At 51.6% G+C, this 140,976-nt stretch overlaps 1 protein-coding gene and 1 long non-coding RNA gene across 7 annotated transcripts; both read left to right on the plus strand.

Annotated features, from left to right (window-relative positions):
• Nucleotides 1-4,503: 4,503 nt before the first annotated feature.
• Nucleotides 4,504-107,402, plus strand: NUP210 (nucleoporin 210). Of its 6 annotated transcripts, XM_003894064.4 has the most exons (40): nucleotides 4,504-4,757; nucleotides 24,638-24,774; nucleotides 27,322-27,453; nucleotides 31,590-31,686; nucleotides 34,465-34,615; nucleotides 36,470-36,602; nucleotides 43,207-43,365; nucleotides 43,944-44,012; nucleotides 45,349-45,455; nucleotides 46,479-46,619; nucleotides 47,245-47,382; nucleotides 49,007-49,162; nucleotides 50,815-51,013; nucleotides 56,484-56,629; nucleotides 62,050-62,271; nucleotides 64,477-64,650; nucleotides 69,407-69,599; nucleotides 69,852-69,958; nucleotides 71,311-71,415; nucleotides 71,515-71,616; nucleotides 79,922-80,050; nucleotides 81,111-81,238; nucleotides 81,351-81,486; nucleotides 82,959-83,021; nucleotides 83,224-83,403; nucleotides 85,380-85,460; nucleotides 86,372-86,503; nucleotides 87,677-87,835; nucleotides 90,909-91,000; nucleotides 92,661-92,835; nucleotides 94,330-94,505; nucleotides 95,839-96,059; nucleotides 97,357-97,493; nucleotides 99,821-99,944; nucleotides 101,229-101,375; nucleotides 101,731-101,981; nucleotides 103,660-103,876; nucleotides 104,322-104,417; nucleotides 104,492-104,575; nucleotides 105,848-107,402. In XM_003894064.4, the coding sequence occupies exons 1-40, from the start codon at nucleotides 4,591-4,593 to the stop codon at nucleotides 105,946-105,948; spliced, it is 5,664 nt and encodes a 1,887-aa protein (XP_003894113.2). In that variant the 5' UTR covers nucleotides 4,504-4,590; the 3' UTR covers nucleotides 105,949-107,402. The 6 variants fall into 6 exon arrangements, 4 of the variants coding, with proteins under 4 accessions (XP_003894113.2, XP_021789858.2, XP_021789860.2 ...); XM_021934166.2 differs by lacking the exon at nucleotides 101,229-101,375; XR_002520308.2 differs by lacking the exons at nucleotides 101,229-101,375; nucleotides 101,731-101,981.
• Nucleotides 4,780-10,893, plus strand: LOC110742535. The gene is made up of 2 exons (XR_002520310.2): nucleotides 4,780-5,175; nucleotides 10,645-10,893. It is a non-coding gene; the product is annotated as an uncharacterized LOC110742535 (long non-coding RNA).
• Nucleotides 107,403-140,976: the final 33,574 nt, after the last annotated feature.

Raw genomic sequence — 140,976 nt, forward strand, 5'->3', positions numbered from 1 at the left:
GATTACAGGCGTTAGCCATCACGCCTGGCCTAGAATGATTTTTTAAAATTACTGTTTGGGCCGTGTTTGGGCCGGGCGTGGTGGCTCATGCCTGGCTAACACGGTGAAACCCCATCTCTACTAAAAATACAAAAAATTAGCTGGGCGTGGTGGTGGGCGCCTATAGTCCCAGATACCGGGAGGCTGAGGCAGGAGAATGACGTGAACTTGGGAGGCGGAGCTTGCAGTGAGCTGAGATCGTGCCACTGCACTCCAGCCTGGGTGACAGAGTGAGACCCCATCTCAAAAAAAAAAAAAAAAAAATAATAATAATAATAATAATAAAATCACTGTTTGGGTCGGGCGCAGTGGCTCATGGCTGTAATCCCAGCACTTACGGAGGCTGAGGGGCACAGATCCTTTGAGCCTAGGAGTTCGAGACCAGCCAGGGCAACATGGCAAAACCCTGTCTCTACAAAACAAAAAACAAAAAGCAAAAATTAGCCAGGTGTGGTGGCACACACCTATAATCCCAGTTATGCAGGAGGCTGAGATGGGAGAATCGCTGGAGCCCAGGAGGTAGAGGCTGCAGTAAGCTGAGATTGTGCCACTGCACTCCAGCCTGGGCGACAGAGTGAGACCCTGTCTCAAAAATAAATAAATAAATAAAATACAAATAAAAATTACTGTTGTCACAAAAGATGGTGGATAGGCTCTAATAGGATGTCTCCCTAGGGAAAAGTTAATTGCCTTGAAAAATCTCTCCATACTTTTATGCTCAAGGAGAAAGGTCAAGATTAGTGTGGTTTGTCCTTCACACTGTCTTGTTTGGTTGTCTTCCCACTGAAGGCCCTGAGAGCAGGCCTTGGGCTCTCAGCCCGTAGCAGGAAATAGTATCCTCCAGTAATCTGAAGGCATTCTTTTGTTTCGCTGTATTTATTTTATGGCTACTTCTATTATATTTTGCAAACTGATAATGGCTTTTTATTTACAGAAGAGACAAAGTTTGCTTCTTAAGTAAATATATGTAAACACTTTGATTTAAAGACAGGAAATAAGAGTACAGGTGGTACTCAGATATTTTTTTAAAAAATGTTTTAGGGTGGTAGAAAGTGACAGAAGTTTGGGAGGCACTGATGAGGGTCAGGAGACATTTTCTTACCTGGTTTTAGTTATCAGGTGGATAACTGGCTTGCTCAAATCTGTGGCCTCTTCCAGCCCAGAGGGTCTCTGTGCCCAGGAGGGAAGGCTCTGCTCAGGCCATCGTCCATGGCTGACTCCCTGCATCTCAGATAAACGCTGAGACCCAGAGAAGGAGCCCAATGCCAGGGAATGGAAACAGTCCACACAGAGAAGGTGGGGGTGGCCCCTACACATGGACCCCTGGCTTGGCCCCAGATACCATCCCATACCAGGTTTGTAGGCAAGTGAAATGGGGTCTGGGGGCAAGTTTAAGGACAACATAAAGGGATAAAATCTCAGATGGAAAACGTTTTACCCATCATTTTGTTGCCTTTTTCCGTTTGTTTTTTGAGATGGAGTTTCTCTCTTGTCGCCTATGCGTGATCTCAGCTCACTGCAACCTCTACCTCCCAGGTTCAAGTGATTCTCCTGCCTCAGCCTCCCCAGTAGCTGGGATTACAGATGCATGCCACCATGCCTGGTGAATTTTTGTATTTTTAGTAGAGATGGGGTTTCACCATGTTGGCCAGGCTGGTCTCGAACTCCTGACCTCGGGTGATCTGCTCACCTTGGCCTCCCAAAGTGCTGGGATTACAGGCGAGAGCCACCGTGCCTGGCCCACTTTGTTGTCTTCTATGGATTGTTTTCTGCTGGGAAAATTTCCTGATTGCCTTAAATCACCTGAAACATAGCTGTTTAGCAAGCTGTGTCCACTCAGATATATTTTGCCGGGCCTGTTTGTATGATTCTTTTTTTTTTTTTTTTTTTTTTGAGACAGAGTCTCGCTCTGCCGCCCAGGCTGGAGTGCAGTGGCCGGATCTCAGCTCACTGCAAGCTCCGCCTCCTGGGTTTACGCCATTCTCCTGCCTCAGCCTCCCGAGTAGCTGGGACTACAGGCGCCCGCCACCTCGCCCAGCTAGTTTTTTGTATTTTTTAGTAGAGACGGGGTTTCACCGTGTTAGCCAGGATGGTCTCGATCTCCTGACCTCGTGATCCGCCCGTCTCGGCCTCCCAAAGTGCTGGGATTACAGGCTTGAGCCACCACGCCCGGCCTGTATGATTCTTTTTTTGTCTATGTAATTAAACTTTTTTTTTAGATAATTGTAGATTACATGCAGTTGTAACAAATAACAAGAGAGATGCTATAATATGTGCCCTTTATCCTGTTTCCATTAGTGGACATCTTGCAAAACTATGGGATAATATCACAACTAGGAAACAGACATTGATACAGTCAAGCCACCAAGCATTTCCATCCCAGGGACTCCTCACGTTGAGCTTTTATAGCCACATCACTTCCTACCCCATGCCACCCCTGACCCCACAATCACTCACCTGCTCTATACTTCTATAATTTTGCCATCTCAAGAATCTTGTATAAAAGCAAGTAAATAATATGTAACTTTTTGTGCTTTTGTGGTGTTTGTTTTCCAGTCAGTATAATTCTCTGGAGCTTCATCCAAGATGGATGTATCAACAGTTCATTTCTTTTTGTTGCTGAATAATATTCCATGGCATAGATATGCCACAGTATTTAATCATCACCCATGAAGGACCTCTGTGCTTTTTCCAGTTTGGGCCTATTTGGTAAAGCTGCTATGAACATTTTATGTACAGGTGTTTGTGGGAACATCACTTTTCATTTCTCTAGGAAAAATGTTCAAGAGTGAGATTTACCTGCCTGGCAAGACATATGTGTGTGTATATGTGTCATATTTCATACATACATATGTGTGTGCATGTATGTGTATGTGTGCCATATTATATATATATATGCTTGTATGCATAATATTTCTCTGGATATATACTCAAGTGGGAAACCCTCATTGCCTATAGGGAAGGGTATTGGGTGATGGGGAGGGAGAGGAATCACTTTCACTTGGAACCCTTTTGAGCCTAAGTTTCAACCATCTGTCTGGATTACCTGTTGGAAAACAAATCAGTCTTGTGCAACCCACAAGACACCCACAGACTTCCTCACAAATACCCACTCTGAGGCTGCCTTTTCCGCACAAGTCTGTTTTTTGTTTCTTCAAAGGGAGCCCGTTGGAATTCCCCTCCCACAGCACCTGGTTCCACACAAGGCAGACCCTCACCCTCTTAGTTCTGGTGTCTCTGGAGATTTCCCCTAACACACACGTTCCCTGGTCTAGGGCTCTCAGGCTTTGGGGGTGATCCCAAACACCCCGCATCACCATCCAAAAGCCCCATGATCCCTGAGGGGCAGGCTCAGCCCATGCGGGCCTCGCTGAAGCCCAGTGCGGTGTCTATGCCCAGCCCAGGGGCCGCCGCCTCCAAAAGGCCTTCCGAGCCTGACTGACGTTTATAGTGGCATCGTTGTGTGTCTTCAGGTTACAGTCAGCATCCACTTCCTGCACTCCTTACACAGCCGGCCGGTAGGTACACCCTCTCCCCACCCTTTCTTGACCTCCCGCTAGGCTGGGCCTTCTCTGCAAGGCTAGATTCATATTTTAGCGGCACCAAGCAGTCAGGTGCCGCTGACGCATGCCTTCATGCAACTCAGGACAAAGACAGCTAAAAGCCACAGAGCACAGCGCGGAATCTAAGGCCTTCCATTGGTGTGCGGGTGGATTCCGCGGTGCTGAACTTTCTTTTGTGGGTGTGGGGGCCGTGGAGGGGGTTGTTCTCTGGCAGAGTTGGCGCCCTAAATGACCTACGGGTAACCTCTAATGGCTTCCGCAGGGGGTGCAGTGCGGAGGACAAGAGCTTGGGGCTCTCTGGCTGAGTGATGTGGGAGCCATTCAACCGGTTTTTTCCTGGAGAAATGGGGATCTTAAGGCCTCTCTGGAAAGGGTGTGAGAGGGTCGAGGCGGAGGGGGCCCCGGACCTTCAGCGCATCAGCAAGTGGCTTCCCTTTGCGAGCCCGGAGTCCCTCTTCTGGGAAGCATGGATTGGGACAAGGCAGGCTCCGGTTTTCTGCATCCCAAATGTCCTGGAGCATGTGTCCCTTCCTTGCTGACCGTGGGTCCAGGCCTGAGCGCAAGGTCCAGAGCCGGTGGCCTGGCTCCACCGCCAGGGGCACAGACTGGGGCGGGATGCGTGCTGCGGGGCGCCCAGGGGCTCCCCCTTGGGCCTTCTAGGGTCTAGGGGTCTCCGCGGGCGCGCGCGCTCAGCCTCTCCTCTCGCGGGCACGCCCCAAGCCCTCTCCCTCAGTTCCAGGGGCCCGGGCGCGCGCCCATCCCCCAGCCCCGCGTTCCAGCGCGCGGGCCGGGCTGGGGGGTGGGGTCTCCGCGAGCTCGGCCCCCAGAGTTCCCGCGCTCGGGCCCAGGAAGCGGCCGCCAGCGGCGGCCCTCGCCCCGCCCCCGCGCTCATCACCTGCTGGCCCGGCGCGCGCGGGCGGGAGCGGAGGGCAACGAGGGCGGCGCGGGCGGCCGGGCGCAGGGTCGCGGGAGGTGACGCGCGGCGAGGATGGCGGCGCGGGGCCGGGGGCTGCTGCTGCTGGCGCTGTCGGTGCTGCTAGCGCTGGGCCCCTCCGCCGCTGCGGCCAAGCTCAACATCCCCAAAGTGCTGCTGCCCTTCACGCGGGCCACGCGCGTTAACTTCACGCTGGAGGCCTCGGAGGGCTGCTACCGCTGGTGAGGCGCGCGGCTGGGCGGCCGGGCGGGCGGGGCCGCGGGCCGGGCCGGGCCTTCGCGCTGAGAGGCTGGGCGGGCGCCTGGAGGCCTGCAGGGCCGGCAGGTGCGCGGCGCGCTCTCGCTGGGCGCTAGGCGGTGGCGGCGGGAGCGCGCGGGTCGCCACCACTGCTCATGTCATGGCGCCGCCTGGGCCTCCGCGCCGGTGAGGCGCGAGCAGAGCGGGCCCAGCCTGGCGGCGGTGACCCGCGTGTTCTGCGTTGTGCGGGAGGAGGGGTGGCCTGGGGAGCTGCATCTGGGACCGCAGGGCCCGAGCCCGCCTGACCCGAGAGGGGGCGCCGGGGCCATTGGGCCGCACTTCCCTTGTGTCTGGGATCCCGGCTCGGATTTGTCTGTGACCGCCCTCGCCCTGGCATGAGAAGTGAGTCTGTGGGAGACGAAGCGCAGCGCCTAGCGTCGCGGGTAGGAACGGAGACCCTGGAGGAAAGGAGTTTTGGAGGGAAGCCCAGGGGCCGCTTTACAGAGGCGAAGTGAGGCGAGGCAAGCCGGCGCTTCCCCTCAGGCTGCCTCGACTGGGTCCTGACGTTCAGGGCATTTCCATCACCCTCCCTCCCGGGTTGGGAGTTCTCCATGGGATCGGTTGCGAAGTGTAATCCTGTGGAACCACAAGGACCTATGAAACCAGAGACCGACACTGACAGGGCGGTGCGGTCCAGCCCTTACATTTTGCAGACCCGGGGAAATGGAGCTCCTGCCTCTGGCAAGGCTGCGTGGGCGCGACTGAACCCCCTCAGCTTCCCAGCCCAGCCCTGTTAGGAGTGAAAAGATGGGCTTCCGCCCTTCCTACCCCCAGGGTACTCATTGGTTGCTCCCTTTGTTTCTCTGTTCCAAGGCTGGGTCAAGGTTGAGGCAGAACGAGGTGTGACCACATGACAGAGAGAGCCATGTGTGTAAGCCTGGACATGTGTGTGTTAAGTCTGAGTATTAGTCTGTGCGTGTATGTGTGATGCCTGAAGCTCAGACCAGCCAGCTTTCTCTGTTGCTTGCACTACTTGCCCTATTTCTTTTCTTTTCTTTTTCTTTCTTTCTTTCTTTTTTTTTTTTTTTTTTTGAGACAGAATTTTGCTTTGTTGTCTAAGCTGAAGTGCAGTGGTGCGATTTCGGCTCACTGCAACATCCACCTTCCAGGTTCAAGCGATTCTCCCGCCTCAGCCTTCCGAGTAGCTGGGATTACAGGTGCAGACCACCTGGCTAATTTATTTTTATTTTTATTTTTTAGAGACGGAGTTTTGCCCTTGTTGCCCAGGCTGGAGTGCAATGGCGCAATCTTGGCTCACTGCAACTTCCACCTCCCCAGTTCAAGCGATTCTCCTGCCTCAGCCTCCCGACTAGCTGGGATTATGGGTGCCTGCCACCACACCCAGCTAGTTTTTTGCATTTTTTAGTAGAGACGGGGTTTACTATGTTGGCCAGGCTGGTCTCGAACTCCTGACCTCAGGCGATCCACCCACCTCAGCTTCCCAAAATGCTGGGATTACAGGCGTAAGCCACCATGCCTGGCTCGCCTGGCCAATTTTTGTATTTTTAGTAGAGACGGGGTTTCACCATGTTGGTCAGGCTGGTGTTGAACTCCTGACCTCAAGTGATCCACCCGCCTCTGCCTCCCAAGGTGCTGGGATTACAGGCGTGAGCCACTGCACCTGGCCTGCCCTATTTCTTTTTTGAAGGTCTCCTTCCTGAAATCAAGACGTACTAGGTCAGCCCATTGCATTTTGGGTTTAGTGCTTTATGCGCCTGGAGGCTCCTATTTCTGGCCTGATGTCAGAGGCTGAACTTGGACATTAGGTTTTCTGTATCCCAGTCTAAGACCTTGTCTTGTGTGGGAAAATCAGCTGTTAGTCAATACTGTGGCGGGGATACATGCTCATTCTCTTGTTGGAGTTGTCTGTACTCTTAGTATGTGGGCAAGAAAGAGGAAACTGGTTATTAAAAACAGCTTGTTTCAAGTGAATCCCTTTGGATACATTTGTGTGTTACTTTCTCTGAAATTCTATAGCTGTACTTTTTTTTCTTTTTCTAGACTAACAACACTTTTTCCCCCCAACGTCATTTTCTTCTCTGAGAGGAGCTGAAGGGTGTTGGTGAATTTTAATTTACTTGGTAGGAAAAAGGAAAAAAACATTCTTAATCTCCGATGCATCAGGGAAGTGATAAGTACCTTATAATGTGTTTGGCGTTGATCTGCAGTTTGTATTGCAGATGTGTGACTGCAGATGTGTGACTGCTATCCAAAGTGTCTTCTCAGAGGTGTTTGTGATTGTGGTTCCCCCTTAACTTGACAGGAAGACATTCTGTCAATCAAGCATTGAGAATATTTATTTTTAGTAGTGCTGTTCCTAGTGTAGTCATCTATTGCTGCAGTTTTGAAGAATCTCCTCTGGCGATTTTAAGAGCCGGACTATAGACATATATCCACAGTCCTCTAAACCTGGGAAGAACATTACCTCTTCATCCAGAGAGTTCATTGTTAAGTCTCTGAGACGAAAAAGAAAATGAGAATTCTGCCAGACCCTGTGGGAACATTTGCACATCCTTTGAATTTGTAGCTGAGCTCTAAGTTTACAGAAATCACTGTGTGTGCCTGAGCCAGCAGCAGCTTCATGTTTACTTTTCCTATTTTATTTTATTTTTTTATTTTATAGCATCAAAATTGGACAGTTTTAGGGCCAAGGGAACCTTAGAGGTCATCTAGTTTAAACATCCTGTGTTTCATATGGGAAAACCTGAGCCCCAGAAGGGGAAGTGATCTCTGGGAAGTTTTGTAGTGATGGACACTGAGTTGGAGCAGGAGCTGCTGGGATCCCTCCCTGTCCCATGCCATTAGACCTGGGGACTTGCAGCCTCTGGCTAATTTGCCAGCCTTTAATTGAGTCTCTCCAACTACACCCAGCCAGTACTGGTTTTGTGACAAGTTCCTGTCCTTCTAGATATTTTGCATGATTGAAAGTGTTCCATAATTTATATTTCATTTGCTCCTTTTAAAGGTATCCTTTTATATACAAAACGACCTTATGTTGAAAACTGAGAGAACAGATGAAAAAAGAAATCATGCCATAATCTTCCAGCTGTAATACAATCACAGGCAGCATTTTGGTTTCTTTTCGGTCACTTATGTTTCCCCTCCTAGCTCCTTTCTTACATTGCCTTGAACCTGGTTATTTGGGCATCTCGGGAACCTCCTTCCCTGCCAACACTGGCTAGCACTGAAGCCTAAGCACTGCTCTGTTGCTTCTTCTTGAGGGCTCCGAATCTGAGCACCTTTCTGCTGGGTTGAAGTTGCCTCCTCATTGATTCTTTCCCTGCCGTGGAGTCCCAGGGTATTCTGGGTCCTCCAGCGGGGGGCCCTGTCTTGGAGAAAGTGAGTGGCTCAGATTGGTTTCCCAGGGGTTGAGCCTGAGGCAGGATTCTGCTACCCTTGGTTTACAGAGAAAGTGCTCTGTTGGGCAGCTGGGTAGGGAAGGGAGGCTGCCTGCAGGTTGTCCTGCCTTCAGGCAAAGGGACCAAGCTTTGAGCTTTTGTACCCACTGTCAGGCAGCCATTGGTTCCCCTGGGGAAGGGGATGTTGTGCCACCTCCCAGGCCTCTGGCAGAGACACCCTTGAATTACGACCTGCAGCTCCCCTGGCTGAGGTGGGGAGGGGTTATGGACCTGCCTGGTAAACAGCATCCAGACACAGCACGCACAGTGACCGCCATACAAGTGCACAGATTTCTCCTTTCCTGCCCCTGACAGCCTCTCCTGGGCACCTTGGAGCCACCTAATGTGTGTGCCAGGCCTGGTCCTGCACCAGGGTACACCCTCTCTTATGTGGTCTGGGGCACTTCTCAGTCACAGGTATAAGGATTCTCAAACAGGCAGATGGGAGCCCTTTCAGGGCCAGGGAGGGGACTGGTCCCTATGCTGTGGAGCTTGACCTTGGAGCGTGCTATACCCCAGGCAGCTCAGATGACCCCTGGGGAGTCCCTCTTTGCTGAGGGGTGACTGTGAGAGGCCAGAGGCCAGCACTACCCTTGTGTGTGGACGTCCTGGGTCCCTCTCCCTGCCCTGGCAGGGGAAGCTGCAGCAAGTCCCCTCACAGGCCTTCATGGGTGAAGTTGGTCAGGAAGGGTGAGGGATGCACGCTGAGCCAGGTCAGTGTCATCCAGCCCAACTGCCTTCTGCTGGGATCAGAGACCCTGAGCCTCTGGAACAGGAGCAGGTCAGCAGGTCACATACTGGAAACCGCACAGGTGAGGCAGCAGGGCCTGTAAGACGTTGCACCATAGTCAAAATAAAAAATTCACAGAGTATAAACAACCCAAAAGAGGGAGTTGAATTTGACAGGAGGCCCCCAGTTTGCTCTTCTGTACCTCCTTCACTTGGCCTTGCCTGAGCCCACACTTGTACTTCTGCTGTCTTTGTTGAGAGTGTTTTCCCCTGTACCAACATTCGATTTGTGTGCATGCTGCATCCCCACACACCTAGGCCAAATCTCTGTCTGCTTTCTTATACCTGGCCTTAGAGTTGCAGGCTTTGGTCGATTGTGTTATCTGGGCCTATTTGATGGCGTTTCTGGCAGTTAGAAGGTGGGATGGAGATACTAGAGCTCCTGCAGGGCCCGGGATAGGGCACACGGTGAAGACCCGTCCTGCCCAAGCACCAGGAGACAAGCACTGATGGACAACACATGTTTCACAGAGGAGGGCTGGAGAGTGACTGAATAAGAGGTGACTCTTTTTATTTTTTGAGATGGAGTCTCGCTCTGTTGCCAGGCTGGAGTGCAGTGGCGTGATCTCGGCACACTGCAGCCTCCACCTCCCGGGTTCAAGCTATTCTCCTGCCTCAGCCTCCCAAGTGGCTAGGACTACAGGCACACACCCAGCTAATTTTTGTATTTTTAGTAGAGATGGGGTTTCACCATGTTGGCCAGGATGGTCTAGATCTCTTGACCTTGTGATGTACCCGCCTCAGCCTCCCAAAGTGCTGGGATTACAGGCGTGAGCCACTACACCCAGCTGTCTGTGACTCTTACTATGAACCAGGCACTTCTTGAGGTCCTGGGATGTGACAATGAAGCAGCAGGAGATGCCCTGCTCTTGGGGACTCACAGCGATTGCCAGAGTTAAACGGTTAATTAAGATGAGATCTGTGGATGCATGTGAGGCAGGAGTAAGTTCTGAAGGAAACAGAACTGCAAGGCATGGAATGCGTTTTGGGGAGGGTGCTCAGCCTAAGCCTCCTGGGAGTCGAACTAGGAGTGGAATGGGGTTAAGTTGGAGGGGAAAGCAAGTGCAAAGGCCTGGAGGAGAGATGGAGCTTGTCAGAAGTGCGCAAAGGCAGCACGTTTGGCCAGGGCAGGGGGGCTAGGAGGGAGGATGGAGAGGTTGGCAGGGCGGGGCCATGTGGGACCTTGTGGGCTGTGGTTAGGAGACAGGAAGGAGAATGCCAGGTCAGATGTTGGGCAGGGTTAGACTGGGCCTGGTTTTGGGGCCTTGTACTCCCCAACCCTTGAGGGTTGTTTGTAGCTGTGGCCCCTGCAGGGCTGGACTAGGCCTTGCTCAACTCCCTTCACCAAGCCTGCAGCAGGCAAGTGCCAGGAAGTGTCTGTGGAGCTGGGTTGACCTGGGCCTTGGGTGATTTTCTTCCTGCTTCCTTTGTGGGTCCCCCACTCTGCCTGAGCTCTGTCAGCCCCATGAGGTGGCTTCCACTCTGTAGACCCTGCATTTGGGCACCGTTAGGGGCTGAACCCTGCGGGTAGATGGGAGGTGGCCTGTGTCATCCACCACCCTCACCCATCCTCCTTCGTGCAACTCTCACTTTTCTTTCACTGTTGCTTTCTGGCGTGACACAGATCCCTGAGTTCCCCTATGGCCTGCCCACCTCCTGTTCCTGTGTTGTGAAGAGTGGGGAGCACCCCCCAAAGGCATTGCCTGCCAGACGCCAGCACATTCTGTGTGCCAGTGGAGCCTCATGCGACAGTGGGAATGAGAAAGATTCACTCTCTCAAAACTCACTGTCAGTCCTTTAATTTTCCTCAAAATAAAAGTTTTCTTCTGGTGTCCATATGTGGTTTACGTATTTTTTAATTTTAAATTGTGGTAAAATATATATAACATATAATCGACCTCCTTAACCATTTTTAGGTATAGAGTTCTGTGGCATGAAGTACATTCACAATTGTTGTGCAGCCACCTCCACCATCCACCTTCAGAACTCTTTCATCTTCCCAAATGGACACTTCATACCCATTAAATAGTAACTCCCTATTTTCTCCTGCTCAGGCCTTGGCCAACACGGTCTTTTCCTTGCACTCTTTGATGTTTGCCTGTTTCCCAAGAGAACAGGCAGACTCCCAGAGTCTTTGTAGGCAGCAGCTTCCCCCTAGGACCTGCTGACACTGCTTTGAGTCATCTGGATGGATGGCAAACGCTATGAGATTTTTATTTACACTAGTGTGTAAGGTTTCCTTTTTTTTTTTTTTTTTTTTGAGGCAGAGTCTCGCTCTGTCGCCCAGTCTGGAGTGCAGTGACGCCATCTCACTGCAAGCTCCGCCTCCCGGGTTCCTGCCATTCTCCTGCCTCAGCCTCCGGAGTAGCTGGGACTACAGGTGCCCAGCTAATTTTTTGTATTTTTTTTAGTAGAGACAGGGTTTCACCATGTTAGCCAGGATGGTCTCGATCTCCTGACCTCATGATCTGCCCGCCTTGGCCTCCCAAAGTGCTGGGATTGCAGGTGTGAGCCACCGCTTTTTTTTTGAGATGGAGTCTCACTCTGTCGCCCAAGCTGGAGTGCAGTGGCACGATCTCGGCTCACTGCAAGCTCCGCCTCCCGAGTTCACGCCATTCTCCTGCCTCAGCCTCCTGGTAGCTGGGACTACCAGCACACACCAACACGTCCAGCTAATTTTTGTATTTTTAGTAGAGACGGGGTTTCACCATATTGGCCAGGTTGGTCTCAAACTTCTGACTCTGTGATCCGCCCACCTCGGCCTCCCAAAGTGCTGGGATTACAGGCATGAACTACTGCCTGGCCTTTTTTTTTTTTTTTTGAGGTGGTGTCTTGCTCTATCGCCCAGGTTGGAGCGCAGTGGCCTGGTCTCGGCTCACTGCAAGCTCCACCTCCCAGGTTCACGCCATTCTCCTGCCTCAGCCTCCCAAGTAGCTGGGACTACAGGTGCCTGCCACCATGCCCAGCTAATTTTTTGTATTTTTAGTAGAGACAGGGTTTCACCATGTTAGCCAGGATGGTCTCAATCTCCTGACCTCGTGATCCACCCACCTCAGCCTCCCTTTTTTTTTTTAAATTGAGACAGAGTCTCGCTGTATTGCCTGGGCTGGAGTACAGTGGCGTGATCTTGGCTCACAGCAACCTCTGCTGCCCGGGTTGAAACGATTCTTCTGCCTCAGACTCCTGAGTAGCTGAGATTACGGGCACTTGCCACCATGCCCGGCTCATTTTTGTGTTTTTAGTAGAGACGGGGTTTCGCCATGTTGGCCAGGCTGGTCTTGAACTCCTGACCTCAGATGATCCGCCCTCCTCTGCCTCCCAAAGTGCTGGGATTACAGGTGTGAGCTGCTGTGCCTGGCCAAGGTTTCCTTTTAAAGTAATTTTTTAGTAAAGAAGAATCCATTTAAAACAATAATAAGAAAAGGGCTGAGCGCGGTGGCTCGTGCCTATAATCCCAGCACTTTGGGAGACTGAGGCAGGAGGATCGCTCAAGCTCAGGAGTTTAAGACCAGCCTGGGCAACATAGCAAAACCCTGCCTCTACTTAAAAAAAAAAAAAAAAAAAAAAGTTGGGTGGGGCTTAGGCACCTGTGGTCCCAGCTACTGCGGAGGCTGAGGCAGGAGGATTGCTTGAACCCAGAAGGTCAAGGCTGCAGTGAGCCATGATTGTACCACTCTACTCCAGCCTGGGCAACAGAGTGAAATCCTGTCTATTAAAAAAATTAGGCCAGGTGCGGTGGCTGGCCAGATGCAGTGGCTCATGCCTGTAATCCCAGCACTTTGGGAGGTCGAGGAGGGCGGATCACCTGAGGTCAGGAGTTCGAGACCAGCCTGGTCAACATGGTGAAACCCCGTCTCTACTAAAAATACAAAAAAACAAACAAACAAACAAAAAAAACTGGGCGTGGTGGCGGGCACTTGTAATGCCAGCTACTTGGGAGGCTGAGGCAGGAGAATTGCTTGAACTTGGGAGGCAGAGGTTGCAGTGAGCTGAGGTTGCACCACTGCACTCTAGGCTGGGTGACAGAGCGAGACTCCGTCTCAAAAAAAAAAAAAAAAAACTGTCTCAAATAAATAAATAAGTAAATAAACGAATACAAGTGGTACCTGGATGTGACTGGGCTAAGATAGGTGTCCAACCAAGAGGAGCCTAATGGTGGGGAGGGGCTGTCGGCAGGCGCAGGTGTCTTGGCAGCTGCCCCTGCTGGCCAGAGCCTGCAGGTCCAGAGGCAGGGTCTTCCAGTGTTGCAGAGGAGATGTGGGGGTGGTGACCAAAGTGGGGGGGATGGACAGAGGGAACCAAGATGAAAAAAACAATTTTTCTGTTAATCCCTTTGCATACTATGCCCCCACTTAATCCTAAAAATGAACAATAAACTCCTTTGGTATGAATGACTGCACTCCACAAATGAGAAGCCTGGGACCAAGAGCCTCACAGCTGGTTAGTGGCAGAGCTATGTTCAAAACCAGCCTCAGATCCAGAACCACACTCACTCTCAGGTGCCTGGGGAAATGTGCCACCCTTCTCAGATGATTGTTGGTTTACCCAATTTCCTTCAGCTGGGTTTTAAAACTTCAATAGTACTTTTATTTTTTTGAGACAGGTTCTTGCTCTGTCACCCAGCCTGGAGTGCAGTAGCATAATTATAGCTCACTGTAACCTCAAACTCCTGGGCTCAAGTGATCCTCTTGCCTCAGCCTTTAGAGCAGTTGGGACTATAGGTGTGAGCCACCACACCCAGCTAATTTTTAAAATTTTTATTTATTGTTTTTATTTTTTAGAGACTCACTATTGCACAGGCTAGTTTCAACCTCCTGGCCTCAAGCAGTCCTCCTACCTTGGCCTCCCAAAGTGCTAGGACTAAAGGTGCATGCCACCACACCTGGCTAATTTTTTTTTTTTTTTTTTTTTTTAGGAATGGGGTCTCACTATGTTGCCTAGTCTGGTCTCAAACTCCTGGTCCCAAGTGATCCTCCTACCTTGGCCTCCCAAAGTGTTAGGGTTACAGACATAAACCACCATGCCTGGCCCAATGGTGCTTTTAAAAATCAGTATTGGCCAGGCACGGTGGCCCACACCTGTAGTCCCAGCACTTTGGGAGGCCAAGGCAGGCGGATCACCTGAGGTCAGGAGTTTGAGACCAGCCTGACCAGTATGGAGAAGCCCCATTTCTACTAAAAATACAAAATTAGCTGGGCATGGTGGTGCATGCCTTTTCCTAGCTACTCTGGAAGCTGAGGCAGGAGAATCACTTGAACCCAGGAGGTGGAGGTTGCGGTAAGCTGAGATTGTCCCATTGCACTCCAGCCTGGGCAACAAGAGTGAAACTCTGTCTCAAAAAAAAAAGAAAAAGTAAAAGAAAAAAAAATCAGTAATAGCTGGGCGTGGTGGCTCACACCTGTAATCCTAGCACTTTGGGAGGCCAAGGCGGGTGGATTGCCTGAGCTCAGGAGTTTGAGATCTGCCTGGGCAACACGGTGAAACCCTGTATCTACTAAAATACGAAGGAAAAAAAAAGAAATTTGCTGGGTGTGGTGGCGTGCACCTGTAGTCGCAGCTACTCAGGAGGCTGAGGCAGGAGAATTGCTTGAACCCGAGAGGCAGAGGTTGCAGTGAGCCTAGATCGCACCACTGCACTCCAACTTGGGTGACAGAATGAGACTCCATCTCCAAAAAAAAAAAAAAAAAAAAAATAGTGTTCAGGATACATTTGGAGGTGGGGGCTGATTCAGGTGGATGTTAAAGCCATCTTCTGCTTGGGTCTGGAGGCAGCACCAGGTAAAGGTGGGAGGCCTGTGGCCTTGTTTTGAACTCCATGTATCCTAGCACAAGGGATCAGGAGAGTGTCCAGACCAGGGGTTCTGAGCTAGACTACCCTAAGGCCCGTCTAGGGATGTGGCTTCATGAAGGTCAGTTAACATCCATGCAAAGGATTCCTCATGTATCAAATGGGGGTTTTAATAGGGTTGTTGGGAAGCAAATGAAATGTTTATGATATGTTTCACTCTGTGATTGACACATAATAAAGCATAGAATAAATGAAAGTTTCAAGATCAGTGCCAGCATGGTCAGGTTCTGGTGAAGGCTGTCTTCTAGGTTTTAGACTGTCCACTCCTTGCGATATCTTCGCGTGGTAGGAAGGGATGAGCAGCTCTGTGGGACCTCTTTTACAAAGGCACTTAGTCCATCCATGAGGACTCAGACTTCATGACCTAATCACACACCAAAAGCCCCACCTGCTAACACGTGTCATCACCTTGGAGGTGAGGATTTCAACATCTGAATTTTGGGGTTACGCAGACATTCAGACCATAGCAGACGGGCACCCATAGAAAAGTTGAGTGGTGTTACTGAAAGGTATGTGGAAGCAGGCAGCCCAAACCCAACACGTGTCCCCCACAGAAATGACACTCACAGGTTGGCCACTTGCCTGTTGACAGTTGTTTGTGGGAAGGGCAGGGGAGGCCTGCAGACCCCGGGCTTACAGAGGAGCTGGTGTGATGAGGGAGGACATTGAGCAGAACAGAGTCAGGTGCCTTTGAGGAGGCAGCCTGGCCGTGTGACAGCACCAGAGCTCAGTCTCAACAGCCGTCAGGTAGGCACACGAGACCTGCTGTTGCACAGAGCTTTTGGGATGCTCTGAAAACACTTACAAAGCATGCAGCCCTAGATGCCTTCTGTTCCACTTGGTACATTTGATAAAATTAAGTTTGTAATTAAAAATCTTTTTTTTTTTTTTTTTTTTTTTTTTGAGACAGGGTCTCTCCCTGTCACCCAGGCTGGAGTGCAGTGGTGCGACCTCAGCTCACAGCAACGTCTGCCTCCTGGGTTCAAGCAATTCTCCTGCCTCAGCCTCCTAAGTAGCTGGGATTACAGGTGCATGCCACAATGCCTGGCTAATTTTTGTATTTTTAGTAGAGATGGGGCTTCACCATGTTGGTTAGGCTAATCTTGAACTCCTGATCTCGTGATCCGCCTGCCTCGGCCTCCCAAAGTGCTGGGATTACAGGCGTGAGCCATGGCGCCTGGCCTAAAAACCTTTTTATAAAGAAAACTTTAAGCCCAGATGGCCTTGTCTATAAATTCTGTGAAACATTTAAGGAAGAAATGATACAGGTTCTTTACAGACTCTCAGGAGAAAGAGAAGGAGCAGTTGTTTCCTAATTCACTTTTATGAGGCCAACATTACACTCATTGCAAACCAGATAAAAGCATTATAAGAAAAAAAAAAAAACCCACAGGCCAAAAGCACATTTTAAAAAAATACTAGTTAATCAAATCCAGAAAAATAAACAAGACTAATATATGATCACCAAGTAGGGCATATCCCAGGAATACAAGGTTGGTTCAATATTGCAAAAAAATCAGTGTAATTACCATATTAACAGAATTAAGAAGAAAAGCCATATACTTGTCTCCATGAATGAACATTTACCACCCACACATGATAGAGCCCATGCCTGCCTGTCCTTAAAGTCTCTGCTTGCACAGTGCCCCTTCAGTGATGCCTCCTCTGAGTGTCCATGGAAGATGGCAGCCCTGGCCCTCCCAGCGTTTTATTTGTCTTTAGCCATTACTAAGATCCCATCTTCACTCACTCATTTTGTCTGTTCTTCTTCTTCCACTAAAGTGAAAGCTCCATGAAGGTAGAGGTTAATGTGTAGTCTGTACTTAGTTGTGTCCTCAGCACCTAGAACACTACCTGAAATACCACGAATAGCCCAGTATTTATGGTTTCAGTAAGTGGATGAATGCCTTAGAGGCCCCATGGAGGACCAGCAGTGCCATGGGAGCTGATAGGAGGGGCATGGGTGATGCATGGAAGAGTTGCCGTGTTTGGTGAGCAGAGAAGGTTGGATAGCATACCCGTGGGTCAAGAGGTCATGTGAGGTGGAGGGACCAGTATCAGCAGAGGGAGAGGTGGAGAAGCTAGGAGGGAGGGAGGAGTGGGAGGCAGGGGCTTCGGAACAGAGGTTGGACTTGACGGCAGGTGATTCAGGCTCTTTCCAGTGGTGCAACCTTGGGCCAGTAACCCTGTTTTAGGCCTGAATCTTTGGTCCAGGCTTTAAGGATGCCTTGGTGGTGTGATTGGGAGGCCTGTGAAGAGGACCCTGACCCTAGGGCTTTAGGGTCAGGCTTCAGGGAAGAGGAAGGACAGGTTCAAGCAGGAATCATCACAATGCCTTGAACTTCTGGGCTTAGGCCATCCTCCTGCATAATTGGAACTATAGGCACAAGCCACTGTGCCCAACTTTTCTCCCTTCTTTAAAAAGTAAAGTTCTTATGGTCAGAATCATGCCAAACATTGCAGGACCACAACTCTTTCATTTGGGAGCCCCCTCCTTTTTCCTGGATCTGAGAGCTGTGACAAGAGCTTTATATATATATTATCTCAGCCCAATGCTTTGCGTAGGTGCTATTTTCATTCCCATTGTGCAGATGAGGATGTGGCAGCCCAGGGAGGTTAGCTCGTTTGGTCAAGGTCACACAGCTGGTGAGTGGCAGCACCCATCTGTCTTATGACCTCCCATTCCACAGATACCAACAGATGAGAGAATTGAGTGAGCCATGTCCCCATCACTGAGGGCTACTTGCTGCACTGCACGAGGGGTCCCTGGGAAAGCCACACGCACCACTCCCAACTGTGAAGCCTGCCATGTGTGCCGGGTTGGGGGTGGAAGGGTGTGGGGCGGAGGTGTTGGTAAGTGGGAAGTTGGGGCAGATATGCCGCCCACCTGCTGAGGTGCAGGGAAGAACAACAGGTGTGCAGGCAAGAGGACCAAGTGTCCTTCTAGAGGAGTGGCTATTCATTTAGACTGGATGGGCTGGGGAGGGCTTTTCCGCAGAAAAGTCTCATGAGCCCGACTCTGTTTCTTTGGCCAAACCTGATGTGGAATCCAAGTGAATTGGGCTATGTGCGGGCTGACCTGGCTTCGGTGGGTGGCAGGTGAAAGTGTCGGCATCTCAGCCAGTGAGCCCTATGTGCAGATCCTGCCTTTTCTGCTTAGTGAGGCCCTGCATGTCCTTGAGCGCTGTGTCTTCAGACCCAGTTTTGAGTATGGGCTGAGCGGCTGCATGGGCCACCTATGGCCCAGAGCCTGTACCGGTCAGGGACTATGTGAGTTGTTGTAGCCACGTGCCTCTTCCAGCGGTTCCTCTGTTCCTCACGGTGGGTCCCAGCCACCCAGGGAGAGGCCTGTCTGGTGTTTAGAGTTCCTGATATCAGTGTAGGACATTGCCCTGCCCCCGTGCTCCCAGAAATTGGAGAATGGCAGCTTTTATCAGACTCCATACCAGAGGGAAGGCATGGCTGGCGCTGCGGGGCTCAGTTCCCCTCTTCCCTGGACCCACGCTTCCCCGATGTATGCCTCAGTAGTGGGTGGTGGGGACTGCAGTCACTTCATTGCCACCATTAAAATGCTGCTGCTTTTATGTACTACCTATACTGGAATTTACTGAACATTTCCTTCAAAATGACTCACTTTTTAAAAAACATTGACATTATCTTTCGTATTAACATTTATGAGCTCATGATTTTGGTACATTTGTTTTTCCTAAAACACTTAAATGAATATGTAATATTTAAAATGCATAATGAGTCGGTTAAAAAATAGTTCATCTGTGCATCATCTAAACTGGTGGTAGGTGTGTCATATCCTGGGGAAAATGCTCCTGGAATGGGAGAGGTATCTGGTCTGGAGTCACCAAGGTCTGGCTGCCATAGCTGGCCATGCCGGTGACAGCTGTGTGGCTTTGGGCAAATTACTTAACCTCTCTGAGCCTCAGTTTGGTTTTCCCATGTAGGGCTGGTGGAGGATTCAGTGATAAATAGAAGTGTTTAGCTCTGGGCCTGACACATGGTGCCCTTTCCTTTCCTCAGTTGCCCTTCTCATTTCTTATACCCTCCCTGATTAAGGGTTTTCTGAAGAAACATAACCAATAGGACATATATATCATATATATAGCTCATATGCATATATTCAGTAGGCTATATGTATAGCCTATATATATATATATATATATATCTTATACACACACCCCCTTCGTATGTATATGAGAGATTTAGTATAAGGGATTGGTTTACATGATTATGGAGGCTGACAAGTCCTAAGAGCTGCATTCAGCTGGAATCTCAGGAGAGCTGATGATTTAGTTTTAGTCTGAAGCCCAGCTGGTTCAAGACTCAGAAGAGCCTGTGTTTCAACTCGAGTCTGAAGGCAGGGACACTGACATCCCCATTCGATGACTGTGAGGCCCAGAGTGGGATTTCTCTCTCGATCAGGCTTTTGTTCTGTTTAGGCCGTTACCTGATTAGATGAGGTCCACCCACATTAGGGGGCATCTGCTTTACCCAGGCCACAGATTCAAATGCTAATCTCGTCCAGAAACACCCTCAGAGAAATGGCCAGATTAATGTTTGACCGAATATCTGGTCACTCTGTGGCTCAGTCAAGTTAACGTGTAAAGTTAATCATTACACTCCGCCAGCACACTTTTATTTTTAATAAAAAACAGTCCTTGAATATCTCAGTGCTCTCCAGAAACGAGCTGTTCCTGCCTGCCCTCACATGTCTTATCTCCTCCTGCACTCCCTGTCTCTCTGGCTGGGTTGGTTTGATCAACTACCATGTCTGTGAAGAATTACCCTCCATGTAGATGTAATCTTCGCTCCCTAGATCCTGGAAACAGAAACGTTCCCGGATTGCATATGACTGGCCAGCTCTTTAATTCCCAGCATGGGAAAGAGCCAGCCTGAATCTCCAGGAACACCTATGGAGTTTTTCTAAGGCCCATCCTGGAAAGCTGTGAGGTACAGAGACAGCCCTTAGGAGGGAGGGCACTTCTGCGTGGCCACAATAGCAGAAAGCATAAAGGCTTGGAACCCCTTTGTCCTAGCCTGGCCTCCGTGGCCTTAAACCAGTCCCATTTTCCTAAGCCTTACTTTACCGATCTGTGAGATGAGGACATAGCAGTAGTTCTCTAAGTTATAACTAACATTATAACTTAGTTATAACTAACTAACATTAGGGGGAAGATATTTTTATTTAGAAGTTAGAATAACATAGAAAAGAAATAACAATATAATGAATACCCATATTCCTACCATCAGAATTAACCATTGTGTAACAACCTATATTGATTTCCAGTCTTTTTTTTAAAGAAAGAAAACCTTCTGGATAAAAGTGAATTCCTCCTTACTGCCCCCACCATTTCCACTTCCACCCTCTCTACTTTGAGTTTGGTGCAAACCTTTCCCTCTGTAATTCTCTAGCAGACATTTTCTGTTGTGCTTTTTCATCTAGTGTTACACACCCCTGTGAGGAAGGCAGGGTGTGTGGGGTCCCTGCCTTACAGATGAGAACGGAATTGGTGGCTGTTGTGGTTCTTTTGTGTCCCTTAAAGACATGCCCAAAGCTATGGGTGGGCTCAGAATGCCCGGGAAGGAAGTCAGATAACTGAAAGGAACACTCACACTAGTCACAGGAAAACCAGCCTGAGCTGCCTGCAGCCTCCAGGAGGTGTTGGGATGGGCTGCCCCTGCTTCCGATGAGGGTCCTGACCCAGAGAGAGCAGGCCCCTGAGGAGCGGGGATCTGTGGAGGCTGGACGTGGCCCGGTCTGCTTGTGAGGAAGCCCTGGGAGAATGGAGTCTCACTTCTGCTGTACAGAGCTCAGCCAGCTGAAGAGGGGATGTAGGGACCAAGCCCCATGCCCTGGGGCCTGAGGGGTGGGAGCCGCCTTAGATGGCTGAGGCCAGCCTTCCCAGGCCAGGCCAGGCTGCTTTCTCTCTCCCCCAGGCTCTGAGTGTTGAGAGGAGGGACTTTCTTAAGGTCACAAGAGCACTCAGCACCCGCTGCCTCCCAAGTAGAGCCTGGGCAGAGGTCGGAGGTGTCCACAGAGACCCCAGGACATGAGAGCCCTGCACCTGCATGGCCCTCCACCAGGAGGCCAGGCCTCAGAGCCAGGTCAGCATTGGAACCACTCACCATGTGAACGAATGTCAGTGTCCCTCCAGACTCATGTGTTGACACCTCATCCCCAAGGCGATGGCATTTGAGGTGGCACCTTTGGGAGGTGATGGGGTCATGAAGGTGGGGCCCTCATGGTTGGGATTAGTGCCCTTACACAAGAGGCCCCAGAGAGCTCCCTCGCCCTTTCTGCCATGTAACAACAGTGGGAAGACAGCAGGCATGACCCAGAAAGTGGGTCCTCACCAGACACCCAGTATGCCAGCTGATCTTGGACTGCCAGCTTCCAGAACTGTGAACAATACATTTCTGTTGTTGGAAAAACCCTGTTTGTGATGTTTTGTCATGGCAGGCCCAACAGACTAAGACGTGTGACTGTGAGCTCTGAAAATGCAGCCAGTACTACATGTCAGAAGCATGATATTTAGGATGTGTTGGGGTAAATCACATGTTTTCTTAAAAATATGACTTTTTAGTAGGAATTTAAAAGTATGGAAGGAACAGGCAGAGCGCAGAGGACTTTTAGAGCAGTGGTGCTGCTCTGAAAGATACTGTCATGGCAGGTGTGGGCCGTTATGCATATGTCCAAACTTACAGGACATGGGATGCCAAGTGTGCACCCTCATGTCAGCTGCAGGTGTTCTGAGTGACTGTAAGGTCACCACAGGCTCCTCCATTGCAACCAATACACCACTGTGGTGGGGATGTTGAGGGAAGTGTTGTGTATGCATGGGGCAGGGTGTGTACGTGAAATCTATACTTTCCATTCAGTTTTGCTGTGTACCTCAAACTGCTTTTAAAAAACAAGATTTATTAAAAATTAATCTCACCTGTTACTATTTTTTGGACGGAAAATGAAAATGTGGCCTGTGTTACACGTCTGTTGTGCAGGGCTATCTCAGGCTTGTATGGGTCCTTAATGTAGCCCTGCAACATGGACATGAAAGGTGTGGTGACTGCAGCCAGGCTCTGCAGGCTGTCCGGGCATCTCAGTGGCAGCCCAGGGAAGAGCTTGGGGAGTTTTACAAGGAGAATTTCAGGCTTCTTTTACTTGGATAGGAAGAGCTCTCTTTGCATTTATTGCCTGTGTCTGAGATTAATATACTGCTTTATGAAGCAAGAAAAGAGTGGTTGTCTCTATTTTGTTGAGGAGAGAGAGGCTAGGAGAGGGTGTGGGATTTACAGGCCAGACCAGGACTCCAGATCCCAGTTCCCAGGGGCCATTGAATGATATATACCCAGTGTTTTTAAAGGTGCAGTGGGAAATTATGAATTCTCTTTTCCCCCCCATAGACTTTATTTTCTTTATTCTTTATATTTATTCATTTATTCTAGTTGTTTGTTTGCTTGAGACGGGGCCTCATTCTGTCACTCAGGCAGAGTGCAGTGACACAATCATAGCTCACTGCAGCCTTGAACTCCAATCCTCCCACCTCAGCCCCCCACGTAGCTGGGACCACAGATGCACACCACCATAACTGGCTAATTAAAAAAATTTTTTTTTGTAGAGATGGAGTCTCACTTTGTTTTCCAGCCTGGTCTCGAACTTTTGGGCTCAAATGATCCTCCCACCTCAGCCTCCCAAAGTGTTAGGTGATTACAGGCATGAGCCACTGAAGCAGAGTAGACTTTTTTTTTTTTAAGCCGTTTTAGGTTTACAGCAAAATTCAGTAGAAAGTACAGGCTCCTTTTTCTGTCCCCAGATTGAATCTAGGACCCAGAATTTGTTGTTTCCTTAGCCTCTGCTGCCCCATGTGAATTTTCTGATTTGTCCTCGTTTCTACACTCTGTTTTGTGTACTTGTGTGTGGGAAGTTTAAAGCCCTTCGAAAAATACCGTAGGGCCTTAGTGCTGTCAGCAGTTGGATGGTTGGACGGAGTGTTTCCAGCGGGCATGGGCCCGGTTCACGGGCACCTGCTTCTTGTCTCCTTTGTGTGCCTGTGCCTGCTTTGCTGTATTCATCGACTCTGTGCCGTGCTATTTTCCTGGAAGAAATCCACAAGGGGCCACAGACACACTTCCTTCGGGGTGTAGATTGCTTTCCTTTACTGATGGGTGCAGCTCATTTTCCGTGAACTTCCAAGGTCCATCCGCAGGCCTCCTGCTGCAGCCCACTGTGGCCAGGTGGTGTCGGAGTGGTCGGTGTGCTCAGGTGTGTTGGAAGGGGCCTTGTGCCGGCTTGGCCCAGCGAAGACACTTGGCGTCCAACCAGAATGCAGGACATCTACCTGGGTGTGTTCTGCACCATTGCCTTTTTTTTTTTTTGAGACGGAGTCTCACTGTTGCCCAGGCTGAAATGCAATGGCTCAATCTTGGTTCACTGCAGCCTCCGCCTCCCGGGTTCAAGTGATTCTCCTACCTCAGCCTCCCGAGTAGCTGGGATTACAGGCACCCGCCACCAAGCCTGGTTAATTTTTTGTATTTTTAGTAGAGATGGGGTTTCACCAAGTTGGTCAGGCTAGTCTCGAACTCCTGACCTCTGGTGATCTGCCCACCTCGGCCTCCCAAAGTGCTGGGATTACAGGCATAAGCCACTGCACCTGGCCATGCACCATTGCTTTTTGACACCAGGCAGTTTCTGACAAGTCTCCTTCAGAATACTCGTGGCTGTGGGTGTTGCAGTGAGTTTAGGCAAAGTTGGGGAGGATGCGGAGACCCTGGAGTGTCTGCTCTGTGTCGGGTGCTGTGCCGGGTGCAGCCCCGAGAGACAAGCGCCAGGCACGGCTTAGTGGCCCTTCCTGGGGCCTTGGTCACACTATAAGCTCTCCAAGAGCAGCATGGCTGGCCACTTGCAACAGCCCTGCTTCACCCCAGGTTCTGCGTGGTATTCTTTTGGAGGCCCTGTACACTAGGCGTGAGTGCCTGTCTATAGACAGCACATGCTAGCTGGGCACGCTCAGTGTGGAGTTTGCTGTCCTCTACCTCTCGTCCCCTTCTCACCTGGGCCTGGGACAGTTATCCTGGCCCATGGATGGAAAAACTGAGGCACTGACACCAGATAGCTTTCCCCATACATTCCTGTTATCCTTCCTCCTGTTATCTTCCCTGGGGAAATTGGCTCACAGATGTCTGGGCTTATTTGTGGATGTGTTTATCTGTCTTTCTACCGTCTGTGGCTGTAATAATATCTGCTCCACAGGCACTGGGAGCTCATGATCGTGGTTATCATTACGAGTTAGTGGAACCCATAGGGGTTGGAAGCTGATGCCTGGAGCCTGCTGTGTTCCAGGCCTGGGCTAGAGGTTGGTCGAGATGCCTGTGCCCCCTCCCTGTTCAATGTGCTGCTCATGGGATCCCTTGAGCAGCTTTCCTGCTGGTACTGAACGACTCCCACATCTGCAGGAGTCTTGGACGGTGGCCATCTGTTGAACCTTGAGGTCATTTCCAGGTGTGAGGTCTCCTGTTTGAATTGCTCCATGGGGACTGTGTGCACAGGCCTGGAGCCCTCAGCTTGTGGAAGTCTTAACTGGAGAGGCCTCGGCAGGGCCCCACGTCTCCTCAGGGTTTGAAGCTGTGTTAGGCGACCCACCTCAATTCTGTCTTTGGGTCCAGGACTGTGCCCTAGACGGGAGCCACAGCCTGATGTCTGGACCCCGCTGTGCCTTGCAGTGCAGCTCCAGAGAGTAAATGCTGTCTTCTTCCACTGCAGGTTGTCCACCCGGCCGGAGGTGGCCAGCATCGAGCCGCTGGGCCTGGACGAGCAGCAGTGCTCCCAGAAGGCCGTGGTGCAGGCCCGCTTGACCCAGCCTGCCCGCCTCACTAGCATCATCTTCGCAGAGGACATCAGTAAGGGCTGAGTACTGTTTGTGATCCCCGGTGGGAGTCAGAGACAGGGAAACGCCCATTGAGACTCAGGGTCCCAGAGGCCTAGCTGAGCCCATGGCAGGGCTTTCTCTTGGTGGGTGGCGGGACACCCAGGCAGGAGACAGGCACCCAGCAGGCAACACCCATTCCGGGCCTTGTGCCAGCACTTTGTACCGTGTTCCCTTTTTGTGGAGGCTGGCTTGCTAAATTTCTAAATTATTATTTGTTGCCTAAATAACTTTTTTTTTTTTTTGAGACCGAGTGTCACTCTTGTCCCCCAGGCTGGAGTGCAGTGGCGTGATCTCAGCTCACTGCAACCTCTGCCTCCCGGGTTCAAGTGATTCTCTTGCCTCAGCTTCCCAAGTAGCTGGGATTACAGGCGCCTGCCACTATGCCTCGCTAATTTTTGTATTTTTAGTAGAGACGGGGTTTCATCACGTTGGCCAGGCTGGTCTCGAACTCCTGACTTCAGGTGATCCACCCACCTCGGCCTCCCAAAGTGCTGGGATTACAGGTGTGAGCCACCACGCCCAGCCCTAAGTAACTCTTAATGGGTATCAACTCATTACTTTGACAGTTATCCTAATCTATGAAATCACTCCTTTTCCTTCCCCATACCTAATTTATTATATTGGTTGTAAAATAGTTTGACAACAACAATATAATTTTCTATCATGCTTTTCCCTACTTAGATTATAGGACATGTTCCATTTTACGATATGATGATTTTTTTTTTTTTTTTTTTGAGACAGAGTCTTGCTGTGTCACCCAGGCTGGAGTGCAGTGGCGCGATCTCGGTTCACTGCAACCTCTGCTTCCCAGGTTCAAATGATTCTCCTGCCTCAGCCTCCTGAGTAGTTGGGGCTACAGGCATGTGCCACCATGCCCAGCTAATTTTTGTATTTTCAGTAGAGACGGGTTTCACCAAGTTGGCCATGCTGGTCTCGAACTCCTGACCTCATGATCTGCCCACCTCAGCCTCCCAAAGTGTTGGGGTTACAGGCGTGAGCCACCGCGCCCGGCCCATATAATGATTTTTAATGCTGAATAATATTCTCTTTTTTTGTTGCTGTTTTGAGACAGTGGCTTACTCTGTCACCCAGGCTGAAGTGCAGTGGCTCCAACACTGCTCACTGCAGCCTCAACCTCCTGGACTCAGGCAATCCTCCTGCCTCAGCCTCTCAAGTATTTAATAGTTGGGAACACAGGTGCATGCCACCATGCCCAGCTAATTTGTAAAATTTTTTGTGGATAGTTGGGGGTCTCCCTGTGTTGTCCAGACTGGTTTCAAACTCCCGGGCTCAAGCAACCCTCCTGCCTTGGCCTCCCACAGTGGTGGGATTACATGTGTGAGCTACCATACCTGGGCCAAATAATATTCTTAACAGGAGGTTGTCCTATAAGCATTCCCTTGTATTGGGGATTTAGAGTGTTTTCAGATGTTCGTTTCAGTGTTACATATAAAAATAAATGTTTTTATATAGAGAACAAATTAGAGTTCTTTTACATTATTTCTTAAGATAAATTCCCAGTTTTTCTGGGTCACAGCCTTGAATATTTTTATTTTTATTTTTTGAGATGTAGTCTCACTCTGTTACCCAGACTGGAGTGCAGTGGGGTGATCTTGGCTCACTACAACCTCCGCCTCCCAGGTTCAAGCAATTCTTCTGCCTCAGCCTCCTGACTAGCTGGGATTATAGGCATGTGCCGCCAGGCCTGCCTAATTTTTCTTGTATTTTTAATAAAGATGGAGTTTCATCATGTTGGCCAGGCTGGTCTTGAACTCCTGACCTCAAGTGATCCACCTGCCTTGGCCTCCCAAAGTGCTGGGATTACAGACATGAGCCACCACGCCTGGCCAGCCTTGAATACTTTTAAGGCTTTTGATACATGGGACTGTATTGCTGTGCAAGAAAACAACACTAAAGTGCACAAGTATTTTTATATGGTATCTGGGGAATGGTCAGAATAATTTTGTATCTCTTGCTGCTATCCTTACACTTGAGGGTTCCCCAGGTAATGCCATTTACATACCTTATTTATGGAGCAAGTAAAAAAATCTCTGGGTGTGCCCACCAGCCCCTTCTGTACTATAGTTGATAGTCTTTTATAAAAACACCAGCATATGTGAAAACCAAAAACCACCAGTGTAATCCCTAATCTCAGTGAAGGGACAGGGCTCTTGTCTTTGGGATGGGAACTCATCATACTATAACCCTTGTCACTTCACTGAATGGTTATACCCTGAACGAAACTAAGTTTTCCTGGAGTTTTCTTTGCCCTCAGCTTTAAATGCTGGTGCCCCGCTGGAAAGGCCAGAATGGGTGGTGACAAGGCCCCCACAGCCCTTCCTTTCTGGTAGTCCCTGTTAACTGTCAGTGGGGCTGTGTGCAAGGGAGCTGCTTGGCTTCTGAGGGTGAAGCTGGTGGTCACTGTGGTCTTTGCCAGAGTGTAAGCCTGCAAGGCTTGGAAGTGGAGCCAGGGGCTGGGACTGTCTTTGTTGCTGACCCCTCCCTGGGGTTCCTTCAGCCACAGGCCAGGTCCTGCGCTGTGATGCCATCGTGGACCTCATCCATGACATCCAGATCGTCTCCACCACCCGCGAGCTCTACCTGGAGGACTCCCCCCTGGAGCTGAAGATCCAGGCCCTGGACTCCGAAGGTGAGGACGTCCGCTGCCTGTTTGTCCTCTGCAGCCCATGCTGGATCATTCCCCCACCATGACCCTGGCCTTTCTACTTTCCCCACTCCTCTGGCATCCAATCCTGCAGGTCCCTAGGGGGCAGCTGTGGTTAGGCAGGTGAAGTTCGTGCTGGGGGAGATGTTGAAGAGGCAGAAACCACCTCTGAGGTGGGCCTCAAGCCCTTGGTGGCATCGAATCATGGTCACTCCTGGCCCTCAGGAACCCCTACAGTGGGACCCGTGTGCTCAGAGCTGTGGCTCTGTGACCCTGGAGCCAGACGTGCCTGTCATAGTGCTGGTCCTTGGTGCAGCACCTCTTGGGGAAGCTAGTATTCTTGACAGCGATGGGAGGCAGGGAGAGGCTCCCTGCTCCGGCCCTTAGGGCTGGTGGTGGCTTCTTGTTCCAAGGCCTCATCTTTGCAGCAAGAAAATGGATAATTTCCCTCCTCATCCACTGTGAGGGCGTCATGCTTTTTACTTGGTCCTCCTCGCCCCGAAATACTTTGATTAGTACCTTCATCATTTCTTTTGCCTTTTTTCCTGAGCCTGTGACCTCTCTTCTGATCAGAATCTCCTCTGTGAAGATGAACTTGACCCTTAGAACCTTTGAGGGTCTGGCAGTCCCAGAAATGATGTGCCTTATCTAGATTGATGAATGTCAAGAAAGAGAATTGCTCAACAAGCAGTGGCACCGTGGCTGCCCATGGGTGCCAGGCAGTATGTTGTCCCCTTAGTAAGTACAATGTCTTTTTGTGCTTATAAATGGTCTGATGCCCACTATATAGATGAGGAAGCTGAGGCTCAAAGAGCTTCAGTAACTTGCCCATGGTCACACAGCTTATGGGTGGCTGAGCAGGGGCTGGGATCCAGGATGTCTGACTGTCACCTGAGCTCTTTCCCACTGGACACACTGCCTGTCTCCTGCTGCTGCATTTTCCTGGGCATTGGGGGTCCTCCCCACATGGCTGGGATCTGTCTTTTTGGCCAGAAGCCACCTGCAGAGTACCCTCCTCCAGACAGGGCTCTGTCTATTGCACATAGTAGGTACAAATAGCTTCTTTTTGAGTGGAAAAAGCAAAACTTTGAGCAGAAGTTTTCACAGCTATTTCCTGGCCCACCTATGCCTCTTGCATCAGCAGAACTGGACTAGCTCAGGGTCTACAAAGATGCCGCTTCCTCACCTTTCCTTATCCCGTCTCTTCTGCCTGGAGCACCTTCCCCTCCTGAACTCTGCTTTCAGACGCCATGCTTCCTCTGGCATTGCCTCTCAAGTATCCCCTCCTCCAGGGAGCCCTCCTTGGCTGCCCAAGGTGGGACGTATTCTTCCCTTCCATTTTCCCTCAGCTCTGCAGTGCCCCCTGCCCTGGGGTGCAAGGACATTTTCTACTGTGGCTTGTCAAGGTCAGCACTAGGAAGGCATAACTGGGATCAGTTCATTCTTCTGGACACTTCTGTGCCTGACACTGGAGTTTGGGCCCAACTAGCATTGGGTAAATGTTTGCTAGGTTGAATTGCCTAACATTTTCCTTCAGCCCTCCTGCAGGACAGGGGAGGTGGATCCTCTGGAGACCAGACCCCTGGCTTTCCTGGTTAATATCTAAACTTGGCTGTGAGCCTTCAAGGTCAAGGGCTCTGTTGCACATAGTAGGTACTGATAGCTTCTTTTAGAGTGGAAAAAGCAAAACTTTGGGCACAGATTTCTTGAGAGCTTTCCCTGCCCCCTTGCCACCCTTAGGGGTGCCCACCTGCAGCAGGCCCTGGAAAGGCAGACGCGTGCCTTGACATCCCCAGAGCCCATGCAGCTGGGTCTGGCCATGTTGCCCAGCAGCTGGCAGGAGAGAAAGCCAGTGGCCAGCAGCTGGCAGGCCCATGCATGAACGAGGGTCCCTGTGTTCTCATCTGCACGGAGCCCTGCAAATCCTGCACCTGGTCCTACGTGTGCACCTGCCCAAGCAGGTAACTTACAGAAGCCTAAGTACACTTTCTGCTCTTGGAATTGCCACACATTCAACTCTTCTTCCACATTTGAACGTGGTGGACTTCCAGGAGAGACTGGGGGGAGCAAAGATGATGAAAAACAGAGCTCCACATGCAGCCCCTGAAGTGTCTGCAGGCATGATTCTCTCCCACTGTTTTCCTTGCTAAGAGCCCCTTAGCAGGGCCTCCCCCACCTCTATCCCCTTGTCCATAAGCGGGCCTTTGTGAACACTGGACATGTCACGGGGGTGCTTTCTCCATTTGATCTTCCCATCAACTCCGTGGACTGGTATTTTCATCCCCATTTTACAGAAGAGAAAAGCTGTGCTTGGAGCCTAGCTAGATAGAAGCCCCAGGGTAGCTGTTCAGGACTCTTGTAGTGTTGGCATGTATTTGTGTTAAGGGAGTGGCCTGCCTAGTGGTCTGCAGTCTTGCATTTCTGGTTACTGGGTCACACTATTGTAGGGTCTCCATGCTCCCCTCACTGAGCACACTGTAAAGCTGGCCTGCTGGGCTCTGACTCCGGAAGGCAGGAATTTGGGCCCAGGCTCCCCTCACCGAGCACACTGCAAAGCCGGCCTGCTGGGCTCTTCCCCTGAAAGGTGGAATTGGAGCCCAGGCTCCCCTCACTGAGCACACTGCAAAGCCAACCTGCTGGGCTCTGTCCCCGGACAGTGGAATTGGGGCTAGCAGTACTCCATGTGCACCCTGTTTCAGCTCAGTGTGTGGAAGAAGGTTCTCACGGTCAGGGCTGTTGAACAGAGGAATGGGCTGTGCTGGGCGATGAGCTCCTTGTCCCTGAGGTATGCGGGAAGGGTCTCAAGCCCACATCCGATGGGGACGCAGCATCCAGGGGTTGGACTAGAGGACTGGTGTCTTGCAGCCAGTGTGCTTCGCTGGTGTGGATTTTCATATCCACCATCCTCATCTAATGTCCTGGATGTTAGGAAGACGGATTAATTTTTGGGAAACAATAGACTTTTCATTTGCTCAAAATCCTGCTGTGGACCTCCAAGAAAAAATCTTCCCGCATGTGTGTACATCATAGACGGGGGTTATCTTCCTCTGATCAGTTGCTCACCTTGATGGAAGGATGCCCAGGGAACTGTAAGAAGATGCCTCTCTTCATAAAAGATGCCCTGAGAAGTAAGGCGAAGGCAGCAGAGTTTTCTGGAGCTTCTGCTAAGCACTATTTCGTGTGGTCTTTGAGACCTCGTGGGGCCAGGGATCAGGGTGAAGAGAAGCAGGACCCAGGCCCGTCTGACTCTAAATACCTTGCCCTTTGCACTGTAGAAACAACAGCTTTTCTTGGCCCCCAGATCCCTTGTATTGGGAGCTGGTCAGGAAGAGAGTGTGGACAAGGGATGTGGAACAGGCGTGGGGCATCAGGGGCTGGCGGGGAGTGTGGCATGACCACTTCTAGAGAGGGTGAGCAGCTTTTGGCCCTCAGAGGGAATGAGGCCCAGGCGGGTGGATCTTCATCCTTTCAAGAGAAGGTGGGAACTAGACTTGCATGTGGCATCTGTTTCTTGATTGGAAAGGATAGATCAGAAGGCTCCCAGGCAGCAAGCCAGGACATAAGAGCCAAGGCTGGCTGGGCCTGGCTCTCCTTGCCCCCTACCTACCCCAGGACCTCAGGAGTCTCACAGTCAAGTTGAAGAAGCAAGAGTCATGTGACACTAGACAGTTGGGATAATGCCCCTCCTCCCTGGGTCCCCTCCCCCACACAGGGAGGGAGAGGAATTTACTCCCAGGAAGTGGTGAGGTGGCCCAGGTTTCCAAGCAGCCTCCTAAACTGTAAACCAGTCACAGACATGCAGGGCAGTGGTGTTATGCACTGCATTGAGCTAGTCCTGCAGTCAAGGGCAGGGAGTCACCGCAGGAAGAGCACAAGCTTTCACCTGACAGCCCTAGGTTCAAATCCTGACTTTGCCCCCTGGTGGTCACATGATTGTGAGCGAGTAAGTGTCTTCATTCCTTTCAGCCTCAGTTTCCTCTCCTGACATACAGGTTATGACACCTGCCTGGTGGGGGGTGATGTGGAGCGTGGTTCCTGCATGGGGCAGAAGCTCCTACCGCCTCCCTCCGCCCTGGGGAATTAACTCCATGTCTGTTCACCTTCCTCATCTGCTCTTACAGGGAACACCTTCAGCACTCTGGCCGGACTGGTCTTCGAGTGGACGATTGTGAAGGACTCCGAGGCAGACAGGTTCTCAGACTCCCACAATGCACTGCGGTAAGGGGCGCCTCTGCCGGAACTGACCCCCTTTGAAGGGAAGGGAAAAGGGGGACAGCTGTGAGCTTGTCACCGGCGGGGGCCTTTCATCTGGGTCATTGAGGAGCCTGGGAGACTCCCAGGATGCCTGCAACATTCCAAATATCTGATTAAGGAATGGGGTTCACTCACACCATTGTGCGGGAGCCTGGCTGCTTCTGCAGCCCACAGAGAGTGTCCTGTGAGAAGCTGTCAGAGACTTGGGATGTCTAGCTGGAGAAATGAGACGTGCACGGCTGTCTCGGGGCACAGGGGAAGTGTGGGTGGCCCCAGGCTGCACTTCTGGGGGGCCAGTTAAAGGGCAGCCAGGTTTCGGCTGGGGCACACGCCAGCTGTGCCAGCCGGTCTCTGGTGGAACAGGCCAAGTTACCCATACGGCGGTACAGTAAGACCCGTTGTGAGGTGGACACCTTAAGCGTCTTGACTTGTGTCATCCTCCTGGCAGCCACGCGACCTTGCACACCACTGTGCTCTCCATCGAGTAGTCGTAGAGGCTGAGACTTGGAGAGGCCGAGCCATTTGTCTGAGCTCGGGGAGGGCAGAGCTGGAGTCTGAACTCAGATCCATGGATCCACACTGTCTCATGTGGGAACAACAGGCCCCAGGGCTATTTACTTGTAGTGAGGAAATGCGTAGTTCAGTTCCTAAGATGCACAAGCCTCCTGTCAATGGCTCACTGCGCTGCCACATGTGGGACAGGGCAGGAGCAGAGCCACGCAGGTCCTCTGCACTGGTGCAGGTCCCTCGTCTGAGCTTGTATTCCTGACTGTGCCACCTTCCTCATGATTTGCTATGTGATTTTTAAAATGCACGGTCCCTTTTTTAAAGTTGTTTTTGAATGTTTTGAGTCTCCTTTTGCAGCAATTTTAGGCCTGTAGAAAATCTGCCAGTGTAGTCCAAAAAGTGGTCTCCCTCACTCACCTGAGAGCCGGCTGCCAGCCTCATGTCCCGTCACCCTGATGATTTTCATGTGCTTTACGACCATCAGGGACATTGTCCTGCACGGCCACCATGCAGTCATGGCACTAGGAAAGGAACACTGATGCCGACTGTCTTCAGACCTCACTCGAGTTTGGTCATTTGTCCCAGCTTTATCCTTTTCAGCAAAAAGAGATCCCAGCCCCAAGTCACCTGCCGCATGTGTTCCGTTTCTCTTAGTCTCTGTCAGCCTGGGACTGTCTCCTGGGCTTTGACTTTGGACTCCGCAATGCTTGTGAAGAGGACAGTCTAGTTATCACTAGAGTGGCCCTTGTTTTGGGTTTGTCTGCTGTTCCCTCACGGCCAGGGTCCGAATGTTGTGTCTTTGGCAGGAATATTTCAGAAGTGAGACTCTGTTCTTCTACTTGCCTCTGTGCTTTCTCACCCCTTTGTAATTATAAGTCCTTTGTTGTGGAGTTTACTGTCTGATCTTTCATTACGCCATTAAAGTCCTGCTCTGGACCGTAGGGGATGTTGGGGTTGTGGTTCTTCCATCACAACCTTCTCCAGGCCTCGGCTTACAGCAACTCCAGGCAGACGTCCTCATGTCCTGATGCCTTTGCGAGCCAAGTTGCCCTTGTGGAGACAGGGCCTTCTGGACCAGCTCTGTGGTTTCTGGTGTTTTATAAAACCATGACCCTGGGCTGGAGAGTCGGAGACCTGGGACCTGGATTCCAGTCCTGGCTTTGTCGCTTCCTGCCTGTGGCCTTAGCCAGGGAACATTACCCACCTGAGCCTCAGCCTCCTGCCCTGGGAAACAGAGCTGGAGGGGATCCCGTACCTGCCTCTGAGGGCCACTGTGCAGCTTAGCAGGTTGATCTGCTCAGGGCCCCTCTCTGAGCCTGGCACATGCTGGATGTTGAGGGGATGCTGATTCCCTGTCCCCTTCTGACAACACCCCATTCCCCGCCACGTCAGGCCCCTTGAGCTTCCAGGCAGCTAGCTCTGCACCTGAGCCAAATGCTAACAGAAATCCCAAACGCCATGGCAGGTTGGAGCTGGATTGTCCTGGATTTGCAATTTGACATGTGACAGCTAGAGCAATTGGGCGAAGAAATAAATCACAATGCAGCCCAGCATCGGCAGATTGCTCTTGTGCAGGGGAACAGTGGACTCGTTTGTAAATGCAGGCTGAAGTGGGAGGCTGCATGGGAAGGATCCCTGAAGTCAGCCTGCCCAGCAGCCCACACTCCAGGCTATACCACGTCCCCGACATCTCCCCAAGACGAGATCCAGGGAGAGTAAGATGTGGTGCCGTCCGATCCCCAGGGCTAGGGGACCAGTCATGGAGAATCGTTCTCCAGAGCTGGGCGCTAGGCCGGGGAGGTGGGACAGGAGCAGGCAGCCTTGGGAAGGTGAGGGCGCTGCTGGCCCCGCTGTGACTGGGCTGTGCTCTTGGGCCTGCTGCCTACTCTCCCGGGCCTCACTGTTCCCATATGGACTCAGCAGCTGGTCTTGCATGTCAGTATTTACATCATGTGTACATGTGGATAAAATGCAGATTCCCAGGCATCTTGCATCTTGGAGACAAAGCCTGGGCCAGGGGCCAAGAATCTGCATTTTTCACAAGGACTTTGGCAGTTCTGAAGTAGGAAGTTGCAGGGACGTGTCTCTAGGCAGCCACAACCCTGACTAGGGCAAAACCCCTTATTTCAGCGTCAGCCCCAGTGAGAGGTGCTTATAGGGAATGCTGTGGTAGATTCTGATGAATCTTGTGTTGGGGTTTGATCAACGAACTTTGACAAAGTGCTCCTTTTCCAGAATCCTCACTTTCTTGGAGTCTACGTACATCCCTCCTTCTTACATCTCAGAGATGGAGAAGGCTGCCAAGCAAGGGGACACCATCCTGGTGTCTGGGATGAAGACCGGGAGCTCCAAGCTCAAGGCTCGCATCCAGGAGGCTGTCTACAAGGTGGGCCTGGGGTGCTGGGGGACAATGGGCTTCCTGGGGTGGAATCAGGCTGACAGCACCTGCTCATTCCCATAGACATGTTGAATTGTGGAAGTGAGATGCTGTCCCATGATTTTAGGATGTGGGTTCATATTTTTATGTGTTTGGTTTCTTTTGAGCCTCAGCTTACAAAGAAAGGTGGTTGAGGCCCCAGAAAGCATCTCTAGGGGTGCATAGCATTTGCTCATTCTCAGTTTCTAGGGAGGTCCAAGAGCAGGAGGTTCCTAGTAACTTGCCTATTTCCAATTGGCGCCCCCACCGTGCTGGTATAGGGACGCTCCCAAGCACTTGGGGCTTTGACAAAGCCCGGAGCTCCTGGTGTCTTCTATGCCGTCTCTCCTTGTGCCCCATTGGAGCCCTGAGACTGGTGGCCCAGGGATCCCTTGTGTAGATCTCCTCAACCCCCTGCCCCAGCCGATCCCATGTCTTCCTGGCCTCACCAGCATCCCATTCTCGGGATAGTGGGGGTATGCCAGAGGAAAGGAGAATGAGGAGTGGGTCTATCCAACGTCCTGGTTCCTTCCCTGTCCCCGTGGACTAATGTCCACCCAACCATTGCCTCGTTTTGAGCTGCAACCCTGAGATATTTTTGTTTGCCTAGTGTCTGGAGCACAGGCAGGAACATGTGCTACTTGGCCTGCCATTTAATTTTGTAGAGTGGCAGACAGAGAAATCCTCTTCTGATTCACTCTCTGTAGTGGGTTTGCTGCATCTGGGAGTCCTGGAAGGTTTTGGAAACATGGGGACATGCCCTGTTACAGGGGCTAATCCCGCAGGACTCTGCAGGAGACAGTTTGCTCCTGTGTAGGGCCCAGGCTGGGAATGGGTACAGCCCCACTGCTAAGCTGGAAAGGCAGATTTGCTGTCCTGCCCTCAGACATTCAGTAGCCCTCCCTGCCTGCATTCTGCCACAGAACCCTGCCCATGGTGGTGCCCAATATACTTATCTCTTTGAATGCACTGAAGATATTAACTAGTTGTTAAGTGAGGAAACCTGTCAGTTGTGACAGCAGGCTTAAAGGAGAATCCAAAGAATAGCCACAGGACACCAGGCATGCTGAACTGAACTCAGAAACATGCAGAATGCCCATACCCACAGGAGGGCAATCAGCTGTACCTCCACCAGAGGAAATGTTTTTGTGTTTCTGTGGACAAGAATCATTTGCTTTGTTGTTGCTTTTCTGCAATGTACAGTGCCATCAAACAGGCCAAAGACAATGAAAGGTGCAGGCCTCTGGAGAATCCAGTACCTAAGGGTGCACTAGACAGGGCACCTAGTGATCTTTCTCCCAATGCGAAGTTGCTCACAGGTTTTCCTGAGGAGGCAGGAGCTCACAGGTTGGGGGTGAGAGGTGGGCAGGGGAAGGGGCCAAGGAATAGCAGCCAAGGGCTCATCACAGCACATGCGTCTCCTGCTTTTTACATTGGCCTAGGGCTTCTCAAGTTCCCTGGACCTTGGGCTTTTGTGCGGAGAGAACTTGAGCTCCTGATGGCCATACTGTCCCTAAAGTTCATGCTGGCTTTCCTCATTTACTCCCATTTAATCATTGTTTCACATAGAGATAAGCCATGCACAATGGGCAGCCAGTGAGAGGGCTCAGTCTGGGTAATGCCCTTTGTCTGGGTGCCTGCTGTACTTATGGACCTCCCCCGGGACCTCTGGGGTCTGAAAGTGAGGATTTGGGAATGATATCTTGTTTCTTTCCTCCTAACTTCCCTATTCCCATGTTTAAAACATCTCTTTCTCTTGCTCTCACCACCACTCCTCCATTCCCTATCTGCACCTCACTTTGTCTACCTTTTCTTTATGCCAAGAACGTACGCCCTGCAGAAGTCAGGCTGCTGATTTTGGAGAACATCCTTCTGAACCCGGCCTATGACATCTACCTGATGGTGGGAACCTCCATTCAATACAAGGTGCAGAAGATCAGGCAAGGGAAAATTACAGGTGTGTCATTGGCTCTGCCATCGTGACAGATACTTCCTTCGTCCTTTTTTTATTATGGTTACATACATGTAACAAAATTTACCATATTAACCACTTTTAAGTGCTCTGTCAGGTAACATTAAGTACATTCACAGTGTTTTGCAGCCATCACCACCATCCATCCACAGAACTCGTTCATCTTCCCAAACTGAAGCTCTACATTGTTAAACACTAACTCCCCTTCACCCTCTCCCAGCCCTTGGCACCCACCATTCTATTTCCTGTCTCCATGAATGTAACTACTCTGGGTACCTCATGTACGTGGAATCACGTAGTATTTGTTTTTTTGTGACTGGCTTATATCACCTTTTTCTTAGCCTGATGTCTTCAAGGTTCATTCATGTTGTAGCAAGGACTGGAATTCCCTTCCCTTTTAAGGCTGAATAGTGCTCCATTGTGTGGATGGATAGATCACGTTCTGTTTACCCGTTCATCCATCAACAGACACTTGGGTTGCTTCCACTTTTTGGCCATTGTGAGTAATGCTGCTGTGAACATAGTGAGAAAATATCTGAATCCCTGCTTTCAAATTCTTTGGGGTATATGCCCCTTCAGTGGCAGCAAGTCCAGAGCTGTGGGCTTTGTGTTTAGCTGGGCTTTGTCCCTGGTCTGCAACTGACATCTGAACAAACTTGGGCAAGCCACTGCCCTTCTCCAGGGCTGTTTCTCATTGGAGGCTTTGAGGCCTTTCTGCCTAGGCTGTGAGGACAAAATGAGTCAACAGGAGTGTAGTTGTACTGTGTACTTGTGTTTGGATAGTGAGGGTTCTTAATGGAGTGCCAGTCCTCCTAAGGATCATTATCATTTTGTTCAAAGCTGTGTATGTTTAACATCCAGAGTGTAGGACGTGAAGAGTCCTGGGCACAAGAGCTCAGGGCCAGTTCATCCGAGGGCCTCAGGCAGGTGACTTCACCAGGTTGGTAAGTCGGTTCCACCTGTGCTACAGGATGTCATTTAAGAGGCAGGCAGATACACACTTCAGCGTAAGAGTAACTTGAGCAGTGTCCCCAGATGATGGGAGGTGCTGCATTGTTTAAAGTCCTGCTCAGCTGAGAGCAGTCGTCTGGTTGGTCATTCCTGTGGCAGAACGCTTGGTCTCTCAGGAGGACAAAGAAACTGAAGACAGGTGCTCCTGCCTTTGGACCAGGTTCTTTTTGGCAAGGGGGTACTAGTTGAAGGGAAGCAAACTTGTGTGTCTTGATTCTAGGCAAGCAGCATCTGCCATTCGGCAGGATGTCAAGTCAACGGGGGAGGATGGCCTACAGTAGGATTTGTAGGAAGCCAAGCATGGGTGTCCTGGTCAGAGCCCGATGTTTACCTGACTTCAGGGAAGCAGATTCTAGGACAGGGACAGTCTAAGATGTGGCTTTCTGAGACTCTGAAAGGGGAAGAGGCTCCAACGTAGAGTTCTGGGGACAGCAGCCTAAGGAAGAATGCAAAGAGGGCACAAACGGGAGGTCTCCAAAATATAAACTTATCCATGAACCCTGATCAAGAAATGGCACTGCGGCCTGGAGGAAGACGCTTGGAGAGCCTGGTCACTGTCAACAGCACGTAACCATGACTGAGCATTTCCTCGGTGTTGGGCAGTTGTAAGTGCTTTTCTTTTTAAAATTACTTTATTTTATTTCTTTAGAGACTTGGTCTTGCTATGTTGCCCAGTCTGATCTCAAACTCCTGGCCTCAAGCCATCCTCCTGCCTCAGTTCTTCTGAGTAGCTGGGACTACAGGTGTGTACCTGGATATAAACCAACAGCTCTGTGAGGTAGATTTCATTAATACCGTTTCATACATGAGGAAACTGAGGCATAGAAGAGCTGAAGCTCACAAAACTGTTGGGCTCCTTGGCCTTAATCACCCCTGTAGGATCGATTGGAATTTTCCTCTGCCCCGTCTCCCCAAAGGAAACCCAGAAAAAAGCTAATTATAACAACAGGGCCGGCCGGGCATGATGGTTCATGCCTGTAATCCCAGCGCTTTGGGAGGCTGAGGCGGGTGGATCACAAGGTCAGGAGTTCGAGACCAGCCTGACCAACATGGTGAAACCCTGCCTCTATTAAAAATACAAAAATCGACCAGGTATAGTGGTGCATGCCTGTAATCCCAGCTACTCAGGAGGCTGAGGCAGGAGAATCGATTGAACCTGGGAGATGGGGGTTGCAGTGAGCTGAGATCATGCCATTGCACTCCAGCCTGGGTGACAGAACGAGACTGTCTCAAAACAAACAAACAAAAAACAGAGCCTTACAGTCTCCCAGGGCAGCAGCGAGGTGGTCCATTTGCATGGGACTCATGGGGCATGAAACTGCCCCAGCTGGGCAAGCAGAGCCCGTGTAGTTAAGAAGGGATGGGCTGGCTTTAGGAAGAGCTCACTTGGCCAGGCGCAGTGGCTCACACCTGTAATCCCAGCATTTTGGGAGGCCAAGGCGGGTGGATCATGAGGTCAGGAGATCGAGATCATCCTGGCTAACACGGTGAAACCTAAAAATACAGAAAAAATACTAAAAATACAGAAAAAATGAGCTGGGTGTGGTGGCACACACATGTAGTCCCAGCTACTCAGAAGGCTGAGGCTTGAACCTGGGAGGCAGAGGAGGTTGCAGTAGCTGAGACCGCATCATCGCACTCCAGCCTGGGCGACAGAGTGAGACTCTGTCTCAAAAAAAAAAAGAGAAAAGAAAAGAAAAGAAAGAGCTCACTCTAAATTAGCTCGGGTATCGCAGCCCAGAGGAACTGTACCTCCCAAGGTACCTAGAAAACTTATGGGCTTGGTCACTGACTTTCCTGCCACAGACAACAAGGAATTGGAGCACACGAAAAATGCCCTGGGACAGGAAAGGAAGGAGGCAGAGCCCACCTCTCTTTCATCAGTGGGGTCATGAGATGTGAAAGTCCTCCAAAAATACACACTCCTGTGTGATTGATGGCACTGGATGCTACTGCAGTGGATTCCAGATGGATGTTTTGGCAAAACCGAGAGGGGCCTAACTAGCAAAACTTCACTGTGAACGAGACACACCAGCGGAAACTCCTAAGTCTTTTAGATAAATCAATTTTGGGGTTTTTTTGAGAGGGTCTTGCTTTGTCACCCATGTTGGAGTGCAGTACCATGATCATGGCTCACTGCAGCTTTGACCTCCCAGGCTCAAGTGATCCTCTCACCTCAGACCCCTGAGTAGCTGGGACCACAGGCACACACCACCATGCCTGGCTAATTTTTTTTTTTAATAGAGATGGGGTCTCTCTATGTTGCCTAGGCTGTCTCAGACTTCTGGGCTCAAGTTATCCCTCCTACCTCAGCTTCCCAAAGTGCTGGGATAATAGGCGTGAATTGCCATGCTCAGCCTAGCTAGATTGTTTTTTCTTTGAGGTGTAATTCATGTGACTATATTGGTTTTTGCAGGTTTGCTAGACAGAAAAGTCGGGGAATGTTGTCTTCATAGGGGACCTGAATTTCAGCAAATCCGTGTCTTATCCGGCATCCTGTGGAAGCCTCAGAGCATTCTGGGTTGGATGACAGTTACATGGGCTTATTAACATAGGATAATTATAACTGCAGATTAACTCTTTATATTTTTCTTTTCTGTTGGGTTTCCTTCCTTACAGTAATTTTTTCTTCTTTGGTATTTTTATTTCCTTTATGCCTGCCTCTCTTCTTTTATCTGGCTGCTCCCTTTCTTGCAAATATATTTCCTGAGCATCTGCTCTGTGCCAGCCCTTTGCTGAGTGCTGGGTGCACAGTGGTCAGCAGGGCTGCCTGCTTCCTGCCCTCCTGGAGTTCACAGCCTAGTGGAGGCAGAGCATAGTCAGTCACATCATGTCTGCAAGTGAGACCTGTGAGTGAAGGAGACAAGCTCCTGGGGCTTATAGCCTGGCATCTGTGTTGCTTATAGGGTGGGCTTCCAGTGGGGACTGTGGTCGCCATCTCCAGTCCTTAGTCCTAAGTCCTGTTGGTGTTTGGATTGGTTGCAGACATGACTGCCACTGTGATCAAGCTGTTAGATGTAATAAAAATGGGAAGGATGTGCTGGCTGATGTAATCAGTATCCAAAGAGATCTTGAGTGGATAGAATAGTGGAAATTACTGAAATAAAATGTACTAGGTTTGCAAAACCAATAGCATGCACATGTGTTGGGCTGAGGTTCATGTGTCAAAGACTCAGTTGTAGAAGGGACTTTGAATCTGGCAGGCACTTAACTGTGGCTGCTCAGAACTAATGTATCTGGGGCTGCATGAGCAGGGGCTGAGGTCAGAGGCAGGGAGTGAGCTGTCCTTCATCCCTGACTCAGACCCAGCTCTGTAGTCATCCCTGGAGCTCATGTGGAGTGCAAGGTCTGGGAGTGGGGGCACTGACAGAAACACATCTGGGGGGAATCAGCCAGGGTGAGCAGGGGACAGAGATCATGTCTTTTAGAAGAATGTGGGCCTCTTGACCTACAGAAGGGCAGCTGTTCACCCTCTGCAGATGATAGCAGGGCTGATCTGGGGCCTCAGGAGCAGCCTTTCTGTTGTTGGCCCAATAATTCAAAGACAGGAACTGGGCAGTGCCCTTAACATCTGCAAAGACTTCCACATTCAGCATCTCTTGTAAGGAGTGAGTTCCAGGATGCAGGGAGTATCTAAGGCCAGGTATGGTGGACAAGAGTGAGTTCCAGGATGCAGGGAGTATCTAAGGCCAGGTATGGTGGCATGCATTGGTAGTCCCAACTACTTAGGAGGCTGAGACAGGAGGATCACTTGAGCCCAGGAGTCCAGGCTGCAGTGAGCTATGAGCGCACCTATGAAAGCCACGGCAGTCCAGTCAGGGCAGCATAGTAAGAACCTATCTCAAAAAAAAAAAAGAGAGAGAGAAAGAAAAGAAAAGGAGGTATCTAAGGAGTCTGTCACAAAAACCTCCTTATTTTCAGTCTTAGGATTTGCAAGGAGGGTTACATCTGTGCTATGTAAGTCCCCTTCAGTGTAAGCATTTTCATTTCCCAAAAGGGCCTTACTCATTTAGAAAACTTTAAAGTAAACAAGGGAGGAAGCTAGTGCTTCATTAATCAGTATAAAGTAATGTTGCTTCATTGAGCAACTGTGTTATTTTATTCTGACATTTATCTTTGATGCCCTGCTGCATATTCTGAACACTAGACACATAATCTGCAAGAATCACTTGATTAGAGATGAGGACGTGGGCTGTGCATTCCCTGTGGGATTCTCAATTCTAGCCTGCATCAGAATCACCTACAGGGCTTGTGAAAACAGAGCTTGCTAGAGCCCAGCCCACCCCTGGAGTTTGATTCAGCAGGTCTGGATGGGGCCCATCATTTGTAGTTCCAGGTGATGTTGATGGTTCAGGGACCACACTTTGAGGACCCAATGTTGTAGTGAAAATTATTTGATACTTAGTAGGTCACATGAAAAATAACTCAGGATAAGGGCTAGGCAAGTTGCTTCTCTTCTAGAATTCTCATCAGAATCTCTGGAGATTCTGAAACATGCTTTAGCTGAAATTCCTCTGGGAGCCCCTGACCTGACACCCTCTGTGGGGTATTGAAGCCCTGAGCTGGTCTGAGAGGAGGGCCAAGCAGGGATGTTGTCTGCTATTCCCTGTGTCCTCTTCTGTTGCTGGAGGGCTAGAACGTTCCACCTGTGGGGACAGTGAATGGGTGACTGGTTAGGAAGCTCCACGGACTTAGGAGAGTGAGTGTGAAAGTGGTCAGGCTCTCTGGATCAGAATGCCAGCTCTGTTTTCCACTAGCTGTGTGATGGTGAGCAGGCTGCTCATCTTGATGTCCTCAGTCCCCTATCCCCAAAATGTGGCTCTCAGTAGTGTGTGTTCCCAGGGCTATTGAGGGGTATGAGGGAATGTGATCACGAGACACGTCACTGTTCTGAGGCATCTTGATCCCTGCTCAGCAGTCACTATTGCTATCAAAAGTGCTTGTGGTCTTTGCCCACAGGGCAAGGAAGATGGACATCGATGTTGCTCACTTTATAGAACTGTTATTTCTCAGGGAAACTCTTTTCCATCCTAGCTCATGTTGGGCAAGTTCTTTTTCTGCCAAGTGGGTGTGAAGGGCAGGGGAACACTGAAGCTGGTGAGGATGGCAGCAAGGTTCATTGTTTGCCATTGTAGACCCCATGGGAGACCAGTGACCAGAGCTTCTTGGGAAACCCCTAGAGGCTGGACAGAACCAGCAAGAACCCCAGTGCCCCCAAACAGCCCCTTCTATGTAGAAGCAAAGAATTCACTTTGCAATGTTCAGAAATGGCGTAATGTTAGTATTCTCTAAGCAATTGGCAAATAGATTGTGGTTAATTTTTTTTTTTTTTTAAATAGCTTACAGCAGTCACAGAAAAACTGATTGCGTCTGAAAATTCATGGAGTGTCAGTTTTGTGCACCAGCATGGAGAACAATATTAAAATTTAAAGCACTGAAAACAATTAAGAAAAAAAAATGCGGCAGCTGTACTGAGCAGGGTGCAGAGACTCGGGGTGGCGGTGGGAGTGTATTGGCTTCTAACATTTCTTGTCTTTGCTCTCTCTTTCCCTGTTATTTTTTGTTTCTTGGTGGCCAGAACTCTCCATGCCTTCCGATCAGTATGAGTTGCAGCTTCAGAACAGCATCCCAGGCCCCGAAGGAGACCCAGCCCGGCCGGTGGCTGTCTTGGCCCAGGACACATCGATGGTCACTGCACTGCAGCTGGGACAGAGCAGCCTCGTCCTTGGCCACCGGAATATCCTTTTCTTGGGCTTGTGTGTGTGCATAGGCATGGCGGAGCTGCTGTTTGGAAGTCAAGTTGTTTTTTCCCTGAAAGCTTGGCAGGGCTAAAAATAGCCATTTCCCCTCAACGGTCTGAAAATCAGAAAGAACTGAAATAGCACTGCTGAGTGGAATTGCTCACGGCTGTGGGTGACTCACCCCAGAGGCTCCCAGCAGTGGGAGGTGATGGCAGGAGCTGCGTGTCATTCCTTGTCTCCGGAAACTTCTCCAACCTGCAGCCTTTCAGAGGGGGCCTGGCGGGGGCTATTTCCATACTAGCATAATGGAGTATTGATGCTCCAGACTTGTCGATGTGTCCTGTGTGGTCTCCAGTGTCCCTTGCAGAGATTCCCCTTTGCTAGTGTGGCAAGCGCAATGTGGTCTTTGATTCTGAAAAGTGCTTTTGCTCTGTGTGGCCTAAGCCAGGGGAGTTTTCATCCCCTCTTCTCTCCATGTAATGTCTTGATGATCAGGATTCTGAGCCAAGCTGAAACTGGTCGGCCAGCGGGTTTGTTTGCTGTCGTATATCTTACCCCTTAATTAAAATTCCAGGTATTCGCATGCAAGGTGTTTCTAGGTTACCCAACAGCACCATCTACGTGGTCGAACCTGGATACCTGGGTAAGTGTGGGTCTCCTGGGCCCTCCTGGATGCTGCTCAGTTGTGACTATATGAGTTTAAAAAATAGAAAACAGGCAATAGCTTCACAGAAAATGCTTCCTTCTGGCCAGCTGTGCCACTTGCTATGACTACCATTGCCCGGGGCACTCACCAGCCCTTCCCTGTTTGGTGTAGAAATAGGTAGAATGGGCCAAGCCAGGCAGGCGGCAGGCTCATCAAGAAGAGAAACAGAACTGGGTAGAGTGGTGAGGGGCTTGCACCCTCCAGGTTTTCACGCCACGGCTTTGCCCAGACCTGACCATTGCTATGGACATTTGGAGGTTGGGGCCCAGTGTCAGCTCAATTATAGAGGGACCCTAAGGTAACATGACAGGCAGGTACCTTAGCAGGGAGGGGAGGAATCTGATGATGGTATTGAAGGTAGGCATTTTCTCAGACAGAGCTTCTTTTGCGGGAAGGTGTCCTGGCAGAGGGAATTGCTTAGGCAATGGTATGGAGGTGAGAAAGTACATTGGGCATCCCAGGGGACCGCAAGAGTGCTGTGGTATCCTGTGTTGAAGGGGACCGAGAACCTGGGAGGGCAGGGCTGACTCATATGGCAAGAGTGCTCAGTGACAGACTTCAGAGTGTAGACCTGCTGAGATGAGTCCAGGGTTGGTCCTGGCGAGGTCAGCTCAGGACTGAGGGTTCAAAGCAGAGAACTATTGTGGATTCAGAGTGTAGGCCTGCCGAGGGTTCAGAGCGTAGGCCTACTGTGTGTTGAGGACAGAGCTGCTGGATTCTGAGTGTAGACCCACTGAGGACGGGAATGAGTTTGAAAGAGCCTTGATCAGACAGAGTGGGATGAGTCCAGGGTTGGTCCTGGTCAGCTCAGAACTTACGGCTGAAGATGGCATCAGACCTCTGCTCCTCAGCAGCAGGTCCCTCTCTGTGGAGAAGGCCAGGGCCAGAGTTGTGGGGCCCGCAGGTGGGTGGCGTGGGGCCCGCAGGTGGGTGGTGTGGGGCCCACAGGTGGGTGGTGTGGGGCTCCCAGGTGGGTGGTGTGGGGCCCGCAGGTGGGTGGTGTGGGGTGTGGGGCTCCCAGGTAGGTGGTGTGGGGCTTCCAGGTGGGTAGTGTGGGACCCGCAGGTGGGTGGTGTGGGGCCCCCAGGTAGGTGGTGTGGGACCCGCAGGTGGGTGGTGTGGGACCCGCAGGTGGGTGGTGTGGGGCCCCCAGGTGGGTGGGGTGGGGCTTCCCGTGTGGATGCTGAGGGCCCCTGTGCTGAGGGTGGTGGTCCCATCATCCTCCACCCTGCTGTACCTGAGGCCTGAGTACAGGCTCCCCTGCCTGTTTTAGGGTTCACCGTTCACCCTGGTGACAGGTGGGTGCTGGAGACTGGCCGCCTGTATGAAGTCACCATCGAAGTTTTTGACAAGTTCAGCAACAAGGTCTATCTGTCTGATGTGAGTGCCTGTTCAGGTCCTAGCTGGGGGATGAGGTGGGGTCGTTGCCTTACGCAGCTGCTGAAGAGCAGCCCCCAAAGCAACAGGAGCCCCCATGCAGGCTGACCGAGGAGGGGTCCTGTTTCTAGTGGCGCTCCCGGGTCTGTGGGAGATAATGCGGAGGCGTCCCGGGGCATCTCCAGAGCCTGTGAGCCTGCACACCGGCCTCGCTGCGGAGCCCCTGTCGGGCTGGAGAGCAGAGGGTGCCACAGCGGCAGGGTTCCAGGAGAGGGGGATAGGGAGGAGGTCTCTGCCCGCCACTCTCCCGCCCCCTTTTCCCCAAGCTAGGGACCTCAGAGAATCCATTCTCCTCCTGCCCTGCAGAGAGTCAGGGAGCACGTCCTGGCTTTCTTCATACTGGGTCCCAGAAATACCTGGAACCCTGCATGACAGAGGCCGAGCTCAGCACGCTTTCTGGTTCTGGAAAGGGGTGTCAGACAGATGGGGAAATGTGCAGGAGTCTTGAACGCCTCTCTATCCCCTGTGAGAAATTCCAGGCTCATCAGTGAGCACCTCCAGGCTCTTCCAGGTGGCATTGGAGGTTTTAGAAGAAGGAGGCGAGGTTCCTCTTGGTGTCCTTGAAGAAGTCATTGCTTTGCTCGTGTTATCAAACAAGGGCTGGGATGGTCACCATTTGCAGTTACCTGTAGGGGACATAATGTCCTTTTTTTATATTTACTGGTTCCTTGTTGAGACCTTGGTAGGCTCCAAGCTGCCCCAGATGCCACACGGGGAGATGAAACAGGAGCGCAGGTCATCGGGCCATGCAGGGAGGGCGGCCTCGGTGGGGACAAAGGCCATAGTGGTCAGAGCTCTGTTCCAGGGCCCAGCCCGCCCATCTGTTGCTAGTAGAGGCTGCTGAGCTCCAGGGGGCCCCTTGGCCTGGCCTGGCTGCTGGTTTCAGTCCTGTAGCTTCGTGCCCAAACTCTGACTTTCTGGAGTCACCCCAGAAACACCTCTCTCCTGTCCTGCCTCACCTTCCAGAACATCCGAATTGAAACTGTGCTTCCTGCTGAGTTCTTTGAGGTGCTCTCATCCTCCCAGAATGGTTCGTACCATCGTGTCAGGGCACTAAAGAGGGGACAGACGGCCATTGACGCGGCCCTCACCTCTGTGGTAGACCAGGCAAGTTGGTGGCTCCCCTGCGTCGTGCCTTGGCCTATGAAGCCCCCCTCTGTAGGCAGAAATGTCAGCCCAGGAGGGCCATGAGTCCCAGGGAGTTGGGCCACCAGTGTCCCTTTGCCTGTTTGGGCTACTTGCATCCTGGGTTCTTTTTTCCCTTGTCTTTAAGAAGCCCATCAGCCTTAGGGAGCAGAGCTTTGCTGATTGGAAAATCGGCCTGGGTGTTCCCATTTTCCTATCCCACACAAAAGGCCTCCTGGCCTGAAAGGGGCCACAGGCCGTAACAGGAAGAAACGCCCATGCACCGACAGTGACTCCTGCCAGAGTCAGCCTCCTCAGCTCTGGGGGCTGGGTGAACTGCTTTAGCTCTCAAGCCTCAGTTTCCCCATCTGTAAAGTGGGGGAGGGGGGACACCACGTCCATCCTGCCCTGAGGATTCAGTCAGGCAGCACTTCCAGAAAGCACTTCAGAAAGCCATCCCCGTGGAGAATGAGAGGGTGGCTCTCCACTTTCCCAGAAATCCACCTTTGTGGCCTGATCCCCAGGGAGGGGTGGGGGTCCAGTGACTGGGAAAGACTGATGATGACATGGATGTCATAGTGACGTGTGGCACCCTCACCCATTGTAGGATGGAGGGGTCCACATACTACAGGTGCCTGTGTGGAACCAGCAGGAGGTGGAAATTCACATCCCCATCACCCTGTATCCCAGCATCTTGACATTTCCATGGCAACCAAAGACGGGCGCCTATCAGTACACAATAAAGGTACGTGAGACCGCTCACCTCTGGGTGCATTCCTTTGGTGTTTTCATGGGATTGTGGCTTTTTGTCCATTCTATTACTTTTAGTATTACTCTCTAGTGGTCATAGAGAATTTTAAATCACAGTCTTTATGATTTCTGTTGGTTCCTGAGGTTTCCATCATAGCAATACATTTTGGTAATTAGGAAAAAAAAACAACAAAAAAACCCAACAATGAAAAACTTGAGAATAAGGCAGGGTGCAGTGGCTAACACCTGCAGTCCCAGCAATTTCGGAGGCTGAAGTGAGAGGATCACTTAAGCCCAGGAGTTTGATACCAGGCTGAGCAACATAGGGAGACCTCCATCTCTACCAAAAAAAAAAAGAGAGAGAGAGAAAAAAAATGCAATAAAGAAAACCTGGAATACAGATTTGAATTTCATTAACATTAATTTTTCTAATTTATTTTAAAGCAATATATACACACACCCTTAGAGAAAACATTAAAATTTAAGGGATAAGTATCTCCAACCTCATCACATGGGATGTATCATTGCTCTCACCTTAATGCTTGTACCTGGTGTTAGCCAGCAGGACTCACGTTAGACAGTGCTCGAGTCCCCGTGGTCGGTGCAGGGCACATCAGTCCTGCTGTCCCGTGGAGTGGTGACAGGTGTCCTGTCCATAGACTGGCACCAGCTGTCTGCTCAGGTGTGTCACCATCCTGGCCTCTTGGGTTCTGGGGTTGTTTCCTCTGGTCTGGGAGCAGAGGTGTGGTCGCTGACCTCCTAGCAGACGATGAGGAGCGGGCAGGGGTGTGTGCTGGGAGCTTGTGTCTAGTCAGGGAGGCAGCGCCCTGCAACTGGCTCGGTGACCAAGGGTTTCGTCCCACGCCAGCCTGAGCTCTGGGAGGTGCCACCAGGTTCTGGGGCATCTGTCATGGGCCTGTGTGTTTGTGTGCATCAGTCTCGAGGTCCCCAGAATATGAGGACAGAAATGAGACAGGACAGAGGGTGAGGGCAGGGGTAGCCTCCAACCAGACCCTAGTTGATGCCACATTTTTCCCTGCTGTGGGCATCGACCTTGTGTGTCAGTGAGGAAGTGGTCACAGGTGTTTTAGAGCCTGTGAGAGTGTATATGTGTTTGAGTGTATTGGTGCTAGTGTATATGTGTGATGTATGTGTGAGAAAGTTTGAGTGTGTGCATGTGACGGTAAGCTGGTGGGAGTAGGTGAATGTATGTGAGTGTACTGTGGGTGTGAATGGTGAGTAGGTGAAAGTGTGAGTGTGAAGGTAAATGTAAGTGTGAGCATGTGTACGAATGAGTAGGTGTATGTGTGTGCACTGTGGGTGTGAGTGGTGAGCATGAGAGTAAATGAGTGTGAGCAGGTGAGTAGGTATACATGTGTGCACTGTGGGTATAAGTGGTACGTGTGCATGAGTGTATGAGTGAATGGGCAAGTAGCTGTACATGTGAGTGTGAATTGTGAGTGTGAATGGTGAGTGTGTGCATGGGTGAGCCCATGAGTGTGAGGATAAATGTGTATGAGTGTGAGTGCCTGCAGGCACACGCACGTGTCTCTGACCCTCTGGCTTCCCCAGCAGGCTGAGGGCAGGCAGCCGGTCCTGTGATGGCTTTTCCTCCGCAGGCCCATGGTGGCAGTGGGAACTTCAGCTGGTCTTCGTCAAGCTACCTGGTTGCCACAGTTACTGTCAAGGGCGTAATGACCACAGGCAGTGACACCGGGCTCAGTGTGATCCAGGCACACGATGTGCAGAACCCACTCCATTTCGGTGAGATGAAGGTGAGAGCTCAGGGCCAAGACACCCCTTGGGAGACTTCACTCAGAAACACCCCCAGCCCTGGATCCTGTACTTAGGAGCTCAAGCCCCAGCCCTTCCCTTAGGAGCTCACGGCTATGTCAGGAAGATGGACAGGATGTCTCACACGAGCCAACAATGGGCCCAGAAAGACCAGTATCCACAGGGCTGGGTTTCTGGAGGGGAGATAATCTAAGAGCCATTCTAGAAAATTCCCCAGACCTGAAAAATAGGAATCTCAAATTGGAAGGTCCACCAAGCACTGGGTTGTAAACTCACAGTGAAAGGGCACCACCAGGCTCCGAGAGACCAGGCCAGACTCCTCTCCCTTCACTCACTTTTGGGTACAAAGGCAGGTCCCTGCACAGGTCCCCACACCTGGCTTTTGGCCCTGAGTGACATGGGACCATCTCACTTCACAATGGTGGCAGGTGGCGGTAGTCACAGCTGAGCCTCTGCCAGCCCCACCTGTGGCCCCTGACCCCAGGCCATACTTGCCTGGTGCTCTGACTTCAGCCCCTTTATTCCTTCATTTGGGACAGGAAGGGACACCCCGTGGAGTCCAGCTGCAGCCTGCTGTTACAGTATCAGGGACAGGGATGGACAGGCTGGCCAGTCTTCCACTTGAGACCCAAAGCCGCCTCTGTCTAAAGTGAGGCCGGATTCTCATGGAGAGGGGGCTCCACACAGGCCTTTGAGGTGAAGCATGAAGTCCAACGTTGGGATAAACTGGGACCCCGTCCCCTCATCCCAGTTTCCCCTTGTGTCGCTGTTTGCCCAGCAGCCCAGCCAGATCCTGAGGACAGTTCCTCAGGAGGCAGCATGCGTCCTGAGTAGATAGAACCTGGCCTCCGAGGCCAGCCGGCAGGGCTTGCGCTCAGACCCAGTGCACTGTAAGGGAGCCAGCCCTTTCCCTTCAGGCCAGTGCTTCATCAGGTGAGGGAGGTTGAGGAGATCCCCTCCTTAACCAGGAGGTGGAACTCTAGTTTTATACAATCATGGCTGTGCTTACCTCTTTCCTGGCTCCAGCCGCTCTACTGGTCCATCCGATGAGCCATTCAGAACACATCCCACATCTCACTGGTCCTGACACGCCTGCCCTGGCACGCCTGCCCTGGCTCAAGCTGCCGCATCTCTCTCTAGGGCTTTCCAGCAGCCTCCTCACCACACTGCTCACCTGGCTGCTGATCGGTACACAGAAGCCAGGGTGGTGGGGACCTCTGAGGTCCCCCAGCTCAGCCACAGTAAACACTGATTCCTCACCATGGCTGCCAGCCCCATCTCTTTCCACTGCCCCTGCACAGTGCACTTCAGCACACTGGCCTCCATGTTCCTCCAAGGTGCTGGCCTGGTAGGTACTGCAGGGCCTTTGCACGCACCATCCTTTCACCTGGAGTGTTCTTCCCCCAGGCTTTGCCTGTCTGCCTGTGCTGTGGCTCTCAGGTCTGAGCTTCTAGGCCACTCCTCGGAGAGGCCTCCCCTGCTCTCTGTCCCTGAATCACCCCACTGACTGCAACAGGCTTCTTACAGATGTATCCTCAGTGCTCAACACACAGCAGCTCTTAGGAAATCCGAGCAACAGGCCCTGCCTCTCCTGTGGAGGTGACTGAGCTCAGGCCATGCCCCTGTCTTCCAGGTGTGTGTGATCGAGCCCCACAGCATGGAATTTGCCCCGTGCCAGGTAGAGGCACGTGTGGGCCAGGCCCTGGAGCTGCCCCTGAGGATCAATGGCCTCATGCCCGGCGGGGCCGGCGAGGTGGTCACCTTGAGCGACTGCTCCCACTTTGACTTGGCTGTCGAGGTGGAGAACCAGGGTGTGTTCCAGCCACTCCCAGGTAAACCAGCGCTGCTGAGCAGGTGCCAGATACTGGGATTGGTTCCAGATCGCGTGGGTTCTCAGCATGGACCGCCAGATTCCCAAAGAGAGGGCTTGAGGCAGCAGAGGGGCTGCAGCATAAGGAATGGCAGTTGTCTCCTGATCCACCATCAGTTCCTGTCTGGCCTGGATCTTGCCCACCGTGTGACTTTGGCAAATCAGTGACCTCACTCAGCTTCAGTTTTCACATCTCTAAGCTGTGTGTCATCTACATAGAATCACATCAAAGTGCCTGTTTTAGTCCCTGGAATGCAGTTGGTATTCAGAATGCGTTGTCAATAGGGGTTTGGTTAGTTCTAGAGTCCTCTCACCTGTGACAGGCCAGGCCCACCCATCTGTTCTCTGCCTCATCTGCTGTGGGGTTTTGGTGGTGACATGGGTGGAGTCTGACTGTGATAGTTTATCAAGTGTTAGCCCTGCCAGGACAGGACAGGCACTTTGCATGCCTGATCTCATTAGGACTTTACAACCACCCTAGGAGAAGGATCTGTTGTTGGCCCATGTGACAGATGAAGAAACTGAGGCTGTGTAGCTGTAGCTGCCCAATGTCACACATGGCCTGGGACAGGGATGGGGTGCAGATCTGGGTATGGCTGACTCTTGCCCTGGGGCTTTACTCACCTGTGAAATGGGTCCTAAAGATAAGGGAAGGAAGGGCTCCCTCTCTGATTTGCAGAAGAAGACCAAAGGACAAGGAACTATTGAATAGGAGTAAGATTTGGGCAGAGCATTGGAAGTGAACAGGGACAACATTTGGTGGGCAGGGGCGCCTGTAACCAGGGCCCGGAGGTAGGCAGTCCATGGTGCCTGTGCACGTGGAGGACCGAGAACAGAGGACCCGTTGAATCACAGAGTGCTTTGGAGGGCTTGGACCTAGTGTCCAGGCAGTAGGGGGAGCCACTGAAGGTTTTTGAACAGAAGAGCGATGTGATCCTGGCAGTGTTTAGGAAGCTTTATTGGCAGAGGGTTTGTAGGATCGCCTGTGGTGCCAAGTGGCTGTGCACGCAACTGTAGCTGTAATTCCGTGCAGAGCTTTTGCAGTTTGAAACTGCACAGAAGGAGGCCAGTATCTCTGAAAAATCCCTGAGCAAACTGCATCCAGGAGAAACTAAGCTCATGAAGTCTACAGTGTCATTGTCAGGTAATCATTTAGGTTGGAGGAAAAGCCTTGCGCATGGGAGAGGCCCGCTGACAGAAGGACATGAACCACTCCCCTGCACTGCCTGCCACAACCGTCCTGGAGGGAGGCTGCAGGGTGCTGCTCAGGCAGGGGGGCAGGTCCCAGGGAGGAAAGTTCACGGCTTGGAGTTTCACAGGCCTGGGTCTGAGCCACTCCACTCTCTTGCTATCTCTATGATGCCAGTGTGCTGCCCAGCCTCTCTGAGCCTTGGGTTCTTTAACTATAAAATGGGATGACAGCTCTTGCTTATTGTGATGGTTACAAGTGACTATCCCTCAGCACAATACAGGGTGTTTCTCCAGGAGTTTGACTTCTGAAAACAGCAGTCAAGATGGGAATCCTGTGGTGTCAAATTTCTCTTAGGAAGTGCCTTGCACTGCCCCTGGCCTGGGGCATGGTGTGCATGGTAATGTGTAGGGAGGTGTGTAGGGCCCAAGCTGTATGAAAATACGTATCTTAGAAACCTGGGCTCTGTCAGGACAGAGATGCTCACCCCACAGAAACCCATAGGGCTCAAGAACAGGTCGGATCAGCAGGTTGACCTGTCCCTGTAATACCCACCCTGGAGCTTACTCAGCTAAAGAAACAAATTTGGTCCCATGTTAGGTAAACTCCCTCTGCCACCTCCCAGGCTCAGACCACAGGTAGCCAGACTCTGATCATGGCTCTCAGGAGGAGCCCTGGTAGCCCTGGCCCAGGCTGGCCTCCCTTCTGTGGCTCCCTCTGCTTACTGTAGTTGGACTTGGCAGTCCCATTTTTGCCTTGCCCTCTTGGGTGGCATCTTCTTGAAAGCCCCTGGGCTGTGGGCACTACTGTGACTCTCTCAACATGTCTTTGTGCTGGCATAGACGGACTTACAGAATAGAATACTGAGCCCAGATGAAAACCTGCTCATACATGGTGAAATGATTTTTGGCAAAGGTGCCAAGACTGTCCAATGGGGAAAGGACAGTCTGTTCACCAAATGGTGCTGGGACAACCAGGTATCCACATGTGTAAGTATGAAGTTAGACCCTTCCATAACTCCAAACACAAAAATTAAGTCACAGTGGATCAAAGACCTAATATAAAATTGAAAACTATAAAACTTCTAAAAGAAAACCAGAGGAAAGCTTCAGGACATTGGAATTTGCTTTGATTTTTTGGCTATAACACCAGATGCACAGGCTACAAATTAAAAATAGACAAACTGGACTACAGCGAAATAAAACAGTTCTGTATATCAAAGGACACAACAGAGTACAAAGGCAACCTACAGAATGGGAGAACACATCTGCAAATTGTATAAGGGGTTCATATCTAGGATATGTAAAGAACTCCTACATCTCAGCAGCAATAACACCAATAACCCAATCAAACAGTAGGCCGAGGACTTGAATATTTGTCCGAAGCTGATACACAGACAACAAGCACACGGGAAGATGCTCAACATCACTCATCATCAGAGTGGTGCAAATCAAACCCACAATGAAAAGTACTACCCTCCTTAGGATGGCTGCGATCAAAACAACAGAAAACAGCAAATGTTGACAAGGATGTGAAGACACTGGAGCTCTTATGCGCTGCTGGTGGGTATGCGAAAGGTGCTGCTGCTGTGGAAAGCAGTATGGTGGTTCTTCAAGAAAGTAAACATGGAGTTACCATATGATCCAGCAGGCAATCCCGCATCTGGGTGTACATCCAAAGGTGTTGAAAGCACGATCCCCAAGAGGTGTTTGTGCACCCATGTTCATGGCAGTGTTATTCACAATAGCCAAAAGGTGGAAGCAACCCAGGTGTCCACCGTTGGAAGAATGAATGAACACAATGAGGTCTGTCCATACAGTGGAATATTATTCAGCCTTAAGAAGGAAGGAAATTCCGACCCATGCTACAACATGGAAGAGCCTTGAAGACATCATGCTCAGTGAAGTAAGCCAGTCCTTCACTGAGGACTTTTTGTCCTCACAAAAGGACAAATACTTTATGATCCCACTTATATGAGATACCTAGAGTAACCAAATTCATGAAGACAGGAAGTATAATGGTAGTGGTAAGGGACTGGAGCGAGGAGAATTGGAAAGTTACTGTATATTGGGTGCAGAGTTTCAGTTTTGTAAGTTGAAGAGTTGTGTAGACAGATAGTAGCGACATTCACACGCTACATAAATGTGCTTAATGCCACTGAACTATACACACAAAAGGTGTTATGGTGGGAAATTTTATCTTACCTGTATTTTATCAGAATTTTTTTAAAACAATTTTTTTTTTTAAAGATAAAATTTTAGACTGCGCATGGTGGCCCATGCCCGTAATCCCAGCATTTTGGGAGTCCGAGATGGGAGGATTGCTTGAGCCCAGGAGTTTGAGACCAGCCTGGGCAACATAATGGGACCATGCTTCTACAAAAAAATGAAAAAGTTATCCTGGTATGGTGGCTCACTCCTGTAGTCCCAGTTAGTCAGGAGGCTGAGGTAGAAGACTCACTTGAGCCTAGGAGGTAGCGGTTGCAGTGAGCCAAGATTGTGCCACTGCACTCCAGCCTGGGCAACAGAGCAAGACCCTGTCTCAAAAATAAAATAAAAATTTTAAAACTTAATTTAATAATGGCAGGGATGTAGGGCAGCTGTTGGCAGCAGTATAAAGTGACACAACCACTTTGGGAAGATATTTGACAACAGCAACCAACAATGACTACAGCTAAACAAATGCACACCCTGCAGCCTAACACTTCCTCTCTTAGGGATGCACCCAACAGAAATGCCCAGGTGTGTCCCCCAAGAGGAAGGCGCCCAGATGTTTACAGCAATACCATGTAGCACAGTCCCAAACTGGAAGAAACCCAGATGCGCACCATAGCATGGGTCAGTCTATTGCTCTATATTCATATAACAGAATCATATGGAGAATGTGGACAAAGGATCCTCGAGTGTGACCAGTGAGAAATCCCATGAACACTGCTGAGGTGAGGAAGCCAGGCACAAAAGAGTTGTGCCCGTGGCTCCCTTTATGGGAACCATACCAAGCAAGGCTCAGTTGTGCTGGTGGCACCAGGCGGGTGGTTTTCCTTTAGGGAGAGGCCAGATACCAGAAGGGTCTCCGGGAGAGTCTGGGGGTACAGATAATATTCTGTTTGTTGATATGGGTGCTGCCTATAGGGTGGGTCCAGTATGTGGAAAAATCATTGTGAATTATATACTCATGTGAATTAAACATTTATTTATTTATTTTTTTGAAACAGTTTTGCTCCCTCATTGCCTATGTGGGAGTGCAGTGGTGCGATCTTGGCTCACCGCAACCTCTGCCTCCCGGGTTCCAGCAATTCTCCTGCCTCAGCCTCCCGAGTAGCTGGGATTACAGACATGCGCCACCACGCCCGGCTAATTCTGTATTTTTAGTAGAGATGGGATTTCTCCGTGTTGGTCAGGCTAGTCTCAAACTTCCGACCTCAGGTGATCCGCGCGCCTCAGCCTCCAAAAGTGCTGGGATTGCAGGTGTGAGCCACCGCGCCTGGCCGTGAATTAAACATTTTTATTTTTCTTTTGAGACAGAGTTTCACTCTTACTGCCCGGGCTGGAATGCAGTAGTGCGATCTTGGCTCATCGCAACCTCTGCCTCCTGGGTTCAAGTGATTCTCCTGTCTCAGCCTCCTGAGTAACTGGGATTACAGGCATGTGCCACCATGCCTGGCTAATTTTTTGTATTTTTAGTGGAGACAGGGTTTCTCCATGTTGTCAGCTTGTCTCAAACTCCTGACCTCAGGTGATCCGCCCACCTCAGCCTCCCAAAGTGCTGGATTACAGGCATGAGCCACCGTGCCTGGCTGAATTAAACATTTTTAGTTAAAAAAAATCAGATCAAGGATCAAGCCTGGGATGAAAGAGGGGTGCCCCCAGCCTGTTGTGCCTTCCCCACCAAAGGTGATTTCAGGGCTGGCCACAGTGGCTCACGCCTGTAATCCCAGCACTTTGGGAGGCTGAGGTGGATGAATCACTTGAGGTCAGGAGTTCAAGACCAGCCTGGCCAACATGGCGAGTCCCCATCTCTACTAAAAAAATACAAAAATTAGCCAGGTGTAGTGGTCCATGCCTGTAGTCCCAGCTACCTGGGAGGCTGAGGCAGGAGAATCACTTGAACCCCAGAGGCGGAGGTCTCAGTGAGCCAAGATCATGCCACTGCACTCCAGCCTGGGCAACAGAGCAAGACTCCATCTCAAAAAAAAAAAAAAAAGTGATTTCAGGGTGACTATCTGGTTCTCTCCTTTCTGCAGGGAGGCTGCCGCCGGGCTCTGAGCACTGTAGCGGAGTCCAGGTAAAGGCCGAGGCCCAGGGCTCTACCACGCTCCTTGTGAGCTACAGACATGGCCACGTGCACCTGAGTGCCAAAATCACCATTGCTGCCTACCTGCCTCTCAAGGTGAGCCAGGGGCCCTGCCCTTTACCTCTCCCCTGCCCACTACTTCCCAGATGCAAATTACCCATTTGCTCTGACAAATTTGTGTGATAAACCCAATTCCTTCAAAATAGCTTTTGGCACAGCTCCCTCTCCCATGATTTCTGGCTGAAAGCAGGATCTGTGTGGAAGGAGCAGAGCCTCCCTGATGGGCAGTGGTTGTGGGCATCTCTGGTTACGCGAGACAGTGCTTGGCAGGCTTGGCAGGATACCGACCTGCCAGCCTCTCCCAATGAAGGTAGGAGTGTGGGCTGCAAGGGCTTCAGAAGTGTGTTCAGCAAGGGTCACAGGGGAGTGCTTCCACTCCACTCCAGAGCTAACCTTCAGGGTCCCCGTAGAGTCCTAGAATTGGGACAGCGGCCCTGTGGTATGGCAATGCTGAGACCTCCAAGACTGGGGTCAGAGAGGATCTGCCCTGGCCTAGTGTCCATCCATCCTGCCTCTCATCTGAGGACAGTGGTAGCCACAGCCTGTGCGGAGCAGAGCACATAGCCTCAGTGTCCATACCACCCTCCTGAGCCGAGTCCAGCCTGACCCCACCCACTCTTGGGCCTTACATTCCCTGCCTGTAAAATGGGGCTGAGACAGCTCTTGCCTCATGAGGTCGTGATGAGGATTTGCTGAGCTCACAAATGGAATGAGCTCAGAACACAGTCTAGGGAGTAGTGCAGGCTCAGGAAGGGTTAGTTATTAAACACGGGTAAAAAAGAACTGGGCCTTCCTCTGGGGTGGGTGTGAAGGCTCTGTACGAGAGCTGCCATGCAGGAGGCTGCTGACTGTAATCATCCCTTTCTTTGAACCCTGCCGAGCATGCAGGAGGCACAGAGAGGGTTCGTTGGTGGGAAGTTCCTGCTCCTCCTTCCAGGGAGGGCTGGAGGGCAGGCCTGGGGGAGCCTCAGCCTCCCTGGCACGGTCAGGCAGTCCTTACATTTTTCTGCTCCCAGTGTCAGCCTTAAAGACAGCTCCGGTCCTCATGGTTTGTACCATTTTTTTCTTCCTCTCACCCATTCATTGGAAGCAAGCTTGGTGATGTTAGGATTTCTTTTTCTTTCCTTTTTTTTTTTTTTTTTGAGATGGAGTTTCACTCTTGTTGCCCAGACTGGAGTGCAATGGCGCCATCTCTGCTCACCGCAACCACCGCCTCCCGGGGTTAAGCGATTCTCCTGCCTTGGCCTCCCCAGTAGCTGGGATTACAGGCATGCATCACCATCCCCGGCTAATTTTGTATTTTTAGTAGAGACAGGGTTTCTCCATGTTGGTCAGGCTGGTCCCGAACTCCTGACCTCAGATGATCCTCCCACCTCAGCCTCCCAAAGTATTGGGATTACAGGCATGAGCCACTGTGCCTGGCAATGTTAGGATCTTTTATCTCTGAACCCCTGGCCCTGGGTTCAGTGCCTGGCACAGAGCAGACACCAACCAAGGGTGGTTTTGTTTAGAATGAATGTGTGAGGAAATGTGTCCAAGGTCATCCAGCCAGGGCAGAAGTCAAGGCCTCCTGATCTCCAGAGCAAGCATAGCAGACACTTCTCAAATGTCCGTTAGTGATCAGAGGCTTAGCCCTGCTCCTCATCCGTCAGCACACAGGCATGAATACCTACTTGTGTAATCTCTGCAGCAGGCCCTAGAGATGCACCAGGGCAGAAAACACAGAACCTTTGTCCCCATGAAGTGACATTCTGGCAAAGAGAGGTAGAGACGACCATAAACAAAGCAAAGAATGTATTTTGCCTCTGCTTGCCATGGAAAAAGTAGAGCATGGAGGGGTGATGGAGGTGGAAGTTTAAAATGAGGAGATCAAGACCTGCCCCCACACCCCCACTCAAGCACAGCACTGCAGCAGGTGAGCGTCAGAGAGCAGAGTGGAGAGAGTTGAAATCCCTGAGAACAGCAGGCATTCTGGGGTTGCCCTGCGCACCTTCTGGGAGCTAGAGCATTTCACCAGGTACCTGGAGAGGGGTTCTTCAGGGCCCCTCCTGGCTCTGGATTATCAGGGCGTTTGGCTGGAGCAGCAGAAACCAGAAGCTGAGCTCACAGTCCTGGGCTGGAATGTAAGGATGAAGATAAGGTGGACGTGTCCCTCAGTGAGGTGGCTTCCTGATTGGACAGATTATAGAGAAAAGTGGATATGGGTCTCTTCTCCCTTCATCTGTCTTCTTCCTAGTTAGCAGTTAAGATCAGGTTTCTTTACAAGGAACAAAAGCCAAGTGACAGGGACTTAACCAATAGAGGAATTGATGTCTCTGTCGCACATGGGGAATATTTGGAATATTTGGGCTTTGACACTGGCTGAGGAGCCTGCACAGTGCATGAGCATCCTTCATCAGCTGCATTATTAACCTGTCTCCTTGGCACAGGGTTCTATGATACTTTTATGCCTGAGGGAGAGAATTAAACACAAAGGTGATAATTCCTCATCCTCCGGTTGTTAATTGTAGGACACACAGCTTCTTCGCACAGTTCTTTCACTTTGGGCTGGTCATGAAAACATCTTTGGCAAGATATACAGTGGCCTGCCTTGCCCATAGTGGGGTTTTGTTGGTTGTGGCCACGAGATTTGGGTAAGAGCACGGGATCAAGAGTCAGAACAGACCTGGGCCCACTAGCTGGGTTAGCTTGGTTCAGTGTCTTCGTCTGCTGGGATTCATCCTTTCTGTCTTTAAAGTGGGGATGACAGTTAATAATCATAACAGTTTCTAACAGCAGGGGCCATTGATTGAGCATGTGCTAGTCACATATTCAGGTCTTTCATTCCAGCGCCTGAATCACAATAGTAGCCCGCGAGGTAGGCATTATCATTGTACCCATTTCACAGGCTGGGGAAACAGCCTTGTAGACATTAACTTGTTTAAGGTCCCAGACTAGCTTCATTCCAGTAGAGACAGAGAAGCAAATGCACAAATGATGGTATATCCAGTGATGGCTCAGGGGCATAGATGAAGAGTTGAGCTGGAAAGGAGGTGACAGGGGAAGAGAGACCCTGCTTTAGACATGCCCAGCAGAGGCCTGCCTGAGGAGGTGACGCTCAGGCAGAGGCCTGAGTGGTGCACAGAACTGGGTTGTGCTGCTGTCTCCAGCGGGGAGTTCTGAGAGGAGCAGAGATGAAGGCCCTGAGCATACTTAGTGCTTCTGCAGGAAACAGGGGCCACGCCTGACTCTGTAGAAGGTGGAGTCCGGGGATGGATTTCAGCAGGGGCACCACGGGCCCCTTGGAATTGTTTGTGCAGGGAGGGATGCCCAGAGACAGTTGATAGCCTATATCAGATTCAAAAAATGTTCATACTGAAAAACCAAGTCAAAAGGACAGAATTCTCATTTGAAAAGTCATAGTCTGTTCAGGTAACCTTAACAAAACACCTTGGACTGGGTGGCTTATAAACAACAGAAATTTCTTTCTTGCAGTTCAGGAGCTGGGAAGTCTAAAGTCAAGGTACCAGCAGATTTTGGTGACTAGTGAGGGCTTCCTTCCTCATAGATAGCCATAATTTGGATGTTCGTGTCCCCACAAAATACATATGTTGAAACGCTGACCCCCACAGCAATGGAGCTGAGGCCTTTGAGGGGTGATTAGATCATGGGGGCAGAAGCTTCACGACTGGGATTAGTGCCCTTTTAAAAGAACCCAGAGAGCTAGCATGACCCTTCCACCATGTGCGGATGTGGTAAGAGGTTTTTTTTTTGGGTTTTTTTTTGTTCTTTTTTTTTGTGGGTGGGGAGGGAATATTTTTCTTACAAGGTTTTTCCTTCCTCATGTGCTTAAGATCATGCCATAGATGCAGAAGGAAACAGACACACCCTACCCTCCATGAGTCTATAGCCTGATCAGACCCCCAAGCCATGAAGCTCCTTCAGGGTGAGGAGCACCAGGTGAAGTGGGGCCCAGAGAAGAATCGCCTGGGCCGCAGGTCGGCGCTGGGTGGGAGAGGAAGCAGGGCTTTCTGGAGGCCAGTGTGCTGAGCCCTGCAATGTCAGGAGGGGTCGCCTAAGTGAGACAAGGATAGGAGAGTAGCCTCTGTGAAGGCCTGGGGACAGCTGAGCATGGCTCTCTAGAAGGATGCCACTAGTCTGAAGCTGGACCTGGGGCCAGGTTGGGAGAGCCCAAGTCCTAGGACAGAAGCTGAGCCTGTATTCCGAGGGCCGCCGGTGCTGTGGAATAGTTTAATGCACAAGGGACAGGGTGAGATCTCTGTCTTAGGAAGGGACACATGGGCAGCTCTTTGAGGGGAGAGTAGATGGGGCTAGCGGGGAGCAGATTGACAAGTGAGGACTTGGCAGTCACTGCAGTGGGACCCTCTGCAGTGGAGGGAGTCAAGGAGAGCAGGGCTGTGGGACCCCTTAGGGTGAATCCCTCCTCTCTGCACCCCTGCTGTGTCACTGGAGGGAGGGGTCCTCCTGTGGAGTCCCCATGTCTTCCTGGAGGTTGACTAGGAATGACACCCTGTTACATAGAATCTAAGCACTGCCATTGCCCACACTGGGAGGCCATGGGGCCCTTGGCACCATGATTGCCCTAGGCCGTGGAGGAAATGAGAGCTTTGTGTGAAATATTACTTTAATTCTTCCTTTGTTTACTGGGTACTTTAAGGTCACCACAGTTTTACTTGCCAACTCACTTTCACTCAACAAAGAATTGTTGAGCACCTGCTATGTGCGAGGCATGGTTCTAGGTGCCACAAGACTCGCCCTCGAAGCTCGTGCATACATGGTGCAAAGTGTGGGAAGCCCAGCGGCTCAGAAGGAAGGGAACAGACCACCTGCAATGGTGCCAGCGAGGACAACACAGGCTGCATCTCCCTTGGTCACCTGGTGGATATCTCTTTAGGATGGTTTTATGCTTTTTACAGCAAGATGGTTGTGATCCAACTGCACCATCAGATGTGTATCCTGCGCTTGTAGATCTTTGTGAAGACTGCTTTGGGGGCCCACATAAGGTTCTGTCACTGGGAAACACTACGTGTACTGAGCCCCTTGTGCTGGAGTGTAGATTATTGTTGGTTATTTGCTGTGGGAAATAATAGTGTGATGAACATCTGTCTGTGCATTGACATGTTTCTCTCCATTGTGTTATTAGGTTAGGTTCCAGATAGGGAATTCCTGGGTTCCAGGGCTGTGGGTATTTTCAAGGCTTTTACCAGATTGTTTGACAAAAGAGGCAAATCCATGTACACCCTCCAGCAGTCTGTCAGAGTGAGGGCTTAATTCTATCTACACCCTACTCCTCTGGGTCTTTGCAACGATCCCCATGAGTGCTGCAGATGAAGTGAATGAGTTTCAAACAGGAGACTGGGCCCCACAGGCAGGGTGAGGATGCGGGGCTGGGATGCCCGGCTCCTGCCCGTGCTGCCTTAGAAGAATGCCAAGTCTTCTGCCTCTTCCATCTCCAGGCTGTGGATCCCTCCTCTGTTGCCTTGGTAACCCTGGGCTCCTCAAAGGAGATGCTGTTTGAAGGAGGTCCCAGACCTTGGATCCTCGAGCCTTCCAAGTTCTTCCAGAATGTCACCGCTGAGGACACTGACAGCATCGGCTTGGCTCTCTTTGCCCCCCATTCCTCCCGGAATTATCAGCAACACTGGATCCTTGTGACCTGTCAGGCCTTGGGTGAGCAGGTGAGTGGGCAGCTGCTCCAGACCCTCCTTGCCCTAAGGCAGGGGTGGAAAATGACTCTCTCTGTATTATTTTATTTACTCCTTGGAGTAACCCTGAGAGAAAACCACTCCCATTGTACCCATTTTACGGACAGGCAAACTGAGGCGTGGTGATGTGGAATTCAATGAACACTAGGCAGGTGTGGCAATGGGGACCTCCCGCTATGCCAGCTTTCGTAGAACAGGCCAGTTGGGTGGCTTGCCACCTCCATGGGCTTCAGCATCCTCCACTAACCAAACCAGAGCTGGAGGCTTTGAGTTTGGGATAACAAGTCCAGTGTCTCCAAGGCTGTAAATGAATGAGGCTATAGACCCAGGTTTGACACATCTTTTTGGTTTTTGAGGATAACCTGGAAATCACAATTTTTTTTTTTTTTTTTTGAGACAGAGTCTCGCTCTGTAGCCCAGGCTGGAGTGCAGTGGCCAGATCTCAGCTCACTGCAAGCTCCGCCTCCCGGGTTTACGCCATTCTCATCTCAGCCTCCTGAGTAGCTGGGACTACAGGCGCCCGCCACCTCACCCAGCTAGTTTTTTGTATTTTTTAGTAGAGACGGGGTTTCACCGTGTTAGCCAAGATGGTCTTGATCTCCTGACCTCGTGATCCGCCCGTCTCGGCCTCCCAAAGTGCTGGGATTACAGGCTTGAGCCACCGTGCCCGGCCCACAATTTTTTTTTTTTGGCATAATCTGTTAAGTTTTTTAATGCTGAAAACCAAAAGCTGAGGAGGCTGAGGGGACCAGACAAAACACATGTGTGACCTGAATCCCCACATGCTGGCTGGAGGGCATCTTGCTATTCAGGTGCCTCGGAATCTGGTACTCCTTCCCTGGGGAGGGTGGGCTGAGAGCTTGTGGGGCTTCTGGTGGGCATCTACTGCTCCATTTCCAAGGCAGGAAGCCCAGAGCAAAACGGGTATTCGGCGGGAATCAGGAAGATGGGAGAGAGTCCATTTCTTTGGGAAGTGAAGGATATTTCCTGCATGTGTAGCAGGGCAAAGAATGTCAATTGGCAATAAAACGCACATGCATGCCTCCCACGGTGCCCTTATGGCATCAGCCATGCCACAGCTGCCCTGGTATGGCCAGAAAAGGTGCCTGGTGATAGGTCCCATTCACCAGTGGGGTGGTTTTAGAAAAACAATAAAACAACAAGAACAATAACATCATAATAAGTAATATAATAAGAAGAATAAAATTCCTCATGAATTAAGTTGGATATATTTCTTATCCCTAACATGACCCCACCATCCCTGTCCCTTCTCAGGGCTATAGGAATTTGACCCCCAAGTGGCATTACCTCTAGGGCCCTCCCAATCCATTGCTCTGTGGATTGGGAGCAATCCACAGGGGACACATGGGACACTGGGAGCACACAGAAAGCCTTCGTGGAGTCAGGGAGGACACTGCCCTTGGTCCTGCCTCATGGTCAGGAAAGGTGGGGGCTCGTGTCCTCCATCAAGTGCATGTCATCTGAGGAGGCTGAAGGTGCTACCTCAAAATGGGCCCTGAGCCATGGTGCTCCAAAAAAGAGGAAGCTGGATATGATTTCTGAGGTCCCAACTCTCCAGGCAGACAGGTTTCCCTCTTTTCTTGCACCATGGATTCCCCTCTCTGCAGCAGCCCCTGGAGCTGCAGAGCATGAGCAGGCAGAGGGCAGGCCCTGCCTCCAGGCTGCAGCTCTTCCTGGGTGTTGTCCTGCAGTGCTCCTATCTGATTGGCTTTCCTCAGTCATCATTCTGCAGCATGCACTTCCCACGTCTGTCCCTCGTTCCATGAGTGTTTTCACCTCCATATGGACTCCTCACTGAAGCATCCTTGAACTTGTGAATTTGCTAATGCAACCATGGGGTTTTCCTAGGGTCCTGGGAAACCATGAAGCCTCACCAAGTCTACCTCTTGCCTGAGATAGGAGCAGCCCATGGTTCTGGCTGACATTTGCAGAGGGCACGTGGACTCCCATCTGAGAGTCTCTTAAGTGTTGAGGAAGTGCTTTCCCACCTGTGTGCCACTGGGCATTTGTTAAGACCCTGTGGCATGGGTATCATCATCACTCCCATCCTATAGAGGAGAAAACTGAGTCAGAGGGTACTGGGGTGGGGTGTGGCACAGCTCAGAAAGGAGTGAGAACTCAAGCTTGGGGGTCTGACTGCTCACTGTGCCCTACCAGGTCATCGCCCTGTCGGTGGGGAACAAGCCCAGCCTCACCAACCCCTTCCCTGCGGTGGAGCCTGCTGTGGTGAAGTTCGTCTGCGCCCCACCGTCCAGGCTCACCCTTGCGCCTGTCTACACCAGCCCCCAGCTAGACCTGTCCTGTCCGCTGCTGCAGCAGAACAAGCAGGTGGTAAGTGTGGTCTATGCTCAGGAGGAGGCGAGGGTGCCGCCCGCTTAGGCAGGACATTGGCGGCCTTGCTCATGGTCCCAAGCATTGTAACAGACATAGCTCCACACTGCACTTCCTTTGTCTCAACAGCTGGCCCTGTGAGGGCGCTGGTTTCATTTGTGTTTTATATTCAAGGGACACACAGCTTGGAGAGGTGAGGGACATACAAAAGTCACAGCTACTAGTGGCAGTGTCAGATGAAGATAGGGTCCTCTTCCACATTCGCTGCCTGTCTTTGTTTGGCAGTTGGTAGTTTAAAAATATCTTGTTGTCTTCTGTGCCTTGAGGGTGTTAAAATGCAGCTTGCTGTCTATGGACAGAGTATGTAGGGTCAGAGCAGGTGTGCGGGCTACTGAGGAGAGGTGACCAGCTGCAGCATCCCCGTGATGTGGGGGACATGGGGCTGTGTTTCAGAAGTAAGGGTTAAGAGAGGAAGAGAGTCCCTTGGGAGTCTAACGGCAGGGATGGTAAGGGAAGCCACAGGTCTGCTCCCCTTGGACTTGAGACGCATCCATGCCTTAGTCCCTAGGGCATTCAGAGCCCAAGGTATTGAGTGTGTCCAGTGTAAGGGACATGGGACACCCTCTGGCCAGCACCAGCCCCCAGCCCCTTTTCAGAGGAGGGGGTTGGGCAGCTCCTCACTCCTTGAGCATGTACTTACGGAGCATGTCCTCTGTGCCAGGCACAGGTCTGAGTTTTGGATTGCACGGTCATCAGGACAGGCAAGGAACCTGCCTCCTGGAGATGACAGGGAGACCAGGAGATGCACAAATAAGATGGATCAGAGGTGGCAAGCGCTGCAAGGGAAGTGAAATAGGGCACACAGCAGAGCGAGGAGGAGGCTGCTCAGGAGGAGCGGAATGGGGCTCTGAGGAGGGCATGTGCGAGCTCACTGCGATCTAACACTGTGAAACTCACTCCATTTATTCTTTGTGAGTCCTAGAGCAGACCCTGGCTCATAGGAGGAGATCAGTAACTAGGAGCGGTGGATGAGTGAACCAGCGAATGCACTGTGCATGTGCCACTCCTGTCTTAATGCTTGACTCTTGCAGACTCATAGGTGGAGAAGCCACACTGCTGGAGAACTGGCCGGGGAGTAGCTGAGCTGGAGAGTAGGTCCTCTCTGGACAGGCAGCCTGCTCAGCTCAGGGACAGTCACTTCAACCCCAGGCTGGCCCAGCTTTCTCGTTTTCAAAGAAAAACAAATCAAACCTATGTGCATCTTCCCTGTCCTTAGCGTTGGCTGTGAGCTGAGGGAGCCACGTTGGGGCTGGATTGTGCCTGGTCTGTCTGTTGGCCAGGACCTCTGCTTTAGCCCAGGGTTGTCTCCCTGGACTTAAATATGATGGCTGCAGGGCTTGACTCTGATTTGGCTTTGCACATCATAGATGTCGCCAGAAAATAATGGACCTCAAACATGGAGGAGTTGTGTGATCCATCAGTCCTCAGGTTCCTGAGCCACCAGCCAGCCATTCAGGCGTGACCCTGGCAATTTAGAGTCTCGGCAGGGCGCGGTGGCTCACGCCTGTAATCCCAGCACTTTGGGAGGCCGAGGCGGGCGGATCACAAGGTCAGGAGATCGAGACCATGGTGAAACTCCGTCTCTACTAAAAATAGAAAAAATTAGCTGGGCGCAGTGGCGGGCGCCTGTAGTCCCAGCTACTCGGGAGGCTGAGGCAGGAGAATGGCGTGAACCCGGGAGGCGGAGCTTGCAGTGAGCCGAGATTGCGCCATTGCACTCCAGCCTGGGCGACAGAGCGAGACTCCATCTCAAAAATAAAATAAAATAAAATAAAATAAAAATAAAAAATAAAAAAAAATAGAGTCTCATTAGGGAACTTTTTTTCTTTTTTTTCTTTTTTTTGTGACAGAGTCTCGCTCTGTTGTCCAGGCTGGAGTGCAGTGGCGCAATCTCGGCTCACTGCAACCTCCGCCTCCCGGGTTCAAGTGATTCTCCTGCCTCAGCCTCCTGAGTAGCTGGGATTACAGGCATGCACCACCACACCAGACTAATTTTTGTATTTTTAGTAGAGACACAGTTTCACCATATTTGTCAGGCTGGTCTCGAACTCCTGACCTCGTGATCTGCCCGCCTTGGCCTCCCAAAGTGTTGGGATTACAGGCATGAGTCACCATGCCTAGCCAGTCATTAGGGAACTTTGAGAAAGATATATCCCTGCAATGCAGCCTGGGTGCAGGATCAAGGTAATTTTATACTCTCCAACTTCAGAAGCTACCCAAGATGTGTTTGCAGGTTAAATTATTGGTAAGGAGAGACACCAGAATGGAATTGACTGATCAGAATGACAAGATGGAGCCAGGCTCAGCCTGACCCTGGCCCTCCGAGCAGGTCCTGTAGTGTGTGGCTCGCTCACTGTGGGTGGGCACCAGTTGCATGGGACTGATTAGGGACTTGAGTGGGGCTGCCCCCAGATGAGACACCAGAGATTGACCACACTGAGTCAGGGGAGGTCCTTGGGCTCTAAAATCAGACCAACTGAGTTCCACCCCTAAACCTGTGTGACGTTGGACAAGTCATTTAACATTTAATGTCCCTGGACCTCAGCCTCCCTGTTTGTAAAATGGAGTTTATGTTGTTGCCTCAAATGGGTCAGCTAGCTTGCACATGTGCTTGGCCAGTGTCAATTTCCTTCCCTGGAAGAGCATTGGTTTTCCAGCCTGGGTTGCATCTGGGGGAGCCATGGAGCACCTAGGATAGGTCCCTGCAGCCTCTGCCAACACTCCCAACTTCTATATTATGAATAATGATGAGACCTTTGCATGCCTGCTGATGGTGCTGGCCTACTCTGAGCAGGGCGTGGATTAAGAATTTGTAGCCTGCTTGAATCAAGTGTTCTGTGGGGGCAAGAGAGCTAAAAGGAATTGAGAGGAGCCCTCATGGTGCAGGTAGGGTGTTTTGTGACTGTATCAGTCGGACAGGCTGGGCCCGGCCAGGCTGCCACAGCAAACAAGCCCACATCCCATAGCTTCACATGGCACAAGCTCACCTCTTGCCCATGCTGCATGAGCCTCTCTGGTTGGCTGGGAGACCCTGCTTTGTGTCATTGTAGTCTTCGTTCCAAAACATGGGCTGTGGAGCAGCTACCATGTTGATTATGGCAGGTGCCACTGTGGAGAGAAAGGGAATGTGGCAGGTCGGGATCTGGCAGTGAAGCTTCCCCCTAGTCCCATTTCACATTTCACTGGCTAGAGCAAGTGCCTCGGTCACTTTTTTTTTCTTTGCTCTGTCGCCCAGGCTGGAGTGCAGTGGCACGATCTCGGCTCACTGCAAGCTCCGCCTCCCGGGTTCACTCCAATTCTTCTGCCTCAGCCTCCCGAGTAGCTGGGACTACAGGCACCCACCACCACGCCCGGCTAATTATTTTGTATTTTTAGTAGAGACGGGGTTTCACTGTGTTAGCCAGGATGGTCTCAATCTGCTGATCTCGTGATCCGCCCGCCTCGGCCTCCTAAAGTGCTGGGATTACAGGCGTGAGCCACGGTGCCCGGCCGTGCCTTGGTCACTTCTAACCAGAGGGTGAGAGAAGGGTAGTTCTTTCTGTGGGACCCCCCTCTCCCCGAATGGAAAACTGGCCGTTTGTGAATGACACTCATGGCTGCCCCCCTTCCTACCCACGTGTAGGAAGGCTCTCTAAAATGCCCTTGCAGTCCCCATATTTAAATCCACATCCTAGAAGGTGGGCTTGGTTGTGCTTTGTGTGTCACAGCTGGAGAAACTGAGGCTCAAGGAGTTCATAACTTGCCTGTGCACTGAGAGGTAGAGCTGGGACTCAGTCCAAGTTGTGGGGTCAGACACACTTGGCCTCTGCTTTGTGGCCCTGCCCACATTGCCCCCATGCCATGTGGCCAGAGAAGGAGAGGATAGTCCACAGGAAAGAGGCTTGATTCAGCCGGTTTCTATGGGGAGAGTCTTCTCAGGGAGCAAGAGATAATGCCAGAGTGGTGGGAATCCAGGATTTGGACCTTCAGCCTGGAGCTCCCATCCCAAACCTCCTTGGATGAGCTCCTTTCCCTGCCTGGGCTTGTGCTTCCTTCACATGGGGATGATCTCTCCCACCTTCCTGGGACATTTAAGGATCGGGCGAGTATTCCACTTTGAAAGGAGCTGTGCAAACCTGGTGGCTCTGGGACATCTTAGGCATTGGAATCTGCATTCCTGTGAAACCCCTAGTGGGGCCATCCTAGAGGCACTGACATGTGCCTGGGTGGGGGGTGGCAATCATTTGGAAAGGTGAGGGCGGAGGGGAAGGAGAGCAGCCTGCCCACAGTAGTAGGTCAGGGTGGGAGTTCCCGGCTTCAGCACTGTTGACACTTGGGGAAATAGTTCCTGTGGGGGGCTGTCCTGTGTATTACAGGGTGTTAAGCAGCATCATGGACCTCTCCCAACTAGATGCCAGTGGCAACCCCCTGACTCATCAGTAGGGACAGCCAGAAATGCCTCCACTGTTGCTGAAGGCCCCCTAGTGGTTCTCATTCCATTGAGAGCTGTGGTCTGGAGCCAGAAGCCAGCTTGGACAGGGCCATGGTGGGACCTGGTGGGTGGCAATAGTGAGGATTGCTTTCTGGCTCATCCCATTCCCTCACCAGCACCCCCAAGAGCCCACAGGGCAGCTGCTGGCCTCAGAATGCACTGCGTGGTCAATGTCCAGGTCCAGTCCTGGGTGTGACCACAGCATCTGACCTGTGTCCCCTGCAGGTCCCAGTCTCCAGCCACCGCAACCCCCTGCTGGATCTGGCTGCTTACGACCAGGAGGGCCGCCGGTTCGACAACTTCAGCTCTCTGAGCATCCAGTGGGAGTCCACCAGGCCAGTGTTGGCCAGCATCGAGCCTGAGCTGCCCATGCAGCTGGTGTCCCAGGACGATGAGAGTGGCCAAAAGAAGCTGCACGGTGAGCTGGGCGCTAGCCCAATGGCCCAGGCAGAACAGAGACCAGACAGGAAGCCTGCCAAGGTGGGCCAGTACCTGTGGGAGCTTAGTTATCTGTGCTTAGGTCCTGTTAACTCTTAACAATCCACGTAGTTTCAACATACACAGTTTTCTGTTTTCGGATTCAAAACTGCAAATCAGAAGGAGGGAGGGGCTGCTTCAGGGGTGGTGATGGGCAGACATCCAACGGTGGCTTCCCTCTTCCTGGTCTCAGGTTTGCAGGCCATTTTGGTTCACGAGGCATCAGGAACCACAGCCATCACTGCCACTGCCACTGGTTACCAGGAGTCCCACCTCAGCGCTGCCAGAACAAAGCAGCCGGTATCTTCCAGGGCCCAGTGGTGGGTGGGCTATGGGTAGCGGAGCAAGCCTCCTACTTCTGCTTAAATTCCACTGGGTGTCACAGTGTCCTGAGTCACTGTCTGCTCGACTGCCGCTCCCCAACCCCAGCCTCTTGGAGGCCCTAGGAGAGGCACTGCTATTAATAGTAGGGGACCAATAGATACATTGGAGGTGGGAATGGGAAGGGCTTCTCAATAACAGGCCTTCCTGGATAACAGCCACCTCATGGGGGGTATAGCCATAAGAAAACTTAGGTCTTGAATAAGGTGGAGGCAGCAGGTACAGACTGGAAGGAGAAGGTGGGACTGGATTCCCAGGGCCCCTAAATGCCAGGATGAGGCACTTGTATTGTCCTCCTGGGAGCAAACTTTGAAAGAGGCTGGGGCCCTATGGGGGCAGCACTGGGGAGGCTGGCCTGGAGGGAGGTGGTCGCTGAAGGGGCACACCTGTGCCTGTCCCTGATGGCTCAGTTCTCACTGGCACCAGGAGTCCCTTGATTGGGAGTAGGGGGGCATCATGGCCTCCTGCCTGATGCCTGAGCACCCTGACATGTTTCCCCCAGGACTTTGCACTTTCTCCCTCTGCCCTGATGTCCCCCCACCCCCCATTGCTGAGTCACTCAGGCTTCCTCCCCTTGCAGTCTCTGTTCCCCTGAGAGCTGCTCTCCCTTGCAGACACCCTCCTGGTCCTTGTCACCCACACTGCACACCTTCCTGTCATTGACTCTTACTCTTCCATCCGTGCATTGGAGTCACTCTCCCTGCGGGCAGTTGCTGCACCCTGAGTGCCTGGCACACCTGTGGCCCTGAGGAGGTGCTCAAACACATGACCTTCTGGGGACCTCAGATCTGGGTGGCTCCCTTGTGTGACACATGGTGGGAAGCAGAGCTTGGTGGGTCATGTGCCACCCTAGGGGATGAGGGTTCCTCTCCTGAGCCAGCCTTGGCCACTCTTCCAGGGGACACTCCCCCGATGCCCAGCCTGGCCGGCGGCCACACACTCCAAAGCTGGGCCTTTGCTGTGAGGTCCTGAAGGGCAGGGCGTGTGTGTGAGTTGCCAACCACTGGGGCCTGGTGGGTTGGGGTGGCGTCTTCTAAGCTGGATTGCTGCCAAACCCCTCCTCAGTCTGGAGTGGAGAAGCCAGCAACTCACTCCACCTCAGGAGGCTGAAGGGAGGCCTCAAAGGGTCTGTGGCCATTCTTCTGGGCTCAGGAGCACCAGGGGCTTGTGGCCGGGAGAAAGGCCAGGCCCTAGGGCCTTTGGCCTGCTCTTCCTGAGGGGCGGCCTGATCATGTCCTCCTGGATCTGATGGCCTTGCCCTTGCCCTTCAGCATGACCCTCTGGTGCCTGTGTCAGCCTCCATAGAGCTCATCCTGGTGGAGGACGTGAGGGTGAGCCCAGAAGAGGTGACCATCTACAACCACCCTGGCGTCCAGGTACCGTCCTTGCCCTGCCACCTTCCTGGGCGAGACCCATGGGGGGACTCCTTGCCCTCCCACATGCGGCCCAACCCTCCCTGCATCTACCTCCTGCAGGCGGAGCTCCGTGTCAGGGAAGGCTCAGGTTACTTCTTTCTCAACACCAGCACCGCAGATGTTGTCAAAGTGGCCTACCAGGAGGCCAGGGGTGTCGCCATGGTAAGCTTGGGCCATCAGTCCCCACTGTTGGTTTTCAGTCCTTATCTGGGCCGTTGCGTGGTTAATTGATTGATTATTTTGAAAGCTAGCACTTGGCTCACACTCGGAATCCCAGAACTTTGGGAGGTCGAGGCAGGAAGATCACCTGAGCTCAGGAGTTCAAGACCAGCCTGGACAATATAGTGAGACCCCTATCTCTACAAAACCAATAAGAAAAATCAAAAGATTAGCTGGGCATGGTAGCACAGGCCTGTGGTCCCAGCTACACAAGAACCTGAGGCAGGAGGATTGCTTGAGCCCAGGAGGTTGAGGGGTGCATTGAGCAGAGGTCATGCTCCAGCCTGGGCAACAGACCTGGGTGAGAAACCCAGACCCTGTCTCCATAAAAACAAAAGCTGGCACTTAGTCACATCTGCTATAATTAGCAAGGTCTTTAGATTCTCTGATTCATTCTACAACTTTAGTCATTCTCATGAAACTTTTGTGATTTTTATTCCATGTCCACAAACTGTTAGTTACCTAATGGTTCCCTTTCAATCAATCCTTTAATTAAGATTAAAATATTATTCCATAAGGAGCACTGTAACAGCCATAAAGAAAATTGCTTTTAAAAGATGTCTAACCTTTCTCTATTTTCCTGTGTTTCTCTCTTGACCCTCTCCCTACTCTTGCAAGCATTGACTTAGCTGTGTTTGTGGCATGGAAGAATTTAGTGTTCTGCTTTTATTATGTTATTTTAAGTGTTTATGTTTTTTCATATTGCTAATGTAAGATGGCAGTCCATCTTCAAGTTTGCTAATGCTTTCTTTTGCCAGTTTAAATCTACTCTTGTGCCCTTCTGGTGAATTTTTCATTTCAGCTATTATACTTTTCAACTTAAGAATTTCTGTTTGGTTCTTTTTTTCCTCTAACTTTTACCTCTTTATTGATATTCTCTGTTTGATATGACATTGTTATCAAATCTTCCTTTACTCCCTTCATCATTGTTTGGTTGGAAGGCTTTGCCTGGTGAATCTGGTCTCTGGTGGCCCTCATAGACAGTTTCTGTCATCTGCCTTTTTTCTGGAGTACGGGTCATGTTTTCCTGTTTGTTTGTTTATTTGTCTTCATGTCCTATAATTATTGGAAACTGGACATTTTAGGTAATGTATTGTAGAAACTCTGGGTACTGATCCCCAATCCCCATGTTGGAGCTTGTTACTGTTATTTGCTTGTTTACTTCTTTAGTGACTGGCCTTGTTATTTTGCTGAACACACACACACTCACACACACACACTTTTTCCCAGTAAGAAGTCTCTGATATTGCTCTTAGGGGATAACACCTTGGTATGTCCTTTGTTGCTCTGGGATGACTGTGGCCTTTGCAGGGCTTTTTTTGGCTGTCTTTCACTGACCACTCAACTGTTGAGCTCCACTAATTGAGGCTGATTGCTCCACTGTCTTCAGTAATTCCCTTCTGACCCCAGGAGAGCTCTTCCCAGCTCTCTTTTTTTTTTTTTGAGACAGAGTCTCGCTCTGTCGCCCAGGCTGGAGTGCAGTGGCCGGATCTCAGCTCACTGCAAGCTCCACCTCCCGGGTTTACACCATTCTCCTACCTCAGCCTCCCGAGTAGCTGGGACTACAGGCATCCGCCAACTCGCCCGGCTAGTTTTTTTGCATTTTTTAGTAGAGACGGGGTTTCACTGTGTTAGCCAGGATGGTCTCGATCTCCTGACCTCATGATCTGCCCGTCTCGGCCTCCCAAAGTGCTGGGATTACAGGCTTGAGCCACCGCGCCCGGCCCCAGCTCTCTCTTTTTCTGTTCCTCTCTGGCAAACTTGCCAGCCTCCAGTGTAGTCCACACCTCCCGGACTCTCTGTCGCTTCCCAGTTGCCTTTCAGCACAACCTCCACTGTTTTGGAGAGTGCACTTAGGCTTGGACTTCTCCAAGCTCTGTTGCACATGAAGTCAGTTCCTTTAGGAGCAACTGAGTGCATTTAGCCCCTGTGCACCAGCTACTTTTCCAGGCAAACTCTGAGCCAGAGCTATGTTGCTGGGCACAGTGGTGCATCTCTCTCTGGTGACACCAGCACATTAGGAGCTGGGCCCTTGGTGAGTGGGGCAGCAGCCCCAGTGTTCCTCGGCTGGCCTCTCTTAGCAGGGAACCCCACCCCATGAGCCAGGGAAGGGCGGCCAGGCCCCAGTATTCTCACGGGTGCTGCACCCAAGGCAGAGCCTTCATCCCCCAAATGGGGTCTGGGTGGAAGATGGAAGCCCCCACCTCTGAGCCCACTTTCCTGGGACTCAGTCTCAGCAAGCTGTAGCTGGGGGCATGATAAGAAAAGAAAAACTGACACCTGCCCCTCCTAGGAAACGAATCCCCTGACCGAGAGCTGGGGGTGAGGGAGTCCTGTGATCTTGGAGGAACCAGTCGGGAGTGGAGCTCCACCTCGCTGGGGTGGAGGTCAGGGAGGACGGGCATCTTATTTCACATTCTACAGACCCTTGTTCTTCCCAGATGTTAGCAGGTTTTCTCCAGTAAACGCTTCTTCATTTGCTGTGTGCCCTTGGAATCATCCCAGAGATTTTAAACAGCTGTGTGTGTGTTTCATGGGGAAGTCGGTGGCCTCCTTACACTGTCCTGCAGAACTGGCACCTCCGGCTGGTTTTTGACGTGTGGGGGTGTGAGCCCTTTCAAGAGAAAATAGAGATCTCTATTTTTGTGTGAAACACCGCCTGTTTAATACATTTTTTAATTCAGTTTTTTTGTTTGGTGTTTGGGGTGATTTCGAAAACCTTCCTTCAGTGTTTGATGTTAGTCTCCAGCTGTCTTGCATAGAGGATGCTTTCTCAGTGCCGTGCCTCGGGGAGGGGGAGGGAGTCCCGCTGTTCATGTTCTTCCCAGAGGCAGACCCTTGGATGACAGGACGCCCTCAGCACCTGGGAACATGCGTGTGGTTGGAGGACGCTGGAGGAGGCGAGGAGCCTGAGACCACAGGCAGTGTCCCCTAAGCATTCTTATCCCCTCATAGAAGAAAAAACAATTCCCCAGCTCTTCCTCCAGCCATGCCAGTGAGAACCTTACACCTTAATTCTGACTGCTTGACATATGCCTTGTTTTGTTTACTTTTAGAAATTAATAAAAACTTCCCCGTTACCAAGAAGAGGGGAGTTCCAAGTTAGGGAAAATGTGTACAGTGCTGGTGAAACCGGGGCACGCTCTCATTCACATTTACCTTGCACCTATCATTTTGTGCAAGCCCTGAGGGTAGACTTGTGACCAGAGGGAGACCTTTTCTCCAGGAACAAGAGTTCCTCGAGGTTGGTGATAGACTAGGCTGCCGCTATAGATAGTGAGCTCCCTGTCTCTGGAGGCATTTGAGCAGAAGCTGGGACACTTGTCTGAAAGACTCAAGGTGGGATTCCAGCATGGGAGTCAAGTCTCCCAGGAGACCTTTAAACCCCTCTTGAATCCTAAAATGCTGCGATTCTAGGAGTGTCTCTGCAGTTCTGTTTTACACGTGGCCACAGGAGAGCTCTGGCACTGTCTTTCTGGATTGTGGAATGGCCCCTGGCCTGGTTGAGTGACACAGAGTGCCTATTGCAGGCAGGACCCGGGACAAGTCTCCCCTATGGCAAGCAGCAGCCCGTGCCACAGGCCCTGTGAACTGCTCTGGTCCAGAGGTTTCCTTCCATGGAGGCGCCCTGCCCACTGGGGTCTTCACCTCCCTTCATTTCAGGCTTGTGCCAAAGACCCTCACAACTCCAGTCGGGCCCTGGTTCCTCTGGTCTCTTCTGAAGCCTGTGGGAGGAATTTTCCAGGGAGTATTGACGTCAGCAGCAGGTCCTGGTTGCTTCAGAAACAGTTGCAGGCGGCTGTTTCTGAGGGATGTCGACACGTGGCTGTGGCTTTTTCCAGCTGCTGAGCAGCAGCACAGAGATAGACAAGCCCCCAGCACTCCCTAGTTAGCTCACAGAAAGGGTTTCTTTCCTTCCTATTGATACATATTCAGCACGCAAAGATGGCTTGCAGGCATTGTGGCTTTGGAGTGTCTCTGGGGGGCTCTCTGGGGCTCACACAGCAGGGATCCTTTGGAGGTTTTTATCCCCACACAGTGGACATGGGCTATGCAGGGCTGTGATGAATTTTGCTCACGCAGCCCCAGAACGCTCTGTAAGGGCCTTTATTTTGTTTCGGCTGGTTTGCACATGGGAGTGTTTATCCTATTTAAACCTAGGGTTTCCTTCTCAATGATTCTTTACATTTCAATCAAGTCCTCCAGGCAGAACCCATGAGATGACCAGAGCAGGGGAAGGAGCCTGCTGGGCACTTTACATTTCCCATTAATTCGTGCACTCAGCGACACTAGAGTGAGTATCGTGTGCCAGGTGCTGTGCTGGGCACTGCAGATTCAGGAGAGAATGAAGCCGGGGGGCCAGCTTCTGTGAGCTGCGGCTGCGTCTCTCCATCTCCTGGGTCCTATGAGCTGTGGCTGCGTCTCTCCATCTCCTGGGTCCTGTGAGGCGCAGCCAGTCATGAGGCCATTGTTCAGGTGAGGATGCGTGTCCAGGATGAGTAGGGAGTGGTTGGCAACTGCAGGGCCTGAAGTCAGGTGCATCCTCCTTTTCCCTGAGACTGATCTGTGGACAGTAGTCCATGTCCCCAGTCCTCGCCCTTGGGAAGATCACAGGGCTGGCCACGTCCCTGTGTGAAGTTTCATCCAGCGCCCAGGCTAGGGCCCCACTCAGTGCCTATGCTTTTCATGTAAGCTTAGGTCCTTCCCTGCTGGCCTTGAGGGCGGGTAATCAGGGGCACACTCACTTGGCACTGTCTGGCCCATCACGTGACATTGACAAGCAGCCTGCAGGAAATGGAAGCCAGTGGCTCTGTGACATTCAAAAATAGCTGCAAGGTCCCTTATCCCCTGCACTCGCCACCTGTCAGGGGACAAGTCTGAAATGTGATCAGGGCTCCAGGAAGTGGGGGCTGAGATGATGTGGGCAGAGCCTTGGGGCCTGGCAAGCTCTGAGGTATTTGACAGTTTCAGTCCCACGTGTACAGAGCTGCCTCTGGCTGCACTCAGCGTCTTAATGAGCAACGACACATTTGTCATCTTTGACTTGACAGAACTTTCCCCTCGGCTCAGTGTTTCCCAGTGTTCTCAGGTGGCACCTTCAACACTCAAAAATTAAAATTCATTCTGGGCATGGGTCACCACTACCTCTTTCCCCTTGCAAACGTTCTCCCGTGTGTCAATCAAGAAGCAGATGTGTCTGGAAAGCACAGAGAAGCTGTGTGGTGTGAGCCACCATGCACAGTGTAGTTAGGAGCGGGTGCAGGGTCCCGCTCTGCCACCAGCTAGCGGCCAAGTGCCCTCCATTACCCAAGCCTCCAGAGTGGCCTAGTGGGCGCCCCCTTACAGCATCTCTGTGGGGTACATTTAGCCACTGTGCACCAGCCTGAGGGGCAGGCCACGCTTCGAGGGCTCCAGAGATGGTGGCTGGATGCCCATCCCCTGGGAAATCAAGTGGAAGAGCAATTGATTTCCCCACTGCCATTTTAGGTCTTTGTTTAAAAAGTGCAAGATAGTTCTTCTAAAGGAGAAAAAAGAAAGAGAAAAAGCCCTTCCCTGCATTACCCTGTGTTGCCCTGCGTGAGGCTCCTCAGTCAGTGCACTATGGAATTTCTTCACATCGTGAGGGACCTGCCCACTCCTGACAGCAGTAACTATAGTAGGAGTTTCAGGTTGGAGACTTAAATTGGGTTCTCAAAGAAAGCTGTCATTACTCTCTGTAATTTTTCAATGAGTTTTCTTTGAGAGAAATGTAATAACCTGGGGTGAATCAGCCCCAGCAAAACCAGAAACCTGGTGGCTCCTGGACCCTGCTTCTCAGCCCATACCTGACACTAGGCTCATGTGGCGATGGCTCCAGTCACAAAGCTATTGTTCGGTAGTATAAGCATGACATCTACTCCAGGATCTTTATTCACCTACTGTAAGTCATTGTGTGGAATAACCCAGGCATGCTTTGTGTGTATTGATATACCCATCATTATACAGGTGGTGTGTGCAGCTCGGGCCAGCTTGTTGATCCTCCATACCCCCAGCCAGCCGTGGGCTTGGGCCCTTCTCAGCTAGGCCTTTGCTTTTATCCACTCTCCCCAGCACCATAGTTCCTTTCTGGCTGCAGGAGGCCTCCAGCCCCATTCCTCTGGGAAGTGGAGAGTCAGGGGAGGAGCCTAAATTGGGAGTTAGGGTATTTGGTTCTATCCCCAGCTCTGCCTTTTCAAAGCCATATCCTTGTCCTGTCATCTGGGCCTCAGTTAACTCATTTGTACGTTGAAGAGGTTGGACCAGAATCAGCACTTTCCAAATAAGTGAAGGTCCATTAGGTTTGCAGGCGATTTTCAGAATTTCCAAGTCTTAACAAAGCTGGTTTTACTCTGTAAAGCTGAGCAGGCTGGAGCTCCAGGTTCCATGACCTTATCCAGAATTACTCAGAGCAGCGGCCCTGGATCTTCATCCAATCAAGACATGTTTATAGGAGGCTAGGCTGACCAGATGCTGAGCTGAGTCCCAAGGGCATGTGAGTGCTGGTGACAGCCTGGAGGGGAAGGCCGAGTGCACTCTGGGTCCCATCAACACTGGTGGCACCTGGCAGGCCCAGCCCCCGAGAGAGGGGAGAGATACTGGAGGAGCTGACATGGATGAGGGAAGACTGTTCTGAGGAAAGACACTGGACCTGGGCCTGAAGGATGACTTGGAGCCAGCAGGTGGAGGCTGGGGAAAGAGTCCAGGTCTTTAAGGTGGGCTGCGAGGTCCGGAGGCAGGCAGGCAGCAGCTAGCTGTCTGTATGAGTGGGAGAGAAGGCCTGTGTGGCTGGAGCATAAGTGTAGTGGGGGAGTGTGCTCTGCGTGGAATCTGGAGCGGAGGCAGGGGCCGGGCCATACCAGGCTTTACAGGGCGTGCTAAGGCTTTGAGCTCATTCTCAGAGCACTGGGCAGTTGTTGAAAGGTTGATGTTGGGTGTGATGTGATCCTATTTGGTTGTCACCTTTGGGTCAGAAACCTTATTTTTATTTTATTTTATTTTTGTAGCTTCTTGATATTGAAACTCTAGCTTTGCAAACCCTGAAGTGCTTACTTTAAAACCCCTTGCTCCCCACCCCATGAATACGAGACCACAAAGAGCAAGCAACAAAGCCAGGCCCAGACAGAGGAGTGGGGCAGCTGGCTAGACTTGCCTCATGGCCTGTCCCTGCTTGCCCAGCTCCAAGATCACCTGGGTGAAATACGCGTCTAAGCATTAAGACAAGCTGTGTGAATTCCATCATAAACAGACACGTTACTTGTGTGAATGCCCATCTTCTGCAGCCTCAGAGGGTGATTGTGATGTACTTTCTTAGGGGAGAGAGTCTTGAAGGTAGAATCCCTAAAAGTGGGTAGAGAGAAAAGGATTAAAAGGTGGGCTCTTGCCTTGAGCCCAGGAGTTTGAGGTTGTAGTGAGCTGTGATCCCGTCACTGTACTCCAGCCTTGGGGACAGAGTGAGACCCTGTCTCTAAAAATAATAAATACAATAAATAAATGTTAAAAGGGTCTTTGGCAGTGAAAAGGCTGGAAAAAACTAGCTCTGATTTGTTCATTCACTCACAACACCTTGGCAGTCACTGCTTCACACAGAGCTGGGGATGTGATGAGACACAAAGATGAGTAAGATGCACATAGCTCACACTGGGGTGGCCTTGCGGGCCGCTCCCAGGCTCTGTGGTTCCATCAGTCTGATTGGGACTTCCTGTGCAAGCTGCCATTGGAAAGCATCTGCCTCGTTTTCTGCCAGCCCCTGACTTGCAGTTTCACAGAAGACCCCACAGAGTGCTTCTCTACCACCAGGGCTGCAGCAGCAGGTGGCTAGCTCAGGATGTGGCATCCTGGGACTACATCCTCACTCTGCCCTGAAGTTGGTGCATGTCCCAAGGCTGCTGACTGGCCCCCTTGGAGCAGCTTCCATTTTCTTCTCTTTGTAAAATATGCAAGTGGAGATCAATGCTCTGTGAGATCCAGCCTGGCACTAATGTGTTATATCCCAAGCCCATCTCCTGGCCAGCAGTGGGGCTCATGACGAGAGGTGGGTAGGGCATCATCTGGTGTAGGATTTCCCTCGTCCACTGCTTCCCAGTGCTGGCCTGGAGGACTCTGCCACTGGCATCCCATGAGGTGACAGGCTGTGCTGAGGGCGAGGTGCTGCTCACGGACCTGAGCAGGGGGGCGCCCTACAGCTGCATAACCCAGCACCCACCCCTCCACCCCTGCCCCAACGTTGCAGGTGCACCCTTTGCTCCCGGGCTCATCCACCATCATGATCCATGACTTGTGCCTCGTCTTCCCGGCCCCAGCCAAGGCTGTGGTTTACGTGTCGGACATTCAGGAGCTGTACATCCGTGTGGTTGACAAGGTCAGTGGAAGCTTCATGATGGGGCACCCTCGGCTGACCTGCAGGAACTGGGAGGGAGGGGACTGTGGGAAGAATGTTCTGCATGGCCTTTGCTTTTTGCTCCTGGAGTCTGCATCCCTTCCCCTGTGAGCTTGCAGAGCTGTCTCCCATCTCCTTCGCTCCATGTGGAGGATCCAGAGTCCCTTCAGTAAGGGACTTCTTCATCCCAGGTGACATCCCCATGAGGCTTGGCAGTAAATCCTGCTGGAAGTTGTCTCTAAATTAGCCATGACCTGGGAATTCCATGTCTTCTGGCCGGTGTAGGTTATTAACCAGCCAGGCACATGCCCTGCTGAGCATGAATTTTCTTCCCAGAATATAGATTTTGGGTTCTCTGGGGTTTCAGTGGCAAATGAGCACAATTCACCCATGCCAAGCACCATGGAAAAAAGAGACAAGGAATAGATCTCAGTTTATCTTTCACATCGATAGGGAATTTTTATTACTCCAAATATCTGAGGTAGCTGAAGCTGGGCTTTCAGAGGGTTGCAATCAGGTTCCTCAGTGGATAGAAGGGCTGGTAATTAAAAGGGGAGTGTTCATGCGGCTTAGGCTCCTTAAGAAGCTAATATGCTCTGCCCAGCCCCACATACTCCTCCTATTGTCTCATTTTCACTGCTGTTTGCTAATCATCTGTTTCTTCACTGTGTAGTTCTGATTCTCATTTCCTAAAGTTCTTACTGTATTATACACTGCCAGGTGTGAGCTGTTCAGTCAGTCAGCATTTATTGAGCTCCTACTGGATGCTGCTGTTCTAAGTGGTGTTTCATCTCCCTAATTAGTGTATTAGTTATTTAAGAGTAGAATGTGGAATTTATGCCTCTAAGTATCCCCAAGCTTCCCCTCATCAATTTTCATTTGGTGACTGGCTGATAGTCCAGAAGTCAACCTGGGTGACTCTCCTGATTCCCAGGTCTGTGGACTGAGGTTGGTGATGCTATCTCAGAAGGTCATGGGGCACCATAGATGGTAGGATTGGTCTTTTGGAGGCCGCCCCTGAACCTCTGTCCCCATGATGCAGGTGGAGATTGGGAAGACAGTGAAGGCATACGTCCGTGTGCTGGACTTGCACAAGAAGCCCTTCCTGGCCAAATACTTCCCCTTCATGGACCTGAAGCTCCGAGCAGCCTCCCCGATCATTACATTGGTGTGAGTTCTCCTAGGGGTCAGAGGAGGGCACCTCAGAGACAGTGCTGACCCCAGCTGCAACCTTTCCCATGGGGTGGTCTTAGAGAAGTCCCAGCCCTTCCCTCTGTTTCAGGGCCCTTGATGAAGTCCTTGACAACTACACCATCACATTCCTCATCCACGGCGTGACCATCGGCCAGACCAGTCTAACTGCAAGTGTGACCAATAAAGCTGGACAGAGAATCAACTCAGCCCCACAACAGATTGAAGTAAGACGGGTTCTTCCCACACTATGTGGGATCAGCCCAGTGCTGGGGGTTGGAGGTGTCTTTATAGTTGGGGGTATCTTTATAGTACAGTCCAGGAAGCTACTGTGGAGAAGCCATAAAAAAGTCTGTGCCCCACAATGTCCTCTCATCAAAAGGCAGCTGTTACTAGCTCCAGGGCTCTGGGAGGCAACAAAGTTGGACCAGCAGAACCAGAGGGAGGGGGCCAAGTGACTTTACTTTTCCTCTGTGACATGGGGGATTGTGCGGCTCAGAGAAGGGGTGTGCCTGGTCACATGGCAAGGGGACACACCAGGACCATTCCCAGAAAGCACTGACTGGGCGGAAGCTTAGACAGATGCTGGCTCATGTGTAGAAGAACTCCTTAACCATTGATCCTGAGCCATAGAACAGGCGCTTCGAGGGCATTGGGCACCTGTCACAGGGGCTGTGTGAGCAGAGGTATCATAAAGGGAACTCCTGAAGTAGGTGATTCCTGGATGAGAGATGCTTTGAGGTCCCCACACCGGCTCAGTGTGTGGTATGGGGCTGTCTCAGGAGATTAGGTTATGACAGGAGCCCCACTGCAGCCATAGGCCACAGCAGTTGTGGCCCAGGCATCATTTGAAGTCTATACACAGCAGCAGCATTAAACCAGCCCTGCCAGCATCCTCCCTGCGTCTGGGCCACGTTGGGGCTGGTGAGCATCATTAATCTGTGATCCAAAGCAGGTGGGTGCCATCTGTGTCTCTAGATGGAAGCGCACCTTTCTTCTTCTGGTGATGAGAAATTTGTTTCTGCCCATCAATAGCGCAGCTGCAGAGACCGATACTCCCACACAAGTAGCACCCTGGCCACCTCCTGCATTCACTCACCTACTCCTGCCAGGCAGGCACTTGTAGGGGTTGCAGGAGGAGCAGGGGGGGCTTCACCTGCTCCACAGAGTGGCATCAACATCCCTGGTCTCCTCCCAGGCTAATCCGGAGGGTGTGCTAGGAGAAGAGCAACCTCTGGGGCTCTGGGTGCTCCCATATTGGCGGGGCTACCCTGTGGGGCTACCTCTGGCTCCACAGGCCAGGTGGCTGGGGATGTACATTGCTAATGTGTCCCCGGGTGCTGTTGCCATTGCTGCTTAGTGACCACACACTGAGAACCGCTGCTCTGAGGGGATGACTCAACTGCATAAAAGCCATCCCTCCAAGGGGACGGCCCAGCTTTTGGAGTTTAGCATCTAGGGAAAGTGAAACACAGTCACAAACAGAAGAACACACCCCAGAGAACCAGGGAGCCTCGGCCAGTGACTGGGAGACAGCCCCCAGCACTGGCCCAGGACCCTGGCCTTTCTGGTCACTGCTCAGAGAGGGGTGATGTCCATGCCCCAAGTTTTCCTCTCATGAAACATGTAGCACATGAGTTATGCTCAGTGCCGTGGGCTTGGGGCACAGCAGTCCTTTCTCTCCTGTGTCTCCCAACAGGTCTTTCCCCCGTTCAGGCTGATGCCCAGGAAGGTGACACTGCTTATCGGGGCCACGATGCAGGTGAGAGCCGAGAGGCCATGTCCTGCTCCAGCCCCAGTGCAGGCCACCACCCGGTTCCAGGCACGCTACCTCTGGCCCTGCATGCAGTGACTGGGAGAAGAAGGCAGAAGCTGCCTGCACTGGGGCCCTGGCTCTCTGAGTGGGAGGCGCGGGCTGCCTGGCATGATGGGCACTGACACACCGCTCGTTCCTCCCTGCTCAGGTCACCTCCGAGGGCGGCCCCCAGCCTCAGTCCAACATCCTTTTCTCCATCAGCAATGAGAGCGTTGCGCTGGTGAGTGCTGCCGGGCTGGTACGAGGCCTCGCCATCGGGAACGGCACTGTGTCTGGGCTTGTGCAGGCAGTGGATGCAGAGACTGGCAAGGTGGTCATCATCTCTCAGGTAACAGGCGTGCTATTGGAGACTGGCACTCTCTGAACCCCCTGGGATGGCCAGCTCTGGCGATGGGCCCATTGCTTTCCAAGGCAGCTGTGCCTGGGACAGAAGCCTCTTTACTGTGTTTGGGTTCTGCCTCTGAGTACCACCCCTCTCCAAGGGTACTGCTTCGGCCCTCTGGGTCTGCAGTCCCTGCAGGGACCCTGGTGCAGGACAGCCCTGCCGATATGCACCCAGACCCCCAGAGGTTGCTCTTCTCCAGGTTGAGTCTCCCAGTCCTTCCAGCTGCTCCTTACAGGGCAGGGTGTTCAGCAACCCCCAGCCCCAAAGGGCCCTTCCAGTAGAGGATGATGGCACTCGTGGTGAGGGCAGGCGCTGCTTTGAGCACTTTGCCTTCATCTCCTTGAGTCCTCTCAGGGCTCAGGGCTAAAATCAGGGCCTTTGCATTCTGCCTGACCTGCTTCGCCATCTTGGAAGGCTGCTTTGGGGTTCTACTCACAGCTGCGCCAGAAACTTGGTCTGTAAGAAGAGCCTTCTGTGATGTGTAATGCAACTGTGGACAGAAACCCGTTTCAGAGTCAGTCATCCCATTCTTCATGAGAACTAGGTCCCCTGGAAGCAGTCCGTGCAGTCCTGAGTTCAGAGCCTGTAAACATAGCGCCCCAGGAGCTAGCGAGTACACAGCCCCAGACAGGGTGCAGGGAAGTCCTTGTTCTCAGAGGCTGACTTTGATCACTGAGTTCATTGATTTACTCCTTTTCCCAGTGTGTGTCAATTTTGAAGACAAAGAGAAAGCCTTGGGGATGTAAAAACCTGTCCTAGGGATGGGGCAGAGTTCAGATGGGCTTCCTGGAGCGTGACATTCAGGACCACAGGAGACTGTATGTTTTTTTTTTTTCCCCCCTCTAAAAAGGAGTGCATCCTCAGGAGCTGGCTGGTTTTTCTCCTAAGGGCGTAGGTAAAGGGCAGCTTCCTAGAAATTCAGCAAGAGGGGCACAGGGCCCTGTGTTTTCCTTGTCTTTGTGGTCTAACCTTGCTGGGTACCCTCTCTTCTAGGTCCCCCATCTGGCGAGTTGGGGAGGTGCTGGGGAAAGGCCTTGGTGGTCTTGGCAGGTGGAGGGGCTGCACCACCAGCCCTATCTGAAAGGCATGTTCTTGAGCTTAGGCAGGCAGGGGCTTCACCTGTGGCCCCTTGTCCATGCCTGGAATGTGATTCTGGTCAGATGCTTCCAGTTCCATCTGTCCAATCCAGGTCACACAGCCAGCACCCCAAGGCCACGGGGTAGGCCAGGACGAGCAGGAGGAGACTGAGCAGAAGGATGAGTGAAAGGAGGGGAATGGGTTTTTATCAAGCACCTACTGTGTGCCAGGCATTAGCCCAAGTCATGAGGCTCAGAAGATGGGCTCAGCATGAGCACGTCAAAGGGCCTAAGGGTTTTAATAGCCTCAGTTCAGCATGACTCAGCAGCACTAGGAAAAAGCCAGGAGAGTTAGTCTTTGGCCAGATTAATAGGAGTGTGGAGTTGAGAATGAAGGAGGTTATAAATTCTGATCAGACTCTACAGGGCTCCTGCATTCGTCCCTGTACTCTGCTCAGTCAGAGACAGGCAGGCTGGATTTGGGGTTGGGAGGGCCTGGAGACCTGTTGCTTGAGGGCAGCCAGGCCTAAGGAAGAGCAGGCACCAGTTCCTGGCCCCAAGTCTGCAGTGCTGACCCGGAGCAGCTGGATCAGACAGGGTGGCAGCCTCAGAGGACCGGACTGGGACCTATGGGACCTTGGGAGAGGCAGTGGCTGGCCCATGAAGGACGAGCCGCCCACAAAGCCAGGCCTCCCGGGGCAGAGAAGCACGGTGCTGGTCATCCTGAGGGGCTTTCTCGCCACAGATTCTGAGCCACAGCCTCCTTCCCTTGAGGGGTCCCTTCCTGAAACATCCCTAGCCAGCACAGCATCCCCGCACCTAAGTGCCAGCCTCTTTCCCCAGGACCTCGTGCAGGTGGAGGTGCTGCTGCTACGGGCCGTGAGAATCCGCGCCCCCATCATGCGGATGAGGACAGGCACCCAGGTGAGCTGACCTCCTGGGCTCTGAATGCTGGTTCCCGAAGAGCCACTGCTGGAACCCTGTCCTCGAGTTAGAGTGCTTCTCCACCTCCTCCATCTCCCTGGCCCGGGTATCTAGGGCCTGTTTCTCACCTGTCCCCGCCCAGGGAGACACCCTCCATTGCTCTCTGGTAGCCACTGATGGAAGGCCTGCTTCCTGCTGGCCTGTCACCTTCCCACATCTGGAATAGCACCAGATGCCTAACAGGAGCACAGTGACCGTGGCACTTACTCCACTCCATGCTGTCTTGGACGTTAATCCATTTGGTGTTCATAGCAGCCCTGGGAGGTTAGTGTCAGAACCATCTTGGTATTGCAGATGAACAAATGAACACACAGAAAGCTTAAGGCCCGTGCCCAGGGCCACACAGCTAGGAAGTGGCAGCACTGGGAGTGGACTGGGCAGCCTGGCACGGCACCTGCTGTGGCCTTTTGCCATCTTGCCTCCACCTGTGCCCTCAAGCCAACTCAGCAAATAAGAGACTAAAGGAGCTGGGGACCACACCCATGCATGCCCTGTGAGCAGGGACCCCGGCTAGATTAGGAGAGAGGGGCCTGGAGGAACCAGTACTGTGGGGCAGTGCGAGCTGTGCCGTTGGTGGACCCATGGCCTCCTAGAGCTCCAGGGACTCCTTCCAGAAATGAGTGTCTTGGCCATGAAGAGGCACAGCCCGCTGCAGGGGAGGGACAGTGTGGGGAAAACAGTCCCACCTCTGGTTTGCTCGTTTGATATTTCATCAAAATTCCCAAACCTGTGCCGTGCTCTTCTCTGGTTGGGGAAGAATTGGGTTCGTCTCCCACTGCTTGAAGGAGGCAGCAAAGCTTCTGGGGGCATTCCCAGTGCTGGGAACTACTGCTTCTGACTTCTTCCTGCAGATGCCCGTATATGTCACTGGCATCACCAACCACCAGAACCCTTTCTCCTTTGGCAATGCCGTGCCAGGCTTGACCTTCCACTGGTCTGTCACCAAGCGGGACGTCCTGGACCTCCAAGGGCGGCACCACGAGGTAGGTAACCATGCCCCCAGAGCTCACCTCCCAGCCCTGTCCCAGGCCAGCACCCCGAGGGTCAGGGAGGGTTCCCGCCACATTGTCTCAGAGGAGGTCCTCATCCTCACACCTAGAGAGGCCCTCCCGCTTTCTTCCCTCTCCCGAGGCTCATCGGGACTCCCTTCTCTCAAATGCTAACCACGCAGACAGAGTGAGTAGGTGCCTCTCCTGACAGAAGCGGCCGTGTGAGGAAGTCACAAAAGTCCTGGGAGGTCAGAGTCTGCAGCTTCTGACCATTTTCTGAGATGATGCCTGGCAGCCCTCGGTTTCTCTTGGTTCATCCCAGAGGCCAAACTCCCCTTCCCTTAGCCCAGTGAGGGGCCCTGGCTCCTCCTGAGATGTCAGAGCTGGAAGGTGCCGGGGAGACTACTAAGTCCCTCTGTGTTAACTGAGGCCAGAAACAGGAAGGGACTTGCCCAGGGTTGCCCAGCAAGCCAGTGGGGAAATGGGACTGGACACCAGCCCCTGTGACTCTAGGCTCAAGCCCAGGTGGGTCTTGGACACACAGGACCCAAGTGGAGGGTGGCTTGAAAGGTCGCTCCCTGCCTCATTCAGGGACAGTGGGGATGGAGGCCTGGAAAGAGGCCCAGACCCAGGGATGGGATTCCCTAAAGGCTGTCTGAAGCTTGTCTAGTGTAGGACTAATGCCCCCCACAACCCTACTCAGTGGGAACAGGGTCCTGTCCCTGGTGCCTGGGGGCTCCCCCACATTGCCCCCATGGAGCACAAGCAGTGAGACTTATTAACAGATATCCCAAAACAAAGCAGTCTGCAGGGACACACTGCAAAACCCAGCATCGCCCTGGGTGACCTACAAGCACTGAAGTCTGAGGGACAACCTGTCATGAAGGCCCTTGGCTTATGTGGGTGGACCCAGTGTTTTCCAAATGCATCTGTGCACGTTGTGCAATGCAGGCAGGGCAGGACCTGGGCACCCAAGCTGGGGAAGCCGGGTCTGCACAGCTCTGGAGTTAGCAGACCCAACCCGGGCAGGAAGGCAGGGCCCTTGAGAATAGGCCAACAGCTGCCAGGAGGAGGGCTTGGGGGTTCTGGGCCTACTGTCCAGCTCTGCCTTTTTGAGGACACAGGGACCTGGGCCTTACACCTGAAAATGTGTTTGATGTCTTCCAGGCGTCGATCCGACTCCCGTCACAGTACAACTTTGCCATGAACGTGCTTGGCCGGGTGAAAGGCCGGACCGGGCTGAGGGTGGTGGTCAAGGCTGTGGACCCCACATCGGGGCAGCTGTATGGCCTGGCTAGAGAACTCTCGGATGAGATCCAAGTCCAGGTAGGAGGCAGGTGGATAGGCCACAGGGAAGGGGGAGAGGAAGTGCCAGCTGCCCAATCCTCCTCCAGAGCCACATGTTGCATGGGCAGAGGCTGGGAGACCTGAGAAGCTCTCAGTCCATGGGGTTGACAGTGGTCCATCGCACTGGGGTAAGCATCCGAGTGTGACTGGTGCTGTGGGAGCCCAGAGGTAGGGCCAAGCAAAGTCTTCACAGAAGAGTAATGTTTCAGGATGAGAGGGGCTGGCAAAGGCCCGGAGGTGGGAACTCACTTGATGTGTGGCCAAAAGAGCAAAAAATTCTGAGCTTGGGGCTCCCTGTGGCTGAGTGGCCTTTAATTTCATCGTCTGTGTTTATTTAACACACACAGAGCACCCAGAGGCTGGGGCGCCCTTACGCGTTTTTCAGTATTGCTGCCTCCAGACCTCAGGTGAAGCCTGCTGGGCAGGGGCTGAAGGGGCTGCCACCTGCTGATGCCCCTGAGGCGGGGAGGGTCAAGGTCACAGGGTAAGTGGGGAATGGCCTCAAGAGGCCGGGGTACTGTGACCTGTCTGCATTTGGAAAACAGCCTCCGAGAGGGAGGGGCCTTGTTCAGAGCCAGGGGGTCAGGACTGAGTCCAGCAGTTCTCCTGCCTGGGGTGCAGCCCTGGGTCTGTATCTGGCCTGTCCCTGCTACTTACAGGATGGGATCTGGGTGAGCTCCTGCCTCTCTAGGCCCCCCTGCAAGGTAGGGAGTTGGCAAATTGGTTCTGAAGAGCAATTTTGTCTTCAAGGGCCTCGTTCTGCTCCTCTGGACCTCAGTAACCCCTAGGTGCTCCTAAGCTGTAAAGAAAAACAAAAAATGTTCCCTATATGTCCCAAAACAGTTTCTAGTCCCCTCCTCAAGAAGAAATAAACTATGTCTAACCCAAGCACCTCCCTGATCGGGGCAAAGAAGCAAACTTTTCAAGAAAGAAAACACCCACAAAAAAAAAACCCCACCGATTTGCCAACCCCTCACTCCTGCCTGCACGTGCACACACACACACACACACACACACACACAGAGACACATATACATACATAAATGCATATACAGACACACAGAGGTCCACATGCACATCCCCACACTCACCAAGTGCATGTTCTTTGTTAAAAGGAAGTAAGTTCTGGAGCCTATCATGGAATTAAAGGCAGGGCTTTGCAGCTTCCAAATTCTGTGACCTCAGTTGGGTCACTTGACAGCTCTGTGCCTCTGTTTCCCTATCTGATAGCAGGTGGAGTTTGAGTAAATCAGAAACTAGAGAATCTGGATCCAGCCTACAAATGTGTTTTATTTGGCTTACTCAGGCCTTTGAGACAGCTTGTTGTCATGTAAAGATAGGAAGATTCTATGTGAAAATCTAAGATGCAGCATATCCTAAAGATATGGTGTCTGCCACAGCAAAATCAGCAGGCAATGAGAAGCAACCTTGACTCCATTAGAGCTGCGCTGTCCAGTTTGCCACAGGCCCCACCACTCCCTGTTGTCTTCCTGACAGTGAGATCAAGTATCAGTTGCCATTTACCATGGGGCTTGTGCTGTTGCTTTTCTTCTAGTTAACAGGAAAGTGGGAAATCTCTTACAACTCCCCCTTCATCTAAAGAGAAAGATAGGAATGCATGGTTTAAAAAAAATAGGAGGAACCCTATTTGTGAATGTATTTACCGGGCAGTAAGTGTGTCTGCATCAGACTCAGTGAGGTGGCTTCCCTGTGGATGCTGGAAGGGGGCATACAAGTCAGCCTCGTCTCACCTGACACTGAAACCCCACCCAGCTTCCAAAAGCTGTTTCTCATCATTTGGGAAGTGCTGCCCCTCCTGTCGCTTCATATGGAGCCCACAACTCTCAAGACAGGCGTGGAGAGGGTGTTAGTTGTGGACCGTGCACACAAGGAAATCTAGGCTTACCTGGACAGAGCACAGAAGGAGCCGGGAGGGACAGAATCAGGCCATCTTCCTCTTGGAGAAGCACTTGTCAGATCTGATGATACTGGCCATGGCCCAGGGCTCAGGCCCAAGGGGCATCCACCTGGTCTGATCAGAGGCCAGTGGGGAGCTCAGGGCACAGCTTTACCTGCCAGCCAGTGACTGCCCCTGAACCAGGCTGGGAGGCCACAGAGGCAGCAGCCCCAAGGGACCTTAGAGAGGGGACTTACACAGGTGGTGGGCACATCTGAAGTCTTACGGAGAAGGGGTCTGGAGTTCCCAGGCAGGTGTTGCTGCTGTGGGCTCGGGGAGCTACCAGGGCCTTGGAGCACCTGGGCGTCCCAGGATCAGATCTGAGCCAATCTCATGAGGCTGATCATCTGCTAGACTGAGCTCCTCGCCAGGCCCTTGTGTGTGTCTATGTGGATCCTGCAAGAGCATGGCCAGAGCCAGCCAGAGGGGCCTGGGAGGTGGAACGGGGGTTGTTCGGAGACGGTGGCAATGAGGAGGAGGATGTCTCTGTGAGAAGAAGGAGCAGTTAGGTGGTGCCTTGCCCAGGCTCAGTCTTGGCACAGTTACCCTGAGCAAGATCCTGTTGCTGGAGTTGTGCGTGCTGCCCTCCGAGCTCACATCCTAGCAAGTAAAGTTCTCCCTCACTGGGCACGGAGGGAGAGGCCTGTGTTTCCAGGCTCCTTAAAGGAGCTCCCTCCCATTAGGCTACACAAACATGAGGCTGCCTGCCTTTTCTCATCATATCTTTGGCGCGCACATGTGTGTGTGTGTGTGTGTATTAGGGTCTTGCTCTGCTGTTCAGACTGGAGTGCAAGCCTCAGCCTCCCAAGTAGTGGGACTACAGTTGCACACTCCATGCCTGGCTAATTTTTAAAATTATTTTGTAGAGACTGGGGGTTTGCTGTGTTGCCTTGGCTGAGCTACTGCACCCGGCCACACCTTTGGCCTCTTAAAGGTCAGCCCTTCACATCATGTCACCAGTGACCTGACAGGCGAGAAAGCTGCTTTTCTCCTCTCTTGCCCCTCCTTGACTCTTGCTGCTAGGAGAGAAGCAGACACCTGGCCTGGATGTGACTCCAGTGCCCCATCGGAAGTGAAACTTGCCCTCTCTTGCAGGTGTTTGAGAAGCTGCAGCTGCTCAACCCTGAAATAGAAGCAGAACAAATATTAATGTCGCCCAACTCGTATATAAAGCTGCAGACAAACAGGTACGTGACTCAGCTCTTGTTTCCAGCAAAGCTGTGTGGCTGTACTTGCATCCGACAGCTCATGTGTCAACACTGTCAGGAGCCATGGGTGCTTTCAGGGAGGTTTTCTCCTGTTGTGCTTGGAATGGATGAGGCCTCTGCCTGCTCCTTCTCTTCTCTGTGGTGCTTCTCTGTTTCTTGAAATCACTTCTCACTGTGGGTCTCTTTTTCCTCCTTGTAGCCTAGAAACATTTTTATGCAAGCTACTAAAATTCAGTCTTTAAAAGGGAAAAAAACACCAGCTTAGAGGTGTTGTGTTTCCAGACTTGCCACTCAGAGTGTAGCTGATGAGCCAGAAGCATCAGCATCATCAGGAAGAGGAGATGCAGCTCTCAGGCTCCACCCAAGACCTGCCCAAGGAGAAGCTGCACTCTAGGGAGATCCCCAGGCGAGGGGGCCACACAGTAACGCTTGGGAAGAGCTGTTTTAAAGCTCTTCTGCAAACATAATTCCTACCTTCGATTCTAGGAGGATGCCTTTCATAACAGTGGCTTGCATTTGAATGGCAGTTGCCAAGCGGGAGACTCCACGGGCCACAGGACACTTACTTGTTGCATGAAACACATACATGTTTTCATTCAGCCAAAAGTAACAAAGTGCCAGGCTCCATGCTGGGCTCCAGGAACGCGGATATGGGTGACATAGGGTGCCCTGGAGGAGGGTAGCAGGAGAAGGCTATTAGAAAGCAAGCTGTAGTATTCAAGCCAGAGCCCAAAGAAGTGTGCTGTCCATGGGGATTTAGGGGAGGCATGTCCCAGGTGGAGATGCTCAGGCTAGAGTTCTTGAAGGATGAGTAAGAGTTCCCCAGGTTAAGAGGAAGGGGTTGGTGGAGAAATAATGTTTAGGCAGAAGCAATAACATTTGCTCCTAGTCATCTATAGGGCTGTGGAAGAGACAGAGATGATGGGAACTAGCCCTGGGAGCTGGAGGCCTTTCCTTCCTGGGTTTCTTTATTATATTAATAAATATGTAAAAGGGTAAAAAATATGGCGTAATTTGCTTCCTACCCAGTGCATAGTATCAGTAGTTTGCTAACAGTTTTCTTAGCAGGTAGCCTGTTTTTATCCTGTTGACAGTCCTTAGAAATAGGACAAGGCAAGATCATTGCACACCTTTTACCATGTAAGAAGTCAATGCCGAGAGAAGAGGGGACGTAATGTGCACACAGCTGGTGGCAGGACATGTTGGGACCGGCTTTGGATTCTGTCAGACTCAAAGCCCCATCCTCCACTATGCCAGGCTGCCTTGCTTCAGTAAATTGAGAACAATTTGCTGCAGAAATGATATTTTACAGTAAATGTCCCATGGAGCTGATGAAAGAAACTGCCCTCACAGTCTCTCCCTGCCTGCTGGCCAACCCACGGCAGGCGCTGCTCTGGGAAGAGTGAGAAGCCGCACTTTGCTTGGAACCATTGGATTTCTGAATTAGTTTTCCGTGGGTGATTGATGAAGCCTCAGACAACTGACAGCACATGGTCCTGAGGCCCGTGGGGCCAAGATTGGGCCTTTTTCACCTCCAAGGAGCATGGGGAGCTGCAGACTCTTAGATGTCCTGGCATTGTATCCAGGCCCACTCCCACTGCTGCCGTCTACAAAAACAGCTCTATTTTGTTTTCCAAAGGGATGGTGCAGCCTCTCTGAGCTACCGCGTCCTGGATGGACCTGAAAAGGTTCCAGTCGTGCATGTTGATGAGAAAGGCTTTCTAGCATCAGGGTCTATGATCGGGACATCCACCATCGAAGTGATTGCACAGGAGCCCTTTGGGGCCAACCAAACCATCATTGTTGCCGTAAAGGTAGGGTTGCATCCTCCTCCTTTTTGGAGTAATGAAAGCAATAGCACTGAGGTAATATGCCTCTCAGGCGTAAAAGTGAATATATTCACCTTCCAGCTGGGAAACTGTAGATAGGAATTTAAGAGTAACTCAGGGTAGATAAAAAGCTACAGCATCTTCTGGTCGTCAGAGCCGAAGATCCTTGGGAGATCATTGATTCCAAGTACTTCATTTCATAGATGAGGCCCAGTGAGATCCATGATTGGCGTAAGGTTACAGAAATGGGACTGGCACCACAGCTTCCTGACTGGAGTGCCGGTGCTCCACCCACCGTGCTTGGCCACTAATGTTATCACCACCCATGGTGGAGCTCCTGCTCTGGGCCAGCCCAGTGCCTGGAACATGATCTGTTCTTAAGAGCATTGGATGATATGCCCGGTATCTGCCATAAAAGTCATGACATCCAGTACATGACATCCGCTGTGGTTTTGAGAATGAGGTGGCCCATTTTCCAGACAAGGAGACTGAGGCTCAGAGTGGGAGTGACTTGCTCAAGGTTGCATGGGAATTGAGAGATGGGGTCTGTCTGCTTTGGGCGGTGTCCTTCTACCATATCATGGCACTGCCCTCTGCCATTCTATGTTCCTTAGGGATGGGACCTTCTCCATCAGCATCCCTGGGTCAGGTCCTGGGGTTTTGCTGAATGGAATTTTCTTTCCGTGTCTCATCACCACTTGCTGAACCCTGGATGACAGAAGACACACACTCACTTAAATCTTTAGACTCTGCCTGGGTCACAGACCTTTTTCATTAATTCACATCTTCTGTTTCAAAGTGGGTGCCTGGCAGCAGATCCCCCGCTCTAGTTTTTGGTGAGTGAAAGTGACTGACTGCTCATGCTATTTCAACAAATATGTATTGAGCACTAGCTGTATACCAGACACTGCACCACTGAACTTTGTCAAAGAAGTTCAGACCTTTGGAGCACTAGTTTTTGAGCCAGGATAGATTTTCACCTGGACTCAGAGAAACAAGGGCTGCTGTTTATGGAGCTTGGGTTCTTGGGCTCCAGAAATCCCCATTTCCCTCCTTGCCCTGGTGGCCTGCAGGCACACTGTGACATGCTTAGAGCTTCCCCTGCGATCCAGAAGGACGTTGTTTCTTTAAATGCCCCGAGAGCCAGGTTCTCTGAAGAAACTGGATATTGCAGCCCAGGGGGCCCTCTCTCAATGTGAATAGCGATCTCATTTTTCCAAGTCATGGATTGGGACACTCCTGGGTGGGTTTTCTCATAGTGAGGCCAATCTGCTGTGTTGGGAGGTAAGAACTTTGTCACTAGGTTGGGACACTCTGGGGAGTGTGGCCTTTACTCCTCTCAGGACCCCTAAGTCCAGCCCCGCATTGTTCCTGAAGTGGATCCTCCTGGGGGCAGGCGTCCCCTCCTTGAGAGGTAGGTTTTGCTGGAGGCCAGTCCCTGGGACTGAATCCTCATCATACCTGTATGTTGTCCTTTAGGTATCCCCTGTTTCCTACCTGAGGGTTTCCATGAGCCCTGTCCTGCACACCCAGAACAAGGAGGCCCTGGTGGCTGTGCCTTTGGGAATGACCGTGACCTTCACTGTCCACTTCCACGACAACTCTGGAGATGTCTTCCATGCTCACAATTCGGTCCTCAACTTTGCCACTAACAGGTAGGATGTGGGCGAGGGTCATTTCTCCTGTGCAGTCCTGTCTGGTACCTGGTAGAGACAACTGGGGATAACACAGAAAGGCTGCTGCTATTGAAGGAAGATGTGCGTTACTTCAGTTTCCAAGAGATGTGGGCATGCTGCACCGTGCAGGGCCACGAGGAAGCACCACTGCCCTCGGGGGATGCAGACCATCTCAGAGGAAGATAGACAGGCATCAGCCCCCAGAGGAGGAAGTAGGGTGTGGGGAAGCTCCAGGGAGCGCGCCCCGAGGCACAGGAGATTGGCCCTTCAGCCTCGGCTGCCCACAGGTCCTGCCACGGTTGTGTTTCCCTGTTGCTGAATGCATTCAAAGACAGGTGTCAAGGGTGTTGCCTTATGGAAAGAACTAGGGTTTAGAGTCAGGCCTGGTTCTAGCCACAGCTCTGCCCTTTGTGGGCCCTGTGAGCAGGTCACCATCCAAAAATCTGTTTCCACACCTATCATGTTGGGCAGTGTGGCCTAGGTTCCAGGGCTTTCCTTCAGCTGAGGGAGTGGGTCATGAGGACCTCTGGCAAACCATGGTGCTCTGTGTGTGTGCACAGAATTGCCATCTGTCAGTTTAGGGCATGTCCTGGAGGAAATGGAGCCCAGTTCTCCCAGCCCTTTGGCTGCACTGCAGGTCATTCTGGCCTTCTTGTGGCAGGAGCACCTGATAGAGACCCAGTCAGCACTCAGGATCAAAAGGTGTGGTGGAGGCAAGGATGCAGCCACGATCCCTAACCCAAACTGTCACCCCACGCAGTCCACACTTTTGCACCAAAGCTGCCATTAGCAACATTGAGCACCTGCCCTGTGGCAGGTGCCTCCCCACTGCTGACCTCATGTAATACTCACGCCAGGCCTGTGTCGCGGGCACGTGATGATCCCCATTTTTCAGAGGAGGAAAGGGCAGAGGCTGCTTCTGCAGTCAGGTTGCATAGTAAGGGCAGCCTTCCCTTTCTGGCATGTCCAGTTCTCTGGTGGGAAGAGCGTAGGGAAGCACTCTGGATCTCTTTCCTCTCGAGGCCTCAGTTTCCTTTCTGGAATGCCGGAATGATGCTGCTGCCACTGCCTAGCTGCGGGCTGTGTGTGCTTTCTGGGGTGACAAGTGAGGAGGTAGAGCCTGTGCCATCTGCCTGCAGTGGTCCCTCGTCTGGGGCCGCTGTTTGGTAACCTCGAGTTGGGGCCACAACTGGGACCTCAGTCAGTCGAATGCTTTGCTCAGCAGAGGACCTGGACTACATTTCTCCATCTGGGAGTTGGAGGCTTCTTTACCGAGACTGAGAGCGAGCCCTCCTTTCTCTCCTGTGCCTAGAGACGACTTTGTGCAGATCGGGAAGGGCCCCACCAACAACACCTGCGTTGTCCGCACAGTCAGTGTGGGCCTGACACTGCTCCGTGTGTGGGACGCAGAGCATCCAGGCCTCTCAGACTTCGTGCCCCTGCCTGTCCTACAGGCCATCTCCCCAGAGCTGTCCGGGCCCATGGTGGTGGGGGACGTGCTCTGTCTGGCCACTGTTCTGACCAGCCTGGAAGGTAAGACAGATCCTGAGCCAGGGAACCTGTGGAGTCACGGACGCTTGCAAAACTGAGTGGGGGCTACCTGGGCAGGGGCTACCCGAGCGGGGGCTCGGCGCCAGTCACGGGGGCCTGCAGGCAGACCTGCAGGATACTCAGGAGCAGTGCTCCAAAACTGCTGCCCAGAGACCAGATCCAGCCTGTGCCTGTTTTCTGCAAGGAAATTTTTGTTGACACTCAGCTGGACCATGCATTTGTGTATGGTCAGTGGCTGTTGTCACCCTACCACTGCCAGATTGTGTGGTCATAGCAGAGATCATATAGGCTGCATAACCCAAATGCTTATGTCCGACCTTCAGAGAAAGCATTTGCCGGCCCTTTTCTGGAACAGCTCCGCCCGGGGGGCGTCCCCTGCTCCTGTGGGGCATCCTGCCTCTGCACAGTCTCACGCAGTTCCTCTAGCCAGGAGACACACGGATCACTGCTGCTGCTGCTGAGGAACTGAATTGACCATTTTAGTGAATTCTGTGGGAAGTGGCCGCCATCATGGACAGCACAGGCTAGGAGACTTAAGCAAAGAAGGACATTGGGCTAAATCAGTGACTTCCAAATTTCAGCCATGCCCAGGTGACCTGTAGTGTATCTGTGGAAGACATGTACAATTATTTACTTAGTTTTTATTTTCAAATTGTCTCCACCTTTTTTTTTTACCTTACTAAATTCATTTTAAAAGGAGATGAAATACTACCTTTAAGGAAAAACAAATATAATTTGCCATAAATAGATTATGGTTGAGTCCTTTAATTGTATTTATTATATAATGTGATTGGCTTTTAACTCAGAAGTGTATGTGGTGAAAGCTCTGAGCCTCACACCTGCTGTCTGTTTGCTAAAATGGAATTGATAAGGCAACGAAGGAATGGGGAGGGGCTGTGCTTTGGGGAAGGAGCTACAGAGGGCAGGGCCTGGCAGCAGCACCAGACCATTCCTGGGCAGGGGTCAGCTAAAGCTTCATGCCAGGATGGTCAGGAAATTCCAGGCAGGGAGCTGTGGGTCAGGGAGAGCAGGTGCTAGGGGCCACAGCCCTGTAGAGGGTGGGTGCAGCAGGGTAGGAGAGCTGATGGCTCCAGGTGGCTGGAACCAGGAGCATGACCGGCACTGGGGCAGGCAGTGTGGCTGTCTCCTGAGGCTGCTGAGTGAGCCCCATTGGGGTAGTGGCAGCCAGTGAGGAGGCTGGCTTATCATCCAGGTGAGCTGGGCTTTGACTGGAGTGTCCAGCTATGGGAAGGGGGTGACATCCGTGTTTCCTCTCCAGGCCTCTCAGGAACCTGGAGCTCCTCGGCCAACAGCATCCTCCACATAGACCCCAAGACGGGTGTGGCTGTGGCACGGGCCGTGGGATCTGTGACAGTTTACTACGAGGTCGCTGGGCACCTGAGGACCTACAAGGAGGTAGGCTTCAAGCAACGGAGGCAGAAGTGGCTCAGTGGCCTGTGAGGTGGGCCTGACCTTCTGGGAGGATTATGAAGACTTTTCCTTTTAGAGAAAAACCGTCTGAGGGCTTGGGGTCTGGGAGTCATGAGTCTGGGACTGGCCACTTGCTGACTCTGACGTGGGGACAAGCTCCCTTTTCTTTCTAGGCCTCAGTCTGCCCATGTTCAAGAGGGTGTGATGAGGACAGGCAGCCTTGTAGGGTGGACTCCAGCTCCCATGGGCTTGGTTCTGGCAACCCCGGAGTGGGCACTTCCTGGGAGCCGGTGCTTCCCTGTCACCTGCAAGGTTAAGACTCCCTGTGCAAGTCACCTTTTGAGTCTGGAGGCAACAAAACCTGCTGTCTCTTCCATTCATCTCCAGTTGAGAATGAATCAGTGGGCCGAGTCTGACTGAGATCCAAATGCATCTCATTTTTAGAGGCAGCATGTGCTTTATGGAACCTAGCAGTTTAACCTAATAGTTTGCATATTTAGTGCTGCAGCTCTGCGGTTTGGGCGAGCCAGTTGCAGACAGAGGCATCCTCTGACAATACAGCTGTGCTCTCCTGGAAAGAGCCTCTGATCAGGGGATGGGGTAGCATGGACAAAGGTGTGCAGGGTTCAAGGGCAGAGCATGGGGGGCTGGAACAGAGGGTGTGGGAGAAGCATGGTCTGGCTTTGTGATCAGATCAGAAAATGCACTGGATTCCAGGCAGTTTGGTGCAGGTTGACAGTGGGGCATCTAGAGCCAGACAGTCTAGGTCAAATCCCAGCTTGGCCACTACAAGGCTATGACTGAGCAATCACTGAGTCTCGCTATGCCCCGGTTTTCTCGTCTGTATAATGGGGATGATAGCGTTGTGAGGATTCAGTGAGTTAGCACGTGGGAAGCCCCTAGGGTGGTGCTCAGCTCCTAGCCAGTGCTCAGCAGAAATTAACTGCTGCTGCTCCTGTTCCAGGGTGAAGGGGTAGAAGCTTATGCCACACTCAGTGGAGTTTTTTAAACAGTGCTATAGACCAAGGCTGTGTTTGCTGAGGTTACCTGGCTCCTGGAGGAGCTCGAGAGAGCAGTGGCTGCAGGGTAACTGGCCAGAGACTGAGGCCAGGCCCTCAGCTGGGTTCATGGGGTGTGGCAGAATCTAAAGGCAGGTTTGGGAGAGATAGGAGGGAGGGAGGCACATCAGAGCTCCATGAGCATCCAGAAGTGGGGCTGGAGGGGAGGAAGGGCTTGGGGTGACCAGGCTGCTACTGGTCCTTTGTTAAGAGGGGCACACAGAGGTGGGTAGGCCTGCAGGGAGGTGAGGAGCCTGGGCCAGGGAGCTAGAGATGTCACAGCTCTCCCAGGAGAGGCAGGGAGCGCAGCTGGGCGGGTGCGGCAGAAGCACTGTGAAGAAGGCTGGACAGGGTGGGGGCCTCACTCCAGAGGTGGCTTCTGAAGCCCTGGGAGTGGGTGGGAGCACACAGGCACTCCGGGAGTGCAGGTAGGAGAGGGACCAGGAGGCCTTGGGCACTCTCTGAGAGTGGACAGGGAGGAAGGGGAGAGGAGAGCCAGGGTTGGGGGGTCCCAGGCTAGGGAGTGGGACACAGCCTCTGTCAGTCCCTGGAGGTGAGTTTGACAGTGATGCAGGCCTGGTCACCTACAGCTCTGCATGGGGCACATCCCTGGGACCTGCAGGGGCTTCGATCCCATCCCTGCTCTGAAGTTCACCTACTGGTAGAAACCAGATCCCCAGAGGCAGGGACCACTGGTGCCTGCTGAGAGAGGGAGGGGGGCCTTCAGCTGCAGGAAGTGGACTTGGGCCTGAAGGGTGGATGGGGCTGGGCTCTGCAGAGAAGGTGGGAGGGTGTCCTAGCCAAGGGACTGCAGGGAGGTCACCAGCCTGGGGCTGTTTGGATGTGGCCAGGTGCAGGATGGGCCCGGGGGAACAGCTGGGAAAATCTGGGCAGACTGGATTCTGGGTGGGGTGCGGTGCTGTACTACAGAGAAGTGATCCTGGCTGTCCCAAGAGCCAAAATCCTCAGCCCACCCAGATCGATTAATGAATTCAGGCCCGCTGCTCAGCGTCTAGTTGGCTGCTGGGAGAAGCAGCTTATTCAATGGGAGAACTGAGCTGTGAAGTCTGACTAGACTGGGCTCAAACCCCCTCTCTGCCACATTCTAGCAAGGCATTTAGGCTTTGAGCCTTAGCGTTGCCACCTGTGAAATGGGTGACACTGTGTCAGACTGCAGGGTGAGGTCGTGGAAATGCCCAGCATGGACTGGGACATAGGCGGCGCTCCATGAAGCTTCCTTGGCTCCCTCTCTAGGTCGTGGTCGGCGTCCCTCAGAGGATTATGGCCCGTCACCTCCACCCCATCCAGACCAGCTTCCAGGAGGCTACAGCCTCCAGAGTGATTGTTGCCGTGGGAGACAGAAGCTCTAACCTGAGAGGTACTTAATGAGGGGCTTGGGCGGTCTTCAGAGTACCTGGGAGCAGGGAGGTGGCTTCCTGTGTCCTCCAGATGGAGTTTGTCTGCTTTTCCTATTCACACTCACACCAACTCCAGAGAGGGCATTTAGCCCCCACTCGTCCACTCCTTCCAGCGTTTCTGAACTTAGAGTCCTCCAAAAGCTGAGCCAGTGAAAGGAATCTTCATAATGGAGCCCAGCTCCCGGAAGGTGCCTGTTCTGAACTAGAAATGTGATTTCAGCCCAAGGGCACCCTAGCAAAGAAAGCCACAATTTCCCACCATGAATCCCAGAAACTGATGAATTAGCAGGACTGGTTGCTGGTTTTAATTTTTGTAATGACCTCTCCCAGGTCATGCATAGAATGTTGAATCCCATCCCCTGCCCATGACAGCCCTGAACAGCAGCTGCCAGAAATAAGTAAGTCAGCCGGGCGCCGGGTGGAGTTCGCTTCCGTAATCCCAGCATTTTGGGAGGCCGAGATCGAAAGGGACGACGAGTCAGATTGAGACTATCCTGGCTAACACGGTGAAACCCTCGTCTACTGAAAAGGTCACAAAAACTAACCGGGCAAGGTGGCAGGCGCCTATAGTCCCAGCTACTCCGAGGCTGAGGCAGAGAATGGCATGGACCCGGAGGCGGAGCTTGCAGTGAACTGGAGATCCGCCACTGCACTCCAGCCTGGGTTGGCTACAGACAGACCTCGGGTCTCAAAAAGAAAAAAAAAAGGAAATAAGTAAGTCAACAGGGCTGTTTTCTTACACCACTTCACTGGCAGAGTGAAGCACCGCCCTTCTCATCCTACTTAATGAAGCAGCTCTGTTCCATCATGGCAGCCTCTGCTCCTTCCTCAGCACAAGTGGACAGCACTGTGCCGTTGCCAAAATGCTGCTCAGGTGTTAGTGGAGAACTAGTACCCTTCAAATGTGCAGAAGTAAATTGCCATTTCCCCTGCTGACAGGGACAGAAGTCAGGCATTAGTGGGCCCGGCCCATCTGCTGTGCCCCTGGATACAAGGTCTGGAACAGATGCTGAAATTCTGACTTGAAGCTCCCTGTGATGCCGAATGGCGCCCTCTTCCATATGATGTGTCCTTGGCTTTACCAATCCTGGCTGCATCCCAAAACTTAGAGCAGCCCTGAGGCCCTGCTGGAAGACATGCAAGGGCAGGTGGCATTTGCGGCCCAGCCAGCCTGTGCAGGCCTGATGGAATTCGGTGTGGTGGCCATCGGGCCTGGCCCACACCCTCTCATCTCCCCTCTCTAGGCGAGTGCACCCCCACCCAGAGGGAAGTCATCCAGGCCTTGCACCCAGAGGCCCTCATCAGCTGCCAGTCCCAGTTCAAGCCGGCCGTCTTTGATTTCCCATCTCAAGATGTGTTCACCGTAGAGCCACAGTTTGATGCTGCTCTGGGTAACTGCGAGGATTTGAAAGTGAAAGGGACTTGGAGACAGTCTCTGTCTTCTGGGATCTTGGGGCTTCATGTGCCCAGCTCACCATGGCCGTCTGTCCGGAGGGCAGAGATTGCTAGGAGCCCAGCCTGGGGATTGACTCCAGGGGGACTTGGGAGGACTGCTGGTCACAGAGGGTATCCTAGCTTGGCCAAGGCCTTTACGGGGGATTCCCAGGAGGACTTCTGGAGGAGGTGACTTCTCACCTGGGCTCTGGAGGATGCATAAGAGTACCCTGGTTAGAGAAGCAGGGAGAAGAAATGACATCAGTGCACGGGCAGGAGAGGGGACAAGACAATACACTCTTGTCTCCGCAGGCCAGTACTTCTGCTCAATCACAATGCATAGGCTGACAGACAAGCAGCGGAAGCACCTGAGCATGAAGAAGACAGCTCTGGTGGTCACTGCCTCCCTCTCCAGCAGCCACTTCTCCACAGAGCAGGTGGGAGCCGAGGTGCCCTTCAGCCCAGGTCTCTTCGCCGACCAGGCTGAAATCCTTTTGAGCAACCACTACACCAGCTCCGAGGTCAGGGTCTTTGGTGCCCCGGAGGTTCTGGAGAACTTGGAGGTGAGTGGCATCTGCATGCCTCAGGCCAGGCCAGAGTCAGGGGCGTCAGGAAGGCCCTGGAGGAAGAGGGAATGTGGCGTGGGTGTCCTGGGCCAGCTCTCTTTAAAATTTATTTTTACAATTATAATTTTTAAATTGAAGTACTCTTTCTGTAGCACTATTGCTGTCTCTCAGGCTGCGTGATTGTATTAATTGATCCGACCTCTGCTGTTCTTCCCCAGCTATAAGTTAAGCTTGTGGGGGCAGCACTGAGAACCCAGAAAAGGTGCCAGTGAACGTGTGGTGCGTGGCATGGCCGAATTCAGTGCAGGAGCATCCGCCACAGAGCAGGGAGGAAAGCCCTAATCCCTGCTGGGACAAGTCCCCTCTCTCCAGGCCTCACTTCCCCCATGACTAAGTCGTGGGGTGGAGTTGGGGGGTGAATGATCCCTCAGGCCCGGAGCCTAGCAGGCTGGGAAGAGTTCTGGGGTGAGAGAACCAAGGAGTTCCTCGGCATTTCCACCTGCTCATCCTCCTGCCTTGCTGCAGCCAGCGTGACGGCATGTTCTCCCGCAGAGGCAGGGAATGCCCAGCATCGCCAATGAGGGAGGAGGGCCGGCCCGCTGGCGGCTGCTGGCGACCAGCCATGAGCAGAGCTCGGGCTGCTGCCTTGGAGAGCTGGTGCTTGGTGATATTTCGTGTTGGTTTAGCCTTTTTTTTTTTTTTTTTTTTTTTTGAGACGAAGTCTTGCTCTGTCGCCCAGGCTGGAGTGCAGTGGCACTATCTTGGCTCACTGCAATCTCCACCTCCCAGGTTCACGCCATTCTCCCCCCTCAGCCTCCCGAGTAGCTGAGACTACAGGCGCCCAGCACCACACCCGGCTATTTTTTTGTATTTTTAATAGAGATGGGGTTTCACCATGTTAGCAAGGATGGTCTCAATCTCCTGACCTCGTGATCCGCCCGCCTCAGCCTCCCAAAGTGCTGAGATTACAGGCTTGAGCCACTGCGCCTGGCCTGGTTTAGCATTTTTGTAAGCAGCAGTTGGTTTTTTTTTTTTTGAGACGGAGTCTCACTCTCTGTCAGCTCAGCGCCTGAGTGCAGTGGCTCTGATCTCGCCTTCTCACTGCAAACTCCTCGGGCCTCCCCGGTTTAGCTATTTGCCTCAGCTCCTGCGCGGGGCTTGACTATATGCTCACGCACTGCCTCCTCGCTAGTTTTTTTTTTTGTATTTTAGTAGAGATGGGGTTTCCACCGGCTAGCCAGGATGGTCTTGATCTCCTGACCTCGCGGATCCGCCTGCCTCGCCTCCCAAAGTGCTGGGATTACAGGCTTGAGCCACCGCGCCCGGCCAGCAGTTGGTTAGAATTGAATAAACTTGAATTTGATTCTGACATTCATATTGATTTGTCCTTCCCTCAAAAAACACCCTGAGTACGTACAGGGCTTCCCGACTCTGCAGACCACATGCCGTCCATGAGCAGTGCCCAGGTGTCATTACCTGCCAATGAGGTGTGACCTGGGCAGGGATCTCTACTCCATACCCTTGGGCCCCAGGAGGGAAGCCCAGCATGTCAGGCTGAAGCAGGGGTGCTTCCAGAGATGGGCCATGCAGAGCAGCCCTCCCGCCTCGGGGTCCTGAGGCCCCACTCAGTGGTCCCTCCACTGAGTCCCACCCCCAGCTCTGATGTCTCTTCCAGGTGAAATCTGGGTCCCCAGCCGTGCTGGCATTCGCAAAGGAGAAGTCTCTTGGGTGGCCTAGCTTCATCACATACACAGTTGGCATCTCGGACCCCGCGGCCGGCAGCCAGGGCCCTCTGTCCACTACCCTGACCTTCTCCAGCCCCGCGACCAACCAAGCCATTACCATCCCAGTGACAGTGGCTTTTGTGATGGATCGCCGTGGGCCCGGTCCTTGTGAGTTGCAGAATGATGTCATCTGGGACAGACCAGGGTGGGGAGGGACAGGCAGAAGTGGTCCTGGCTATCAGTAGAAACCTGGGGTGTAAGAAATGGAGTAGTCAGAAATGCAGAATGTCCCTCAAAGTGATCACTGCTCATTGGGGCCATGATGCAGACTTTAGTTCCCCAGCTTTCCCATCTGTTCTCAACGGGCCTCCAACCCCGTGGAGGCCCACAGGGACTGTGCCCCTCCTCTGCTCTGCAGCCTGCGCCAGGAGAGGAAGCGGCAGAGTATCAAGAGCAGCTGTGGGCCCGGACCTCCAGCAGGTGGCCTTGCCCTCATCCTTATGTCTAAGAGGGGCCTGTGGACTGCCCTGTGGACATACAGTAGTGCAGGAACATGATGGGACACCACAGTGGGCCTGGTGGTTTTGGTAACTCATCTTCCCATTGATGGCAGATGGAGCCAGCCTCTTTCAGCACTTCCTGGATTCTTACCAGGTCATGTTCTTCACGCTCTTTGCCCTGTTGGCTGGGACGGCGGTCATGATCATAGGTGAGGAGGCTGCATGTATCTCTGGGTCTGTTCCCCTGCCCCCGCCTGCTCTAACCAACCATGTGCTCTTGCAGCCTACCACACTGTCTGCACGCCCCGGGATCTTGCCGTGCCTACAGCCCTCACGCCTCGAGCCAGCCCTGGGCACAGCCCCCACTGTGAGTAACGCCCCTGCAGGCAGAACCAGGCAGAGCTGCTGAGAAAGAAAAGAGCCCTGAGGGAGGGGTCGAGGCTCCTGAACCCGAAGTCTCAACAGGTCCTTGCCTGGGCCAAAGGAGCCTGAGGCCCAGAGGACAGATGTGGGAGCCAGCAGGGTCAGGGCAGAGGGGCTGCCAGTCCCGGTTCAGCAAGAGCTTTCCCCAGGCAGAGCCATGCTGGGTGGAGGTATGGGCAGCAAGGAGCTCTGTCTAGGCAGGGGTGCATGCTAGGACCAGATTCTCACCTGCTGGGGCTGCCTCAGAAGGCTCTAAGCTGGGGTTGGACGAGCTGACTCACAGATGGGGATTCTGGGTAGTTCTGACGAGAAATTTCCCAGAAGAAGGGGCAAATTCGTTTCTTTCAATGGTCCAGCTGTTTCTGGTGACCCTGCACAGCTCCAGGGAGCACCTCACTATGTGAATGCAATTTCTCTCTCAAACAATGCAGTGCCCAGCCTGTAGTGCTGTACGCGAAGGCCCTTTAATGTCTTCTGATTCCCATTTGAGGGTTCTCTCGCCTACACAGAGAGTCCTTGAGCTCGTGTCTGCTGACCTGGGGGCCCATGGACCAGCTTCAGGGGGGTCCCTGAATTTGTTTGAAAGAAGACCCAGTTGTGTGGGTAGAAGCACTTTCCTGAGTAAGGAGAGCCCACACACCCTGGCCTTCTGCCTGACGGCTTCTCCACCTGCGAAGCAGTGCCCAGGGGAGGCCATGGGTGCTCAGCCTTCTCACAGCTCTGCTGCTTTCTGCAGCTGCTCTGGCAGCAGGCACCTGCCCTTTCTAGTTGCCTCTCTCAGTGTGCTCCTCCCTGGGTTTTGGGAGCCACGCCTGGGTCTCTGCAAGGACTCCGGAGCACTGCAGAATCACTGCTCCCCTTGAGGTCTTTGCTCCTGTGGTGCTCTTGCCCAAGGCTGTGTTGCATTCAGATGCACAGGCCCTCCCTGCCACATGCTCCCTGGACAGATGCTGCTGCGGTCCTGAAACTTGAGACTTGTTCTCCCCGGACAGGCTCTGCACTCCTGGGTGTTAGGGTGGCATCCCAGGCCTCTCTGTGTGGATGAGGCCAGCTCAGCAGGTGCCGGTGGACTTCCCTCTGCTGGCCGGGGAGGCCTCGGGGCATCACTATGAGAGTGTCCTGGGTGAGGCAGGCGCCTGCTGAATGCTGGCTGTAACTGAGGAGCGCGGCGCTCTCCCTGGCTCTGCTGCTCACATCGTCTCTCTTCCCATCCTAGATTTCGCTGCCTCATCACCCACGTCTCCCAATGCACTGCCTCCTGCTCGCAAAGCCAGCCCTCCCTCAGGGCTGTGGAGCCCAGCCTATGCCTCCCACTAGGCCGTGTGAAGGTTCCCAGAGAATGGATCTCAGCCGAGCCTCGTGCGCCCCCAAGATGGGAGATCCCTGCTGCATTCACACTGGAACAAGCCCCTCCAGACGAGTGCCCTGGCCAGCTTCACTGCCGTCTCTGTTCACACAGAGCTGTAGTTTCGGCTCTGCCCATTAGCTCATTCTTTTATATAGGAGTTTTAAATGTGTGTTTTTTTCCTTTCAGGTCTTACAAAGCTAAGACTTTTTGGCTCATTCCTTTTTGCATGGTTGTCTAGGGTTTCTGGACAATGTGCTGTTGCATTTTTATTTTCCTAGCCTTGCTGAAATCTCTCCCTTCTCAAGACTTTGAGCAGTTAAAAGTACTCTTTAGAAGTTGTCTATAGGTGACGTTACTGTAGTGGTCTCAGGGAAAGGATTGTCCAGTTACTTTAGGGATTTTTTTGGTGGGGTTTTTCCCCCTGTGAAAACTTACTTTTCCACTAGTCTGGTTGCTGCTAGGAATGTTGGGGAGCAGTGGGACATGAGTGTCCCTGTGTCTGCCCCACTGCCGCAACGGAAGCCTCAGGAACCAGCACCTGGAGGCCGGGATAGCCAACCCCTGGGTGAGCGAGAGACTGGAGAACACGGGAGCTCACCCAGGGCTGCTGCCCGACCACGGGCCACTGTGAACAGACTTCAGTCCTCTGTTTTTGTTTCATAAGCTGTTGAGACATCTGGTGGACTTGGCTTGGGCCCTGCTGGGACATCCCAAGTGTGATCCCTCTCACTCCATCAGGACACCAGGACTGTCCTTAGGAAAATTCCTTGAGATGGCAGCAGGAGTCGTATTTTCTGTGTGTGTGTTTCGGAAAGCTGCTGTGTCCTGCCTCAGCACAAAGACCCAGTGTCATTTGCTCCTCCTGTTCCTGTGCCACTCCAGAACCTCAGCAGATCTGAGCCACCGCCTGCCAGTGTGAGAGGCGGCCACTTTTATGGCAGCTCGTCAGGCGCAGGGCCCCAGGCAGCTTCCCAGCAGGCCCTAGAGCCTGGCCCGGGCCAGTGATGGAGGGCAGCCACCAGCCCAGGGCTGACTCCCCAGGGATCCAGAAGGGACTCCCCAGGGGCTGGGGGAGGAGACCCTTGGAAAAGTCCTCTCTTCCCAGCTCCTGGTTCTGGATGTGAGATTCTCAGATCACAGACGCCTGTGCTCCAGGCTGAGGCTAGGCTACCCTCAGGGAGATCCAGAGACTCATGCCCATGGCCATCCATGCATGGACGCTGTGTGGAGAGTCCAGGATGACTGGGGATCCCGCACAAGCCCCCTTCAGTCCTTCAGCGCTGGGCCATGTGGTTGATTTTTCTAAAGCTGGAGAAAGGAAGAATTGTGCCTTGCATATTACTTGAGCTCAAACTGACAACCTGGATGTAAACAGGAGCCTTTCTACTTGGTTTATTTAATAAAGCTCTATGTGATTTTTTAAGAGGGTGCGATCATTGATGAGACTTCTCTCTGATGGTGATGGTTTCTTCCCTTTACCCATCTATGATACTCTAGGGCCTGGCAGAGCTGGAAGTCTGAGCTTTATTCTCCCCAAGGGGTGAGCATCATTTTCAAGCACGCTCAGGTTGGCAAATCCAAGTGCATCTGGACATAGCCAGATCTTGCCAGCAAGTGAGTGTGCCCAAGAAGGCATGTTGACAAAACCATGTGATGCCACACAGTTCAGCTTTCTGCTCCCAAGCTAACCAAGTGACTCTTTATCTCTAATGGTTGCCAGGAAAGGCTTTTAGCACCATTTAGCACTAAAAATATAGTATATAATATAGTTTTTTCTCTAGAATTCTTAAGTCTGGCCAGAAGTGAACTCTTGTTCTCTGTTTTTCTGTATGTCTTTGTGCATGCTCACACGTGCATCCATGCATCCTGGAAATATTTTGTTGTTGTTGTTGTTGTTTTGAGACGGAGTCTCCTCTGTCGCCCAGGCTGGAGTGCAGTGGCACAATCTCAGCTCACTGCAAGCTCCGCCTCCTGGGTTCACGCCATTCTCCTGCCTCAGCCTCCCGAGTAGTTGGGACTACAGGTGCCCACCACCATGCCTGGCTAATTTTTTGTGTTTTTAGTAGAGACGGGGTTTCACCATGTTAGCCAGGATGGTCTCGATATCCTGACCTCATGATCCACCCGCCTCGGCCTCCCAAAGTGTTGGGATTACAGGCGTGAGCCACTGCGCCCAGCTGCATCCTGGGAATATTACATCACAAGGTCTGCAGACACTCGCTAGCAGGGAGCACTGAACCTGGGGCATCCAGGGTGGGTAGCAGAGGTCTAGGCTGGTGAGAGCTTAGCAATCAGGTAACCAGGAGTCTAGGCCCACCCTGCTCTGGGGCTGGAGAGAAATTGTTTATCTCTCTGGGCCACAGTAGTTTCCTCACCTGCAAAGGGGCGCTCTTGGACATGTGTCCTAGTCACCATCCACCCAGAGTGGCTCCCAGCAGGAAGCAGGTGCTAGATGGCATCACTGTCCCCAGATACTCAGCCTGCCTCTGTGCATGCCCTCTCCCACATGCCTTTGCAGTTCCTTCTGCCCATTGAGGCTAGGTGTGGTCATGTGACTTGCTTTGGTTGGCATGGGTGAGAGGGACGATGGGTCAGTGCTGGGCATCCCTTACCCTTCTTGTGCCCCTGCCATTGATGTAGTAAGCAGGAAGCCCAGGTAGCTGCAGGTCCAAGCAGGAGGAAGGACACCTGCAAGGAACCTGCCCATCCTGGATCACCTGGCCTGCAGCCCATGGCTATGAAAAGAGTGATGGTTCTTGGGGACAGCGTGATAGGCAGCAACGTTCCAGCAACCCGTGACAGATAAGAAACATGCTATGGTTCCCTTCTGGCTGAACGCAGTGAAGGCAGATGTTTTCTGTCTCACGTTCCCTCCCTTTGCGGATTCCCTCTGGGCTGTCTGGTGGGCCCTCTCAGCCCATCCTGCTGGGACAGGGTTTCCTGGGCGTCCCTGGCCGCAGGCCTAGCCAGGCACCCAGTCAGGAACCTCTGAGGATGGGGCACAGCAAGGTTGTGCGATGCTGGACCTGCCCCTCCTGTGCTCCCATCTCCTCTGGGCAAGGGTGTGGTCAGCCACACACTAGAGGCTGCTATGGGGGTGGATGGGAATGTGGCTCCACAGGACACATCGCTCCATCATTGTGGGTCCTGTGCCCACATGAAACCATCCTGCTCAGCCTTACTCTCCATTGCAGCCCTTGTGGCGGGGCCACAGTGGGAAGGATGTTCTCAGGATGGTTTTTGGAATGAATGCATGAGTGAATCCCCACGAAGGAATGTGATTTTGGGTTTCCCCAACTCTGGGTTCTAGTTTCTGGAACATCCTGAACCTCAGGTCAGTGTGGGGAGGAGCAGGGGCCAGGGGACAGGTGGAAGCTGAAACTCACAACAGGCTGAGAGTGGCCACCAGGCACAGCCCAGGGAGAATCGGCTGAAGGGAGGTACCACAGGACAGAAAACAAGAGAGGGCTGACTCAGTCTCTTCCAAACCACTCCTCTCAGCCACCTCCAAGCCACCTGGGCTAGAGCCAAACAAAGCCAACTTGACAGAACCACCTCTGGCCACCAGCATGGCTCCCAGCAGCCTGTGTAGATCTGCCTAGATGGTTGGAAGAAGCCAAGAGGCAGGGCGAATGCTCAGAGCCGCTGCTGTTTCCTGCACGCCACCCGCTAGCACATGCTGAGCATTTCCAGTCACCAGCTCACTTCATCCCCGCCACAGCCCTAGGAGGCAGGCCCAGCCACCTACAGATGGGGAAACTGAGGCCCACAAGGTGAAGCCACTCACCTGGTCACACGCTGGCAAATGGCAGAACCAGGATTCAAATCCTGGTTGACTGGCACCAGAGTTTGCTCCCCCAATGTGTACCTTCTTCTACCCTCCTGGGTAGGGGCATTCACTGTGGGAGCCTTTCACCCACTTCCCTCAGACCAGCTCAGCTGTAGACTGTCATGAATTATTTTATAATCATAAGGAAGACATTTTGCTGGGCATGGTGGCTCACGCCTATAATCCCAGCACTTTAAGAGGATGAGGCAGGCAGATCACTTGAGGTCAGGAGTTCGAGACTAGCCTGGCCAACATGGTGAAACCCGGTCTCTACTAAAAATAAAAAAATCAGTCAGGCATGGTGGCACGTGCCTGTAATCCCAGCTACTCAGGAGGCTGAGGCAGGAGAATCACTTGAACCTGGGAGGTGGAGGTTGCAGTGAGCAGAGATTACACCACAGCAAGATTCCATCTCAAAAAAAAAAAAAAAATTATTTAACATAAGAAAAAATTTAACATAGAAAAATATCTTTTACAAGGAAAAATGTTTTTCATAAAAAATTAAAAGGCCGGGCACGGTGGCTCACATCTGTAATCCCAGCACTTTGGGAGGTTGAGGCAGTGGATCACGAGGTCAGGAGATCAAGACCATCCTGGCTAACATGGTGAAACCCCGTCTCTACTAAAAGTACAAAAACTTAGCCAGGCATGGTGGCGGGCACCTGTAATCCCAGTTACTTGGGAGGCTGAGGCAGGAGAATGGTGTAAACCTGGGAGGCAGAGCTTGCAGTGAGCCAAGATCGCGCCACTGCACTCCAGCCTGGGCAACAGAGCGAGACTCCATTTCAAAAAAAAAAAAAAATTAACAAAAATTTTTTATAAAAAAAATAATTTGGCCTGGCACTGTGGCTCACGCCCGTAATCCCAGCACTCTGGGAGGCCGAGGCAGGTGGATCACGAGGTCAGGAGATCGAGACCATCCTGGCTAACTTGGTGAAACCCTGTCTCTACTAAAAATACTAAAAATTAGCCAGGCATGGTGGCGGGCGCCTGTAGTTCCAGCTACTCAGGAGGCTGAGGCAGGAGAATGGCGTGAACCGGGGAGGCAGAGCTTGCAGTAAGCCGAGATTGCGTCACTGCACTCCAGCCTGGGCGACAGAGCGAGACTGCATCTCAAAAAAAAGAAAAAAGTTTTGGCCGGGCACAGTGGCTCATTCCTGTAATCCCAACACTTTAGGAGGCTGAGGTGGGCAGGTCATTTGAGGTCAGGAGTTTGAGACCAGCTTGGTCAACATGGTGAGACCCTGTCTCTACTAAACACAAAAATTAGCTGGGCATGCTGGCATGCGCCTGTAATCCCAGCTACTTGGGACGCTGAGACAGGAGAATCCCTTGAACCCGGGAGGTGGAGGTTGCAGTGAGTCCAGTGAGACTCCATCTAAAAGAGAGAAAAAAAGAAAAAAACTTTTAACAGAAAAGTACAACAAATAATATAACAAACCCCCATGCCTACTACTCAATGTAGGCTTTTGTTAGCATGATCTTATAGGCTTCCACGGTGTGTTTTGTTTTTCAAAAAATAGACCAAAAAAAACCACCAAAACCAAAAACAAAAAACCCTACTGTTATAACTTCTCTCATGTAACCTCTACCTTCTAGCCCTTCATCTTTTTTTTCCCTTGAGATGGAGTTTTGCTCTTGTTGCCCAGACTGGAGTGCAATGGCGCGATCTCAGCTCACTGCAACGTCCGCATCCCGGGTTCAAGCACTTCTCCTGCCTCCGCCTCCCAAGTAACTGGGATTACAGGTGCCCATCACCACACCCGGCTAATGTTGTATTTTTTTTAGTAGAGACAGGGTTTCTCCATGTTGGTCAGGCTGGTCTTGAACTCCCAACCTCAAGTGATCCACCTGCCTCGGAATCCCAAAGTGCAGGGATTACAGGCGTGAGCCACTGTGCCCGGCTCTCGTTTTTCTCTTCATAGGCTACTACTTTTGTAAGTTTGGAGCCAATCTTTCCAAAGCAACTCTTATTATTAAAAAGCATCAGTAAGGTCGGGTGCAGTGGCTCACATGTGTAATCCCAGCACTTTGGGAGGCCAAGGCAGGTGGATCACCTGAGGTCAGGAGTTCAAGACCAGCCTGGCCAACATGGCAAAACCCGGTCTCTACTAAAAATACAAAAATTAGCCGGGCGTGGTGGCACACACCTGTAGTCCCAGCTACTGGGGAGGCTGAGGCAGGAGAATCACTTGAACCCAGGAGGTGGAGGTTGAAGTGAGCCGAGGTTTTGCCATTGCACTCCAGCCTGGGTGACAGAGCAAGACTCCCTCTCAAAATAAATAAATAAATAAATAAATGTTTTTTTTTAAAGCATCAATAAATAAAATATTGTTTTGTGTGTCCTTTTTAAATGTTCATGTAACTGTTCTCTTACTTTGTAACATTCAGTGGAATGCTTTTTTCTCTTCGGTGTTGTCTACTTTCCCATCATAAAGCTGCACCTCAGTTTAATTCCTCTTTTCCCCATTGTTGGACAGAAAGGTTGTTTCAGGTTTTTACTATGATCAACAGTGCTGCAGTGAACATGCCTGTCCAAGACTCCATTGAGTACAGGGGCCAGAGTCTCTCTAGGGTGGATAGGAGGGAGTGGAATTACTGGGTGAAACAGGGTGCCCATTATCCATTTTGCTTGATGCTGCCAAATTAATTTCCAAAGCATTGTACCAATTTTCACACCCACCAGCTAGATATCAATTTCTGTTTCCCCTTACTTCCCAACACGTAATACTGCCATATGTGTATGCTTACTTTTGCTGATTTGGTAGGTTAAAATGGCATTTTATGAGTTTAATTCAAATTCCTTGATTACTAGTGAGGCCAAGCTTTTTTGTTTGTTTATTGGCCTCTATGAATTGTCTGTTCTCCACTCAACTGTTTACTTTTTTTAGTTATTTCTCTGTCACTACAAAGAGAGATGCTATAAAATACCTAGTCATATGCCTGATTTTGTATTAGGTGTATCAGTTAGCTATTGCTGTGTAACACACCACCTCAAATTTTAGTGACTTAAATCAGATAACTTAATTATTTCTCATGAGTCTGGGCTCTGCTGGGAGTGCCTCTGCTCTGTGTGTCTCTCATCCTCCTCCAGCTGGAGACGTGTCCTCATGGTGACAACCCAGGTGCAAGGGAGCAAGTGGAAACACAGAGGCCTCTTGAGCTCTAGGCTGGGACTGGCCTGCTGTCATTTGCACTTCATTCTACTGGACAAAACAAGTGTCTGAAGTAGCACCCAGGGATGGGGACATAGACTCCATCTTTGATGGGAGGAGCTGCAAAGTCACCAGGCAAATGGCATGAAGGGGGGGTGAAGAATCGAGGTCATTAATGCAAATCTATCATGGCTGTCCAGCTGGCTCTTTTCTGATTGGTTCTTACTGATTTGTGGCAGCTCTTGCTTTAGGATACTCCATGATGTTTTATATATTGGTATCTTCTTTGGGGTAATCAGTTCCTGTGTTAGTCCACTCTCACACTGCTATAAAGATGTTACCCTAGACTGGGTAACTTCTAAAGGAAAGAGGTTTAATTGACTCACAGTTCCACATGGCTGGGGAGACCTCAGGAAACTTACAATCATGGTGGAAGGCAAAGGAGAAGCAGGTACCTTCTTCACTAGGTGGCAGGAGAGAGCAGGGGAAATTGCCAGACACTTATCAAACAACCAGATATGAGAACTCCCTCACTGTCACAAAAACAGCGTGGGGAAACTGCCCCCAGGATCCAATCACCTCCCACCAGGTCCCTCCCTCAACACATGAGAATTATAATTCTAGATGCGACTGGGTGGGGACATGGAGCGAAACCATGTCAGCTCCCAAAATTAAATGTTGTAACCTTCTGATTGGTTCAACTCCTTTATTGTACAGATGGGAAAACTGAGGCCCAGAGATGGGAAGGGACAGGCCCAGGGTCACACCTGAGTGGGACACCATGTCCCAGCTTCTTCTGACATTGAGAGTCACACCCATCCATGTTGGCCACAGCATCTCAGGCAGTTCATTCAACAAATTGCCATGTTTTCTCAGGGGCCGGTTTAGATCCACAGTTTTAACATCACATAAGGCAAGCAATCTCAGTTAAAGAGTGAGGAAAAAAGAAGCAAAACCTGAGGCCACGGACTGGGTGATTGTCTATTACTTTGTTAAGTTTTCTGTTGTATGTAATTAGCAAATGAACCTCTGTGGAAGATTTCATAGCTCATCAGGCAACCGCTTTCATTTGGAGAGGCTTCACTGAAAGCCCATAAAGACCACTGACAAGAACCAGGAAAGTGGAATCTGAAAGACCCCTTGCTTCCTTGCTTTCAAGCATAGTAGCTTCCTTGTCAGGGTCCTTCTCGGTGGACAAGGGAGAGTCAGGGGGCAAGAGCAGCGTCCAGCGAGCCTGGTGGACAGGGCCCAGGTGCAAAGCAAATCCTGCCTCTGCCACTCACCTGCTGGATGACCTTGGAAACTTCGTGTTTGAGCCTGTTTCCCTGTTTGCAAAATGGTAATTATATGACCTCCTTCACAGCATTGCCACATGGGCATAATGAATTCCTGTGTTGAACCACCCCTCCCCCCACAACCCACAACAGTGGTGAGCAAACATTTGGTGCTCAATAAATGTGAACTTTTCTTCCTTCGTCTCCCTGGGTGGTCCAGGGCAGCCATCCCCAGTCTCTTAGGGACCATGACACACCTTCTCCAGCAGTTGTTTCTTAGCAGTCCCCTCTGCCACTCACTGGACCAACAGAAACAAATCAATAATCAAGTCCAGGAGTCACAAACGTGGATGCTGCCGGTCCAGGTAGACACACCCGAGCCAGGAGGTCAGAGGTAGATGCTGGCGACCTGGACTGCATGACCTTGCCCACTTGGCTCCAGTTGCTGTGGCCAGATGGGAACAAAGCCCCACTGGGGCCAATTCTTCTGGTTTTCCAAACTCCCCTAATCCAGCTTTCTTGGGATAAAACCTTATAGATAAATAGGGAAATAAAATTCAAGTTTTAAAAACTATAAAAAACAACCTACAGTGAGCGAAAACACCTGTCCTTGGGGCACCAGTTTTTTTTTGTGTTTTGCTGTTGTTGTGTTGTGTGTGTTGTTGTTGAGACAAAGTGTCGCTCTGTCACCCAGTGCAGTGGCACAATCTCAGCCCACTACAGCCTCGACTTCACAGGCTCAAGTGATCCTCCCGCCTCAGCCTCTCAAACTGCTGGGATGACAGGCATGAGCCACCAAGCCCCACCTGGCCACCAGTTTTCAATGTCTGAATTCCTTCCTACTTTGTAAAAGCCAGGCATGTGTGTCTCCACACCACTTCCTCTGGCCCTGGCAGATACTGCTAGTCACTCCCATCACTCTTTCCTGCAGAAGCAGGACTCCCTCAGCGCTCCTTACAACCCAGCGTCCAGGTGTCACCACCAGTCAGTGTGTGCAGGCAGAGCAGAGGAGGCCACTGTCGTCCCAGTCTACTCCAAACCATCATTGCAGAGATGGGGAAGGACTGGCTTTTGCTCACCCATATTCAAAGATAGTCTCAGCTTTTCCCTGCCAACTTGCCCAGGACGAACACAGAGGAAGAGAAAAGGGAGTGGCTAGAGGAGGCTGTGCATGTTAGGTTTCTGTTTTTCCCCTCAATATCATGGGTTTGGAGCTGAAGCATCTTAAAAGGGCAAAGGAGCAGGTGACAGTTGCAGTTCCGACCACCTGTGTTCACTTCCCACAGGGTCCCTGGGTGCAGTGGGCAAGCAGATTGTGTGTGTGTTGAGGGTAGGGCAGTTAAATGTGATAATGTAATCCCTTTGTTAAGTTTTTGTTTGTTTTGAGACAGAGTGTCATTCTGTCGCCCAGGCTGGAGTGCAGTGGCGCGATCTCGGCTCACTGCAAGCTCTGTCTCCCAGGTTCACGCCATTCTCCTGCCTCAGCCTCCCGAGTAGCTGGGACTACAGGTGCTCGCCACCATGCCCAGCTAATATTTTGTATTTTTAGTAGAGATGAGGTTTCACCGTGTTAGCCAGGATGGTCTTGATCTCCTGACCTCGTGATCCGCCCGCCTCGGCTCCCAAAGTGGTGGGATTACAGGCGTTAGCCACCACACCTGGCCACCCCTTTGTTAAGTTTTAAGGAATGACCGAAATGGCAGTTCTAGCCAGAATGGGGGAGGAGAATTGAGGCTCAGGGTCTAAATTAAAGGAAAATTATTAAGAGCTGTTTCTGAGGCAGCTGAGCTGGAGGCCGATTCCTGTTGGCTGCCAGGTGGATAATTTTGTCTCTAAGCCCAGAGTTGAGTTGCCATTATCACCTCCTAGGGACATTGGCATCTGCTCCTGATGCCCTGCCTGCCCATGTATTTATTCTACTGCCATTCATTAGCTCACATTATGTGCTGGCAGCGTCCTGGGGGCGGGCTGGGAAGGGGCAGAGCTCTGAGTCAGCCGGGCTTCTCTGTGTGGGGCAGCGAGGGAGACAGCCCAGGTTCAAAGGACCTTCACAGGATGGAAGGTGCTGGAGCCTTGGAGAAGAGATGGTGCCCAGTTGATGGGGTGGAGGAGGTCCTGGGAGGGGGTGAAGTCGGAATGGGGCTGGAACAAGGGGCATCTCATGGGGTAGGAGGAGGGGTAGTTGGAGGCAAGGTCAGAAACTTCTAGGCTCCTGCAGGGACAGTCTTAAGCGGTGAGGATTTCCGGGCAGCAGTCTGGGTTCACCTTCTCACTGTTTACAATGGAGTTATGGCATATTGCCCTGTGGCCCTGGGCATTCAAAGCTCACTGGCCCCCAGTCTAGGAGACGCCAGAGGTCCTGCTGTGGGATGCCTGCATCATTCCTCGTCTTGGAGCATCACCTGGGGGCAGCTCAGCTGGGCTGAGATGCTCTGAATTCACAACAGCTGGGGAGCAGAAGCCGGCACTATCGACTGAATGTGACTGGTCTCCGTTAGGGTTCCCACATTTGGAAATATAAAATGGATACAACGCACTCAATAAAGGTTCACATAACTTCAGATTCTGAGTGAGTTAATTTGATAACTTGATAGCTATTTCATCAAGTTGTATCATAATATTTTCCAATCACAGCCCTCATTGATTTTTTTTTTTTTTTTTTTTGAGACCGAGTCTCGCTGCTTTTGCCCTGGGCCTAGAGTACAATAGCACGATCTTGGCTCACCGCAACTTCAGCCTCCCAGGTTCAAGCAATTCTCTGCCTCAGCCTCCCGAGTAGCTCGGATTACAGGTGTCCACCACCATGCCGGGCAATTTTTGTATTTTTAGTAGAGACAGGATTTCATCATGTTAACCAGGCTGGTCTTGAACTCCTGACCTCAGGCGATCCGCCTGCCTCTGCCTCCCAAAGTGCTGGGATTACAGGTGTGAGCTATCACGCCCAGCCACAATGTTTAATCTTTTCTAGTTCCTATTAATGAAAGTATAAACATTAACCAGGATGAAGTTATAGATGTCGACTTAAAATGTCGGGGGGGGGTGTAGTTTTGCTAAAATTCTTTAAGAGAACGAGAAAGCAGTCTGCCCTCTCCTGTAGGCAGTGGGGAGGCATGGATGGTGCCTGAGCAGGGGTGTGGCGTGTTTGGAGCTGGGCTGGGAAGTTTATTCGAGGGGTAAGAGTAGGGGGGGATGCACTCCCTTCCGTGGCAGCTGAGGGGATGACTGCAGCCTGGGGCCGTGGACAGGCCTGTATTTGGGGAAAATGTGCATCCTTGCCTTGCCGCTGCCTGTTTGTCCTGTAACCCGGCTCCCCCTGCCACCCCAAGGGGCAGTAGCAACAGGTCCAGGCTTCTGCTTCTAGTTCTGACTGTCCTGCCAGACTCTGCCCGCTTGGTTCCCATCCCTTGCCTGCTGAGAGTCCCGGCAAGGAGAGGACCCAGCGCCCAGGACACAGCCTGTTCCATCAGCCGAGCTCTCGGGGAGCAGATGTGCTGAACTCCAGGGGCTGCTCTGCCCTCAGCAGGAGGGAGGTGGGGCCTCAGAGCCACTGCTGAGCCGCCGGTGGAACAGGGGCCGTCCCCTCCCCAAAGCCCAGCCCAGTGTAACCAATACTGCCACTGGGGTCTGAAAGACACTACCAACTTGTCACTTCTCCCTGCCTGATTGGGGACATGTGAGAGAGGGACATGGAACCAGGTCCGTGGAGAACAAGTCACTAGCCGATGCCTGAGAACAGGTCAAATGTGGGGCTCCTAATCCCCAAACTACACCTGCCACCCCACCCAGCAGTGCCATCCTGAGCTGACCATCTCCCCATCCACCCTCCACAACACAGGCCTCCTCCCATCCACTCACCCACTGTGCCCTGGAAAGCTGCAGGGCAGTGTCCGGGCGGTCTCGTCTCCCTTGCCTGGCACTTGCACTGGGGACTGACAGATGGGCAAAGGCCTCGCCACCTGTACGATTGCTCTTCTGCCCCTTCCCCTTCCCTCTCTTCCCCTTTTCTCCTGCTCCCTAACCACCTTCTTCTTTTTCTCCATGCGACTTTTTAGCCTCAGCCTCGCTGCTCACACTGGGTCCTCAGATCACAGCAGCGGCACCCGGGGAGCTCACTAGAAAGGCTGACTCTCCGGCCCCAGACCTGCTGAATCAGAACCTGCATTTCAACAAGCCCCCAGGTGTGTACTTTTCTAATCACAGAATAATGGGAGTTAATTGAAGTAGAAAATACAGATAAGCAAGAAGAACAGAGGCATTGCCTGCAGCCCCTTTGCTGATTGTGACTCCACTTCAGCGGGCTGCTCTTTCCCTCCAGGACCCTTCCTGTGTGTGCCCTGCCAATAAGTACAGGCCTCTATCCATTAGTCATTCATCAGACATTCATTCAACAAATATTAAGCACCTATTGTGTTCCAGGCACTTTCCTAGGTTCTGAGTTTACACCAGGAAATAAAGCAGATCCAGTTCTACCTTAACAGAGTTTACAGTCCAACTAGAGGGAAAAGATATGCCAAGCTCCACTCTGTACACAGACCACGGCCGATGTGACAAGGTCCTGGAAGAAGACCCATGTTATTGGGAGATTTGACCTGGTCAGGGAGGGATCTCATAGGGAAGTGATGACTAGGCTGGCATTTGAGGAGTTAGTGGTAGCCAAGTGAGGACGGGCAGGTGGGGGACAGTGTTCCAGGCACAGGCACAACCACTCAAAGGTTCCAGGTTGAGGGCGTGAGGGTATCATGACTGATCAGCAGAGAGCAAGGTAGGCTGCAGCAGAAGCATAGATATGGCATTGGTGGCCTCACCCATCCCCAGTTAAGGGGCACCCAGCTTCCTTCCAATGTGTCAGTGTCATCAACAATGCTGAAATGAACATCCTGGGGCAGACAACTCTACCCTTGTCTGGTTATTTCCCTTGGACAACTTCCTAGACGTGGCATGTGCTTCCTCTGGGTGGCTCTTGAGAGGCATTCAGCCAAAATTCCTACATGGATTTTGTTCCTGCAATCCCCTCCGGGAACCAGCCACCCCAATTCTCTGTCTGTGCTCCAGTCCACACCAGAGGAGTCAACTCTGGTTGGCCAGGGACAGGCTGGGACAGGGACCAAAGTTATTCTGAGGACAGAAAAGATGACAGAAGCTGAGGTTTCCTGCTGATGAGAGGATGGACCTTGCAATCCCGCATTCATCTCTGTGGTGCTGGGACTCCGGGAGGCCTTCAGCCCACCCCTATCCGTCTGAGCTCGGTGTGGTGAAGCGCAGGCTCAGACCAGGGCCAGAATGGGGCCAGTGCTGAGGAAGCTCAGAGGAGGCTTCACTCCGGTGGAGAGGATAGGGATGATCAGGATGGACTCCCTGGAAGGGGCATCCTGAGGCTTCCTCAGGCATCTTGAAGGAGTAGTAAGAGGAAAACAGGGAAGGGTTCCCAGAAGAGGGAAGGAGCTGTGTGGGATGTACTTGTACTAAAAAAAAATCACCCGTTGTTTATCTGCAAAGACAAGCAGGGTCAGGAGCCGTGCTTTGTGCTGGGCACAGGTGGTGGTGGCTTCAAGGGTGAGGCTGAGGTCAGAGAGGGCTAAGGCTGTGTGGCCAGGGCGGGCTTTCTGCAGGTCAGCTGAGTAAACACTGAAGTTAGTATAGTGAGGGGCTGGGCCAGGCCACGGCTTTATCTACAGGGCCTGGAGCCGGAAGGCCTGCATTCCAGTCTTGGCTCCACTTCTTATCAGCTGCACGACTATGAGCAAGCCGCCTGCGCTCTCTGTGCCTCTGCTTCCACACCTGGGAGATGGAGGCACTAACAGCACCTCCATTGTCTGGGTTGATTTGAGAATTAAATGAGGAGTTAATTAAAGAAAGTGGCCAGGCGGTGGCCCATGCCTGTAATCCCAGCACCTTGGGAGGCCAAGGCAGGCAGATCACGAGGTCAAGAGATGGAGACTAGCCTGGCCAACATGGTGAAACCCCATCTCTACTAAAAATACAAAAATTAGCCGGGCATGGTGGCACGTGCTACTCAGGAGGCTGAGGCAGGAGAATCACAGTGAGCTAAGATCGCGCCACTGCACTCCAGCCTGAGCAACAGAGTGAGACTCCTTCTCAAAAAAAAAAAAAAAAGAAAAAGGAAAAAGAAAAACAAAAGAAAGAAAGGCTGGGCGCGGGGGCTCACGCCTGTAATCCCAGCACTTTGGGAGGCCAAGGCGGGCAGATCACCTGTGGTAGGGAGTTCGAGACCAGCCTGACCAACATGGAGAAACCCAGTCTCTACTAAAAATACAAAAATCAGCCAGCCGTGGTGGCACACACCTGTAATCCCTGCTACTTGGGAGGCTGAGGCAGGAGAATCACTTGAACCTGGGAGGCAGAGGTTGTGCCATTACACTCCAGCCTGGGCAACAAGAGCGAGACTCCATCTCAAAAAAAGAAATAAATATTAAACATGATTGGATATACATGCGTTGGACACTGACTCTGCACCTTGCCCTCTGCTGGATGGACTTGGCTTCTCTCAAGACCTGCTGTTCTAGTGGGGGAGACGGACACGTCAGTAAATAAGATTGTTTCTGAGGCAGTGCCAAGTGCCACGAGAAAGATAAGGCCATAGGAGGGAGGATGGCGGCGGCCCCCACTTCGGTCTGGTGCTCAGCGAAGACTGCTCTGCAGCAGTGACACCTGAAGTGAGACCTCAGTGTCAAGGAGTTGGGGTGGGGTGAGGATTCCAGGCTGAAGGACCAGCAATGAAAAAGCCCTGTGGTGGGAAAGTTATCAAGATTATGGGACAGCAACGGGCCAGTGTGGCTGGAGCAGGTTGCCAGATTGCCAGTTAAACTGAAATTTCAGATAAGCAATGACTGATTTTTGTTTTTAAGTGCAAATGTCCTGAAGTTGCATGAAATATACTTGTACTAAAAAAAAGATTCATTCTTTATCTGAAATTCCAGTGTAACTAGGCACCCTGTATTTTATCTGGCAACCCTAGACTAGGGGAGACGAGTCAGTTACAGGGCAAGGCCAGGCAAGGCCCTGAAGGCCTGGGGAGGTGGCTGGACTTTATTTTAAGGATCTTGGTCAACAGGAGCTGAGCCCTCCAGCCTCCAGCCTGGTTCAGTGCCCCTGGGTTGGTGTTCTTTGCTTCATGGGGAAGTATCTGTCAGGGACCTCAGAACAAGCGTCACCCGCATTACAAAGAGCCCTCCAAAAGATGACTCATCCCAAGAACAGGCGAGAGATCCGGGCTGCATCACACTCTCAGGAGGCAGAAACATCCCTTACATAAATGCAGGGGAAGGGGAGGGGACGGAGGTAGTAGAGAGGGATGTTAAAATTAGAATAACTGTGTTCTCTTAATTAGAAATGCAGTAGGTGCCGCATGAATCTGTAATGGGTTTCCTTGCAGACTTCTGGAAGCGGGAGGGCTGGGTCAGCCGTGGGAGTATTCACGAGGGGTGGGGAAGGGTCCCTGGGGATGCTGGCCTGCCTGCTTCCAGGAGGGGCATGGCAGGGGAGTCTGAATGCTGATCCCAGCTCTGCCACTGAGGGAATCTCGCTGTGACTTCAGGCCTGCCCTGTCTTCTCTGGGCCTCAGTTTCCCCATATGTGCATACAGGGATCCTGCTCTAGGGAAGATGGATAGAGAGATGTCCAGGACAGGATACCCAGAGATGAGAGCCAGAGGCAAGGGAGGACTGAGCTGCCCAGGGCAGGGTCAGAGGCCCCTCCTGTGGGCTCTGCTGGCTTCATAGTCTCATTAGTGCTTGTTGAATGAATGAGGGCTCTTTGGCAAACCCTTTCTCTTTTGTGGGCAGAGCTGTTTTAAGACCTCTGCTAGGTTCTAGTTTGGCATTTCCATATCCCATCACATCAATATATTACAAGGCACCCACATGCCTCATTAAATAAAATTTATGTATAACTACACAAGAGTGGAGTTGAGATGCAATTGACTAGTTGACTAATGTTATGTTCTGTGGGCATTTAATTAAACATTTATTCATTTTGACATGTCAGTGTGGTTTTTTTCCCTCCCTTCCCCACTCCCAACCCCAAATATATTCACGGACCTCTGATCAGCTCCTGGCTAAGATACTGCGCTCAAGGGTCTAAGGGAGGAGGCCTTGCCTTTGTCCTCAGTCTTCCCATCTGTAAAAGGGTCAGGTTGCACGAGGTGACCCTGCAGGGCTCTTCCAGCTCCGGCTTTATAAATGGCACCTTCAGTGCCTGCTCCAGGGAGTGTAGCCCCTGCTAGGGAGCGGGTGGGCAGGTGGGGAGCATGACAAGCCCAGTGCTATGGTTTGAATGTATGTGTCCCTCCAAAATTTACATGTTGGACCTGAAAGCTTGAGGCGATGGTATTAAGAGGCTGGGTCTTTGGGAGGTGATTGGGACATGCAGGCTCTGCCGTCATGAATGGGATTAATGTCCTTATATAAAAGAGGCTTCAGAGAGCTGCCTGGGGCAGGTGAGGTGGTTCACGCCTGTAATCCCAGCACTTTTGGAGGCAGGCTGACCGCTTGAGCCCAGGAGTTCGAGACCAGCCTGGGCTAAGTGGCGAAACCCCATCTCTACAGAAAAATAGAAAACTTAGCTGGACATGGTGACGTGTGCCTGTAGTCCCAGCTACTTGGGAAGCTGAGGTGGGAGTGTGACTTGAGCCCAGGAGGTGGAGGTCGCAGTGAGTCGTGTGTACGCCACTACATTCCAGCCTGAGCAACAGAGACCCTGTCTCAAAAACAAACAAACAAAAAAACCTAACAACAAAAAACAGAGAGCTGCCTGGCCCTTTCATCTCCTCTTCCGTGTGAGGACAGAGCAGCAACGCATCATCTTGGAAGCAGGGAGCAGCCCTCACCAGACACCCAAACCTGCCAGCACCTTCATCTTAAGACTTCCCAGCCTCCAGGACTGTGAGTAATAAATTTCTGTTCTTTGTAAATTACCCAGTCTGAAGTGTTTTGTAATGGCAGCAGGAATGGACTAAGACACCCAGGTTTTCTGCAGAGACAGAGGCCTCAACTGGGAGCCAGGTAGAGGAGGGGTGTCCCACCCAGGGAAACCAATCTGCCACCTGCCCACGTGGCGGGGTGTGAGCAATCTCATAGAGGACTTCACTCCAGAGCCTGATGGCTGCCGAGGGAGCAACCCTCCCAGTGGGGGCTGGGGGAGCTGCAGAGGTGCCCCCTCCTTCAGGGTTTGATGGTGGTAACACCTCTAACGCCACATGGGAGGACACGCTCTGGGGATTTCCATGTTACCTTACTCCGTTTCTCGGCTTCCAACATCCCTCAGCAGCAGGGATTATGATCCCCACTTTACAGATGGATAGACAGGGACATGGTGTGGGGAGGTTAGGGCCAGCCTTTGGGGCCCCAGGACTCCTGAGACAAAGTCCTTGAGATTAGGAGATGTGCACAGAAGCACATGAAGTAACATGGAGTGATGGAGAGAAAGGTCCATCCTTTTTCATTTCTCTTGCATCTTTCTGATTATACAAAGTAGAGCGAGACTCCATCTCAAAAAAAAAAAAAAAAATGTAGAAGGTCTCAGGTAAGGTGCTGATAAGTGTTTAACAGCTCTTTAGTGCTTACAAATCTCCCTTTTTTGAGGGGTAGGGGGACAGAGTTTCACTCTGTCGCCCAGGCTGGAGTTCAGTGGCACAATCTCAGCTCACTGAAACCTCTGCCTCCCTAGTTCAAGCGGTTCTCATGCCTCAGCTTCCTGAGTAGCTGGGATTACAGGCACCCGCCACCATGCTTGGCTAATTTTTGTATTTTCAGTAGAGATGGGGTTTCACTATGTTGACCAGGTTGATCTCAAACTCCTGACCTCAAGTGATCTGCTCACCTCAGCCTCCCAAAGTGCTGGGATTACAAGTGTGAGCCACTGCTCCTGGGCCAAATCTCCCTTTATAACAGAAAAAGAGCAGTCTTTGAACGCACAGTTTGAAATAACAACAGTTTCTAACCAAAGACATGTCTTCACCCCATTCATTTTATGAGTTACCTTCAATTTATGGCAAGTGACATAAAGTTGCTTTATGGAGTAAGTATATTTTGGTAACGAAATGTTTAAAATGAAAAATATTGTTTTCAGCTGGGACAGTGCTTTGTGCCTGCAGTCCTAGCTACTCAGGAGGCTGAGAGGAGATGATAGCTTTGAGCCCATGAGTTCACACCCAGCCAGCTTGGCTAACAGAGCAAGACCTTATCTCTTTAAAAAAAAAAAAAAAAAGGTGTAAGAAAAAAAAAATAAAGAAAAAAATCAAATTTATGTTTAGACTGTACCCTGGCTGTGGCAAAATTCATGACATCAGTATTTGAATAACCAAATTTAGGATTATATTGGAGAGGTCTGCCATTAACACACTGCGTGTCTTTAGACAAACCATTCTTTCTTTTTGGACCTCAGTTTCCTCATTTGTAATAAACGATAGCCAGCTTCAGCTAATGATCTAATTCTGATGACTCCTTTTTCTGGTCCTCTTCCCTTTTCTTTCTTTTTTTTTTTTTTTTTTTTTTGTGATGGAGTCTTGCTCTGTTGCCCAGGCTGGAGTGCAGTGGCACGATCTCTGCTCACTGCAAGCTCCACCTCCCAGATTCACCCCATTCTCCTGCCTCAGCCTCCTGAGTAGCTGGGACTACAGGTGCCCGCCACCACGCCTGGCTAATTTTTTGTATTTTTAGTAGAGACAGGGTTTCACCATGTTAGCCAGGATGGTCTTGATCTCCTGATCTCGTGATCCACCTGTCTCAGCCTTCCAAAGTGCTGGGATTACAGGCGTGAGCCACCGTGCCCGGCCCCTCTTCCCTTTCTTTTAAGGGGAGTTCAGAGCCTCCCATAAAGGCCCAGCTGAGAGTAGGCTAAAAATATTTACATAGGGCTGAGTCCTGATATTGTGTTCTGTGTACATGTGCTCCAGGGGCTTGGCCCTGGGAACAAAAGGCACTGAAGGATCTGTACTCTTCCAAGAGGGCTGTGTGCAGCTGCCCTAGGGTCTCCAGCAACTTGTAGCCAGTTACCTCTTCCTGCAATGTGGTTCAATTCAGGAATGAGTATCCTTCCTGATTTGCAGAAAGGAGGTGAAGGACAAGTGACTGTGACAATCAGCCCACTGCATCTGGAATGACCACAGGGTACTCCTCAGCTACCCAGAGAGCAAGGGGCCCAGCTCTTTAGCTCTGAGGATTTAAGGCTAGGAGCATCAGGACAGGAGAGGTAATGAGGAGTGCATAGAAGGTGGCAGGCAGGAACTCCAACCCCAAGGAACTCTTGTGATGCTTTACTTTACTTATCAACACATAGAAGCTGGGCTTCATCAAAAGTCTATCTGAGAGTCTCTGTCTCTTAATAGGTAAGTTGAAAAAGTTGACATTTATTGTAGTTGTTGATCTGTTGCAACTTATTCAGCCATCTTTCTTTATATTTTCAGTTAACTATGATTTCGTTTTCTTTCACTTTTAAATTGATCAAACTGTCTTGGTTCTATTTTGTTTTTCCTCTAGTGGTTTGGAAATTATACCTTCTATCTATCTTTTTCTAGTGGTTACTTTTACATTTTTAACATGCAGATGTACAGTTTTCTAATCATGTTTATTGTTTAACACGTCTACATTCCAACTTGATCTTTGTGGATTCTGATAAATCTCAGAGCCAGGGATCAGGCAGGAGTGACAATACGTGCCCCTGCCATGTGCCAGGCACTTTCCATGTGTTTCCACAGGTGATCTTATTTCATCCTCAGAGCCACCTGGCAAGCGGAGGTTAAACTGCCTGTCCACAGATGAGGACTGAGAAGCTCCAGTGGATGAGGAGAACTGCCCAGGGCTCATCATCACATTGGTAGCCATGCAGTTTTCCTAGTCCTGGCTCTTTCCAGCAGCCCATCCCTCCTATGCCCGACACTTCCTCAATGAAGAGGCAGATAAGCAGAAAGAGTGGAGACAAGAAAGGAAGTTGGAAATGAGAGCGTGCGGGGGAAGGGGAGAGTCCTCCATTGCCATCTGGCCTCTGTTTCCTGCCAGTGTGTGTTCTGGGTGCTTGGGAGCCTCGGGGAGCCCTGCAAGGGCTACCTTCCTGCCTCAAGTTCATGGGAAGAACACAGTTAGTGATTCAATTCTGAATGAGGAAGGCAGGGACCACCCCAGCCTGGTAATATTACAGGCTTCTCAATCATGCATTCCCCATTCATTCATTTGTCAGATGTTTCCTGGGCTCTTCTTGGTGGCAGGGTATAGAAGCTGAGGGTGCTCTAAAGGATTAATCAGACAGGGTCCCTGCTCTCAGAATCCAGGTTGAAATGAGAGGGAGATAAGCATAGAGAGTATCACAACCCACGATCATCGTTCCCTCTCAGTTTATCATTATGGTTATATTTTGAAAAGCTGATATGCACTCCAGCCTGGGTGGCAGAGTGAGACTTCGTCTCGAAAAAAAAAAAAAAAAAAAAGAAAGCAAAAGAAAAGGTGATACCTGTGCATGGAAAACAGCACCTGAACTTTATGAAAGGCTACAGACTCAGTTTCCTTCCTACCTCAGGCTACCATTATTTTGTGAAAAGGAGAAATATATATATGAGGAGGTATAAAAAGCCCAGAGGTACCCACTTAACATTACCTGGGGTGTATCTTGGAAATAGCCTGTACATATTCAGGCTCATGATGCTGCACATTGCTTCAGACTTCTGCACTCCTGGGGACATCCCACAGCCACTGTCCTGTGCCGGGCTTTTGTCATTTTATCCTGAGGGTCGCCCTCATCAGTCCACAGAGAGCCTCCCCAACCTCACGTGAGGCTGCAGAGGCTCTGCAGAAGGGGCTTTCCTGGCTTCCATTGAGCATGTGAGTGAGCGTATCTGTGGAATATGTTCTTAAAATTGGAATTGTTGGGTCAAAGGGCGTGTGCATTTGAAATCCACCTCAAGATTCTCCAGCTGCTTTGTGAGGAGGTTGTGCCATTTGTCATCCAGCAATGTCTGAGAGTTAGTTTTAATTTTCCCACATCCCCATCAAACTGGTGAAGACCATCTTTTAAAAAAACAGCAGGGTGGGCCGGGCGCGGTGGCTCACATCTGCAATCCTAGCACTTTGGAAGCCAGGCGGATCACCTGAGGTTAGGAGTTCGAGACCAGCCTGACCAACATGGAGAAACCCCATCTCTACTAAAAATACAAAATTAGCCGGGTGTGGTGGCACATGCCTGTAATCCCAGCTACTCAGGAGGCTGAGGCAGAAGAATCTCTTGAACCCAGGAGGCGGAGGTTGCAGTGAGCCAAGATTGTACCGTTGCACTCCAGCCTGGGCAACAAGAGCGAAACTCCGTCTCAAAAACAAAAAAACAAAACAAAACAAAAACCCAGCAGGGTGAAGAGCTTTGAGAGCTAAAAGGAGCCCCCCAACCCCAGTGGCTGTAGGACTTGGGGCTGCCAGAGGGAGGTGCCAGTTGAACTGGGTCTTGTAGGATGATTAGGAGTTTGCCAATCTGGGGAGTGTGTGGAAGGGGTATAGGAAAGAGGGAACAGCATATATAAAAATACAAAGGTGTGGGAGCACATGACGTGACCAAGGCAAAAACATCCAGGAAACGTAGAGGAGAGAACGTGGATGTCCCATGATGAAGGGCACTGCTGGCTGGGCCGTGCCCCTTTCTTGCCACTGTCCTCTATGATAGACATCAGAGCAGCCAGCCCATTACGGTGGAATAATCCATAAGCCATTAGAAGGGGTTGCAGAGCCGGGGAAGCCACTCACTCAGGGCCTAGAACTCAAGGTCACAACCCTGTCCTGCCCCTAATGCACTGAGTAATCTTGGGCAAATGACTCCCCTCACAGGCTCCACTTCCTCATTTGCAGAGTGCGCCCTACCATCCCACACCCATTTGTTGGGAGGGCCCCTGTGCTGGGCTAGAGGGAGACGGCTGGTTTCTACCAGGGACTTGGCAGGCAGTCATTGTTCCGGGATGAGGGGTCCCCGGCTCTTACCTTTGGGACTTTTCGCTTCCACCCATGCCCCTCACAGTATCATGGCTCTGTGTTCTACAGCGAGACTCGATTTACTGAGCACACAGCATCTGTCTCAGCCAGGCAACCTGCTACTTGTCACTGGTGGGTGTCAGGCAAAGCAGCAAACCTAAGAGACCATGTTTGATTGTTTCTGCGTGAATCCCTCACCCTGTGACTGTGTGCAGCTCTCCAGAAAGATGCTTTGAAGACAAAGCAGGACAGAGCGTGCAGCTCCCCACATCTCTCGCCTGAGCCGCTATATTCCTTAGAAGTGAAATGACCCCAGGCCTTACCTTTTCCCACACATAAGATAACATCTGATGGGGTTGGTGCTTATGCCTCTGTGATTCCTAAATGCGCTCCCACACACAAACCTGGGTGTGATTCTGCTGTCACTTCTGAACAAGTTTAATGTGAATTTGCGCACATTAATCCTCCACCTCCTGTGTATAAGCCATGGGCTGAACTGCCGTGCAGGAACGGCCTGACGGTGCAGCCTCTCTAAAGGGCTCTTCCTGGCTACAGGCCTCAGTCTACAGTCCTCAGTAAGGCTTCCACATGAAACTGACTTTAATTCTTTGAAAGCTTGATCTTTTCTTTCTTTAGTTGACAATCATGGCGACCACAAAGGGACTCAGACTAGACTGCCCATGGTCATCTGGAACATGTGGGCATGCAGCACCCTGGTACCAGCACAGGCCCTGTGAGCGTCTCTGCTTCCACCATGGTTGTAGACAACTGGAGGAGTCTCTCCTGAGTCTCAGACCTTCCATTTAGCTGACGTCCTGAGGTTTTTTCAACTTGTTGCGCTTGCTTGTTGATGTGGGGTAAGTTCTTCCTCGAGACTTTTCATTTCTCCAGAAGGGGAATTCTCCTAGTTAAAAGATATTAGGAAGGAACAGATAGCTGAGGCTGTCTTACTGGCTGGGTTGTGCCAGGGCTTCCCTCTCAGTTTGCCTCTGTAAACAAGGCTCAGCAGGGCAGACACTACTACAAATCTCTGAGGGTTTGACCTGCGTCAACTCTGAAGACAAGGGACACTCGCTCCTTCAGCCAGATTCTGACCTGGCGTCTCCAGGTGACCAGAGATCTGTGGAAGTGCTGGAGGTACAATCCTTACGACGTGCAGCAGTCCCACAGGAAATTCCTTGTCACAAGTAATTAACCAGTGGCTCATCTGGAGATGCACACAGAAGGGTTAGTCAACGAAGTGTTCTGAGTTCCACGATTGTTTTTTTAAGCAACCCGAGAACCGACAGCTTTCACTGGTAGCAGTTCGAACAGCCGTGAAGTTTCTTCTTTTCTTCTTCTTTCTTCCTTCCTTCCTTCCTTCCTTCCTTCCTTCCTTCCTTCCTTCCTTCTTCCTTCCTTCCTCTTCCTTCCTTCCTCTTCCTTCCTCTTCCTTCTTCTTTTCTTCTTCTTTCTTTTCTTTTTTTTGAGATTGTCTCGCTTGCTGTTCATGCTGGTGGCAGTGACCACACCTCTTGCCTCATCCTCCTGAGTAGCTGGGATTACAGGCGACCACCACAACGCTAGGTTAATTTTTTTTTTTTTTTTTAGTGGAGGTGGGGTTTTACCATGTTGGCCAGGCTGGTCTTGAACTCCTAACTTCAAGCGATCTGCCCGCCTCAGCCTCCCAAAGTGCTGGGATTACAGGCAAAAGCCACCATGCTTAGCCAAGACAGCACATTTTCTTTTGAGAAGGGTCTCACTCTATCTCCCAGGCTGTAGTGCAGAGGCACAGTCTCAGCTTACTGTGGCCTCCACCTCCTGGGCTCAAGCAATCCTGTCTCCTCAGCCTCCTGAGTAGCTGGGACTACAGGTGTACACCATCATGCTCGGCTATTATATATTTATGTATTTATTTTTTGTAGAGACAGGGTCTCGCTATATTACCCAGGCTGGTCCTGAACTCCTGGGCTCAACTGATCTTCCTGCCTCAGCCTCCCGAAGTGCTGGGATTACAGGGGTGAGCCAGTGTGCCCAGCCAAAGCAGCTCATCTCCCCACTACATTTCTCAGTAGCAGTGCTGCTTTGCTGAGCTCTCACAATGGAAAACAAATCATCGAAAACTGAAACAACAGGGTCATTGAACCACCAACCTCCAGTCAGCACTCCAGCAGGCTTTGTGTATAACACACACGGAGCTTACACTGGCAAGTGTCTCTTTGGATGGGAGGACTTTAGTAAAGGAGATTTAACTTTAAAATGGCCAAAAATGGGATCTTCCAGTGTGTCCCTGGAAACACCCCCAAAATATATCTCTTATCCTGTGCAGATATTAAATGATTTAAATTGTTTGGTAAATTGTATGGGAGGCATTGTCAAATGATAAATGGTACTAGATCTTTTTTCAGTTACATTTATGGGTATGTTATTGATATAAATGTTCCAAAAATAATATAAATTCATAAAAATCTAATGTTATCACTAATAATTTTGATTGTTATATTAAATTGTTTGTAAGTTATATTTGTGTGGATATGTTGTTAATATAAATATTCCAAAGATTATATAAAATTTATAAATGTCTAACGGTCCTGATGTGACACTATCAGTCATAATTCTGGTTGTTATCTTAAAATGCTGTGTGAAACAGAAATAACTAAATTTCATTGTCAATTAAAAACTTTCATCAGATTTTAACCATGGCTCTTCTAAGTTTTATTATCCACAGTTATTGTTATAAATTATTCTCTAAAAACATTTGCAGGCTGAGTGCAGTATCTCACGCCTATAATCCCAACATTTTGGGAGGCTGAGGTGGGAGGATTGCTTGAGCCCAGGAATTTGAGACCAGCCTGGGCAACATAGTGAGACCTGGTGTCTAAAAAAAATTTAAAAATTATCCAGGTGTGATGATGTGAGCCTGTAGTCTTAGCTACTCAGGGGGCTCAGGTGGGAAGATCGCTTGAGCGCAGGAGGTTGAGCCTGCAGTGAGCTGTCATGATGGTGCCACTGTACTCCAGCCTGGGTGGCACAGTGAGATCCTGTCTCAAAAACAAAAACAAAAACACTTGCAATTAGCTCTAGTCCAAAATTGTTTTTCATAAAAAGACTGTAATAAATATGGGTATCAAAAGGGGAAAAATATTACAATTGATTTTTAAAAAACTATACAGATACATGTTCCAGTTTTGCTAAATCGTTATCATGGGTTTTTCGATCTGTAACTGACTTTAATGCTATTAAATATGTATTGCTACCTATAATCTGTAATATCCTTGTAGTAGTCCTGTTGAGGTATTGTGTTAGGTACAGGAAATGGCAATGTCACAAAGAACAACAACAACAAAAAAACCCAGATCGTGCTAGTTAAAAGTAGACGCAATCCGGTGTGTTTTCTGCAAAATAGCAGAGTATGCATGCTGAGCCCCATACAACTACCATAGAAGCTTCCCCGCCTTCCTAGGCAAGAGTCTTCTTGGCTACATAAGACAATAAGTGCTTGTCTTGTAAATGCAACTGATAGCTGATTTATGAACAAAACAGGGAACTTGTTAGACAAAGTAACAAACCTAAGAAGCCATGTTTGCTCATTTTGGCTTGTCAGCATAAAGTGTAGCTCTCCAGAAAGACATTTTGAAGGCAAAGCAGGCTAGATCACAGGGCTCCCACATCTCTGACCGGAGTCACTATTTTTTAGAAGTGAAATAACCCCAGTCCTTGCCTTCTCCTACACTTTAAGATAACGTCTGCTGGGTTTAGTGCTTATGCTAAAGACATGCACTCCCACACCCAAACCTAGGCGTGACTCTGCTGTAATGTAACTTCTGAACAAGTTTAATGTGGATTTGTGCACATTAACCCTCCACCACCTGTATATAAGCCATGGGCTGAAATGCTGTGCAGGAACGGCCTGATAGAGCCTCTTTAAAGGCTGCTCCTGGCTACAGGCCTCAGTCTATAGTCCTCAGTCAAGCTTCTACATAAAACTGATTTTCGGCCGGGCACGGTGGCTCACGCCTGTTATCCCAGCACTCTGGGAGGCTGAGGTGGGTGGGTCACCTGAGGTCGGGAGTTCAAGACCAGCCTGACCAATATGGAGAAATTCTGTCTCTACTAAAAATACAAAAATAGCCGGGTGTGGTGGCATATGCCTGTAATCCCAGCTACTCAGGAGGCTGAGGCAGAAGAAGAATCTCTTGAACCCAGGAGGCAGAGGATGCAGTGAGCCGAGATCACGACGTTGCACTCCAGCCTAGGAGACAAGAGTAAGACTTCGTCTCAAAAAAAAAAAAAAATTGACTTTATTTTTCTAAAAGCTTGATCTTTTCTTCAGTCAACATAGGGTTGACAGGGCCATGGATTCCATGGTCCAGTGCCCTCCAGGGGTTGGTAAACATGACCATGTAAGCACCCAACTTGATCAATAGCGGAGGGCATCTGATGGTGGCTAGGTGGGACAGCCACAGCAGGAAGGTGGGTTCCTGCTGCCGCCTCCAAGGAGCCAGGCGGGCTGGGGGTCCTCAGGGTGCACCCCTTCTCTCCTCCCTCCATCTTCCTGGTTTCAAGCCAGGCTAGGGGGTGGGGGACAGCTGCAGGAGGTGACGGTGTCACTTATGGAGCCCCTGCTGCGTCCCTGGCTGGCCTCTTGACTTGCTTTGGCCAACAGAACAGGGTAGAAGAGTCACTGATATGGGTCTGTGCCTCAGAAAGCCTCCAGCCACCACTGTCGCAACAGCAAGGAAGGGGGAACTGCGTGAATGCTAGGACGGTTCCGAGCCCCCAGCACCAGGGCTGGCAGGCCTGTGGGAACTAGGGGTGGGAAAACTGATGCTCCTGTGAGACCAGTGAAGGGAAGGCCTCAGGGGAGGTGGCCACCATTCACCTGGAGACAACTGTAGCCAGGCGGGGCCTGTCCCAGAGAACCCCAAGGCTACATTCTTTGCATGAAATCTCCTGCCCTTAAAATGGTGGCAGTGGATACTCATTATGTTAAACGCTGCCTATCTTGGGCTGGGATGTCGGCTGCCCCATTTGCAACCTTTGTCCTGGGGTCAAGTTTAGTTATGGGACTGAGAGCCATGTCTCCACCGTGCCTGTGGCACCAATTCACACATTTCTTCCTTCAACAAGGACCCAGTGATCTGTGGCTTATCTGGGCTAGGCCCTTGGCTGGAGGTTGCAGCCTAGGTGAGAGGCTGGCAAGGCTTCCCTGGACAGGTGTGTCTAGGGCTCTGACCCAGTACAGGGCTCCTGTGGCGGGGGGCTTCATGCTGAGTGTGGGGAAGCCAATTACCTACCCTCACTGCACCCCATTGCCCTACTCCAGGGTGAGCCCTCACAGGAACACTGAAAGAATGACCAGTATTCTTACTTTAAGCCACTCTAGTTGGTATGCAGTGGTATCTCAGGGTAGTTTTTTCCCTAACAGTTCTACTGAGATGCAGCAAATATGCCAAATAACTCACCATTTTGAAGTGTGCAACCCTATGACCTTTAGAGTACTCATAGATGTTTGCAACCATCACCACAATCGATTTCAGACCATTTTCATTACCCCATAAGGAAATCTTCACCCTCCACTCCTGCCCCTAAGTTGTGGGCAACCACTAATCTACTTTCTGCCTGTATAGATTGGCCTGTTCTGGACATTTCACTGAACACGAATCATACAACGTGTGGTCCTTTGTGACTGGCTTCTTGTACTCAGCATGATGTTTCCAAGAGTCATAATGTTTTCCATTCTCTCAGGCATATACCTAGGAGTGGAATTGCTGGGTCATGAGGTTTAAATGCTTACATGTTTGAGGAACTGTCAGGCAATTTCCCAAAGCCATTTTACTTTCCTGACAGCGGTGTATGAGGACTCCAATGTTTCTCCCTCCTCACCAACACCTGCTAGTGCCAGTAGTTTTTGTTCCAGCCAACCCAGTGGGTTGCACCTGGTGGGTATAAGCAGTTAAGTGGTGTGTCAAGCTTTTGATTTGCATTTTTTCTGATGGCTAATAATGTTGAGCATCTTTCCTTGTGTTTATGATATCCTCTTTGTAGTAATGTCCATTCAGATCCTTTCCCATTTTTAAATGAGTTATTTGCCTTTTTTGTTATTGAGTTGTAAAATTTCTTCATGTATTCTAGATACATGTCTCTAGTCAGGCACGTGAACAGCAAACATTTTCTCTTCTGTGGGTTTTCTCTCTTCTGTCATTTTCTTTACTGAAGTCCTTCAAAACATAGAAGCTTTCAATATTGCTGTTTCTCAGTTTATCTCCTTTTCCTTTATTGCTTTGCTGTTGGTGTCATCTCTAAATCCCTGGGGTTTTAACTTGCATTTCCCTAATGACTGAAGATATTGAACTTCTTTTAATTTGCTTATTTGGCATTTATATATCTGTGGTGAAATATCTGTTTAAAATGTATGCCCATTTTTAATTGGGTGTTTTTTCTTGTTTTTACTGAGTTGTAAAAGTTCTTTGTATATTCTACACACAAGTCCTCTGCTGGATATCAAGTTTGCAAATATTTCCTCCCAGACTGACTTATCTTTTCATTTTCTTAACAGTTTCTTTTGAAGACCAAGTTTTTTTTTATTGCAGTGAAGTCTAATTTGCTGGTTTTTTCTTCACTTACAGTTCATGCTTTTGGTGTCACATTTAAGAATATTTGCCAAATTCAAGGCCATTAAGAGCTTTTCTAGAAATTGTACCTATTTACCTCTTACATGGGTTCTGTGATCTAGTCCCAGTTAATTTTGTAGATACTCTGAAATGGAGGTGGAGGTTCATTCTTTTGCATATTATCCCAGCAGTTGTCCCAGCAACACTCATTGAAAGACTATCCTTTCACCCATTGAGTTGCCTTGGCATCTTTGTCAAAAATTGATTGACCACATATGGGTAGGTCTACTTTGAGACTTTCTTCTAGTTTGTCAATTTATGTGTCTCTTTTGACGCTGGTACCCATTGTTTTGATTACTCTTGCTTTATACTAAGTGTTGAAACCTAGTAGTGTAAGTCCTTCTGCTTTGCTTTGCTTTTTGGTGATGTGAGTGAGATAGTTTGTATTGGATGATACTCCCTGTGTGCTGTATCTCAGGGCCCTGCCCATTGAATATCAGAGCATTGTCAGTCATTCTCATGACCAAAAACATCCCACACCAGATTTTCAAATGTTCTGATCAGGGAAAATACCCTCTTAAGAGAACTCTTCTCTAAAGGAACAAGAATCAGAATGGCATCAGCAGCACTAGGTTACGGAGGAAAATGGAGCAAACCCTTCCCTGGTCTGAGGAAACTAATTTGTAACCTGGAATTCTACACCCAGCCAAACTACCAATCAAGTCTGAGGGCAAAGTAAATACTTTCAGACACACAAGAACTCAGAGACCTACCCATAGGCTGTGTCTGTCAGAATTGCCTGAGGATATACTCTGTAAAGTAGAAAATGAATCCAAGAAAGAGAATATACAGGATCCAAGAAAGAGTGGACTCAATTCAGAAGTGTAATGCCAAGAAATCCCCAATAATAGCTGTGTAAAGGCCCAGGAAGCAGTCAGCTCAAATTATAGTAGTGAGTCAGAGAGTGTTCAGGGGAAGGTTTTTAAGGAAAAAAAATAATTTATTATAAAAAGGACAATATCAAAAAGATTCGATGATCTTACCGAGAAGCTGGATGTAAATAATAATAGGAAAATTAACAAATGATTATACATAGTATACTTCCCCTTTCTCTGTTTCCTCCTCCATATTTTTGTAACCTTCATTTTTTTGGAGTGCACACTCACATCTTCCTTTCTGCAGTTGAATTTAAATTACTTGGCCTCTAATTTATCACATTGGAAATGCCAGTAATCAGCTTTTTCAGGTGGCAGAATGTATCTGTATACAAAGCAGGGAGACCTTAACTAGAGTTACAGACTAACATGCACATCCTATAAATCCTAACGAGGTCAAAGGACTGGTGTGAAGATGGGAGAGAAGGGGAAGGAGAATGTCCTGGGTCACCTCCCAGGGAAACATTCTGAGAGGGAGGTTTGCACACAGGAGGTTTCCTGGGGAGAGCCCAGGGGCCGGCACCAGCGAAGGAGAGAAGAGGCAGGATTGGCAGAGGGAGAGGCTGGGCCATAGTGTGAATCCTACAGAGGCTTGGCTAATCCCACAGGAGCTCTGGAGCTAGGATGACCCTGCAGAGTTGCCCAAATTGAGGCAAAGGGGCCAGGCTGTTGTCTTCCTGCATGGACCAGTCGCTAGTTGGGGGCTGCCCTGGGAAGGGGAATGTAATCTTGAAGATTCTGTCAGCACAGGACAATTTCCCGAGAGGGTCTTTGCTGTGAGCTGGTGCAAGGCAAGGGCCTCACCTTGAAGGGGGAACCTGGGCAGCGACCACGGCATCCATGACACGGTGCTCCAAGGACTCTAGAGGCTCTGATTCTTTTATTGAACATCGTGGGAATTTAGATGAGAGATTGCAGCTGAACTAGATGGCCTTTAATTGCTCTGATGGCTCGGTGCTGCCAGCTGAGTGAAAGCAGTACATCCTGTCCCTCTGTGTCTCATCTGCCCTCTGCTCATCAGTGTTCCTATGTTCGGGGCCATGTGGTGAGACTGGGAGAGACCCCTAGGTGCCCAAGAGCCCTGAGTCCAGTCCAGAGGCAGGTGGGAAGCCGATTAACTCACTGCATGCGGGGGTCAGAGCAGGGAGGCTGGAGGACAAGACCACAGGGCTTGAGTGTGGGGCCCTGTAAGATAGCTCTGGCCTGTGCCTGCTCATCCCCCTTGCTCACTCTCTGTCTCCATGTGAGAACTCCTAAAGAGCAGGGGCCCAGAGCCTGGCCACAGTCGATGCTCAGCCACATTTGCTAAAGGAGTGGCTGGCTGAGGCTCTTTGAGGAAGAGGCCTCCCTTCTCTGGTGGGGACAGGCATTTTTCCTCTCTTGCCTGCGAGCTGGGAAGGAGGGTGGACTTGGCCCCATTGCTGATGGCAGACTCCGCTGTAACCTCCAGCTCCAGGGAGCTGGCTGTCACTGGAACACCCCTGAGTGCCAGGAATGGAAAACAAGGCAGATGAGTGAGGCAGAGGGGGAGGACAAGCCTGAGGGGCTCCCTGCTCCCACTCCCACCACCTAAGGAGGAATCCAGGGAGCCAGGCAGGCCACTGCTGGTGTTCACCACCTATGCCCTGAGGACCTCTCCGCTTGCCTCGGAGCCTGGGGAGTGGTAATTCCAGGAGGACAGGGCCCTGCCCAGGCCTTGGGTGCAGTGCTCCTGCCTGGAGGCTTGAACAGTACCTTGTTGGCCTATTGTCATCTTCTGCCCTGGCCAAGCCTGGAAGCTCCTGAAAGGCAGGGCTGAGGCCTCCTCCCCTTATGGGGTCTGGTGTCACACTGGCCTGGTACACATTGGGTGCTCTGTCTGCTGACTGGCAAGGTGACCTGCCTCAGGGAGCAAGGAGGCAGTGCAGAGATGGAGATGTGGGGTCATCTGCAATCGGGAACAGCTGGAAGGGGTGTCTGGGGGCTCCACATAGGCATTGAGCATAGAAGGGGAGCCTGGCTGCTCCTTCCCCAACCCCTGCAGCTCTGTCCATCAGCTGTGATCCTCACCGACAGGCACCAGGGTTTAGAGTTGCCTTCCCTCCAGCCCCAAACACTGGCGGAGACCTGTGTGCAACTGCAGGGTCAGGCCTCCCATAAGGTTGTGAGAAGCCTGGGCTACATGGATCCCTTTTTGGGAAGCTCCTCAGATATTATAAAATGAGGAGATATTAGAATAGAGTTGCAAAGATGTTGGTATATTTTAAATTTATAAACCAAAATGATAAATGATTTGTACATGTACCAATAGGATGGTATCTAATGGTGTTCTTCAAAAGGTAATGATAGGATTTATAAAGATAACATTAATCTTGAGAACAGGACGTGTCTTAGAAACGAGGGACAAGTTTAAAGTTGTGTTGAGTTTTCATTCAGGGTGGTGGGCGTATGATCTCATCCTCCTATAACAGTTCTTGGGGAACTTGAGGTTTCCAGTACATGGCCCCACTGCCATGGGATACCCGAGATGGGACACCGAAGGAGGCCTGAGGACCCTGGAGGGTCTGAGGTCTCTCTATCCAGTCTCCTCCTCTCCTGAGGGTGGAGGGATAGCAACAAACATGAATATGGAACACCAAGTGGCAGTGAAGCTGGTGTAACAAAGGCAATGCCTCCCTTGTGTAAATAACAGCTTAAAAACATATGAGATGTAGCTAAAGCTTTATCCAGAGGTAAATTGATAGCCTTAAATGCATTTACTAGAAAACGGAGCTACAGAAATAAGCCAGCTACAGAAATAAACCAGCTCAAGTCAAGGAGATAGAAAAGTGAGTTTTAACCCCAAAGAAACTTGGTGTATGAAAATTGCAAAGATTTAAAAAAAAATCAACAAATGGAAAATATTTTGGCTGAGGAAACGTAGGCTCCAAGGGGTAAAACAAATTGCTGCAGATCTCCACGCCCGTGCAGAGGCGGGGCTTCCCTCCTGGGGCTATCTATTTCCCCATGCCCAAGTGTGGAGGTCACCAGGTTGGGCTGGGCCTTAGCAGCTCAAACAATCTCAGAATATGCATTAGGACCACCTTCTGAGTTGCAGCTGGGAGAGACGTGGCCGGGGGAAATCTTTAGCTACTGCAGTCTCAGCAATTCTAGTGTTTTATTTATTATTTTATTATTATTTGTAGCAGGGCCAGGGTCTTATGTTGGGGTGCCAGGCTCTTGGGCTCCAGCTGATCCTGCCTGCGGCCTCCCGAGAGTGCTGGGGTTGCGGGCGTGAGCCAGCACCCTGTGGCCATGTCCGGTGTTTTTAGAGATAGACTCAAGATCAGTAAGAAATGCCAATGGTACAAGTGTATTTATTTATTTTTATTTGGAGCACCTAAAATCGTCCTCTATTGGATTCAGGATGTATTTCACGGAATCAGCTACAGTTTAAGGCGCCCGGGCAGCGCCGGGAGGGTCACGGCACTGGCGCGGAGGCGCAGGACCCAGAGGCAGTCCCAGCAGGCGGCGCCCTCCCGCCCCTCTTCCCGCGCCGCGGAAGCCCGGCACTGCCGACTCCTCGCCTGCCCGCGGCGCCCTCAGCTCCGCGCCCTGCGCCCAGCTGATCCCGCCAGGCAGCGGAGCGGCGGAGCCTGGCCTGAGAGCAAGGAGGCGCAAGGGCCCGGGGCGCCAGCGGAAGGCGAAGGGCCGAGGCCAGGGCCGCTGCAGCCCGCCGCCGCGCCGAACCGCCGTCCCCGCCGCGCCCGGCTGGCGGCCGCCGCCGCCGCCCCTTGCGCCGCTCACGCCTGGGGGCCTGGCCAGCCGCACCTCCAGGCTAAGGGGCCGCCAGCCCGCCGCCACGCCAGGCCCCAGAAAGGCCAGCTGAAGTACCTGCAGGAGCCCCAGCCGGATCATCGCCGCGCAGCGGGGGCTGCCTGGCGCGCGCCAGCGGCGCATCGAGGAAGCTGGGCGCCAAGTGGCGCGGCGCCAGACCAGGAGAACGCCAGTACCTTGGAGCCGACACCGGCGACACCAGCCGCGGCCGCCCGCCGCCGACCAGGCCGGTCCCGGCCCCGGCCCGCAGCCGCTCGACATCAGGCTCGGCGGTCGCCGGGACAAGTAGAAAGCCAGGGCCCAGGGCAGGCGTGCAGGGGCGATAGGAACTGCTTAGGGTGCAGGCACCCTCAGGGGCTTAGCTGTGGCAGGCCAGGGGGGCGTGTGGCCGGTCCGGGAGCGCCCACGCCCGTCGCCAGACCCCTAGGAGCTCCCTGGGATTCTCTGGCGGGGTCGCCTCCCAGACCCGGAGCTCGATCTCGGGTGGGGACTGCGCTCCCTGGAAAGGGGCTCCAGGGAGCTGCCCAGCGCTCCCGCCGGCCTGGCTCTGCGCTGCAGCGCGGACTCAGAGTCGGCGACCCCTGGAACTCGGATGCACCGGGCGGAGGTCTGTCCGGGGAGCGGATCTAGGTCTCGCAGCAGCAGGGCCAGAACTCCCGACCCGGAGATCCCGAGACCGGTAGGGAGGGGTCGCGGGCCGCGCGAATCCCGCCCTGGAGCGAGCCTGGGTCGCTTGCGGGTCGCGGTGTCCCTGGAATGGACTCTGCGCTGTGTCCAGTCCGGGACGCGCAGAGCCCTCCTCTCTGGACGCCTCCGTCTTTTACTTCAAGGCTGGGGTTAATTCCCGACCGCCTCGCCCAGGGATTACCCGGGGCCATTTCGGACCCAGGATTAAGTGAGGGATGGGGAGAGGTACAGGGCGGGGCTGTCCAGCAGGTCTGGACCCCAGCGTCCCTGCCGGCTCGCAGCCCGCCGGCCGGGTTCCCGTTTGCCTCCCATGGGTGTGGGTGTCGAAACCCGGAGCAGCCTCACCCTGTGGACCTGTGGGCGCCCATCTGGGGCAGGACAAAGGGGCTGGTAGGCTTCGGTGCCGCTGGGGCGGGGTTTCTGCTGCTTTGTGCCCTCTGCCTGCCCCACTGCTTCTCTGTCTTCGGGATCACCCGGGGCACACTATGAGTTGGCCTGGGGAAGACTAGAAATCGCTGTGTGGTTGGGGGAGTGGCCGTGGTCAGGGCTTCAGGACAGTCTTCCTGCTGGGCGGCCCTTCCAGGGTGGAAATGGGGGAGGAGTTAGCCGTGGTCCCAGAATGGGGGGTGGTTCCTGATTCCCAGGAGTCCCAATACTGTCATGGAGACCCGAGTTTCCCACCCCAGGGGGGCTGCAGTGACTGTGGCCATGGGACAGGCCCTGCTTACTGCCCTGCCTGGAGGGTGTGCTGGCTCTGGGCGGTGCCAA

Source organism: Papio anubis, chromosome 2 (genome assembly GCF_008728515.1).
Source record: "Papio anubis isolate 15944 chromosome 2, Panubis1.0, whole genome shotgun sequence".
Taxonomy (NCBI): domain Eukaryota; kingdom Metazoa; phylum Chordata; class Mammalia; order Primates; family Cercopithecidae; genus Papio; species Papio anubis.

Bases quoted from the DNA above. Each gene is read 5' to 3' on its own strand.
- NUP210 (XM_003894064.4), top strand. From the start codon at position 4,591: ATGGCGGCGCGGGGCCGGGGGCTGCTGCTGCTGGCGCTGTCGGTGCTG. The intron at 44,013-45,348 runs GTAAGTGTGGGT...TGCCTGTTTTAG, and splicing joins GGTCGAACCTGGATACCTGG to GGTTCACCGTTCACCCTGGT. The intron at 56,630-62,049 runs GTGAGCCAGGGG...TTCCATCTCCAG, and splicing joins CTGCCTACCTGCCTCTCAAG to GCTGTGGATCCCTCCTCTGT.